Source organism: Martes martes (genome assembly GCF_963455335.1).
Source record: "Martes martes genome assembly, chromosome: 18".
Lineage (NCBI taxonomy): Eukaryota > Metazoa > Chordata > Mammalia > Carnivora > Mustelidae > Martes > Martes martes.
The window spans coordinates 21,096,152-21,235,365 of record NC_137906.1 but is presented as its reverse complement, the minus strand read 5'-3'; the positions used below and the strand labels follow the sequence as shown (position 1 = coordinate 21,235,365).

The 139,214-nt window shown below is 48.8% G+C and overlaps 5 protein-coding genes across 15 annotated transcripts; 3 read left to right on the top strand and 2 right to left on the bottom strand.

Moving 5' to 3' along the window:
* The first annotated feature begins 29,205 nt into the window (after positions 1-29,205).
* On the top strand, positions 29,206-61,668 carry SRCAP (Snf2 related CREBBP activator protein). 2 transcript variants are annotated; one of them, XM_080830788.1, is made up of 33 exons: positions 29,206-29,511; positions 30,946-31,019; positions 31,821-32,083; positions 33,231-33,482; positions 34,946-35,131; positions 35,381-35,521; positions 36,331-36,553; positions 36,669-36,946; positions 37,585-37,675; positions 37,814-37,903; positions 38,406-38,594; positions 38,680-39,032; positions 39,136-39,313; positions 39,853-39,989; positions 40,233-40,402; positions 40,518-40,710; positions 42,122-42,258; positions 42,348-42,534; positions 44,214-44,383; positions 44,772-45,037; positions 45,240-45,527; positions 46,027-46,191; positions 46,874-47,140; positions 47,495-49,002; positions 52,556-52,821; positions 52,958-53,160; positions 55,655-55,824; positions 55,972-56,168; positions 56,264-56,378; positions 56,807-56,926; positions 58,036-58,230; positions 58,386-58,469; positions 58,582-61,668. In XM_080830788.1, exons 3-33 carry the CDS (start codon positions 32,030-32,032, stop codon positions 61,270-61,272), a joined length of 9,564 nt encoding a protein of 3,187 aa, XP_080686914.1. In that variant the 5' UTR covers positions 29,206-29,511; positions 30,946-31,019; positions 31,821-32,029; the 3' UTR covers positions 61,273-61,668. The 2 variants fall into 2 exon arrangements, with proteins under 2 accessions (XP_080686914.1, XP_080686915.1); XM_080830789.1 differs by lacking the exon at positions 29,206-29,511 and adding an exon at positions 29,643-29,805.
* Positions 60,367-80,985, top strand: LOC308359620 (phosphorylase b kinase gamma catalytic chain, liver/testis isoform). Of its 9 annotated transcripts, XM_080830798.1 has the most exons (11): positions 61,779-62,251; positions 63,307-63,477; positions 70,129-70,241; positions 74,346-74,521; positions 74,797-74,851; positions 75,870-75,935; positions 76,022-76,185; positions 78,208-78,298; positions 78,397-78,550; positions 78,623-78,748; positions 78,849-80,985. In XM_080830798.1, exons 2-11 carry the CDS (start codon positions 63,310-63,312, stop codon positions 79,140-79,142), a joined length of 1,407 nt encoding a protein of 468 aa, XP_080686924.1. In that variant the 5' UTR covers positions 61,779-62,251; positions 63,307-63,309; the 3' UTR covers positions 79,143-80,985. The 9 variants fall into 9 exon arrangements, with proteins under 9 accessions (XP_080686922.1, XP_080686924.1, XP_080686923.1 ...); XM_080830791.1 differs by lacking the exons at positions 61,779-62,251; positions 63,307-63,477 and adding an exon at positions 69,500-69,726; XM_080830790.1 differs by lacking the exons at positions 61,779-62,251; positions 63,307-63,477 and adding an exon at positions 69,718-69,799.
* CFAP119 (cilia and flagella associated protein 119) lies at positions 79,539-82,806 on the bottom strand (the record flags this gene model as incomplete). Its single annotated transcript, XM_080830799.1, has 9 exons — positions 79,539-79,717; positions 80,051-80,137; positions 80,241-80,310; positions 80,390-80,506; positions 80,707-80,777; positions 81,329-81,498; positions 81,660-81,725; positions 82,244-82,275; positions 82,603-82,806. The coding sequence occupies 9 exons, from the start codon at positions 82,804-82,806 to the stop codon at positions 79,539-79,541; spliced, it is 996 nt and encodes a 331-aa protein (XP_080686925.1).
* Positions 82,807-83,311: 505 nt separating this feature from the next.
* Positions 83,312-94,501, top strand: RNF40 (ring finger protein 40). Of its 2 annotated transcripts, none has more exons than XM_080830231.1 (20): positions 83,312-83,398; positions 83,490-83,693; positions 84,322-84,489; positions 84,624-84,765; positions 85,437-85,643; positions 86,187-86,308; positions 86,410-86,556; positions 86,650-86,724; positions 87,648-87,767; positions 87,863-88,042; positions 88,235-88,370; positions 89,267-89,388; positions 89,472-89,899; positions 89,986-90,103; positions 90,224-90,373; positions 90,541-90,753; positions 90,834-90,959; positions 91,976-92,116; positions 92,227-92,328; positions 93,227-94,501. In XM_080830231.1, the coding sequence occupies exons 2-20, from the start codon at positions 83,562-83,564 to the stop codon at positions 93,401-93,403; spliced, it is 3,006 nt and encodes a 1,001-aa protein (XP_080686357.1). In that variant the 5' UTR covers positions 83,312-83,398; positions 83,490-83,561; the 3' UTR covers positions 93,404-94,501. The 2 variants fall into 2 exon arrangements, with proteins under 2 accessions (XP_080686357.1, XP_080686356.1); XM_080830230.1 differs by having other exon boundaries at positions 83,325-83,381.
* Positions 94,502-97,653: 3,152 nt separating this feature from the next.
* ZNF629 (zinc finger protein 629) lies at positions 97,654-106,458 on the bottom strand. Its single transcript, XM_080830031.1, has 3 exons — positions 106,347-106,458; positions 103,723-103,830; positions 97,654-103,568 (listed from the first exon to the last, which is right to left on the bottom strand). The coding sequence occupies exons 2-3, from the start codon at positions 103,793-103,795 to the stop codon at positions 101,035-101,037; spliced, it is 2,607 nt and encodes an 868-aa protein (XP_080686157.1). The 5' UTR covers positions 103,796-103,830; positions 106,347-106,458; the 3' UTR covers positions 97,654-101,034.
* Positions 106,459-139,214: the final 32,756 nt, after the last annotated feature.

Below are 139,214 nucleotides of genomic sequence, written 5' to 3'. Positions count from 1 at the left end.
TTGTTTAGGAAGGAGCCATTGTAACTATTGAGGTACTTCCGTGTTTCCCATACACATTTGGGTGTGGAACTCTCAGAATACTTCCTAGATACATGTATCCAACCTCTCCTAGATCCCCCCAAAAGTAACTTAGATACCCAGTCATCTCCTAGATCTGATGCTGTGTTCCCAAGCCCGACCCATTTCCATCTCTGTTAGCAGCGCCTAAGTCAGAAGGCGCCATCTTACCTCGCTTGATTCATGGTCTGAACTGCCTTTTATTCTTTCTACCACTGTTCTCTTGATCGTCCCAGCCACCAAACTCGTGGCTGGGGATACAGAGGTAAACAAAACCAAAAATCCCAGCTCTCCTGGAGTTTACCCGCAGGTCCTGGGAGGAGCAACAGAACAGGCTTCCAGAAGAAAAGGAGGGTGAAGGGCAGGAATCCCCAGGGCTGCCTTCTTGGGGCCTGTCCTCAGAATCACTACGCTCCATTGACCCGTCTCTGCGTGATCTGATCTGAACTCAGGAGCTCCTCAGGCAGAGGTGAAAAGGACTCCAGAAGGACTGAATGCCAGAGAAAAGTGAAACAGAACCAAAATCATTGCAGCATCACGAGGCTGCTATTTGGAAATGCGTTTTTGTTTGTTTTGAATGAACTCAGAAGTGTAGCTATGTAATCTTGAGCAATGTGCTTATTTCTGGGCCATGGTCAATGTAGAATGGAGGAGAGTTTTAAATTTGAATATCTAATTGGCTCTATTAAATGATTCATAGATCGGGCAGAACCCCATCTAGCAAATGGAGGGTTTTTAAACAACTTCATTGAGATATAATTCACATACCATATAATTCACCCAGTCTTTGATGACTGGCTTCTTTCATTTAGCAGGATAAGTGTTCAAGGTGCATCTGTGTTGGAGCTCGTATCAGTCCTGCATTCCTTTTTATTGCCAAACAATACTCTATTATATGGATATACCACATGGTGTTTACCTGTTCTTCAGCTGGTGGACGTTTAAGTTGTTTTCTTTAAAAAAAAAAAAAAAAAAGTATTTATTTATTTATTTTGAGAGAAGGGGAGAGAGAGTGTATGAGATGGGGGAGGAGCGGAGGGAGGGGGGCAAGCAGACTCAGGGGTGGGGGTGGGGGTGGGGGCTGGGACCCAGGACCCTGAGATTATGACCTGAGCCAAAACCGAGACGCTTGACTGACTGAGCCACCCAGGTACCCCAGTTCTTTCTTTTAACCGTTATGGCCACTGTGAATATCCAGGAACGAGTTTTTGTTTTTAATTCTTTAATTCTAATTTTTGTTCTTAATTCTCTTAGGTATATACCTTGGATTGGGATTGTCATGTTGTATGGTAACTCTTATGTTTAGCATTTTGGGGAGCCCCCAAACTAGTTTTCAACGTGGTTGCGCTATTTTTTTTTAAGATTTTATTTATTTGTGGCGCCTGGGCAGCTCAGTCGGTTAAGCATCTGCCTCCGGCTCAGGTCATGATCCCGGATTCCTGGGATTGAGCCCTGCATTTGGCTCCCTTCTTAGTGGGGATTCTGCTTCTCCCTCTCCCTCTGTCCCTCTGTCCCTCCTCCCTGCTCGTGCATGCTATCTCTCTTAAATAAATAAATCTCTTTTTTTATTCTTAAAATCTCCCTCCCCTCTGCGTGCTGCTCCCCGTGCCTGTGCTCTCTCTATATATTTCAAATAAATACATAAAAATCTTTTTTTTAAAGATTATTTATTTGAGAGAGCACATGTGCACAACTCTGGGGGGCAGGGCACGGGCAGATTAGAAGGAGAAGCAGGATCCCCCCTGAGCAGTCAGCCAGACAGGGGTCTCGACCCCAGGAACCTAGGACCATGACCTAAGCTGAAGGCAGACAGACTCTTAACCAACTGAGCCATCCAGGCACCCCAGATGGAGTTTTGTAATAGTTGTCCTCGTATTACTATAAGAATTTGCTAAGTTAATTAGCACAGGCTTCTTAGAACAGTGTCTAGCACAGAGTAAGTGCTCGAACAATGGTTGCTGTCGTTATCAGTGATGCCTTAAAAAAAAAAAAAAAGATTTTATTTAAGGCAGACACTTAACCGACTGAGCCACCCAGATGCACCTTGGTAATACCTTTCTGATTTGACGCTTCAAGAAGAGATCACGACCAGAGCCAAAAACCAAGAGTTAGATGCTTAATGGACTGCACCACGCAGGTGCATCCAGACTTCCTTAGTTTTACCTAATGTCCTTTGCCTATTCCAGGATCCCACAAGGACACCACCTTATGTTCAATCATCATGTCTCGTTAGGCTCCTTTGGACCGTGACTTATCGAAACTCTCCTTGTTTTTGATGATCTTGAGTTTTGAGGAGTATTGGTCAGGTATTTTAGAAAATGACCCTTATTTGGGATTCGTATGTTGTTTTTCTTAGGATGAGACCAAAGGTTTGGGTCTGGGGAGGAAGCAGAGGCGAAGTGCTGTTTTTATTACAACGAATCAGTGGTACACCCCTTCTAGACCATCTATCCATTGTTGTGGCTGAGACAGCACTTGTCAGTTTCCGCTGCCAAATTAGTTTTTCCCCTCTTCTTTGCCTATTCTACTCTTCAGAAGGAAGTCCCTCCGCAGCCCAGACTGTGGGAGTTGGGAAATTATGCTCCACCTCTTTGAGGATGGAGTATCTACCTACGTTACTTGGAATTCTGTATGGGAAATTTGTCTCCTCTCCCTTTACTTATTCATTCAGTAATTTATTTATATTATGATGGATTCATGGATATTTCTTTTCTACTTATGTTATACGTCAGTACTATTTTATTTATCACTCCCCAGTTTTCAGTTGACTCCTGTGTCCCTTTCATTATGGGTTTTTTTTTTTAAGCAGAAGCTGATTTTTTTTAATGTTTATCCTTTTGTATCTTTCAGTTTTTGTCTCATGTGCATGTATTATCTGTTCTTAAAAATTAAAAACTGCCAGTGAATTAACATAAAAATTGTGTAGCTTATAAAAGAAAGTAGAAGAGGAGGGGCCGGCTGGCTCATTTGGTAGACCATGTGACTCTTGATCTTGGGGGCATGGGTTTGAGATGACTTAAAGAAAAATTATTTTTAAGAATATATTTATTTTTTACTTTTTAAAATATTTTATTTGTATTTTTAAAAAAATTTTAAAAGAAGGTAGAGTAAAAAGTTTCCTTCCTTCCCCTGATCATTCCTGTTGCTTCATTTCAGCTTTCCAGAGATACCGTGTTAATTTCTTGTTTGTTTCTCCAGAACAATTCTTTTTTTCTTCTTTCAAACAAGTGTTTACATATATAGTACATACTGTTCTGTATGCTGTTTTTCTCAAGTAACTATCTCTTGCAGGTTTAACCAATCTCCATTAGTGGACATTTATGTTCTTTCCAGTCTTTCTAGAACAAGGAGTGCTGCAGTGATTACCCACCTCTTTGTATACGTGAGCAAATACATCTGCAGGATAAATGTCTAGGCAGAGAATTGCTGAGTCGAAGAGTACATGCTTTCAACATATAGATGCTGCTACATTGTCCTGCCCAAACCTTGTACCAACTGCCAATTTTCACTCTCACCAACATCGTAAGAGAAGACCTGTTTCCCCACACCCCTGCTAACACGGAGAGCTAACAAGCCTTTGATTTTTGCCAATCCCATAGGTGAAAGATGGTGACTCACAGAAGTTTGAATCTGCGTTTCTTTTAAATTTGAGTGAAGCTGAGCATCTTGCTGGACATTTACAAGTCCTTTGTGTCTTTGTTTTCCGTGAATTCCCTTTTCAAACATCTGCTCATTCCCCTCTCCCCCTGCTCTTCGTTTCTTTTTTTTTTTTTTTAAGATTTATTTATTTATTTATTTATAAGATTTTATTTATTTGACAGACAGAGAGAGGCAGGCAGAGAGAGAGAGAGAAGCAGGCTTCCTGCTGAGCAGAGAGTCCGATGCGACGCAGGGCTCAATCCCAGGACCCTGGGACCATGACCTGAGCCGAAAGCAGAGGCTTTAACCACTGAGCCACCCAGGCGCCCCAAGATTTATTTATTTATTTCAGAAAGAGAGAGGAGAGAAAGAAAGCACGAACACACAGGGGAGAAGCAGGTTCCCCGCTGAGTAGGGAGCCCTATGTGGAGCTCAATCCCGGAACCCTGTGATCATGACCTGAGCCGAAGGCGGACGCTTAACTGACTGAGCAACCCAGGCACCCTCTTTGGCTTTTTTTGTTTGTTTGTTTGTTTGTTTTTAAATCACCTTTGTTTTGTGCCTCAGTGAAAGCTACTCATTCATTTCTTCCATTACCAAATATTTGTTTACCTACTGTATATCAGACTCTGTTTTAGCAATGTGACAGTGAGCAGAGAGGGCAAAGGTAATTCTGCTCTGGGAGATTAAAATTCTAGAGGGGGTAGACAGAGAGTAAAGGGACAAATACATGTGGGTTGGAAATACCTGTTGGGGGGAAAAGTAGGGTTTGGGCTAGAAAGTTCTGGGGTGCTATTTTATGTAGATGGGTTCAAGAGGGTTTCTCTGAGGGTTGCCAAGGGAGCGGAGATGGGAATACAGTGAGAAAAGGAAACATGCGATCATCTGGGAGAGGCATGCTTTCGGCAGAGAGGCCCTGAGATAGGAGTGTGCTGGGTGAGCTGGGGGATCAGCCAGAGGGCCAAGGTGGCCGGAGCAGAGTGAGCGAAAGGCAGAGCGGGTGGGAGGTGAGATTCGAGAGGTAAGTGGAGACCAGATCACACTGGGCCTCGGAGGCCTTTGTAAGGGCTTTGGCTGCTTCTCTGAGTGAGGTGCTAGCTAGCCATTCCAAAGTTTATTTCGGCTGTACCTGTATAAAAAAAATTTTTTGGAGAGTTTTGGAGCAGAGGACTGACATTATTCAATTTAGCTTTTTAAAGGACCATACAGGGTGCTTGGGTGGCTTAGTCGGTTAAGTGTCTGCGTTTGGCTCAGGTCATGATCTCAGGGTTCTGGGATCGAGTGCCGCATCAGGCTCTCTGCTCAGTGAGGAGTCCGCTTCTCCCTATCTCTGCCTCTTCGCGTGCGCGCACGCACACACACACACACACACATTCTCTCTCTCTCTCTCAAATAAATAAATAAAATCTTTAAAAAAAATAAAGGACTGAACAACAGCACGGTCTAGGAATTGAGACATTACAGTACACATGCCACTGGGAGCATTTCCCATCATCAGCCTGTTCAACTGGAATGTTTAGGAGCCTGGCCTGCTTTAAGCAAATCCAATGTATGAAATTTCAGATGCACCTGATTTTCTTTGATGGACTGGGCAGTCACAGCCACGGCCATGGGCTCAGTTTGGCAGGGCTAATGTGGTGATCCCAAGCCCCGAATCCCAGAGATTTTGCTCATGGATGACAAATAAGCCTACTTTTTTTTTCCCATTGGAAGGAATCATCTCCCCAAAGCCCAGCACCCACACCCTAGAACTCCCTCCTGTTGACCCCTTTGTACAAAGCCATAAATATGCATGTTCAAGAATGTTCCCCAGAATTAGGTAGGTGGTAATAATAGCTCTACAACTTTGTGAATATACCAAAAATGCCTGGATTGTATACTTTAAAGGGTTGGAATTTATGGTACAAGAATTTTAATTCAATAACAATAATAACAATAAAGGATGTTCCCAGAAACACTGTTCATCATAGCACAAAGACTGGAAACAACCCAAATATCTATCCACAAGGATCTGTTAAATACACTTGTAGGATCATCAGTGGGTAAACATGGAAATGTCAAAAAGAACGGGTTGTGTCTGCCTTTGCAGATGTGGGAGACAGAGGCTCTCTGTGATGGATTGTTAAGTTTTCAAAAATGAAGGCGAGGGGGGTGCCTGGGTGGCTCAGTGGTTTGAGCCTTTGCCTTCGGCTCAGGTCATGATCTCAGGGTCCTGGGATCAGGCCCAGTGTCGGGTTCTCTGCTTGGCGGAGAGCCTGCTTCTCCCTCTTTCTCTGCCTGCTGCTCTGTCTACTTGTGATCTCTATCAAATAAATGGATAAATCTTTAAAAAAGAAAAAAGAAAAAAGAAACATCTGTTGGGGTGACTGGGTGGCTCAGTCAGTTAGGCGTCTGCCTTCCTATTGGGTCATGATCTCAGGATACTGGGCTTGAGCACTGCATCGGGTTTCTTGCTCAGCAGGAAGCCTGCTTCTCCTTCTCCCTCTGCCTGCTGCTCCCCTACTTGTGCTCTCTCAATATATAACATAAATAAATAAAATCTTTAAAAAACATGTTTATGTGTAACTCTTATGCAAACACATTTTAAATATCACAAGAAGAATAAAAAAATACAAAAATCAAGAATTGGGGAGAGGAATGCTCCCCCTGGCAGAGGGAGCAGCAGTGCCCAGTGGCTGAGGTGGAAATGTGCTGGGTGGACTGGGGGACCAGCCAGAGGCCATGTGTGGCTGTCGCTGGCTACTGATCAAAGGGAAGACTGTGACAAGCAACTGTGGGGCACTTTCTACATGCTTGGCATTTTGTTGTGGGCGGTGGTGGGTAAGACTGAGGTATTTTCCCAATTCCTCCCAACTCCCAGAATTCCTCCTCGGTCTTGGAGGGAGTCCTCTCTTGCCTTCTTTCACACCCTCCCACCCTTTCTCCAGGACCCATCAAGTCTGGAGTCCGCAATGACTCTTGAGCAAAGGACTTCACCTTCCTGAACCTTAGTCTCCCCATCTGCAAAATGGGAATAACAATATAAGCCTGTCTCCGTGGAACTGTCGTGAGTTCTAAAAAGTAGTTAGAATTGGGGCGCCTGGGTGGCTCAGCCGTTAAGCCTCTGCCTTCAGCTCAGGTCATGATCCCAGGGTCTTGGGATCGAGCCCCGCATCTGGCTCTCTGCTCGGCAGGGAGCCTGCTTCCTCCTCTCTCTCTGCCTGCTTCTCTGCCTACTTGTGATCTCTGTCAAGTAAATAAATAAAATCTTTAAAAAAAATAAATAAATAAAAGTAGTTAGAATTACTGTGAATATTAGTCTGCCTTTAGCACTGACTACTTGGGTTGCCTATTGAATAAAAAGAGTGTAATTATTCTCCCAATTATACAGAGAGACAGGCAAGGCTGGTACGACTACGCCCATTTTGTACGTAAGTACAGCGAGGCACAAAGATGTAAAGGGCTTTCAGACTTGGTGAAAAATTCAAGATGGGCAGAGTTTAGGGTCGTACAAAATAGGAGTTTGAATCCGTGCTTTGCAGCCTTTTCGCTTCGTGACTTTAGGCTAGTTAGCTCTCTGAGTCCGAGAGTTAACCACAACCTATCAAAAAGGGACAAGGAAAAAAAAAAAAAAGAGGGACAAGGCCTCAGACCTCACAGGACTTCAAGGATTCAAAGCTGCTGGAAAAGAAAAGGCCTCCCATAGTGCTTGGAGCACGGCAGCTGTCCAGGAAATAGCTGCTATTAGGGTAATGATTCTGGAAAGGTTCTGCATGATAATATGTATGGATCGAGGTGTCGCCTGTGTTAGGTGCTGAGGTCAGATGACAGACTAGGTCCTGCGGTCTCTAACTCTTTCCCTAATAAGGGCTCCTGCCCTCCGGAGCCCCACTGTGAATGAGGAGGAGAGGCCCTCAGTGATGCAAATGAATGTTGACTTTTTTCATTAACAAAACAATGAGCTCGTTGACACCTGCGGTGGAAATGTTTAAAACTTTGAAAGGAGAAAAATCGGTTCACACGTGTTTGTTGATGTACTCACACCCGGCTCTACTCGTCAATAAAGATTTCCCAAGGCCTGCTGGGATAACCCAAGGTTGGACCCCTGTTGAGGTCTCTAAAATTCTGTGTGAACCGAAGCCTCATAGTGTTTCAGGCTAAAGGACGCTAACCCCTCAGGGCTGGGGGCGGTGGAGGGGGGCTTTGATGAAATGTGTATGAAGAGCCGGGAACCACTTAGAAACGAAGCAATTTTTCTCATCTAAGGAAATCAGTTTATTGTACCCCAAACCTCCCCACCCCAACCTTAACTTCAGGAGGACGCTGACCACAACCTTTGGGGATCATGGAGCCGCTGTCGGTCTCCTGGGGAAGGCATGGGAGAGGAACACGGTGAGGAATAAGGAATGAGGGCACCTAGGCCCGTTGTGCTGGCTGCAGAACAGGCTGGTTAGGTATGCAATAGAGAGATAGGGAAAAAAAAAATACTGTTTTTCATGTACGTGAAGATATTCACTGAAGTATTGTTTCTAGAACGAAGGGAACAAAAATAACTCCAGTGTCCAAAATAAGAGACAGAGTAAATACATCATTTGACATTCACACAATGAATGGACCAATACGGCTTTTTAAAGATATATTTTTTTAAGATTTTTTAATTTATTTGACAGAGAGAGACACAGCGAGAGAGGAAACACAACAGGCGAGTGGGAACGGGAGAAGCAGACTTCCTGACGAGCAGGGAGCCTGATGTGGGGCTCAATCCCAGGACCCTGGGATCATGACCTGAGCCGAAGGCAGACGCTTAACTGACTGAGCCACCCAGGCGCCCCAAGATTTCATTTTTTTATTTGAGAGAGAGAGAGAAAAAGAGCAGGAGCCAGGGAAAGGGCAGAGGATGAGAAGCAGACTCCCTGCTGAGTAGGGGGCCCAATGCAGGGCTCCATCCCAGGATCCCAGGATCATGACCTGAGCTGAAAGGCAGACACTTAACCCACTGAGCCATCCAGGCACCCCCCCCCCAATATGGCTTTTTAAAATATAAGGTAGATCTAACATGAATATCTGGGCTAATTTTCAAGATTTATTTTTAATAAGTAAGTGGAGATATCTTATGTTCATGGAGAGGGAGACTCAGGATTGCAAAGATACAATTTTCTCCAAATTGGTTGGTAAGAGTCAATACAATGCTAATAAAACCCACAACAGGATTTTTTTTCATAACTAAAAATTTATTAAGGAGACAAAACCAGTGCTGTAAATGGGACAACAGGATTTTTTTTAAATGAAATTCAACAAGTCAATTAAGAAATATATAGGGAGGGGTGCCTGACTGGCTCAGTCAGAAGAGCATATGACTCTTGACCTCTGGGTCATGCATTCAAGCCCCATATTGGGTATAGAGATTACTTGAAGAAGTAAACTTTACACACACACACACACACACACACACACACACCTGGTGGCTGTCTGTTAAGTGTCTGCCTTTGGTTCAGGGCACTGTCCTGGGGTCTTGGGATTGAACCCCTCATCAGTCTCCCTGCTCAGTAGGAAGTCTGCTTCTCCATCTCCCTCTGCCGCTCCCCCTGCTTGTGCTCTCTCTCTCTCTCAAATAAATGATATATTTATTTTTACATGTAGAGAGATAAATAAAGGGGCAAGAAGAGGAAGAATAAAGAAAAAAGACTTGCTGTACCAGGGTTGTTTAAAGGCTGTAGTAATGAAGTCAAGGTGGTGTTGGTAGCGATAGGAATCCCCAAAACCCGCTCATGAGTACAAAAAATTCTGATACATGACAGAGGTGGTAGAGCTCATTGAAGGAGGGACTGTTCGATAAATGGAACTGTAACAAAAATTGTCATCCATATGGGGAAAAAATGAAATTAGATCATTGCCTCACACTCTCCACAAAACCCAGCTCCAGATGTAAGAACTTAATTATCAAAAGCAAAACTTTAAAACTTCTAGAAGAAAATCTAAGGGAATTTCTTTCTGGACTTGGGGTAACAAAGAATCTCTCTTTCTCAAGATTTGTTTATTTACTTATTTACTTATTTTAAAGATTTTATTTTTTTAATCTTAAAAAATTTATGTATTTGTTTTTACAGAGAGAGAGTGTGTGAGCAGGGAGGGACAGAGGGAGGAGAGAGACTCTGAAACAGACTCCATGCTTGGCACAGAGGCCAACACAGGGCTTGATCCTACGACCCTGAGATCACAACCTAAGCCAAACTCAAGAGTCAGACGTTCAACCAACTGAGCCACCTAGACGCCCCTTAAAGATTTTATTTTTAAGTAATTTCTACCCCCAACATGGGGCTCAAACTTACAATCCCGAGATCAAGAGTCACGTGCTCTACTGACTGAGCCAGCCAGGTGCCCCAAAAAGAATCTCTTGATTAAACAAAACACAAAAGAGTAATCATAAAAGAAAATATTAATACATGAGTTATGTTTTAATATACAAGAAAAGAAAATGAAATGATAAGGTACAAATTTGCAGAAGAAACATGCAAACACATATAACCATTCAGGGATACTTATCGAAATACTCTAAACACGTGCAAATCAATTAAGAACAACAAACCAGTAAAACAAAATAGGTAAAACACTTGAAAATACACATGAAAGGAAACGTGGCTGAAAATCTCATGAAGGGATCGATGCTCAACATCACCAGTAATCAAGGAAATACAAATCAAGAGAACAATGATATGCCACATCGATTTTTTTTTTTTTTAAGATTTTTATTTATTTGCCAGAGAGAGAGAGAGAGTACACACAAGCAGGCAGAGAGGCAGGTAGAGGCAGCGAGAGAAGCAGGCTCCCTGCCGAGCAAGGAACCCGATGCGGGACTCGATCCCAGGACCCTGGGATCATGACCTGAGCCGAAGGCAGCGGCTTAACCAACTGAGCCACCCAGGCGTCCCTGCCACATCGATTTATATGCAGTCTGTGGCGACAGTTAAGAAGTCAGGTAACACTAAGTGCTAGAGAAGAGCGGTAGGTCTCCTGTCCATAGCTGGCGGGACTGTATATCCATGAAGCCATTTTGGAAAGCAATTTATCATTTTCTTGTAAAATTGAACACTCACATACCTTGAAACATGGCAGGTCCACTCTTGGGCAAATATCTAGGAGCAAGTCTTATACGTGTGCTCCTATGAATATATGAATATATTAACGTGATATATTCATATGAATATATGATATTCATAACAGCTGTGAATAAATGGCAAAAAGAAAACCCCGACAACAACAGAAAGAACTCCAACTGTCCTTCAAGAGAAGAATGGATAAGTACATGAAGGTACATAGACCAAATGAAATACTACAGAGTGAAATTTGAATGAACCACAGCCACACATACCGTATGGACGATTTTTAAAAACTTATTTATTTGAGAGAAAGAGAGTGAGAGTGCATATGGGAGGGGCAGAGAGAGAGGGAGAGAATCTCAAGCAGACTCCATGCTGCGTGCAGAGCCTGAAATTATGAGATTATGAGCCTGAGATTATGACCTGAGCCAAAACCAAGATTTTTATTAATATGACACTGAGTGTAAAAAAAGAAAACAGGAAGCCAAGGACTACCTACACCATGATATCCTTTTTCTAAAATTCAGAAACACGACAACTAAACAATATATTGTTTAATCATCACATCGGGGACAAAGCTACAAAACTAAAGGCAAAAACCAATAAACACTGAATTCAAGATAGTGGCTTCCTGGTTTGTAGAGGGGAGAAGCAGCTTGAATAGGATAGAGGTAGAGGTCACCAGAAGATGTGAATTATTGTCAATATGATCTTAATATTAATAAGTAAATATATAGGGGCACCTGAGTGGCTCAGTCAGTTAAGTATCTGACTCTTGATTTCGGCTCAGGTCATGATCTCAGTGTCATGAGATCGAGCCCTAGTCAGGCTCCGCACTAGGTATGGAGGCTGTTTGGGCTTCTCTCTCCCTCTGTCCCTTCTCTCACCTCTTCGTGTACACACACACCCTCTCACTCAAAAAAAACTAAGTATATAAATAAATGAACAAATAAAAACATAAAGCAAGTAAATAAATAAAAGAGGGTCATGAACAGATAGTAACAATGTGTCACAGATTAAGGATTTTAATTAAACCAATTCTTTATACCTGAAGTCCTTTCATTAAAAAAAAAAAAAGAGCATGTACCATACGCTACTACTTGAGTAAAAAAACTAGGGGGGGACTATCCATTATCCATACATATAAAATGTTATTCATAGAACAACAGTCTTTCACAAGGTAATCAGGGATTGAGTGGGATGGGAAGTCATGGATAGGGAGAGTTTCTTCTTACTTTATACCTTGCGTACTATTGGGATTTTTGTTTTATTTATTTTTTTACCCTGTGCATAGACTATCTTTTCAGCAAGAGTAGTATCAAAAGAAATTAAAATACGGGCGCTTGGGTGGCTCAGTCGGTTAAGCATCTGCCTTTGGCTCAGGTCATGATCCCAAGGGCCTGGGATTGAGCCCCACATCAGGCTCTCTGCTCAGTGGGGAGCCTGCTTCTCCCACTTTCTCTGCCATTCCCCCTGCTTGTTCTCTCTGGCTTTCTCTATCTCTCTGTCAAATAATTGAATAAAACCTTTAAAAAAAGAAATTAGAATAAAAACGGAGGTTTTTTAAAAAAATATTTTATTTATTTGACAGACAGAGATCACAAGTAGGCAGAGAGGCAGGCAGAGAGAGAGGAAGGGAAGCAGGCTCCCTGCTGAGCAGAGAGCCGAACGTGGGGCTCAATCCCAGGGCCCTGGGATCATGACCTGAGCCGAAGGCAGAGGCTTTAACCCACTGAGCCACCCAGGCGCCCCAAAAACAGAGTTTTTAAATTCAGTACAGTTGATGTTTTGTCACAGATGTTTTAAGACCTCACTAATTAGTGGTATTGACGAGGCAGGGGCGAGCAGACACCCTTCATACGCTGTTGGTGGCAGAAACTGGTGCAGCTACGTTGGAAGGCAATATTTAGTAGTATCTATGAAAATCTGAAGTGCGCATATTCTGATCCAGTAAGTCTCTTCCAGTTCAAGAATTTTCTTTACAGGGTGCCTGGCTGGCTTAGTCAGTAGAGCATGAGACTCTTGATCTCAGGGTCATGAGGTTGAGCCCCATATGGGCATAAGGATTACTTTTTTAAAAAAAGAAAAAGAATTTATAGATTCACCATACCGCCCAAGATATAAGTGTACAAGATTGCCGTCACAGCACAACACAAAATTAGCTACACACCATGGTATAGCCACACAAGTGAGTACTCAGCCGCTATTTAAACATAAGAGACTGGGGCGCCCGGGGGGCTCAGTGTGTTAAAGCCTCTGCCTTCAGCTCAGGTCATGATCCCAGGGTCCTGGGATTGAGCTCCGCATGGGGCTCTCTGCTCTGCAGGGAGCCTGCTTCCCCCTCTCTCTCTGCCTGCCTCTCTGCCTACTTGTGATCTCTGTCAAATAAATAAATAAAATATTAAAAAATAAAAGTAAGAGATAAGTCTGTATGTATTAACCTGGAAAGATGTTACACATACATTAAGTGTAAAAAGACAAATGCAGAACAATATAGTATGATATCATTTGCAGGCATAAAAGATACACATATGCATGGAAAATTCCTGAGCAAATGCAGACAGCTGTTAACACCAGTTACTTCTCGGGAGTGAAATTGAAAGGGTAAAGGGAAGGACATACTTTCTGGTTTATATTTAATACTGGATTTTATTTTTTTATAAGGAGCAAATACTTATTATTGCTGTAATAAAAGAAATCTATTTTAGGGGTGCTTGGGTGGCTCAGTTGGTTAAGTGTCTGACTCTTGATTTCAGCACAGGTCTTGATCTCAGGGTCGTTAGTTCAAGCCCCATGCTGGGCATAGAGCTTACTTTTAAAAAAATTAAATTAAAAATGTATTTTAGAAGTTCAAAACAAGGTATTACATGTCAATTACATCTCAGTGAAGCTGGAGGGTAGTTCATAAATTAAAAAGAAGCAATGTGGGGCACCTGGCTGGCTCAGTCCATAACGCATGTGACTCTTGATCTTGGGATTGTGAGTTTGAGCCCCATGTTGGATATAGAGATTACTTTTTTTAAAATAAAGATTTTATTTATTTATTGTGGGACAGTAAGAGAAAGAAAGCACCAGCCAAGAGGAGAGGGAGAAGTAGGCCCCCTGAGAGCAAGGAGCCCGACGTGGGGCTCAATCCTAGGACCCGAGCATCATGACCTAAGCCAAAGGCAGACGCCTTTGAAGTGCCCGGATGTAGAGATTACTTAAAATAAAATCCTAAGGGGCCCCTGGGTGGCTCAGTCAGTTGAGCAACTGACTCTTGGATTTTTTGCTCAGGTCATGATCTCATGGGTTGTGAGATCGAGCCCCACCCCCACCTCCCCAAATTAGGCTCTGCTCTCAGTGGGGAGTCTGCTTGAAGAGTCTCTTCCTCTGCCCTTCCCCCACTGGCACAGGCCTTTCTCTCTCAAATAATCTCTCTCTTTCTCTCTCAAATAATCTTCAAAAAAATAAAATATTTTTTAAAAAGATTTTATTCATTTATTTGAGAGAGGGAGAGAGAGAGAGTGAGAAAGAGAGATCATGAGCAGGTGGAAGGGTAGAGGGAGAGCCAAACTCCCCGCTGAGCTGGGGACTCCCCGCCCCCACTGCAGGACTTGATCTCAGGACCCTGAGACCATGACCTAATCCGAAGGCAGACGCTTAACCTTAACCGACTTAACCGCCAGGTGCCCCATAAATAAAATCTTTCTTGAAAAAAGAAGCACCATGGGCACCTGGAGGCCACAGTCTGTTGAACATCCAGCTCTCGGTTTCAGCTTACGTTGTGATCTCAAGGTCAGGAGATCAAGCCCCACTTTGACTTTGCACTAAGCGGGGAAGTCTGCCTGAGATTCTCCCTCCCTCTCCCTCTATCCCTCCCACTCATGCTCTCTCTCAGATAAATAAATCTTTAAGAAAAGAGAAGCAATGTAAAAAGAAGCAATTTTTTGCTCACCACAAAAAAAAATGTTTAAAGAAAATATAGAAGCACGTAAGTGAGAAAAGATGACAGTTTTTGCCTTCTTACCCTTAACAAAATGTCGTATTTAATAGTTCGGGGTATATTCTTTTAAAATTTTTGTCTGTCTTTTTATTTGCTTATTTAGATATATTTATTATTTTTCTTATTTATGTATTTATTTATTTATCAGGGAGAGAGAGAGAAAACAAGCAGGAGGAGCAGCAGTCTTTCCGCTGAGCAGGGAGCCCAATGTGGGGTTCAATCCCAGGACCCTGGGACCATGACCTGAGCCAAAGGCAGAACCTTAACAGACTGAACCACCCAGGCATCCCTAGATACATTTATTTTTTTTACAAAATAGAATCGTTGGGGTGTCTGGGTGGCTCAGTTGGTAAATATCAGTTAAATAAATTAAATATTATTATTATTACTTATATCAGTTGGTACAATATCGGTTGTTTCCAAAACCCGAAATAACTACCTTTTTTTTTTCCTGATAAGACAATGTGATTCACAAAGAAAATAACTCTATAATTGTGTTGCTAAATAAGAAATGCAAGTTGTAGAACCATACCTACAGTATTATCTCATTTTTGTTTAAGTAAGAAAGAAAAAAGAAAATGTGTGTGTGAGGGTCTGAAAAGATGGTCTATGAGGATAGCCACTAAACTCTGTTCAGAGTTATATGTGGGAGATTGGATTGAGGGGGTTTGGGATTTTTGTAGTGCGTTGTTTTCATAATAATGATACATGCATGTGATCACAATTTTTGAAAATTCAGACAAGCGTACAAAAAGTTGAGATAATCCCAAATCCTGCCACTCAGAGATAACCCCAGTCAGCATATGAGTACATGTTCTTACTTCTTTCCTTCTCCACCTAAAGAAACATTTCATCCTCTCAGTTGATAAACCAGAATCATATAGAACACACTACACTACGCCCCACTGTTTTCAATATGTTGCACATCAGTACGTCGTTGTAATGACTGCACATTTTGCCATTATAGCAACTATCCTATAATTTAATCATGTGATCCTTTTTTTTAAACTTTTTAATTGTAAAGTAAAACACACATTAGAAGAATGTGTAAGTACATGTATTGTTTTAAATATTTTATTTATTCCTTTGAGAAAGAGAGAGAGAGAGTGAGTACGAGCAGAGGGAGGGGCAGAAGGAGAAACAGACTCCCCACTGAGCAGGGAACCCGATTCGGGGCTTGATCACAGGACCCCAGGATCATGACCTGAGCCAAAGGCAGATGCTTAACCAACTGAGTCACCCAGGCACCCCTAAGTACATGTATTTTTAAAAAATAATTATAAAGCAAACATTTATGTGACCTCTACCCTAGAAGCATTATTTTAAAATTGTTTTTGGGATGCCTGGGTGGCTCAGTAGGTTAAAAGTGGCTGCCTTCGGCTCAGGCCATGATCTCAGTGTCCTAGGATCAAGCCTCGCATGGGGCTCCTTGCTCAGTGGGGACCCTGCTTCTCCCTCTGCGTGCCTCTCCCCCTTCTTGTGCACTCTCTCTCTCTGACAAATAAATAAAAAAAAAACCTTAAAGAAAATAAAATTGTTTTTAAGTTTAAAAAAAATAAGAACACTAAAACAAACACCTGTGTACTTATATCCTAGAATTAATAAACACGTGTTCTGTTAATTTTTTGGTTCCTTGTTTTTAGTTAACAAGACAACAAAATAGAATGTGTTTTATCCTAACACCTTGTTTTAGAATACAGTACTTTAGGTTTACTCTCTTGTGAAAACTTCAATGGACCAACGCCAATATTGACAGGTTGATATCCTCCTTTCGAGGTTTCAGTAGTCTTAGAGCTGGCCCTGAGTGAAGATTCTTGTGTCTTTCCAACAAGACTTCATGAATCTTTGAAAAACTCCTGGCTTCCTGGCTCAACGAGATACTGCAGGCTTACCTTGTACCTTTCAGCCGTAGTCACAGACTCGGCCTTTTCGGCAACCAGCCCTACCTAGTTCCTTTTAAAGACTATGATCTGAACACTAAGATGCTTTGTTAGTATGCAGAATTGTCAAAATAAATGCAACTTTACAGGTACAGGTGAAGTCCTCTTTGCTCTGCGAAATAGTAGTTATCACTCTCCCATTTCCCATTATTCATGAGGTAGACCATCTTTTCAATATACTTACTGGCTATTTGAGTTTCCTTGCCTCCCAACTGCTGCTTCTTTGCCCGTTTTTCTGTTGTTAAAACTTCCATGGCATCTCCAAATTGTTTTGCTTTTATAAATAATGCTGTGATGGACATCTTCACACATGCACATTTGCTCATTTTTCTGATTCGTTCCTTAGCATAAGTTTCTAAAAGTGGAATGTCTGGGACAAAGGATATATTTTAAATTTACAACTTTTTTTTTCTTTTTAAGAAACAATCGTTTAAAAAAACCAAATCAGGGGCACCTGGGTGGCTCCGTAGGTTAAGCCTCTGCATTTGGCTCAGGTCATGATCCCAGGATCCTAGGATCGAGCCCCAAGTTGCGCTCCCTGCTCAGCGAGAAATCTGCTTCTCCCTCTCCCTCTGCCACCCTCACTTGTGTTCTCTCTCTCAAATAAATACATAAAATCTCATTAAAAATCTAAATAAAGGGACGCCTGGGTGGCTCAGTTGGTTGGGCCGCTGCCTTCGGCTCAGGCCATGGTCCTGGGGTCCTGGGATCGAGTCCCACGTCGGGCTCCTTGCTCGGCGGGGAGCCTGCTTCCTCCTCTCTCTCTGCCTGCCTCTCTGCCTGCTTGTGTGTACTCTCTCTCTCTGACAAATAAATACAATCTTCAAAAAAAAATCTAAATAAAAAAATACTGTGTACATGTACACCCGCTCCTCCCGCAGCAGCGTGTGAGTGCCTGTCTTTCCGCACCCTTCCCAGAACAGAGCGTCATGATTTTAGTTGCGGTCTTGGAGGGTTGCGGATGTTTTGGATTGGCACGCTTGCTTAAGAAGTACTGGATTCCACCTGCAAAGTCCCCGCACTGTGTTGGCTGTGTTCTCAAAAGTTCCCAGTCTAGGGAGCCTGGGTGGTCCAGTCAGTTAAGCGTCTGCCTTTGGCTCAGGTCATGGTCCCAGAGTCCTGGGATCGAGCCCTCCATCGGGCTCTCCGCTCAGCGGGGAGCCTGCTTCTCCCTCTGCCCGCTCTGCCTGCTTCTTCCCCTGCTTGTCCTCTCTCTCTCTCTCTCTGACAAATAAATAAATAAAATCTTTTCTTAAAAAAAGTTCCCAGTCCTCCTAGAGAGGAGAGAGGGGTTCTAGTAGCTCACCACCCTCTCCTAGCCTCCTGGGATCTCAGCCACTTGACAGCTGCCTTCCCGAGGCTCCTCTCAGAGGTTCCCCCCGGAAGAGCTATTTGCTAAATCTGGCAACTCTACTCCCAAGTTCCCGTTCTACTCCTCTCACCTAGGCTGCAGCAGTTGCCCCTGGGGCCTCACCCCTACAGTCCTTCTCGACACTAGCCTCTGCTCACAGCCTTCCTGCTACACTTGGAATCCCATCTGAACTCCTGAGCTTGGCCTTCAGAGCCCTGCCAAATCCAGACCCGGCCCTTCTCTCGATCTCATTGCCAACAGTTCCCCAGTCCCCTGCAGCCCCCTGGGCCTCCTCGTTGTTTCCTGTTAGGACAAGCTGGGCCAGCCTCCGAGTCTTTGTACTTATTTACCTCTGCTTGGAATGCTCTCTCCCCCAAGCATTCTTTGCTCAAATGTCACCACACCAGAGAGGCCTTGCCAGGCCACCTTTGTCTAAAACAGCACCTCCCCTGCCCGAACCCTGCTTTCTATTTCCCTAACACACATCACCTGTCATTATTTTATACGTCGACTTAGTGTGTCTTAGTGTGTTTGTTCTTGGTCTTCCCTCACCAGGAATGTAAGCTTGATAAAAGCTGGAACTTCAAGTGTTTTACTGGTTTGTTTTTCCAGTATTATCTCCCCTGGGCCTAGGATAATGCCTGGCACATCTCAGAGCTGGATCTGACCGTCTGTCCTGCACCACTGTTGAGGGCACAGCCATGAGTCAGTCTCTCTGGGTTCAAGCCCCAGATCTTCTTGCTGCTTTCCAGCTGCGTCACTGGGGCAAGTTACTTAACTATCCTTTCTACCGTCTATAAAACAGAGATGCTAATCTACTCTCATTAGGTTGTTTTGAGAGTTAAATGAGTTAATCCATGTGAAAACATAGGCTGGTGTTTGTCACTATTACAGTTTTTGAGGGAGTTAAACACCTACGGGTTCTTATTATTATACACACACATATATACACATATATACACACACACACACATATATCTATACATATATATATGCGAACGTGACCCAACTCTGATCTACCAATGTATGTGCCTGTCACTAACCCCAGACAACAGGTATAGACACGGACACAGAAATTAACAAGACAGATGTGACCTCTCTCTTACTGAAAGTCTTCAGAAACTCAAATAATTATTCCTAGAGTTAAAAGTGTTGAGAGACAACAACGGACCGAATTTTTCAGGAGATATAACTTAGTCTGAGGGTCAGCAAGAGGTCCTGGAAACTTCTTCTGTAAGTTCTGAGCTGGTGGAGAGGAAAGAGAGACCCACGTGTGAGAAAGCTCAGTGCGGAGAAAGAGCCTGTACAGTGGGAAGGGCTGTGTGGCTGGAAGTGTAGGGACTGGGAGAGACGAGGTAGGGGAATCCGGCAGGGACCACCAGGCAGGGCTTTGGTGGTCTCCGAAAAGACTTCCACAGGAGCCGTGAAAGGAGGGACTCGGAGTTGGAGACTGACTCTGTCCACTTAGCAGTTAGCCAAATCTTCCCTGGCTGTTGCTTTAGGTCTCTGTTCAACAGCCACCAGAGACCACCTTGTTTAAATGGCATCTCCCAGGGCGCCTGGGTGGCTCAGTCATTAACTGTCTGCCTTTGGCTCAGGTCATGATCCCAGGGACCTGGGATCGAGCCCCACATAGGGCTCCCTGCTTTGCAGAGAGCCTGCTTCTCTCTTTCCCACTCCCCCTGTTTGTATGCTCTCTCTCTGTCCATCAAATAAATAAATAAAATCTTTAAAAAGTAAAATAAATAAAATGACGTTTCCCCTGCCCCCCATCTCTGCCCCTCTTCACCTGCCTTAGTATATCATGAGCCCTGACATTCTATCCCTGTCCCCTTTTTCGAAGATTTTGTTTATTTAAGATTTTATTTATTTATTTATTTATTTGGTAGAGGGAGAAGCAGGCTCCCTGCTCAGCAGGGAGCCCGATGTGGGACTTGAGTCACCCAGTCAGCCTCTATCACTCTCTCTTATGCGTGCTCTCATGTCACCCCCATTGAAACAGAACTTCCGAAAGAGCTGGGACTTTGGGGAGGGGGAGAGAGACTGGCCACAGGAAGACCCCTTAGGAGGCTGGTGTGGATGGCCAGAGTTCTGGAGCTTTGATTTGCTAGGAGGGTTAGGAGCAGCTGGCTGGCTGGTAGAGAGCGGGAGGCTAGAGGACTTGACAGCTTGAAGCTTCATTTGCATAGCACTTTACACCAGACCGAGAAAAGAGCAATTGTCCATATCAAAGAACGGAGTGGGGAGGCGGTGAGATAGTGGTAGTGAGGATGGGGGACTAAAGTCCCAGCGGTCTCAGGGCGCCTGGCTGGCTCAGTCAGTATATAAAGTCCCAGCAGTCCCAACAAGCCAGTTCTTGGTACTGTCACTGACTGTGAGTCATCAAGGGCTAAGGATCAAGTGTGGGGCTGGAGAGAAATAGAATATAGAAATTTGGGGGCGCTTGAGTGGCTCAGTTGGTTAAGCCTCCGCCTTTGGCTCTGGTCATGATCCCAGGACCCTGGGATGGAGCCCCAACAGGCTCTCTGCTCAGCAAGGAGCCTGCTTCTCCCTCTCCTGCTGCCTGCGGCTCCCCCTGCTCATGTTCTTTCTGTCGAATAAATAAATAAAATCTTTTCTAAAAAGAGAATATAGAAATACATTCTAAAATTCTTTTTAGAAGATTTTATTTATTTATTTGACACACACAGAAAGAGAGAGAGAGAGGGAACACAAGCAGGGGGAAGGTGAGAGGGAGAGGGAGAAGCGGACTCCCCGATGGGCAGGGAGCCCAACGGGCCTCGATCTCAGGATCCTGGGATCATGACCTGAGCTGAAGACAGATGCTCAAACAACTGAGCCTCCCAGGTACCCCAAGAATATAGAAATCTTTAAGATGTAATGGACAAGACTTGGTGGCCGGATGTGGAACATGACGGAAAGGGAGGGTGATGTCTTCGTTTCTAGTTTAAGCAACTGGGGGGATGGTGGTGCCATCTCTTCAGAGCAGATTCTGTGGTTCAGCTGGGAGGCCTGGAGGAATCCAGGAGTTAGACAGATGGGAACACAAATTCTGAGCTGGGGGAAATGTCTGGCTTAAGAGATGGTGATTGGAATGCACAATGAAATCATGACAAAATGCCTTTTTCTTCTGAGACCTCTTTAGGCAAGTTACCACCAGAAAAGCTTACATGTAAATGCTTTCTGGTTGCAGACGGGCTTCTCCACTTCATCTAGACTGTTCTATAGCTGCCAGATACTTCTAGCAATGGAGGGCCCCTGTAAAGAAGGGGTCCAGAAGCTTAAACTTCTTAGCTTGGGGTATCTGCCTCTGCCCTTGTGGATGTATTGGATAAGAGAAAGCAATGGAGGGCAGAATCTTGAGGAACGCCTACAATTGGTGGACGGGCCCAGAAGAAGCGGCCTGTGAGGGAGACTGAGAAGGGGCGTCCAGGGAGGTAGGAGGTAGGAGGAGACTGGGAAAGGCTTCACAGAAGGCAAGAAGAATGGCTGTTTAGAGGATCATTATCACTAGCAATCAACCGTCTGCCAAGTTCTGCTAAGGCAGCCTCCGCGGTGTCTCGCCCTCTAACTCCACTGCCACCTCCTGGCCAATAGCTCCCATTACAACTGGGTGACTGCTCTGGTTTCTCTATTTCCAGCCTCTAGTGGAGCCTGGACCATGCCCATCCCACCTCCACGAATTTCACTAGCTCCCTGTCACCTCCAAACTAATTCCACTACCTAGCCTAGAATGCTGGACCTTTGGCCGCCTGGTTCCAGGTGACTTGTCTATCTCAATCTGCTCCCTCATAAAGAAGATAAGCTGATCTATTCACCATCCCCACAACCCTCAGCCTTGTTGCAGCTGTGTCATCTTCTTGACTTGCCCACCCTTCGTGCCTAAATTTTTCAAGGTCAGTCTCAAATGACATCTAATCTAGAAAGCCCTCCCTGATACCGACTTGGTCTGATCTGACTCTTGACCACCTTCTCTTGTGACAACAAAACACTGCCCTGATTTTCACCAAGCTCACAGATCACCCCCAATGAGACTAAGTTCTTGGGAGTAGAGACTGTGTCATCATCTCTCCTGTCTCTCCATTTAACCCAGTATAGGCCGTGACACTCAGTGGGCAGAGAAAATGCTGGCCAGGAGAGCACACCCACTACCACCCAAATGTAGGAACAAGAAGTTGCAGATTCAACTACTCTCAGGAGCCAGACAGATGTGATAAGTACACGAAGTTACCCAGAGCAATACAATCAGGAATGGCGGGGTCTGTGGCAAGTAGGAGCTTTCATTCTTCTGCCTAAAGTATTAATAACACTCGGAACATTAAAACACCCTGTAAATCATATCTTAAAACTAACTTGACCTGAAGAGTCATGAGTTTGAGACTCTGAAATATGGATCCAAAGTCCACCCCTCTCTTTGGAGCTTTCAAAGCAATTTTACATCAGTAACTCTATCTCCCTTATACGTGTGAGAAAAGTGAGGCTCAGAGACGTGAGATGCTTCTTAAGATGACATAGCAAGGAATTAGTAGCACAAGGCTAGGTCCAACACTTTCGGACTCTGGCCTGGCTTCCTGTTTTCTGAAGGTGATGGGAAGAGGGTCTAAAAAGATGGGCACCATTTAATTTTTAAAAATTAAGGCTATTTTAGGGGACACCTGGGTGGCTCAGTCGTTAAGCATCTGCGTTTGGCTCCGGTCATGATCCCGGGGTCGTGGGATCGAGCCCCGCCCTGGGCTCTCTGCTCAGCAAAGAGCCTGCTTCTCCCTCTCGCACTCCCCTCGCTTGTATTCTCTCTCTTGCTGTGTCTTTCTCTGTCAAATAAATAAAATCTTTTAAAATAAAAAATAAATAAAAAGTAAGTCTAACTTTTAGAACAATATTACATTGATAACATTGAGGGAAAGGCACAGAGACTTCTTAGATACACCCGGTCCGCACACATGCAGAGTCTATTACCAACATCTTTCATGATAGTGGGACATTTGTTACAACTGATGAACTGACGCTGACACAGTCTAATCACCCAAAGTCCATGATTTACCTTAGAGTTAACTGTTGGTGCTGTACATTTTATGAGTTTAAACAAACATATGACGACATGTATCCACCATTACAGTATCATAGAGAGAGTATTTTCTTTCCTAAAAATCCTCTGTTCTAGCCTCCTATTCATCCCCCCCCCGACCCCTGGCAATCACTGATCATTTTAGTCTCCATAGTTCTGCCTTTTCCAGAATGTCATACAGTTGGAATGATACAGTATGTAGTCTTTTCAGATTGGCTTCTTTCACTTGATAACGTGCATTTAAGTTTCCTCCATGTTTCTCTTTCTCTCTCTCTTTAATTTTTAGAGAGGGAATTGTGGGGGAGAAGGGGCAGAAGGAGAGGGGGAGAAAGAAGGCTCCATGCCCAGGGCAGAGCCCAATGCAGGGCTTGATCTCACAACCCTGAGATCATGACCTGAGCCAAACTCAAGAGCTGGATGTTTAACTGGCTGAGCCAACCAGGCACCCCTCTTCCATGTTTGTGTGTGTCTCAATAGTTCACTTCCTTTTTGTGTTGAATAATATTTCACTGTCTGGATGTGTCACAGTTTATCCATTCATCTACTGAAAGCCACTTTGGTTGCTCCCAAGTTCTGGCAATTATGAATGACACTGTAAACATCCATTTGCAGTTTTTTGTGTGGATATGGGTTTTTAAAAAAAAATCCTTTGGGAATTAAAAGGAGTGTGATTGCTGGATTGTATGGTTAGAGTATGTTTACTTTTGTAAGAAACCACCAAACCATCTTCCAAACTGGCTATACCATTCCCAAAAGCAATGAATGAGAGTTCCCATTGTTCCACATTCTTGTTGGCATTTGGTGTTGTCAATATTCCGAATTTGGGTCATTCTGATAGATGTGTGGTGGTATCTCACTGTTGTTTTAGTTGGCATTTCCCTGATGCCACATGATGTGGAACATCTTTTCATACATTCATTTGCTGTCTGTATGTCTTCTTTGCTAAGGTCTTTGGCCATTTTTAATGTTTTCTTATTGAGTTTTAAGAGTTCTTTGAATATTTTGAGTAACAGTCCTTTATCAGATGTCTTTTGTAAATACTCTCTCCCAATCTGTGGCTTGTCTTCTCATTCTCTTCACATTGACATTCACAGGGACATTTTTAGTATATGTGCTGCTGAAGCGAGCACTCACAGGGACATTTTTAATTTTAATGAAGTCCAGATTACTAATTATTTCTTATATGGATCATCCTTTTCTTATTGTTTCTAAAAGGCATCAATACCACAGTCAAGGTCATCTAGGTTTTCTATGTTATCTTCTAGATGTTTCACAGTTTTGCTCTGTACATTTAGGTCAGTAATCCATTTTTTTAAAAAGATGTTTTATTTATTTATTTGACAGACAGAGATCACAAGTAGGCAGAGAGGCAGGCAGAGAGAGAGGAAGGGAAGCAGGCTCCCTGCTGAGCAGAGAGCCGAACGTGGGGCTCGATCCCAGGACCCTGGGATAATGACCTGAGCCGAAGGCAGAGGCTTTAACCCACTGAGCCACCCAGGCGCCCCTGCAATCCATTTTTTTAAACACTTTATTTATTTTATTTGACAGAGAGAGATCACAAGTAGGCAGAGAGGGAGGCAGAGAGAGAGGAAGGAAAGCAGGCTCCCTGCCGAGCAGAGAGCCCGATGCGGGGCTCCATCCCAGGACCCTGGGATCATGACCTGAGCTGAAGGCAGAGGCTCAACCCACTGAGCCACCCAGGCGCCCAGCAATCCATTTTTGAGTTAATCTTTGTGAAGGGTGTAAGGTCTGTGTCTAGATTAATATTTTTGCTTATGCATGTTCAGCTGTTCTGGCTTCACTTGCTGAAAATAGTATTTTGGCTCCATTGTATTACCTTTACTCCTTTGTCAAGATCAGTTGCCCATATCAATGTGGGTCTACTTCTGGGCTCTCTATTGATCTATTTGTTCTTTTGATATATTTGTCTATACTTTTGCCAATATCATGCTGTCTTGATTACTGCAGCTTTACAGTAAGTCTTTCAACTTTGTTGAAGTCTTTCAACTTTGTTCTCCTTCAATTAACATCTTGGCTATTCTGGCTCTTCTGCCTCTAAAGTTTAAGATATAAACTTTTAAAATCAGTTTGTTGATATTCACAAAATAACTTGCTGGGATTTTTATAGGGATCGCCCCAAATCCATAGATCAAGTTGGGAAGAATGGACATCTTGACAATATTCGGTCTTCAACACTCACTTTCCATTCAACTGAAATTTCATTTGTCAAATGGAATAATCTCCTTTTTACAGAGTTGTCTGAAATGTTATCCAGAGTACTGTAAACCCTAGGACAATGTCCCTGCTCTCAGGGAGCTTATCTTTTTTTTTTTTTTAAGATTATTTATTTATTTATTTATTTGACAGACAGAGATCACAAGTAGGCAGAGAGGCAGGCAGAGAGAGTGGGGGAAGCAGGCTCCCTGCTGAGCAGAGAGCCCGATGTGGTGCTCGATCCCAGGACTCTGGGATCATGACCTGAGCCGAAGGCAGAGGCTTTAACCCACTGAGCCACCCAGGCGCCCCAGGGAGCTTATCTTTTAGATGGGAGGGGGGCAGACAATAAACAAGCATCAGTTAAATTAGTAATTTCCAAGTAAGTGTTGTGAAGAAAGCATGGAATAGGGAGTGACTGGCAGTGAAAGGGCTGTTCAATGTCAGGGAACTTCTCTGAGGAGGCAACATTTAAATTGAGACTTTCATGAAAAAGGAGAGCTAGCCATGAAGAAAAACTTTCAGACAGAAGAAACAACAAAAATGAAGGCTCTGGAAGCAGAAATGAACTTGATGGTTTGGAGAAGGACATGGTGGCTTCAGTGTAGTGAACAAGGCGTAAATGAAGTTTTAAAAAACAAGTAGACAGGGGTCATATCCTGTAGGATATTTATTCTTAAAATTAAAGTATAAAATACATGCTTTGAGGTACACAAAATATACAAATGTTAAGTACACAGTTCAATGAATGTTCACATCTATCTCGATCTGGAAATGATCTCCTCCAGATCAAGATAGAGAACAGTGGTCAGCAGACATTTTTGGTAAAGCACCAGACAGAAAATAGTTTAGGCTTTATGGGCCGAAGGCCCTTCGTGCAACTACTCAGCTATAATACTGTAGTAGGAAAGCAGACATAGATGCCATGTTAGTCAGTGGGTATGATGGGATTCCAAGAAATCTTTAGTTACAGACAGTGAAATTTGATTTACATTTACTTTTCATGTGTCACAAGAGTTTTCTTCCTTTATTTTTCCTCAACCATTTGTAAATGTAAGACTTGTCACTAGACTTGTTAACATTCTTAGCTTGCAGGCTGTATGAAACCTGGGGCTGTACAAGACTTGCCCTCTGGGCCATAATTTACCAGCTCCTGATACACATTTCTAGTATCCTCCTTGTGGCTCTTCCCAGGTAAAAGCCCTCTCTCTCAATGGGTATTATTTTTATCACCATCAGTTATTTTTTAAAAGATTTTTATTTATTTTTTTCACAGAGAGAGACACAGTGAGAGAAGGAACACAAGCGGAGGGGCGGGGTGGGAGAGAGAGAAGCAGGCCTCCCATGGAGCAGGGAACCCGATGCAGAGCTCGATCCCAGGACCCCGGGACCATGACTCAAGCCAAAGGTAGACGCTTAACAACTGAGCCACCCAGGCGCCCCACCATCAGTTAGTTTTGCCTGCTCTTGAACTTTTTTTTTCTAAGATTTTATTTATTTATTTGACAGACAGATCACAAGTAGGCAGAGAGGCAGGCAGAGAGAGAGAGAGGAGGAAGCAGGCTCCCTGCCGAGCAGAGAGCCCAACGCGGGGCTCGATCCCAGGCCCCTGGGATCATGACCTGAGCCAAAGGCAGAGGCTTTAACCCACTGAACCACCCAGGCGCCCCTGCTCTTGAACTTTATATAAATGGGATCATATGTCAATTCTCTTGTGTCTGGCTTCTTCAGCTCAACATAATGTCTGTCCTATGGAGATTTTAAGATACATAATTTAAGTGAATTAAGATGCCACTCGGGGGTCATAAGTATGAGAGCAACATGATCTTACTTATATGTAAAGGTCACTCTGGTTGCTATGTGGAGAATGGAGTAAAGAGAAACAGGAGTAGATGTGGGAAACCCAGTCAGGAGTAATCCAAGCAAGAGGTAATGGTGGCTGGCTCTAAGGTGATAGTCATAGAAACAGAAGAGAGATTTGGGGTTTATTTTCAGTTTGAGCTCATGAATCCAATACCAGTTATTTTTGTTTTTAACCAAGTATTATAATACAAGTAGTTCACACTAGTAAGTTTCCTGAATAATCTTTCTGAGACTGGCTTCGTGGATTTTCATGTATAAACCATGTTCCCCACCTCAAGGGGTTAACAATACTTTTTGGGGTGGGGTGGACAGACACGAATCCAGATATAATGCAATCAGTGCTTTAAGAAACCCAGGAGGGGGGCGCCTGGGTGGCTCAGTGGGTTGAAGTCTCTGCCTTCGGCTCGGGTCGTGGTCTCAGGGTCCTGGGATAGAGCCCCACATGGGGCTCTCTGCTCAGCAGGGAGCCTGCTTCCCTCTCTCTCTCTGCCTGCCTCTCTGCCTACTTGTGGTCTCTGTCTGTCAAATAAACAAATAAATACATAAAATCTTAAAAAAAAGAAAGAAAGAAAGAAAGAAAGAAAGAAAGAAAGAAAGAAAGAAAGAAACCCAGGAGGCTATGGGAGCCAACAGTAAGGACAGCAGCCTAGGTGTGGTCAAATGGGATCACCTGGGGTTTGTCACCCTTGAGCTGAATTTTGAAGGAAGAATAGCTGAAAAAGGATGAAATGGTTTATGGGAAGGCCAAGAAATGTGCGATCTCTTGGGAGCTCAGTGTGGTTCTATGATGGGGTCTCAGAAATATGTAAGCTTGGTATGGGAAAAAAAAAAAACCAAAAACCACAACACACCTACCTGGGCCTAAATGGATGGACGTTCATCCACTTTTTCAATCAAATAATCTGTCCTGGGTCCTTCTGTATGCCTTGAGGCTCCAGCATAGGCCAGAGGTAGCAAACAGGCAACCTGTGGCTGAATTTGACCCTTAGATGTATTTCGGCCTGCTGGGTGACCCCTGAAATAGTGGTTTGAATAGTGGCTATTCTTGCGAAACAGAGCATATAGTCTCCAGTTCCTCACATTCCTCACCTGACCCCCTTCGCTTTACTTATATTATTTTGCGGCTCTTTTAGGTATTTGAGTTTTCTTTCTTTTTTTTCACATTTATTTTCTTATTGAAGTATAATTAGCATACAATGTTATGCTAGCTTCACGGGCATATGTTTTTCAGTTTTCAACCCCTGATCTTTGCTGTAAGAAAAACAGCATCTTCAAGCAAGTGACACAGAGAGAAGGATCAACTCTCTGAGTAAAATAGGTAAGAACTAAACTGAGTGAAGAGTTGCTGAACGAGAACTTCATCAGGGCTCCCTAACCTGGCTCCCAAGGTGAGCTTTAGTCGGTAAATTTTGTATGTGGATCCTTGTGATTTAGACTGCTTGGCTATGAATCCTGGCTTTGGGCTCTGTCACGGGTTAATCTATGAGCTTCAATTCATTTGTAAAATGGAGTTTGTTGGGATTAAAAGAGAGAATCAGTGCACAAAGTGGTCTCGGTAGAAGGTAACTGTTATTATTCTATTCTGGGGTGAGAGCATCTCAAAGGAGCTCTTAACCTAGAAAGTTGGCCAACAAATGGCATGGAGGTGATTGGGAGCTACCGGGAATAACACCCTTGCGTAAAACGAAGCCGTTCTCTGTTAAAGTGGACTGCCGTGGGGAATCCAGAGGCCCACGCTCTACTACTAACTTGCTGAAAGTACCTGACAAACAGCTTCAGCTCTCTGGGTGATCTATTTAAAAACGGGGGACTGGTCCGAATTGGCAGCCGCAATGCAGCTTCACTGGCACTTTCTCTGGTGGAGGATAAAGACGCTTTGCCGCGGGGCAAGCGCGGAGTCTCCAAGACAACTACATCACCCAGCCTGCTTTGCGCTTCAGGCAGCGCCCTACGCTAGCACGCGAGCCTCTCCGTTCCCCCAACCTCCAGTTACTGTCTCTCGCGAGAGGACGGGCCGCGCCGGCGGTAGCGATAGTGAGCTGTGGTGGTGGTGCTGGTGGTGGTGGTGGCGGCCGAGACGGCGGCGGCCATTTTGGTGGGGCCTCGGAAGCGGCGGCGGCGGTTCGCTGAGAGTAGCGTCTTCCATTTTTCCCACCCACCGCCCGCATCTCTGTGCCGCGAGAGGAGGCAGTGGAAGCAAGGCGGTGAAAGTAGCCGCGGGCCCCAAGGGAATTTAAAGGCCGCGAAGGCGGCAGCCAAGAGGGGGCCCTCCCCCCTCCTCGGCGGGAGGGGGGGTGGAGCGCACACCCCCGAGGACGCAGGTAAGGAGAGGGAGACAAGATGGCGGACGCTCCACAGTTCCCCCTCCCCTGACGGGTGACTGCGCGCGCATCTTTCCGCCACCGCCTCTCCTCCCACCTTCCCGGGGTGCTGCGCGCGCACCTTCGGCCGGGGCCCCGGGGCCGGTGCGCGAGGCTGTCGGCGCGCGCCCATAGAGACAGGCTGAGGGGGGCCAGGCCGGCCAGCACAGGGCCCGGGCGCATCTCCTCTCCCCTCCCGCCCGTCTGCGCACGCGTGCCTGAGCGAGCGAGCGAGCCCTGAGAGGACGGACCCAGGTGCGCTCCTGCCCGCCCACCAACCCCAGCCCCCCCCCCAGGGGCGCGCGGGAAGAGGAAGGGGGGCGTGGGACGAGGAGTCGGGGCGCGCGCCCACCATATCCAGTCAGTAACCAGGACCTGGCGGCACGAACCCTCCCTTATGTCAGCCCTTCGCGGTCAGGTGGTGGGGGGCTCCCTGACGGGTAGGGATGAGAGACTTCCCAGCCTGCGACCCTTGTGTGCGTGGGTTTGGGCTCTGGCGGGAGCCCCCGGGCGGTGCGCGCAGCCGGCTCTCTCCACCTCCAGGCGCGCACGCGCGGGCCCCTCCCCCAGTCTGTCGCGCACGTTGGGTGGGGTGGGAGTCTAGGAGGGGGCGGGGCTAGCTTAGGGTTAGTGGCAACTGGGGGCAGAGGTCAGGGGTCACGCCGGGTCAGTCTGTTGGAAGGAGTTGGGATAGAGCATTGAAGCCGGGGGTCAAGAGTTCAGGTGTCTTGGATTCTGGTTAGCTCGGGTCTTGCGAATCTGTTGTGGAGGAAGGAGTGAATCAAAGGCTGCACCCTGGTGAAGGAATTTCCTTAAACACTGGGGAAACACTTCCGGGCCTTCGGTGGGTTTACCCCACCTGTTTCCGGGGCATGGTTCTTTGCCGAGCGATCTTTCTCGCTTCTGACTTCTCTAATGTTTCCTGCTGCAGTTCTTGTGTTTGGGGAAGTGTCTCGTGCTGCAGGTAGAGGAGTTACAGGGCCCTGTCCCGAGGAACGGTGGATTCTCCTGTGATTCTGTTCAACACTCACTGCAGAGGAGAGCCAACATCTTTCTGAGCTTCTGGATGTGACAGCTCTTTTTGCTTTGTTATATGCTCTCCATTCAGTGGTTGGAGCCTTTTACACTTAAGCTTTTTAAACTTTTTTTTTTTTTTTTCTTCACTTCAGGGCTTCTCCAGCCAGAATCCTTGGTCTTCAGGGAATTCCTTTTTAGCAAAACATGATTTGCTTTTATTTTTCTGAAATGTGAGCTTTTCTTACTATTGTAACTCTTTTCAGTCTTTGATTTGGGTGTATTTAAAAACCTCAAAAGTTGTAAAAAAGGCTTTGATAGATGTTGGTAAATGTGGATTGGTTACTCACTGCTGTTTTCCATCCCTTCTATTTGTTTCAGGCGTGATTCCCCTCAGTACGGCGGCACCGTGGAAGTACAGACTTTCACAGGGGGTGTGGTCTCAGCTCACACAGGTGAAGGTTCAGATACCGTTTTCTGTACTGATGCTAATGGGAGAGATGTTTGAGATAATTAATGAGAAAAATTATAAGTCATTGTTTTCGGTTTGATGATAGTGGTACAAGAACAAAACTGGACATGTGGTTAGAGAAAGGTCTGATCATCCTTGTTTTCCCAAGGAGAGTAGCACATTCTCCATGGTTTTGGCATGAAACTACCTCAGTTTCAGTCTTCCTGTCAATTCCATTTATGTCTCTGTGTGTGATTACTTTCTAACTTATAACGTGGGGAAAGCATTAGAATGCATGCTTCATTTAGGTCAGGGATATTCTCTATGTGTCTCTATCTTTAGTACATAGAAGGAACTAAATTTTTATTAAGGTGTGAAAGGTACCTGGCTTGCAAGGTAGGTGTGAGGATTATAGAACATACCAAGTTAGTGCTTAGTAAAGTATGACACATAATGGAAGCTCGGGAAACATAGGCTATAATCATTGTTCATTATCTTTATTCTTTTTCTTTTTTTTAAAGATTTATATTTATTTATTTGACGGGGAGAGAGATCACAAGTAGGCAGAGCAGCAGGCAGAGAGAGAGGGGGAAGCAGGCTCCCTGCTGAGCGGAGAGCCCAATGTGGGGCTTGAGCCCAGGACCCTGAGATCATGACCTGGCCTGAAGGCAGAGGCTTAACCCACTGAGCCACCCAGGCGCCCCCATTATCTTTATTCTTTAACATTGTCCTTGGGTTTTGTTTGTTTTTTTAAGATTCATTAATGTTTTTAGATCCCATTTTTACTCTTTTTACCCTATTTTAGGTGCTCCAGAGGCCGGTGGACCTGAGCGGAGGCTGGGACGCCCTAGTGGGCCCCGGGCCCTGGAAGGCGGGTCCCGGTGGCCGGTGGCCCAGAATGAGGCCAGCTCCCAGCATGCCCTGCAGCCGGACGCCAGCCCCTCGGCCAGCAGCAGTGGTGATAACGACCCAGGCATTCTTCAGGCGTCCAAAGAGGAGCCTGGGAGTGGGACCATGCAGAGCAGCCCCTCCCCTGCTCACCCTCAGCTCCCAATCCTGCAGACACAGGTTTGAACGTGGGGAGGGTTCCTTCTCTGGTTCTGCTTTGTGGGCTGTTGGATCTGAGGCAGAAGAAATGTGGCAAGTTTTAGCCACATTTCCATGATCCTAGCTATCTGTATTTGGAAAATTTTTGGTGCTCAGGTTGACCATCAATGTGATTAGATACTCACATGCTTTTTGAGAATAATATGATATTGATCGCTAAGAGTGTAGAAACTCATTGTTACTTGAAAAGGGTGGAATTAGGCCAGGTTGGAAATGGAGGTTGGGACAACATGCTTCTTAAGACTGAGCTTTGAGAATAGCTCAGTTTCCTTAGGAATTGGAAAACATAAGTATTATGGATGGCGTGTAGTGTTTATACTTATACTAAGGAAATGTAAGAGTAGGAAAAATGCGGCTTTTGAGAGTAGACATACATAGGTTTGCGTAGAGTAGGCTTTTGATGGGTATGGACTTGATACTTAAAATTTTCCTGAGCAGCTGGGGAATTTTGTGATACACAGTCTTTTGTCATTTAACTGAGGTAGGAATTTCAGTGGCACACTTGTGAGGCTGGTGTGCTGGAGTGATTTTTATGAGTTTGCTCACGTCCACATTTAAGTGAGACTTTGTTCTCTACTTACTATATTTTGTGCACTACCTTATAAAGTAGTGGGTGAGTGTTTGAGAACAGTGACCAGCCCCCCTCCCCTTCCCTTCCACCTTCCTAGTAAAGGAAACTACTAAGATTGATGAAGAACATAAAGAGGTTTAAGTAATCTTGGAGGTGGTCATTGTTGCTTTTTGAATTTGGTGGTAACTCAGATTTATTCTAGTAGGTGAATCTGCCATTCTATGTAAAGGAAGGAAAAATAGGGAGTTGTGTATGTGAATGAAATTCTTTAGGTTTTGAAAGGATCATTAGCGTTTGAAATTATATGCTATGGTATTATTGTCGAATTTGGGAAGTGTAAATGTCAGGCATCTATAAACTTGGGTCTGCTATCTTGAACACCTTACCAAAACATTATCTTATACATTTATCTTTATAAAAACGAGGTTAGTTATTTACTCGAGTTTTTTCTTGTAAGATAGAATGAAATAGTATAATGAGAACTTCCGATATCATGCTAAGCATTCATTTTATCTATCACTTTCTGTTCATTTCTAGATGGTGTCGGACGGCATGACAGGCAGCAATCCTGTGTCCCCTGCCTCATCCAGTTCCCCAGCCTCTAGTGGGGCAGGCGGCATCTCCCCCCAGCATATAGCTCAAGATTCCTCTCTGGATGGACCTCCAGGGCCCCCAGATGGTGCCACAGTGCCCCTGGAGGGGCTCAGTTTACCCCAGGCTGCTGACCTGGCTAACAAGGGCCCAAAGTGGGAGAAGAGCCATGCTGAGATTGCAGAGCAGGCCAAGCATGTACGTATTGGGGAGGCCCATAAGGATTCTTCTTTCCTCAACTTCTGTGTCCCATGAACATTTTACATTTCTTTCCTTGTGGATTTAGAGTGTGGGCTCTGCCTTAAATTGCAAATCTTGAGCAAGTTGCTTGGTCTCTGAACCCCTTTTCTGTAAGTTAGAGGTGGTGTAGTAGTCTATAAACTGTTGTGAGCTCTAAGTTAGAGGAGGAAATAGACCTGGGAATGCTTTTTAAACTGTGAGGTTCTTAAGATTTACTGGTTTCTACTGCTCATTTCTATCCTCTAGCCTCTGCTGCTTTACCCGGTGGTAAGTGTGGTCCCTGGAACAGCAGCATTGGCATCACCTGGCAAATTTGTTAGAAATTCAAGTTTGTTGGTACCCCTCTTACATCTATCCATTTAAAGCTCGAGGGTGGGGGCCCAGCAATCTGTCTTAAAAAGCACTCCACGTGATTCTGATGCATGCTTAAATATGAGTTATGGTCTAATAATACCTTTGTCTTTCTTGATTTTTTTCTTCACCATCAGGCCATTTAATTCCCTGTTCTCTTTGGCTGTCATTTCCTATGATTTAGTTTGTCAGGAGAAGACAAGAATAATGAAAGCAGTTGTCTTGTTTTTAAAGATTTATTTCTTTATTTTAGAGAGTAAGTTGTTCAGGGGGAGGCTGAGGGATAGGGACAGGGAGAGAAGCTGAGAGGGGAGTCTGACAGGGTTGCTGGATCCTACAAGCCTGAGATCATGACCTGAGCTGAAACAAGAGTCCAGTGCTCAACTGACTGAGCCACTAGGGCTCCCAGTTGTCTTGAGTTTTTAAGTCACTTTTGTCGATTTCAAATGCTTTCACTTTTTTGCGTGTGAAATTTAACCATTGTAGAAACATGTTACCTTTTCATCATACTATTGTTTAATCTTTTTACGTATAACTTTTCAGTATTTTCACCAAAATGTATGTTTTTATAAAAACAAATGAGATTGTGTACGTTGGGCTTTGTATTTCTAAGCATGAACATACTCTTCAGCGGAATTCGACAGCGATGAAGATGCTTTGTATCCAGTCTATAAGGAAGGGTATGCCCCCTGCTTCCCTGGAGGCTTCCCTTGAAATCTGTTTTCCTCAGTCTTTCTTATGTTCGTGGGGCATGGAGATTGAGTGAAATAATGGGAAGAACATGAAATCTGTGTTTGGAGTCATTAGACCTATTTTTAATTCCCAGCTCTTGCACTTCCTGGTTGTGTGATCTCAAGTAAATCACTTAATCTCTCATCTCCCCCCCACACACACACACTTGAAAAGGTTATAATATCTACTTACTTGCAGGATTGTTATGTGGACTTTAAGACACAGAAAACATTCAGTCCAGACAGTGCCTATATTTAATCAGTGCCCAGGAATTCAGTTGTCTTCATGAGGTAGCGTATATGTGCAGTAACTTGATTGACCTAGCTTTTCCTTGTTAGGAGGCTGAGATTGAGACTCGGATTGCTGAGCTGCGGAAGGAGGGTTTCTGGTCATTGAAGAGGCTGCCTAAGGTGCCCGAGCCTCCCCGCCCCAAAGGGCACTGGGACTATCTTTGTGAGGAGATGCAGTGGCTCTCTGCTGACTTTGCTCAGGAGCGTCGTTGGAAACGGGGTGTGGCCCGGAAGGTAGGTCATCAGCTGGGCCTACCTTCCATTATTTCTTTTCCAGATTTCCTTTTCCTTGATAATTGGGTTGGTTTGAAGGGAACCAAACAGAATAAACAGTATAGGGTGCTTATTAATGCCCATAGTTTCAGGAGGCAGGCTCTGACTTCCCAGATTTCTTGGCCTTGATTATTCTCATTGCTCTTGGTTTGAGGATGGAGGAGGAGACTGGCCTTGGAGTGTTTTCACTCTGGTTCCTTATTTGCACAGGTTGTGCGCATGGTCATCCGGCACCACGAGGAGCAGCGGCAGAAAGAGGAACGGGCTCGGAGAGAAGAACAAGCCAAGCTACGCCGAATTGCCTCCACCATGGCTAAGGACGTCAGGCAGTTCTGGAGCAATGTGGAGAAGGTAGGCAACAGGGATTAGGAAAGGGAAATGCCGTAGGTTTGCTTAGTGGTAGCATGATAGCAGGAATGATCAAAACTTCTTGAGAGAGTGAATATTTTAACTTCAGGCAACTCTGGTGACATTTCTGTTGTGCATTGGATCTCTCTAGCATTGAGTGCTGTGAGGAAGAAAGAAATAATGTGGAAAAATATGGTCCTGCCTTTGGGGATTGTTAATAAGATTCCCAGATCCCTCTAGGCCATCCGTCATCTGCAGGGCATTCAGCATGCTTTTCCTAAAACCTCTTAATGCCATTTACCTGTTTAAACATCATCGAAGTTCTCAGTAATCAAATTGTTCTCATATATGAAGTTTTGTTTCTCAAGTACTGCTTGGTTTCTGTCTACATATTCAGTCTTGTCTCTTGCCAGTTCCTTTTCTACTTCTTATATTCTTTTTTTGCACATCCGTGGTAACTTAGCCATGTTCTTTCTGCTGCCCGGAATGCCTTTCTCCTCATGCCCACTTAGGGGACACCTACTTAGTCTTTAAGATTCAGCCCCAGATACATTTGTAAATCTTTCTCTGCTGCCTGAAGTTAAATTGGCTTTTCTCTTTCCTGTGCTTCCTTCGCGCTTTTTTCAAAAGCACTTTTTTGTTTTGTTACGTTTTGTTTTGTTTTCTTCAAAAGCACTTTTAAGGACATTTAGTTTTTCCCTCTTGAAAAGCAGGTCCAGAGACTAGCACAGAGGAAGTTTCCCTAAATGTTGGGTTAAAGATACATGAATAAAAGATTATATTAGTGACCTGTCCATTTCGTGCTGTGGCAGGTGGTGCAATTCAAGCAACAGTCCCGGCTTGAGGAAAAACGTAAAAAAGCTCTGGATCTGCACCTGGACTTCATTGTGGGGCAAACTGAAAAGTACTCAGACCTTTTATCTCAGAGCCTCAACCAGCCACTAGCATCCAGCAAAGCTGGCTCTTCCCCTTGCCTTGGCTCTTCCTCAGCTGCCTCTAGTCCTCCACCCCCGGTTTCCCGGCTGGATGAAGAAGGTGTGTGTCCTCTTTGGCTCTGTTACTCTTCCTCATGTACCCTTTCCAGAGCTGAAAACCCACCCTGTGGCTTGCAGGGCCCCGTGGACTTTGTGACCTTGTTCTCCTGCTATAGATGGGGACTTCCAACCCCAAGAGGAGGAGGAAGAGGATGATGAGGAGACGATTGAGGTTGAAGAACAACAGGAAGGCAATGATGCAGAGACCCAGAGGCGTGAGATTGAGCTGCTTCGACGTGAGGGAGAATTGCCATTGGAAGAGCTGCTCCGTTCCCTCCCCCCTCAGCTGCTAGGAGGGCCTTCCAGCCCCTCGAGAACCCCCTCATCTCGTGACAGTGACACCCGAGATGGGCCTGAAGAAGGTGGTGAAGAAGAGCCCTCTCGGGTGTTACAGGTAGGGGGAGAATGGGTAGAGGGAGGACTCAGTGGGAGCAGAGCTAGAGGTTCAAGGACTGAGTTCTGGTTTAGAAGGTCATTGTGGTTTTCAGGAGTTCTCCCTGGTTACGGGTATTTGGCTCTCATTGAGGGATGGATAGGGAAGAATCTGGGTTTGGGGCAAGTTGCATTCTGAGATGGGAAGTTTCCAATGTTGTAGTGGAAGAGTACTGTACTCTACTGTTCAGCTGTTATGGGACCTTGAAAAAAATACTTAATCTAGTTCTTGCCACTTTTGTGAAATGGTCCTAATACTCCCTGTTGGTTTGTAGGTTTGGAACTAGGATGATAATCCTGAAGTCTTTTTTTGGACCTAAGCTGTCTCTTTCTCATAAGTCTGAGTGTGTGGGGTTGGTGCTGGGGGCCTGTGTTTCTTATCTAGCACTTTCACAGATCCTCCTCTGGACAGTGGGGCCAGGATTTGGTAGCTGGTGCTGAAAGAAAACCCTTGATTGCATCCTTGCCCTGGGACTGTGCCAGTGGCAGCTGTCACTCAGTGGGACAGAGAGACTGTTCTGTGACGTCATATTCAACATTGCACCTTTCTCCTGCTGTTCTAACCTTAGGTCTTGTCCCTTTTCATGCTTTGCCATTCAGGTGAAGCCTCCACCCTCTGTCACACAGCGCAACAAACAGCCTTGGCATCCAGATGAGGATGACGAAGAGTTTACTGCCAATGAGGATGAAGGTCAGGCGTGTTCTCTTTATCTTATTGCCCCTTGCCCTTTGAATTATCTGGACCTAACATTTCATGCTTTCTCCTTTCTTCAACTTGGACTGGGTCCTGTGATTCTGTTCCCATTGATTTTGGTTCATTCTCTCTCAGCGGAGGATGAAGAGGATACCATAGCAGCTGAGGAGCAGTTGGAAGGGGACGTGGACCATGCCATGGAGCTGAGCGAGTTGGCTCGAGAAGGTGACATTCACCAGATGTTTCATGAGCATCCGCTTGGTGTCTCTTCTGTGCAGAATGCCAGGGATAAAGAGATGAATAAGAAAGACACTTTTTATCCCCCTTGGAGGAACTACAGGTCTAATGACAAAGAGATGTAAACAAATAATTATAAATAGAATATGACGACTGGTTATGATGGAAGTTTGAACAAAGTGACATGACCACTTAGTGGAGCTAATGTAAGAGCATGTTGGCCACATTCGACCTGAACCTTAAAGAGAGGTTTAGTTTGATGCTGTCCTTCCCAGTGGAAGGCAGCAGCATCCATAGTTCTAGCCCAGGCTGTGGGGCTTGGCTTTGTAGCTGGTGCCGAAAGCACAGTCTTCTGTCTCCCTTCAGACCTGAGCCCAGTAGTATCTGTAGAAACCCAGATAAAATGAACAGGCACCACTCAGACCTCTCTTTTGTCTTTACCCCTCTTCCCTCAAAGCACCCGGAAGCTTAGCCGTTGTTTGTTTTCCAGGGGAGCTCTCAGTGGAGGAGCTATTGCAGCAGTACGCAGGAGCCTATGCTTCTGACGCCTCTGTGCCAGGCTCTGGGAGTAGTGAAGAGGAAGACGAAGATGAGGTTGAGGCTAACAGCTCTGACTGTGAACCAGAGGGGGCCACAGAAGCCGAAGAGGCTCCTCAAGAGGATAGTAGCAGTCAGTCAGGTGACTGTGTGGCCATGGGCACCCCAGAGGGGAGACACTGGAGGAGTAGGTATGGTGAGCACTAAGCCTTGGTCTTGTGCTTTAGAATCTGCTGAGGAGCAGAGCGAGGAAGAGGAAGATGAGCATTCAGAGGAGGAAGAAACGAGCAGCAGTTCCGAATCAGAGGAATCTGAGTCTGATGAGTCTGAGGAGTCTCCATCACAGAGCCAGGCAGATGAGGAGGAGGAGGAGGAGGAGGAGGAGGAGGAGGAAGATGATGATGACTTTGGGGTGGAGTACTTGCTTGCCAGGGATGAGGAGCAGAGTGAGGCAGATGGGGGGAGCGGACCTCCCACCCCAGGACCTGCCACTACTCTAGGCCCTAAGAAGGAAATTACTGACATCGCTGCGGCAGCTGAAAGTCTTCAGCCCAAGGGTTATACCTTGGCCACCACGCAGGTAACTCCAGAACCCAGCTTCTACTTTTTCATATCTTGACTTTTTTGTTTCCCAGTGACTCGAGCCTCATTTCTACTGTGCTGCCTCTCTTTTTCCCTGCCAGGTGAAGACGCCCATCCCCCTGCTCCTGCGGGGCCAGCTCCGGGAGTACCAACACATTGGGCTGGACTGGCTGGTTACTATGTATGAGAAGAAACTTAATGGTATTCTTGCTGATGAGATGGGGCTAGGCAAGACAATCCAGACCATCTCCCTGCTTGCTCACTTGGCCTGTGAAAAAGGTAATGAGGCAGGGCCCTCCCATTTGGGTCTCCTTGGCCAGCCCCCTGCAAAGACTGTTTAATGGGGACTAACTGCAGGATGGTGAACCACTCCCTGTGTTGTGCTGTCTTGGTAGCTTTATTGACTCTGGTCAGTAACTGGAGATGCCAGCGTAGGATTCTTAGGAGGGGCCCTTAGGTAGAGTGATCAGGGTTGTACCTGAGAACCAGAACAGAACCCTAAAGTTTGTATTTCCTTACTATCTCTCTTTTTAATTCTGCTTAAAATCTTTCTGTTTTGTTTTTTTAAGTTGAGATGTAGTTGGCATATAACATTATACGACTTTTAGGTGTCTAGTATAACGTTCTGATACTAGTGTGTGTTGCGAAATGATTAGCACAGCAGGTTTAATTAACGTCCACTACCACACAGTTGCAAAAACTTTTTTTCTGTTGTACTGAGAATTTTTAACATCTCTTTTAATGACTTTTGAATATGCAGTCCGGTATTATTAACTATAGTCACCATGCTGTACATGTCTCATTCTTTTGCTAAACAGGTAACTGGGGTCCCCATTTGATCATTGTCCCCACCAGTGTGATGCTGAACTGGGAGATGGAGCTGAAACGGTGGTGTCCCAGCTTTAAAATCCTCACTTACTATGGAGCCCAGAAAGAGAGGAAGCTCAAGCGGCAGGTTCGCTCTCCGTGTGATTGATCACTCCTGCGCCTCCTTTGCCCTACACTGATGCCTCTTTTACTCTTAGACCCTTTTCTCAAAGAAGTTCCTTTTCCTCCCCTTTCTGTTGCTGCCTTCTTCTTCTGGGACTTGGCTGTTTTCTCCATACCTGATTTATGTCCTTTTAGGACCTTAGCATACCTTTTCTTTATCCTTTCTTTTCTTTTCACCACCATCTGCTGCTTTCTCCTGATCCCTCAGGGCTGGACCAAGCCCAATGCCTTCCACGTGTGTATCACGTCTTACAAGCTGGTGCTGCAGGACCACCAGGCCTTCCGTCGCAAGAACTGGCGTTATCTCATTCTGGATGAGGCTCAGAACATCAAGAACTTCAAGTCCCAGCGCTGGCAGTCCCTGCTCAACTTCAACAGGTGGGGATGCCAATGGGCATTTGGAGGAGGGTTGACTTGACTTGAAGAGCGGGATGCTCAGAAGGTTGGGACCTTGCTGATCATCCTTCTTCCAATTCCTTCTGTTTCTTTGCAGCCAGAGACGCCTGCTCCTCACAGGAACTCCATTGCAGAACAGCCTCATGGAGCTGTGGTCCTTGATGCACTTTCTGATGCCCCATGTCTTCCAGTCTCATCGAGAGTTTAAAGAATGGTTCTCTAACCCCCTAACTGGCATGATTGAGGGCAGCCAAGAGTACAATGAAGGTCTGGTCAAACGCCTGCACAAGGTAGGGCCTGAAACAGTTTGGCAGGGTGTTGGGAGTGGCAAACTAAGGGCAATACCTGGAAGACCTTTAGGGAGAGGGAAGTCAGTGCTGGGCTGAATTTGCTCAGTTGTCAGGTGGCAGTGTTCTGGTGACTGACCCATTGCCAAATTGAGTGACCTCATCTTAGTCATCATTTTACTTGTCCCCGCCCCCCCAGTAGTGACACTTGTTTTTATTCTCTGAGTAGAATGGTACTGCTGAAAAAAAAAGAAAAAAAGAAAAAGAATGGTACTGCTGATTGGTCCTTGCTTAGATTTCTTCTTACCAGGCTTTCCTCAACTTTTGGGTTCTTTTTCTTTTTCTGTGAGTTTTTTTTTTTTTTTTCCTTCTCTCTCTCTCTTTTTTTCCCCTTTTGTTTTGTTTTCTCTGGCTCCTTTTGTCCAGCTTTTTTTTTTTTTTTTTTAATTTAAAGATTTTTTATTTTAGAGAAGGGGAGGGGGAGGAGCAGAGGTAGAGGGACAAGCGGACTCTGCAGTGAGTGCAGAGCATGATGTGGGGCTCCATCCCATGATGCTGAGATCATGACCCAAGCCAAAATCAAGAGTTGGATGCTCTACTGCTTTGTCCAGCTTCTAAGTAACATCTCTCAGCATTCTGGTGAGACAACTCTTTTGTCTCAGTTTCTATGTCTTAAGGCTTTAAAGACTCTCTGATTTGTATTTTTACTCTCCTAACCAATCTGTATTTAAATTTCTGACTTGGTATCTTTAATTCAGAGTTACCGAATTCGAGTCTTGAATACACTGTATTTAAGCCAAACATCTCAAGTTTTATAACCTACTGTTTATACTCCGTTTTGTTCACACTGTCACTTTGGTAAATCAGACTAGAAACCAGAATCTTTTTTAGCTATGTCCCTTTTCTTCATTATATTTCTATTTTTCGTTTCTTCCATGTCTATTTAAAGACTGTCCTATCAGATTTTACCTCTTCGGATTTCAGATTGGCCTTTTGTTTTCTCTGCTGTCTGTCGCTGCCACAATTTTTGTTCTTAGCTTCTTTCCTGGATTTACTTTCATAATATTATAAACTTACAGTTTCTTCTTGAAATGTAACTTAAGTCATCCCTTCTGCATAGTTACTCTGTTCTCAGTGTCTTTCTCTCTCTCTTTTTTTTAAGCATTTCTTAAGGAGTGGTATTATCATCTTTATATGGATCTCCTTCAACAGACCATAAAGTCCTGAGAGGAGAGCTTACATTTGATTCCTCTTTGTGTGATTGATTCCTGGCATACTTTATGGTTTTACGAGTATTTACAGAAGGGCTAAGCTAGGGTTCTGATGGTCATTAGGCCAAGACCCAGCTAGAGGGGCTAGGCTGGGGCTCAGTGCCCATCGTTCTCCTATTAGCCTCCTGCTTATTTGCTTTTAGGTTTTGCGGCCTTTTTTGCTGCGCCGGGTTAAGGTGGATGTTGAGAAGCAGATGCCTAAAAAATATGAGCATGTTATCCGCTGCCGGCTCTCCAAGCGTCAGCGCTGTCTCTATGATGACTTCATGGCACAGACCACGTAAGGGAGGACAGAGGGTGGGCCCTGGGGCCCTATATTGGAACAAATGTGATTGTCAGGATGCCCCATTTATTTTTCCTCTCTTCCAGAACTAAGGAGACACTAGCCACAGGCCATTTCATGAGTGTCATCAACATTTTGATGCAGCTGCGAAAAGTCTGCAATCATCCAAACCTGTTTGACCCTCGACCTGTTACCTCCCCCTTCATCACCCCAGGAATCTGCTTCAGCACCGCCTCTCTGGTGCTAAGGGCCACTGATGTCCACCCCCTCCAGGTAAGTCGTTCCCAAAGTTATTGGCCCTAGCCCAACCCTGTACCTTTTTCTTTAGGCTAGAGCCCAATTATTGCATCCTTCCCTTATAAATAGAGCACTATTCCCCTAGTTTCATCATTTTCTATCTGTGTGACTTAGGGCAAGCTAATTTTTAATTGATCTCTAACCCTAAGTTTGGTTGCCCTTGAAAGTAGGGATTATAAAGGCCTATTATCCGCAATATGTTTGTGAAAACTGTGTTAATGTTTTTGAAAGTGCCTGGCATGTTAGTGATACGTAAATACTATTTTGTTTGCCTGTTCCTTCCCTCTTTTTGGACACTCCCCCCCGCCCAAACTTTTGATTTTGTTGTGGTAAAATACACAAAGTTTACCATGTTAACCCTTTTTAAGTGTATATTTTAGTGGCATGAGTATATTCACGTTGTGCGACCACCACCACCATGCATCTCCAAAACTTTTTTCATCTTTCCAAATTGAAATGCCATGTACACAAAATAATAACTCCTCATTCTCCCCTTTCCCCCAGCCCTTGGCAGCCACCGCTACTTTTTCTAAGTTTGACTCTTCTGGGTACTCACATAAATAGGATCGTGTGTATTTGTCCTTTTGTGACTGTCTTATTAGCAGATTGTCTTCCAGGCTCATCCATGTTGTAGCATGTGCCAGAATTTCCTTGTTAAGTGGGTGATACCGTTTCATACATGTGTCTACATGGCTGTATACATCCATGCTTACACATATATATGTCCTGCATTTTGTTCATCTGTTTACCCATCAGTGGACACTTTGGGTTATTTTCATTTTCTGGCTATTATAAATAATGCTACAGTGAACAGGGTGTACAAATACCAGTTTGAGTCCCTGCTCTCAATTCTTTTGGGGACATAGAATTGCTAGATCATATAGTAGTTTGATTTTTAATTTTTCTTTTTTTTTTTAATTTAAAGATTTTATTTATTTATTTGACAGACAGAGATCACAAGTAGGCAGAGAGGCAGGCAGAAAGAGAGGGAGGAGGAAGCAGGCTCCCCGCTGAGCAGAGAGCCCGATGCGGGGCTCGATCCCAGGACCCTGGGATCATGACCCGAGCCGAAGGCAGAGACTTTAACCCACTGAGCCACCCAGGCGCCCCTGATTTTTAATTTTTTGAGGTAAACCGCTGTAGTATTTTCCATAGTGGCTGCTGCATTTCACATTGCCACCAGCGGTGCACAAGGGTTCTGATTTCTCCACATCATTGCCAGCACTTGGTGTTTTTTTGTTTTATTATAATAGCCGTCTTAACAGTTGTGAGGTGGCAGTACCTCATTGTGGTTTTGATTTGCATTTCCCTAATGCTTAGTGATGCAGAGCATCTTTTCCTGTGCTTTGTGTATTTCCTTCTTTGGAGAAATGTTTATTTGGCATATCTGCCTGATTTTTTTAATGGGGTGGCTTTGTTGTTGAGTTTTAGGAGGACTTTATATGTTCTGGATATTATCCTCTTATCAGATACATGATTTGCAAATGTTTTTGTCCCATTTTATGGCTTATCTTTTCATTTTGTTGGTAGTATCTTTTGATGCAGTTCTGTGATCAGTTTTTTTTCTTTTGTTGCCTGTGCTATTGGTGTCATATCCAGGAAATCATTGCCGTATTGGTCCATCTGACACCATGCTTTTGTGTTTCTTCTACCAGCGGATAGACATGGGTCGGTTCGATCTTATTGGCCTGGAGGGTCGTGTCTCTAGATATGAAGCTGACACATTTCTACCCCGGCACCGCCTCTCCCGCCGGGTACTGCTAGAGGTGGCCACTGCTCCTGATCCCCCACCCCGGCCCAAACCAGTCAAGATGAAGGTCAACAGGTACCAGGGCTGAGGGATAAAGGGATGGGTTCCTAGAAAAATTGGCTACAGCTGGCTGGGGGCAGAAATTGGGGTGGAAAGGAGACAGTTGGAGGCTAGGCTAAATGTTTGTATGGGATGGATGCAAAGTACTGGAGGAAGTTGGGGAGAGAGGAGGGTCCTGGGAGGCGCCCTTGTGTTTGTCACTGATCTGTTGCCCCCTTTTTCTGCTTGGTGCTTTTGATTATCTTGGATTTCTTTCCCTCTTTTTCCTTTGTGTCCTTTGCCTTTATCTCTTTTGCTTTTGTAATGTTTGTCTTATGTTTTTGCTTCATCTTCCTTATTCCTTTCTTTTCCTGTTCCTGTTCTCCTTCCCTCCCTACCCATCCTTTTGATTTTCTCCTTATAGGATGCTGCAGCCAGTGCCCAAGCAGGAAGGCCGTACAGTGGTGGTGGTGAACAGCCCACGGACCCCCATGGGCCCTGTCCCTGTCCGACCCCCTCCAGGCCCTGAGCTCTCCACCCAGCCCACCCCTGGCCCAGCCCCCCCAGTGCTGCCAGCACCGCTGATGGTGTCGGCCTCGCCTGTTGGGCCCCCGCTTATTCCGGCATCCCGGCCTCCTGGCCCTGTTCTGTTGCCCCCACTGCAGCCAAACAGTGGGCCTCTGCCCCAGGGTGAGTTACAAGGGGGCCAACCTGCTGGGGGGTTACCTCAGGCAGATTGTTCAGGTTGGGGAAGGAATAATGAATTAGTGTCGAGGGAGCTAAGTTGGAGACAGAATTGTGGTTGTTGGCTTGGGAGCGTGTGTGGAGATTGCTGGGAGCAGGCTAAGGCTCCAATCGGTATATCTGACAGATGTTTGCTTTTTGTCTGCAGTGTTGCCATCCCCCCTGGGGGTCCTTAGTGGGACCTCACGTCCTCCTACGCCAACCCTGTCCCTGAAACCAGCCCCACCTGCTCCTGTTCGCCTAAGCCCTGCCCCGCCTCCAGGCTCCTCCAGCCTGTTGAAGCCCCTGACAGTGCCACCAGGCTACACTTTCCCTTCCGCTGCTGCCACCACCACCTCTACCACCACGGCTACTGCTCCCACCACGGCAGCGCCAGCTTCTACTCCTGCACCGCAGCGCCTCATCTTGTCTCCTGATATGCAGGCTCGCCTGCCCTGTAAGTTCTCAGTGGTCTGTGAGTGAAGGCTTTGAGATGAGAAGAAGGTTTATATGCTACAGGGCTGGAGAAAAGCTCAGGAGTGTAAAAGTGTAAAATTCTAGGTAGCTAATGTATGTGAAGTATCTTGCTGTATGCTGGAAGTTCATAATCAAGTAAGAGCTGTCAAGGAGTTCTCAGGCTAGTGTGGGAGATGACCCAGAGATGAGTGAATAATGGTAAACCTAGCAGTGGAAAGTTTATTTGGGGTTAAAGGGCAGCATGGAGTTGGGGGTGGTGATTAGCTCAGTATGATGGCAGCCCATTAGAAGATATAAAGGAGATCGTTAGGCAAACAAGTGGGATTGAAAGTAGCAGCACATCGAAGGCTCAAAGGCTGAGCTTACTGGAATTTGGTAAATTGAGGGGGAGGGTTGGAGGAAGTAGAGACCTGTGCTTCGTGGGGCGAAATGGTGTTCGAGTCATCCCTGGGTATATTCGGCCCTTTCTTTGTTCCCAGCAGGTGAAGTGGTCAGCATCGGGCAATTGGCCTCACTGGCACAACGTCCAGTGGCTAGCGCAGGGGGGAGCAAGCCTCTCACCTTCCAGATCCAGGGCAACAAGCTGACTCTGACTGGTGCGCAGGTGCGCCAGCTTGCTGTGGGGCAGCCCCGCCCGCTGCAAAGTAGGTAAAACCCACCCCCTGTCCTGCCTTTTTTCTCCTCTTCTTTGTCTCTTTGTTTTTGTTGCTCTTTTCAGACGTCAGTCTTAATGTTTCTTTCCCTAGCTTTTGGTGGGTGGGGCCAAAGGGAACGTTTGGAGGGGGTCTTTTGAAAAAGATAGGGTTGACATCATTCTTGAGAAGTTATCCCCTCTCTGTTCTTTCCATTTCCTCTTGCCCTTGCCTCTGTCCTCCTCCGGCTGATAGCTGCTTCTCTTTCTCTCTCTCTTCCCTTAACCCAGGGAATGTGGTGCACCTGGTGTCAGCAGGGGGGCAGCACCACCTCATCAGCCAGCCTGCCCATGTGGCTCTCATCCAGGCCGTGGCCCCGACCCCTGGCCCCACCCCTGTCTCTGTGCTGCCTTCTTCGACCCCCAGCACCACCCTTGCCCCCACTGGCCTCAGCCTTCCGCTTGCTGCTAACCAGGGTGAGGCTCCTGGCCTTCCTACTTACTTAGCCCTTGCTGGCCTTGGTCCCTTCAGGCATGCCCTGGGTTACTGTCTGTCCAGCCTTCCCTCAGTGTTGTTTTCCCTTGCCAGTATCTCCAGTATCTGTCTGCTACCCTCTCGTGCCCCTGGACTATTTCCATCCTTTGGGTCTCTTGTTTCTTTTCTACCTTCCCCTCAATGTAGCTTCCTCTTGCAGTGCCACCAACCATGGTGAATAATACAGGCGTGGTGAAGATTGTAGTGAGACAGGCCCCTCGGGATGGACTGACTCCTGTTCCTCCATTGGCCCCAGCACCCCGGCCTCCGAGTTCTGGGCTTCCAGCTGTGTTGACTCCACGCCCCACATTAGCCCCTGGCCGGCTACCCACGCCTACTCTGGGTACTGCCCGGGCCCCCATTCCCACGTCCACTCTGGTGAGGCCCCTTCTCAAGCTGGTCCACAGTCCTTCGCCCGAAGTCAGTGGTGAGTCCAGGTGGCTAAGAGCAGATGTTTTTTCCAGGAATAGACATAGGGTGGTCCAGAGGATTTCTTAGTCGCATAGGTTTCTTGTTTATCAGCATACTGACTTGCTTTGTAGTGGGCCCCAGAACTAGGCTGCTGAGGTCTTGCCTTATTTTAGAATATACTTCTTAGAATCTCGGGAGGGAAAGGAAATGTTAAATTGTCAAAGTCCTTGAATCTTTAACGTCATGGGGTGGGACTGAAGGTTTTCTGGGAAAGGGATGAAGTTGGGGGGGGGGGGTAAGGGAAAGGGTGGGACAGGGTTAATAGAGCACGAAAAGAATTCTGAGGCTAACTCATCCTCTGTCTCCACAGCTTCAGCACCAGGAGCTGCTCCCTTGACCATCTCTTCTCCTCTCCCTGTGCAGTCCTCACTCCCTGGGCCAGCCTCTTCTCCAATGCCAATTCCCAACTCCTCCCCCCTTGCTAGTCCCGTGTCCTCTACAGTCTCCGTTCCAGTGTCATCTTCACTTCCCATCTCTGTCTCCACCACGCCTCCTGCCCCAGTGTCAGCTCCACTCACCATCCCTATCTCAGCCCCCCTGCCTGTTTCGGCTTCCGGCCCAGCTCTGTTGACCAATGTGACTCCAACACTGGCACCTGTTGTCTCAGCGGCTCCTGGACCTCCTTCTTTGGCACCAACTGGGGCTTCCCCATCAGCGTCAGCTTTGACTCTAGGTTTGGCCACAACTCCATCCCTGTCTTCATCTCAGGCACCTGGTCACCCTCTGTTGTTGGCTCCAGCCTCTTCACATGTTCCAGGCTTGAACTCAGCTGTGGCCCCAGCATGTTCACCTGTCCTGGTACCAGCTTCTGCTCTGGCCAATCCTTTTCCAGCAGCACCAAATCCAGCTCCAGCTCAGGCTTCCCTTCTGGCTCCAGCACCTTCTGCATCTCAGGCTCTAGCCACCTCTCTGGCTCCCATGGTGGCTCCACAGACAGCAATCCTGGCTCCTTCTCCAGCTCCTTCTCTGGCTCCTCTTCCAGTCCTGGCTCCATCACCAGGTCCTGCTCCCCTCCTGGCTCCATCGCAGACTCCGGTTCCAGTTCTGGCTTCATCATCTACTCCAGGAACCTCTTTAGCTTCAGCTTCTTCAATGGTGCCAGCCCCAGCTCCTGTGTTGGCTCCATCATCAACTCAGACCATGGTACCAGCCCCGGTTCCATCACCTCTTCCAAGTCCGGCTTCTACACAGACACTGGCCTTAGCCCCAGCTTTAGCATCCACTCTTGGTGGCTCGTCTCCATCTCAAACCCTGTCTTTGGGAACGGGGAACCCTCAGGGGCCTTTTTCAGCTCAGACATTGTCATTGACTCCAGCGTCATCCCTAGTACCAGCTCCAGCCCAGACATTATCTTTGGCGCCAGGACCACCACTGGGTCCATCGCAGACGCTGTCTCTGGCTCCAGCACCCCCTTTGACTCCAGCTTCTCCGATGGGCCCAGCCCCAGCTCACACGCTGACTTTGGCTCCAGTATCGTCATCTGCTTCACTCCTGACCCCAGCTTCAGTGCAAACATTGACCTTGAGCCCTGCCCCAGTTCCGGTGTCCACCTTGGGTCCAGCTGCAGCCCAGACTCTGGCGCTGGCCCCAATCTCAACACAGGCCCCAGCTTCCCAGACATCCTCCCTTGTGGTTTCGGCATCTGGCGCTGCTCCCTTGCCCGTCACCATGGTATCCCGGCTGCCTATTTCCAAGGATGAGCCTGAGACACTGACATTGCGCCCTGGTCCCCCCAGCCCTCCCTCCACTGCTACCTCGTTCAGTGGTCCCCGGCCTCGACGCCAGCCCCCACCACCACCTCGTTCCCCTTTCTATCTGGTAAGTTTTACTCCCTCAGAGAGAGGGAACATGAACTTGGGGTTTCTTTGGAGTTCTGGTAGAGTGAATGGAACAGAACGATGTTATTTTTTATCCTTGTAGATTACACAGCCTAGTTTTGTGGACCTGATACTTGGAGTGTGCAGTTGGCCAAGTCCCTTCTCTTTCCTGGCCCTTTCCTTTTTTCTGTGTAATGGGAATAATAATCTATATTCCGCTTTTCTCAGAGGAGTAATTGAGGACCTAATGTGCCTTTTAAAACTATGAAGAATTACTGATACATTCAAGGCTGCCTTGTTAACTGTTGGTCTTTTTGGTACTTGCTTATTTTTGAGTCAGTGTTAGCATCTGATTGCCTCATTTTACAGATGGAAAAACTAGCCCACTAAGTGATGTTATAAAGGTGGCACAACTTGTGAGAACTCAGATGTGTTGACTCCATTGCTTTCTCCTCTTCCATGCAAGAGGCATTCCTCAGAGATAGGAAAACTGTTTTCAGTTGCTAAAACCATCGCAGTTGTCAAGTATTTGAGCTTCTGGGGGAAAGGGGTAGCACCATGGAGTACAGTTCCTAAAGATTACAAGCCTCTGACTGATGGTTATCTCTTGTTGGTTTGTTTTTGTTTTTGTTTTTTTTACCTCCACGGTGTAAAAGGAGCTATGTTTCTTGTCCTTCCATGAATTTTGTGGTAACCATTTTTTTTTGTTATGTGTATGGTTCCATATATGTTTGGTTAAGTTAAACTTACGGCTCAAATTAGAATAAATAATCCAAGAGCTAATAGGAAGAAAGATCTAGTGAATTGTTCCAGGTCCTCTTTGTCTTTCTGTCCCTTTAAAATAAAGGGAGCTACTGCTTATTCAGAGCTGCCTCTTAGTTTTTTCCTTAGCCCCAGGCCCCCACTGCATCAGTGCCGTTGACTCCGCCTTTTGGTCTTTTTCTAATGCTGCCAGGTTGGTCTGGCTTGCTGCAAGGAGAGAGAAGAGAGCTAGATCCTAGCCCAAGAGTGGCAGCTGCATGGTCTCTGCTAAATTTTGGTTGCTCTGCAAGTATGTGGAAGCTTCTTTTTTTTTTTTTTTTTTTTTTAAGATTTTATTTGTTTATTTGACAGGGAGACACAGCAAGAGAGGGAACACAAGCAAGGGGAGTGGGAGACGAAGAAGCAGGCCTCCCACCAAGCAGGTCCTACCAGGACCCTGGGATCATGACCTGAGCTGAAGGCAGACGCTTAATGACCCCCGTAGAAGCTTCTCAGCACTTCTTTTTTTTTTAGCACTTTTTTTGTTTAAGCAGTTTGTCATAAATATCACATACTGCACAGTTTACCCATGTAAAGAGTATAATTCAGTGGTTTTTAGTATATTCACATAGGTTGCAGCCATCACTGCTGTCGACTTGAAAACATTTTCATGGTCCTGAAAAGAAACCCCACACCCTTAGCCATCATCTTCCAACCCTTCCATCTCTCCTAACTTTAGACAAGCACTAATTTTTCTGTTTCTTTAGATTTTGCCATGGAGTCTTGGCATATGGTCTTTTGTGACTGGCTTTGTTCATTTAGCGTAATGTCTTTGAGGTTCATCCACGTTGTAGCATATGTTGGCATTTTGGGTTTTTTATTGTTGAATAACATTCCATTGTGTAGCAGTACATTTTATATATCTATTCAGCAGTAGATGGACACATTTGGAATATTTCTACTTTTTGGATCTTATGAATAATGCTGCCCTGAACATTCACTTGTAAGATTTTTTGTCTTCATATGTTTCCAGTTAAATTGGATGTATGCCTAGGAGCAGAATTACTGAGTCGGATAGTAACTATGTTTAATTGAGGAGTTACCAAACTGTTTTCCAAAGTGGTGATAACCATTGATACCACTTTACATTCCCACAGGCAGCACAGAGGGGTTCCAGGTTCTCCACATCTTTGCCAACACTTGCTGTTACGTCTTTATGATTATAGCTATGCTAGTGGGTGTGAAGTGGTATCTTGTGGTTTTGATTTGTTTTCCTAATGGCCAGTCATGTTGAGCATCTTTTTGGTTGTTTGCCATTTGTGTATCTTCTTTGAAGAGATGTTAGGTACTCAGATCCTTTGTGTTTTTAATTTTTTTAAATTTATTTTTATTACTATTTTTTCTAAGTAAATTCTATGCCCAATGTGGGGCTTGAATTCGCAACTCTGAGATCAAGATCAAAACCATGCTCTAGGGACACCTGGGTGGCTCAGTTAAGCCACTGCCTTCCGCTCAGGAAGGGTCCTGGGATCAAGTCCTGCATCGGGCTTCTTGCTCCCCAGGGAGCCTGCTTCTCTCTCTGCCTCTGCCTGTTGGCGTGTGTGTGCGCGCGCGCGTGCTCTCTCTCTCTCTCTCTCTCTCTCTCTCTCAGAAATAAATAAATAAAATCTTTTCAAAACTCTGCTCTACCAACTGAGCCAGCCAGGCAGGCATGCCTGCCCTTTTTAATTGGGTTATTTTACTGATTTGAAAGATACATTATGGATACGAATACCTTTTCAGATACATGATTTGCAGATATTTTCTCCTTTGCTACTACTTTTGAGAGCTGACCTGCTCTACTAGGTTGCTTTCCTTTTTCACTTTGATCCCCAGGAGCCTCAAGTTTAAGGGAGCAGACAGGAAGGGAGATTTGGGACATTGTTTTTTTTTCAGGATCATCTCCTAGGGTTCATCTGCTTCATTTGTTCATTCTCATAGCGGCTGTTTATTGAGAGCCTGCTTGGTGCCAGATAACTGAACTAGATAGTGGGTAATTATAGTGAGCACGGTAAGATACAGTTTGTGTTATGGTTGCAGTTTTGTGGATAGAAGACATTAGTCAAAGACTCATACAGATGTAAAACTACCAATGTGGTGAGTGCTGCAAAAAAAGAGGTAGTTTTTTAGCCTGTGAAACTTGAAGTGCTAGTGATGGGAAAGGACTAGGTCAAAGTCCTACAGATTTCCTGTCTGCCAGGGCCCTCCCCTTTTCTCTCTTAGGGTGATGAAACCCGGACGTCTGATTAGCTTTTCCCAATTCTACCCCATTCTAGTATGGCCCTTGGGAGAAACCTCCCATGGATTTGATTAGCCACTCTGTCCTGGTCAGTGATTGGAGGAAGGCTTTCGATAATTGTTTCGGATCCACTTCTAAAAGCCAAATTAACTTGAATGTTGTGGAGTTTAAGTGTTATTTAAGAAAATTCCCAGAAATCATCCATTTTATAAGCTTATTAAATATACAGATCTTAGTTTTGAATATTCAGGCATTCTGTTTTGGTAGCATATAAAGGAATATCGGGGTTTTTTTGCAGAGAAGTTATTTCATATAACATTATGAAAAGAGTAACTCTCATTATTGACAGCTTGGAAAAAACCACTAAAAGCATAATGTAGTTTTGAATCCTGTTGTTTCCATAGGTTATGTTTAATTCTGGGATGAATGGTCAGGTTTTCTATGAGGACACTGATCACTTTTTCTGTGTGTGTGTGTGTGTGTGTGTGTGTGTGTGTGTTTCGTTTTGTTTTTTTTTTTTTCCTCTCATCCCCAGGACTCTCTGGAGGAAAAGCGGAAGCGGCAGCGGTCTGAACGCCTGGAACGGATTTTCCAACTTAGTGAGGCTCATGGGGCCCTGGCACCTGTGTATGGGACTGAAGTCCTGGATTTCTGTACCCTGCCCCAACCTGTTGCCAGCCCCATCGGCCCTCGTTCTCCTGGCCCCAGCCACCCCACCTTTTGGACTTATACCGAGGCTGCCCGCCAGGCTGTACTGTTTCCCCAGCAACGACTAGACCAGCTGTCAGAAATCATTGAGAGGTTGGCAGGGCTAAGTGCTAATGGGAACCGGGTCTTGGGGCCTCTGAGTGGATATAGTGGTTAGGGCTGGTGAAGGTGCACTTTTGGGGCCTTTCAGAGTTCCATCTTTTATACTGCTTGCCTTCTTCCTTCACAGGTTCATCTTTGTCATGCCTCCTGTGGAGGCACCTCCCCCTTCCCTGCATGCCTGCCACCCACCTCCTTGGCTGGCCCCACGTCAGGCAGCCTTCCAAGAGCAGTTGGCCTGTGAGCTCTGGCCGCGGGCTCGTCCTTTGCACCGTATTGTGTGTAACATGCGCACCCAGTTCCCTGACTTGAGGCTCATCCAGTATGACTGTGGTAAGTTCATTGGTCAGCAAGGATCCCTGGACCTTTTTCCCCCCTCTGTTAGTAGCAAGACTATATCAAAGGGATGCTGTAGCTTGATTTTTGTGAATTTCATTAAACATCAGCCAGTTTTTCAGGCTATGCTTATAGGCAGGATGGAGAAATGTAGACCTTATGATAGATTCTTGGCATTCATGGATTTGACTTTGATGAAAGTTGAAAATGTGTGTTAACTCATGCATTTGGTAATTATTTTGTGAGTATCTGTTGTATTTTATACTTGGGATATGGTGGCAAATAAGATAGCACAGCAGAGAATTTTCAGGTTCATGGGGAAAGGTGCAAGGTGGTACAAGACTGCACAGTAAATAGTAAGTTGTGTTTTAGGAAAACACAAGGATCTTCCTGTCTTTGGTTAGAATATTTTTGGTTAGAATGCATTTGGCTGCAAGTAATGGAAAACTGAATAGTGGCTTGAACTACAAGAGCATTTATTGTTTCCTTAATGAGAAATTCTGAGAATAGTGGTATATGACTGGTTCAGCTTACTGATGTTTTCATGGACCCAGGACCTTCTGGTCTTTCTCCCATCCTTAGCTTTTATCTTCTTATTCTCATGTTTATTTTTTGATGGTTCTACCATGGCTTCCACAACTCCAGGGAGCACAGCAGTGCTCTGAGCAGGAAACAGGGCTTGAGATAAAATATTCTCAGTAAGTTTCTCGTTTTGGGGGGTGGGAAGAAAGTTCTCCTCATTGATGATGCTTCATAGCTCACTGCTTTAATTTGGGCCATATGCCCATCCCTAGAATAATCTCTGACAAAGGGAAATGGCAAAGAGGAACTATGACTTTTTTATTTTTAATTTTATTATTGTTTTTTAAAGATTTTATTTATTTATTTGACAGAGAGAGATCACAAGTAGGCAGAGAGGCAAGCAGAGAGGGCGGGGGGAAGCAGGCTCCCCGCTGAACAAGGAGCTAGATGTGGGGCTCGATCCCAGGATCCTGGGATCATGACCTGAGCCAAAGGCAGAGGCTTAACCAACTGAGCCACCCAGGTGCCCCAACTATGGCTTTTTTAGACCAGTCATGATTTATCTTTTGGGGTTGGATTGGGGCTTATCATCCCTGGATCAAGGGATCTCTGCCAGGGTGTCTACAGTGTAAATCACATTCTATTATACAAGAGTATCTATTGGACAGTAGTGAATTGTTTCTGCCACAACCCAGCAGAGATGTTTCTTCAGTAACATGTTTGGAGATTTTGTAAATGGCCTTAGAATGTAAGACAGCAAAATTTTTATTAATGTATGTTCAATAAATATTTTAGTAAAAAAACAATTTTGTAACATTTGAAACCATTTAGAGTAAGTAGACAAATTGAAAGTCTTTGTTAAAAGCATTTAAACTGATTCATCAGAAACATTATAGAAGGTATTTCTGTGTTTGATGGGAGATTGAACTAGATAACCTCATAAGATCCTCTCTCCGTGGTTATGATCTTAGGGATCTTCAATCCTTGTATGTAAGTCATAACATCCAGTGGATGTTGATGTCTGTCCTGTGAATCTGTTGTGTGTTTTAGCTGGCATAACTCAGAGTAGCTCCTTAAGGATTTCCTTCCTGCTCATATACCATAGAGGGTTTCCTTTTTTCCCCTGAGGGTCTATATGTTATCCTACCCCCGGTTAGACATAGAAGGTAGATCCTAGACAGGAGCAGACTGAAGAGGGGATCCCATAAAAGAAGAAAATAAAGTTAAATATATTTTTAAAAAATATTTCATTAGGGATTCCTGGGTGGCTCAGTCAGTTAAGCCACTGCCTTCAGCTCAGGTCATGATCCCAGGGTCCTGGGATCGAGTCCCACATTGGGCTTCTTGCTCAGTGGGGAGCCCGCTTCTCTCTCTGCCTCTGCCTGCCACTTTGCCTGCTTGTGCTCCCTCTCTCTGACAAATAAATAAATAAAATCTTTTAAAAAAATTAATTAACTTATTTTAGAGAGCTTGTGTATGGGAATGGGATGGGGAGGGAGAGGAAGAGAGAATCTGAAGCGGACTCTGCGCTGAGCGTAGAGCCCAACACAGGGCTCAGTCTCACAACCCTGAGATCATGACCTGAGCCAAAACCAAGAGTCAGACACTGAGCCACCCAGGTGCTCCTAAAGTTAATTTTTTTTTTTTAAGATATTTTTATTTACTTGACAGAGATCACAAGTAGACAGAGGCAGGCAGAGAGAGAGGAGGAAGCAGGCTCCCTGCTGAGCAGAGAGCTCGATGTGGGGCTCGATCCCAGGACCCTGAGATCATGACCTGAGCCAAAGGCAGAGGCTTTAACCCACTGAGCCACCCAGGCACCCCTAAAGTTAAATATTTTTTTATCTCTTAGGCTAATTGAAACCCTCAGCTAAAGCTTTTATTATTTTTCAACTAGAGTCTTTCAGTGCTAAGTGTTCTCCCTATTCCAGCTTATAACAAGTTCCCCATACCCTTCATTTTTCGTCAGGAAAGTTGCAAACATTGGCAGTGCTGTTGCGACAGCTCAAGGCGGAAGGCCACCGGGTACTCATATTCACCCAGATGACCCGGATGCTGGATGTATTAGAACAGTTTCTCACCTACCATGGCCACCTCTACTTGCGTCTGGATGGGTCTACTAGAGTTGAACAGAGACAGGTAACCTGGACATCTGCAGCCCTTTGAGGCTCACCTCAGCTACTGTCTCCATTTTCTAGACCTCAGAGTCCAGAAGGGGCCCCACTAAGCCTTGGGTCTGTGTGGGTGGCTGTGTCTCCTGATACAGTCTTTTTTCTTTCTCTCTAGGCTTTGATGGAACGATTCAATGCAGACAAACGCATATTCTGCTTCATCCTTTCAACTCGGAGTGGGGGTGTGGGTGTGAACCTGACAGGAGCAGACACTGTTGTTTTTTATGACAGCGACTGGAATCCCACCATGGATGCTCAGGCCCAGGATCGCTGTCACCGAATTGGCCAGACCCGAGATGTCCACATCTACAGGTATTGCCTACTCTCTCCTCATTTTGCATCCTCTTTACTGGGAGGGTTTTATTAATCTATTTGGCTGTTTACACATGGCCTTCATCACTCCCTAGACTTATCAGTGAACGGACAGTGGAGGAGAACATCCTAAAAAAGGCAAATCAGAAGAGAATGTTGGGAGACATGGCCATTGAGGGAGGCAACTTCACCACAGCCTATTTTAAACAGGTACTAAGATCTTCCAGTCTACGCAGGAGACAACTGCTGTGCCCGTAGGGGTTGCTCCTGCTCATTAAAGTCGATTCTGGGGCACCTGGGTGGCTCAGTCTGTTAAGCGTCCACTCTTGGTTTCAGCTCAGGCTGTGATCTCATGGGATTGAGCTGTGCACTGGGCTCCGCACTCAGCAGGGAGTCTGCTTAAAAGATTCTCTCCTTGTGCCCCTCCCCTCAAGTGCCTGTGCGCTCTCTCTTTTTCTTTTTCTCTGAGATGAATAAGTAAATCTTTAACAAAAATAAGTAAATAAGATGCTTTGGTCTCCACAGATCTGCCTCTTCAACTAGTGGCATTCCTGATTATTTCTAAGAGCTTTTATTTCATAGTAGACTTGGGCCCAGCATTCCATTGGCTCTGACACTTCCCTCTCTCCTCTCCAAAGCAGACCATCCGAGAGCTGTTTGATATGCCCCTGGAAGAGCCATCTGGCTCATCTGTACCCTCTGCCCCTGAAGAGGATGAAGAGACTGTAGCCAGCAAGCAGACCCATATCCTGGAGCAGGTGAGAAAAGAGCAGGCACTCTCTAGAGTAGAGCTAATAGTTACGGTGTGGGATGTCTGGGGCGAAAGAACATTTCTGCTGCTTCCTGAATGACTGTTGACCTTTAGGAGTTGTGAGTAGATTGCTTATTGGCTCATAAGATCTCATAGAAGAAAGGATTTGGAATCCTCAGTTACTTGTTTGAATTCTAATAGTACCTCTTACTAGCTGTGTTTGTTAAGCCAAGTCTGCTTCATCTTCTGAGCCTGGAATCTTGCTTTTCACCTTTCTGAACTGCTAATGGGAAGGAAGTAACTGAGGGTGAAATGGAATAGTGGAAGTAAGAAGTGCTTTGTGTGTGGTGTGACCTCTTGTTTTCCAAATACTGATTGATACATAATAGAATCACTTGGGGAACCTTTTGGTTTTTTATTTTAATTTGTTTTAAGTAGGCTGCATGGCCAACGTGGGGCTCAGTGAACTCACGACCTTGAGATTAAGAGCCAGCTTAAGATTAAGCTGGCTCTACTGACTGAGCCAGCCGGGTGACCCTAAAGAGCTTTTTAAAGGATTGATTCCTGGGACCCCATCTGAGAATCTACTAAGTTGTGATTTGTGGGGGGCAAAGGCTGGGCATTTGTATTTTTTCAGAGGTAGATGTCAGGAACTACAAGGTACAGTGCGGAGGTGCTTTTCCCTGCACACAACGTAGGTTGCGTCCCTCGGTGACTTCAGTGTGCGCTTTCTGGCTATTCATCACGGGAAACACGGGAAAAAACCAGAGGTGGTTAGTCTGTTGTCAAGAGGTATCTCAGTGCAAAAAAGAGTTAGGGATTTTTTGTAATTACAGCTTTCTGGGACTGCTCTCTTAAGGAGACAGAAGGCGGACTTGAATGGAAAATGAAGCGGAGCTAGAGGTTTTTAAAACAGATGCTTTCTTACTAGTGGGCTTCCAAGTGAGATCTAGTTTATCCTATGTGGAATACTGCATTGCTTTGATAACTTCGAGGGCTCAGAAGAGAGTTGAGTTCACTTATATACCTGGTTTGGTATAAATGTGGCCTCAGATTTTTGTCACAGGATGTAGAATTCTTTAATTCTCCTGGTTTTTCTTCCTCACACATTTGCAGGCACTGTGTCGGGCAGAGGATGAAGAAGATATCCGTGCAGCCACCCAGGCCAAGGCTGAACAGGTGGCTGAGCTTGCAGAATTCAATGAGAATGATGGGTTTCCTGCTGGTGAGGGGGAGGAGGCCAGCCGGCCTGGGGCTGAGGATGAAGAGATGTCCCGAGCTGAGCAAGAAATCGCTGCCCTTGTAGAACAGGTCAGTGTTGGACCCACTAGTTCTCAACCTCACCCTTCACAGCTTCTTCCTCTGGGCCTTGTGATCCTCCTCCTGTCTTCTCTGGTGAAAATAAGGATATTGGGCCCTGGTTATCAAGTCCCTATGTTGTTGATTACCACTGTTCCTTCCCACAGCTGACCCCCATTGAGCGCTACGCCATGAAATTCCTGGAAGCTTCACTGGAGGAGGTGAGCCGAGAGGAGCTCAAGCAAGCAGAAGTGAGTATTTCTAGGAGGTGGGGATGGAAGTGAGAAGTGGCTGCTTTCTACCCACTCCCGACCCTGCTTGCCTCCCTCTGACCGCCCACCATTTGGGCTCTCTTGTTGGTAGGAACAAGTGGAAGCTGCCCGCAAGGATCTGGACCAAGCCAAGGAGGAGGTGTTCCGCCTACCCCAAGAGGAGGAGGAGGGGCCAGGGGCTGGGGATGAGGTTTCCTGTGGGACTGGTGGAGGCAGTCACCGGCGCAGTAAGAAGGCCAAGGCCCCTGAAAGGCCAGGGACTCGCGTCAGTGAGCGTCTTCGTGGAGCCCGGGCTGAGACTCAAGGGGCAAACCACACTCCTGTCACATCCACCCATCATACCCGCAGCACTTCCACAACCCCACGCTGCAGCCCTGCCAGGGAGAGAGTTCCCCGGCCAGCACCTAGGCCTCGACCCACTCCAGCTTCAGCTCCTGCTGTAATTCCTGCCCCAATCCCTGTTCCAATTCCTGCCCCGATCCCCATTTCAGCCCCAAATCCAATAACCATGCTTCCTGTTCATATCTTGCCTTCTCCCCCACTGCCTCCTTCACAGATTCCTCCCTCTTGTTCTTCTGCCTGTACCCCTCCCCCTGCCTGTACCCCTCCACCAGCTCATACACCACCTCCCACCCAAACTTCTCTCTCAACTCCTTCCTCCCCTCTCCTGCTTGGCCTACCTTCTGTGCCCGTCTCCCCCCCAGTCACCAACCTCTCCTTGGGCTTGGGGCCTGAGACAGAACTGTGTGCACAAGCATTGGCATCTACAGAGTCCCCGGAGCTGGCTGATTTGGCCAGTTCCGAGACATCCCCGCTTACTCTTGTGCCCCCTAAGGATCTGTTGCCAGTTGCTGTTGAGATCCTGCCTATATCAGAGAAGAACCTTTCTCTCGCCTCTTCTGCACCTAGCCCAACCCTGGAGGCTGACAGCGTCCCCAACGGTCAAGAGCAGGAAGTGCCAGAGCCTGCTGAGGGGACCGTCCTCACAGTGCTGCCTGACGGTGAGGAGGTGCCCCCGTGTCTGAGTGAGAGCAATGGGCTGGATCTCCCACCTTCAGGAGCATCTGATGAGCTACTTCCGGAGCCAGTGGAGGCTGACAAGAGCTCAGAAGAGCTGATGGAGGCCCAGACCCCAACCTCCAGCCCAGAGAAGCCACAGGAACTTGTTTCACCAGAGGTCGCAGCCCCATCAACCTCATCCTCCGCCACCTCCTCACCTGAGAGTCCTTCACCTGCCCGGCCCCCTCGGCGTCGCACCAGTGCCGATGTAGAAATTAGGGGTCAGGGGGCTGGTCGGCCAGGGCAGCCTCCAGGCCCCAAAGTGCTTCGCAAGCTGCCGGGACGGCTGGTGACCGTGGTTGAGGAGAAGGAATTGGTGAGGCGACGGCGACAGCAGCGGGGAACTGCCAGCACCCTAGTGCCTGGGGTGTCTGAGACTGGTGCCAGCCCGGGAAGCCCATCTGCCCGCAGCATGTCGGGGCCAGAATCCTCACCTCCTGCCAGTGGGCCCTGTGAAGCTGCTCCCCCATCCACACTGCCCACCCCAACCCAGCAGCCCTTCATAGCTCGCCGTCGCATTGAGCTGGGGGTGACTGGTGGGGGCAGCCCAGAGAATGGAGACGGGGCACTGCTTGCCATCACCCCTCCAGCTGTGAAACGTCGGAGGGGGAGGCCCCCCAAGAAGAACAGGTCTCCAGCAGATGTTGGGCGAGGGGTGGATGAGGTACCTTCATCCACCCCTAAGGGAAAAACCAATGGGGCTGACCCAGTCCCTGGGGCTGAGACCCTTATTGTGGCGGAGCCTGTCCTGGGACCCCAGCTTAGTCCTGGGCCCCAGCCTCTTGGAGCCCAGCCAGTTCACAGACCAGAGCCCATCATCCTATCACCTGTGGAGAAAAGAAGGCGTGGGCGGCCCCCTAAGGCACGAGATTTGCCCATTCCTGGGACCATTTCCTCTCCAGGGGATGGCAACTTAGAGAGCCGGACACAGCCACTCCCGCTACCACCTCCCCTGCCACCACTCCCACCACTCCTAGCCTGTCCCACTGCTACTGTCGCCAACACTGTCACCAATCTCACCATTTCAACATCCCCACCCAAGCGGAAGCGGGGCCGACCTCCCAAGAATCCACCATCACCTCGGCCCAGCCAGCTCCCTGTCTTGGACCGTGACAGCTCTTCTGTCCTTGAGAGCTGTGGATTGGGGAGGCGGCGGCAACCCCAGGGCCAGGGGGAGAGTGAGGGCAGTTCCTCGGACGAGGACGGGAGCCGCCCCCTCACCCGCCTGGCCCGCTTGCGGCTTGAAGCAGAGGGAATGCGGGGACGAAAGAGCGAAGGGTCCATGGTGGTGGCTGTAATTCAGGATGACCTGGATTTAGCAGATAGTGGGCCAGGCGGGTTAGAATTGACACCTCCCGTGGTCTCGCTAGCTCCAAAACTGCGCTCCACCCGCCTGCGTCCAGGGTCTCTAGTCCCCCCACTAGAGACTGAGAAGGTGCCTCGCAAACGGGCAGGGGCCCCAGTTGGCGGGGGTCCTGGGCTGGCAAAGCGGGGCCGCCTACAGCCTCCAAGTCCCCTGGGACCTGAGGGTTCAGTAGAGGAGTCTGAGGCTGAAGCCTCATGTGAGGAGGAGGAAGGGGATGGGACCCCACGACGCCGGCCTGGCCCCCGCCGACTTGGTGGGGCCACCAACCAAGGGGACCAGCGCATCCTGCGTAGCAGTGCCCCTCCCCATCTGGCTGGCCCTACCATTAGTCACAGAGGCCGCAAGGCCAAGACGTGAGTGGGCTGCCCCTCCACCTAGGCTTTCCGCCATGGCCCCTCTCCCTCCACAACCAGGCCTGACTCTGTTAACCACTACTTGAAGTCTTGAGGGGGAAAGCCTCCAGGGAGACATAGGGGCCCTCTCCCTTCTTTCCACCAAAGTAGGGGGTAGGCAACTGGTTGTCATGGAAATGGGGCTCTTCACATACCCCCTTCCCTTCCACCCCACATGGCTGGGCAGTGTTAAGGGTGGCAAGATAGTCTCTGTCCCCACCCCCTTGTACTTGATTCCCCAGCTATCTTTCACAGCCCCCCACCCTTAGGGGAAGGGGGAGGGGCTTCTCTCTACCATGAGTTTTTTTTTTTTTTCTTTTTTTTTTAAGAAGAAAAAATAATAAACTTAGTTTCTGTATGAGCATCCGCGTAAGGAGGCTTCTGATTTTCTGGTCTGGTGGAGGGTTGGGTGGGAACTTGGGCATCATTTTCTTCCTCTCGTTCTTGCCAAAACCCTAGTACCTGATATCTAACCCAGAATTATGTGTCTTTGAGGCAGAAATCCCGCAAGAGGAGGAAAGATTGGCAAATCTGATCTGGTAGGGTGCCTTTCCCTAAATTTTCAGTTTCGAGTCACTCCAACTCATACTTTTTCTCTCCTCCTATTCCTTTAGTTCCTGGACTTTCACTCAGAGCTCTCTGATGCCTCAGACTTTTCCCTGCTTTCACCCCTCTTGTTCAGGTGCTTTCACTCCTTTTCCAGAAGGCAGGCATCCTACCTTCAGTCGCTCCATTCCCCCCTCTTTGCTTTCCTCCATCTAGCCAAACTAGTTTGAGTCAGCCACACCCCTTTCTGAGCTCCTGGGGCCTTTTGGGTGGTGGCTGGCCACCCAACCCCACCCCCGGGCTTGGCTTGGAGACCTGAGTCAGCTCCATCTCCACCCAAGCCAAATCAAACCAGAGGCAGGAGCCGAAACTCGCAGTCCCTCGAGGCCCATAGCCAGGTAAGAGCCCCTGTTCGTTTTTACATTTTCTTTGGTCTCAACTCCCTAGACCTCCTTGCATTCTCCCCCTAATGACTGTGTCTATGTTCACCACATCATCAGTTCTTTCCTCATATCCCCTCTCCTGCAGCTTTGTGGCAGAGAGTCTTTGTGCTCTGCTTATCTTACCTCCTTTCACACTAACCTTTGTTGCTTGTGTTCAGAGAACTGCAAATGGCTCCATTTTGTATAGGATGTAGGGGGATGGTTGGAGATGAGGGTGGAAAGGTGGTTTGATGCCACAGATCAGAGGAGCTGAGAAGTTAGGGAGATGAGAGATGATTAAGCAGGGCATCATTATGCAGGTTTCTGTGTGGGTTATGAGGTCATGGTGTTAACTGAATATATTGGGTGGCCTGGGTTAAAATGGAGAAAAGAGGTAGCAGGGAGTCAGCATAGCAAAGGAGGCCCAATTTGGGGAGGTATGGTTTTTCTGATGTTCAGCTTCCTCAGCTAAGAAGAAAGCTTAGATGGGTCCTTTCCCTCTGCTTTCTCCCATCTCTGTTCTCATCCACTCTGTTTTCACATGAGACAGCTGCTGTGCTTGAAGTGGGGTAGCAGGACTCAGGGTGCCATTTCATGAGCCCTCCTTAATATTCACGAGCAGCTTCTGAGGGACTTCCGAAAATGTTAAGACCCTTTGAAATACAGTTTAAAATAACTGATTTGTGGAGTCTGATTCCTACCAGCTTTTGAGATTCTGTGTTTCTCCTGCTTGTCAGCGTGCACCTGTCATTTTGTTTTTCCCTACTTGTCAAAACAGTTAAGTAATACAGATAATGCTACTGTTCGTGCCAGCTTGCCTTTAAACACTCAGAATCTTAGCCTGAGAAAAAAGGATTCCGGCCGAACGTTTCCTCTCTTGGTCTGTGAGTCATGAGAGGAATTCCCCAGTAAGGCAGCATTCCTGAATGTTGGGCTAGGTCACAAGGACACATCAGAGAGAGGGGCGGAGTCTGACCAACCCAGGCCAATGGCTCAGTTGGGCTTACAAGTACCTTGACTGTCGCCCACAGGTGATGGAGGACGAGGAGAAGGCAGTGGACACCTTGGTGAGCAACATGGAAGCTGCTCATCCTCCATCCCCCGTCCGCTGCTGCTGGCTCCGCCTCCGCTACTTGGCAGCTGCTAGCATTATCTGTGGCTGCTCTTGCCTGGGAGTCGTGGCCCTTGTGTTTGCCATCAAGGTGAGGAGTGCAATTCCTATGGGAGCAAAGGGGTGGGTGTAGTTAGGTGATGGTTTAGTGTATTTGATCTATGTACACTGATCACACAGCTGCTAAGTACTTGTCACAGCTTGGCTCTGGGCCTGGTGTCAGAAATAAGACATGCTTCTGGCCCGCAAAGTGCCCACAGTCTAATGAAAGAGAGAGCTGTGAAAATGGGTAATTAATGGAATGTAGCTCATCAGTATTGTGATGGAGGATACACAAGGTATTCTGGAAGCAAGGGAGGATATATATGTGTGATTACATACCTGTGTATATAGAGTAGGTGACAGGAAAGTAACTTTAAAGGATGAGTGACTAAGGGTTGAAAGGGCATTCCAGGTAAAGGGAGCAGTGTGTACAAAGGCCTGGGCTCTTAGTTCCCCATGACTGGACCAGTGAGGGTGACAGATGAAGCCAGAGGGCCCAGATTCCCAAGGGCCTCCCAATGCTGTGCTTCGAGTTTAAACTTTATCTTGAAAGTACTGGGCGGGGGCACCTGGGAGGCTCAGTGGGTTAAGCCTCTGCCTTCGGCTCAGGTCATGATCTCAGGGTCCTGGGATCAAGCCCCGAATTGGGCTCTCTGCTCAGTGGGGAGCCTGCTTCCTCCTCTCTCTCTGCCTGCCTCTCTGCCTACTTGTGATCTCTGTCAAATAAATAAATAAAATCTTTAAAAAAAGAAAGCACTGGGGAGTACTTTAAAGAGTTTTTGCAGAAGAGAGTGACATGGTCATGTTTGTGTTCTAAGGCCTACATGGAGAGTGGGTTGGAAGGGGCAGGAATGGTGGCAGTTGAGCAGTGATTAGAGTAATCTATAGCAGTCGGGAAGAAGCTGTGGGGTTTTTGAGAGGGCTCCACCATTTCCAAACACCTAACCAAAACTGCACGTTTACCTTTTTTTTTTTTTTTAAGATTTTATTTATTTATTTGACAGAGACAGAGAGGGAACACAAGCCCAGGGAGTGGGAGAGGGAGAAGCAGGCTTCCCACTGAGCAGGGAGCCCGAGGTGGGGCTGGATCCCAGGACTCTGGGATCATGACCTGAGCCTAAGGCAGGCGCTTAATGACTGAGCCACCCAGGGCGCCCCCACATGCACCTTTTGAAAGGCCACACAGGCTAACTTAAATGTCACATGGGAATTTTCTCAATCCTGGTTTTATTTTAATAATCAGAAACTGTATTCTTATGATCTTGAGACTTTCTGGCTTCATCAGATCAAAATCATAAAAAGAATCCTTAATAAAATGATGAGGCCCATTGGGCTAATGAGAAGGGGGTGGTGTTTGGCTGGATGGGAGGGAAAGACTCCAAGATATCTCTTGGTTTCTTGCCAAGGATTCCAAATTCTGAATGAATGTGGGATGAGTAGAAAAGGATTGGGGATAAAAGGTTTGAAAAGTACTTTCCCATATGTGATCTTGTGAGCTAACAACGGCTACTTGGAAAAGTACACAGAGCTGAGTGGAAACCTTATTTTGTAGATGAGGCATGAGAAATAGACATTGGAAAGGGAAAAGACATTTTATTTCAGGGGGTTTGGGGGTCAGGTTTTGAGCCATTACAAGGATGGAGGATTGGTGTGGGGCAGTGGGCACTTTGGGGAAGAAGCAGGGGAAGAACCTAACCAAAAACCTGCCCCCGCAGGCGGAAGAGCGGCATAAGGCAGGCCGGTTCGAGGAGGCAGTCCACTGGGGGGCCCGGGCCCGGAACTTCATCCTGGCCAGCTTTGCCGTCTGGTTTGCTGTCCTCATTCTAGGCCCCCTGCTTCTGTGGCTGCTCTCCTATGCCATCGCCCAGGCTGAGTGACCCTGGGTGGCCTCTGCTGAGAGTCAGCAAGACCTCCTGGATCCTGCAGTGCAGCATTGCTAGCGTCTGAGGCCAGCAGTGGTCCTTCCTGGCTGGAAGGATGATGCTTCTCTCAAAAGGCTTTGGAAGAGCTCTTCTAGACCTTTCTAAAAGGAGGCAGCAGCTAAAACCGTTGAGGGGAGGCCAGCCTGCTCTGTTTTTTCAGTGCCCACCATCCCCTATTTCCCCCAGCCTGCTACATCCTAGGGGCCTCGACCCAGAGGTAGGGTTGAAGACCAGGCCTGATTTTATTAGAGTTTGTTTTGTAATAAAAATCTTTTTTAGTGGTGAAATGCTCCTGTCTTAATTGTTGTTCCCCTACTTTCCCCTGGCCCTTGGCGAGAGCCAGACCGACATCTGACTGATGGCAAGTCTGCATTTTCCCTTACTTAGGAACTGCAAGAGGATTTTTCTTCTTTTTTCCTTCTGGAAGTTTCCCTTCTTGGAAAGACCCCAGCTTCTCCCTTGCACATCAACAGAGAGCCCCTGCGGCCAGATAGGAAGAGGAGCAGCTGCTCCTATATTTATGGAGTGCTTCCTATATTCCAAGCTGTGTTCTTAAGCACTTTCTGTTACTTAACTCCTTCACCCCTCACAGCCACTCAGTAAGAGTGTTTTCACTCATTTCATTTTATAGTTGAGGAAGCTGGCACCCAGGGTTATACAGCTAGTGAGATGCTGAGCTGGCATTGAACTCAGAGGCTTTGGTTCCAGAGTTGAGAGAGGAATGAAAGGGATGGCGGCAGCAGGTGAATTTCTGCCCTGGATGTGAAACTCTGTAGGATTATCATGAATTTTTATATCCTTTATCTTGGGCCCTCCCAGTAATATTTTAAACACATTTTACACCTGATCTTAACCAAAAGGCTGAGAAGCGATTAAACATATTTCAAATTGTGAAGCATATCATATATACAGGAAAATATCCAAAAGGAATACATAGCTTTTAAGTTAACACAAAGCCAACATCTGAAAACCATCATTCAGTCAAGAAATTGAACATTGAGAGCACTCCACAACCTCCTTTAGACCCCTCCCAATCACTACTCCTTCCTTTCTTCCCACAGATACCTAGCATTCTGACTTCTAACAGTGGAGTTTAGTTTTGCCTGCATTTGAACACTATATAGATGGAGTCCTATGTATTCTTTTTATGTTTGACTTCTATGACTTAATATTGTTGGTGAGATTCATCAATATTCGGTGTAGCTGTAGTTGTCATCATACTGTAGAGTATTCCATTATATGACTTTGTTAACGGTTTAGCCATTATCTGTTGGTGAACTTTTGAGATGATTCCATTCGGGGGATATTATGAATCTTGCTACTATGGACATTCTTATACATGTCTCTTAGAGTACATGCACCCTGGGAACTGAATTTTTGGGCTATTTCACCATAATTCAGAGACCAGCAGAGCACCTAAAGGAATTAAAGTTGCACACTGAAGAGAGAGGTTTATTTTTTTTTTAAGATTTTATTTATTTATTTGACAGACAGAGATCACAAGTAGGCAGAGAGGCAGGCAGAGAGAGAGGAAGGGAAGCAGGCTCCCTGCTGAGCAGAGAGCCCGATGCGGGGCTCGATCCCAGGACCCTGGGATCATGACCCGAGCCGAAGGCAGAGGCTTTAACCCACTGAGCCACCCAGGCGCCCCAAGAGAGAGGTTTAAAGGGGAAGATGGTTGTCTTCAATGTTCAAAGTGCTCCGGGAAAGAAAAGTGAAGAGTATCCATTGCTGGTCCCAGAGGTTAGAGTTACAACACTGGGTAGAAGCCATACCTAGGGCAGTGGCTCTCAATCAGCTTCATAGCAGAACCACTTGGGGAGCTTTAAAAGGTACTTGTGCCTGGACTTCAGTCCTACAGATGTCGATTGAATCGGTGTAAAGTGCCGCCTGCCTGGGCACATTTTAGAGAGACTTCTTTATTTTTTTTTAGGTCTTGCTATTTTTAAACTCAATTTTGAAAAATTTCAAACCTACTGAACAATAAAAGAATAGTACAATGAACTCATGTGTGCTCTTCACCTAGGTTTATAATTTTTCACACGTTTGTTTTACCACGTTTCACGTTTACCACGTGTTTCACCACATTTGTTTTAAGATCTTTCTAAATACACATATTGTTGGGGCGCCTGGGTGGCTCAGTGGGTTAAAGCCTCTGCCTTCGGCTCAGGTCATGATTCCAGGGTTCTGGGATCGAGCCCCGCATCAGGCTCTCTGCTCAGCAGGGAGCCTGCTCCCCGCTCTCTCAGCCTGCCTCCTCTGCGTACTCGTGATCTCTGTCAAATAAATAAATAAAATCTTTAAAAAAATAAATAAATACACATATTGCTATTGCAGGGCCATTTGAGAATAAGCAGAAGGCCCTTCATTCCTAAATTCTCTCTCTCTCTTTTTTTTTTAAGATTTTACTTATTTGACAGATCACAAGCAGGCAGAGAGAAAGGAAGGAAAGCAGGCTCCCTGCCAAGCAGAGAGCCCGACACGGGGCTCAATCCCAGGACCCTGAGATCATGACCCGAGCCGAAGGCAGAGGCCTTAACCCACTGAGCCACCCAGGCGCCCCATTCCTAAATTCTTATTTACAGTTTTTAGTGTCAGTATGGTCTCAGATTGTTTTATAGTTCAATTTGTTTTATCCATTACTGTCGTCCTTCTTAAAATACTTGGTTGAGGTATAATTTACATGAAGTAAAGTGCACAGATCTTAAGTGTGTGGCTTGGTGAATGTTTCATATAAACCCATCTGTATAATCACCACCTACGTGAATAGAACATTTCTAGCACATTAGAAGTCTCCCTCGTGGCCCTCTCTGTCTCATTATTCTTTTTGTTTCTGATTTTGACCAGTGGAAATTGCATCAGCCTGGTTCTTTTGTCCTGATAAGTCCCCACATTTCTTCACTTGCTTTCTGGCACAAATTATTCCAGGCTCATCTTACACTTTCTCTGCTCCAGCCTGGGAATTGGTCATTTCTTCCCAGGAATCCTGGTTCCTTGAACTGGGGCCTGTCACTTTGAAATCAGTATCTAAACTAGCGGTGCTCATTCTCCTGAGATGTGACTGCTTCTAGGCCCTTTCAGAGGTTAGAGCTAGAAAATATCTATTTTTAAATCTATGTTTAAAATTATACCTCCAATTTCAATCAGTCATAAGATTCTCTCTCCTTTTCCCATCTCAAATTCCATAGTCCCATATTAAGAACCTTGGCTGCCAAATACATCAATATGTTTATTCATTTGCAAATATATATAAATATAAAAATATATTCACTTGCTCAATTTCTGAATAATCCTATTATAATACCAAACGATAAGCCTACTAAGTCAAGTTCAAGTTTTCTTTGCAATTATTTTGTCTTTAGATTGGTGGTATAAAGTCAAAGTACTCTGTTAAAAAGTTAATTGGATTCGTTTTTCTCTTATATGGTTGTGATCCCAAAGTGACATTTCTAAGATAATTGTTAGAAGAGTAAATGAATTCATTCTGTGCCTCTTTTGCTAGAACAGGATCTCCACAAGGGTAAGGACGCCCTCTGCCCCCGCCTCCCGCCCCGCCCCGCCGCTGATAGTTTAGCGTTTAGACGCTCGGCAGATATTTATTGAATGAATGCCAGGGTTGAGCTGTGCACTGAAAGTCTTAAGAAGTAAGTCGCTCCTGGCAATATCTCAATTCGCCAGACTTAGAACAGAGTGTGATACTCCCCAAGGCTTATGGGAGGCGGTAGTAGACGACTAGGAAAATGTATAACCCCAGATGGTGAGCACGAGGGCTTTGGAGGTATTCAAGAATCCGAGCAGCCGGAGGACTAAGAAGCCACTTCTGGTTGACGGGCCGTGGTTCGTCCAAGTCCACACCAGGTGGCAAGTTGGGGTCCAAGCTGCGAGCTCCGAGCGTTTTAAGAGCTGGAGGCGGCCCCTGAAAGCATACACTTTGGACCAGGCTGCCAATTTTAAAAAGAGCGGATTTGGACAGTGATGCTAGGAAGGGAATGAGGGAGTCATCCCCAAGTCAGCGAACCGGAGGCGCAGCAACTCCCGCGTCCTACATACCCAGAAGCCACGCTTCCGGGTAAACCTAACTTCCGGGTCCCGTTCCCGGCCGCCAACCCTACTAGACAACACGCCCTTCGCCCCCGTCGTCCCTTGCAGATGCTGTGCGCTAATTGGCTGCACCTGAAGCCCCGCCCCAGCGTCTCTGCCTTTGGTAACTCCGAGCTCTAACGCCCGAGCCAACCTCGAGACTCTCCGCTTCCTATTGGACTGCAAATTCCCAATCGGAAGGGTTTTTGAACAACAGTTTTCAAGCGCCGCTGGCCATTGGCGGACAGGATGGGGGCGGGGTTTGGGGGTCGTTGCCGGCGCCGCCCGGGCGTAAGGTAAGGGACTAGAGGCGAACCCCGCGATAGAGCGGCTTCGCTTCGACCCTGGCTTCTCTCTCCTCCCCCGCGGGTGAGCCTGCGCGAGACCCCGCGCCCCCTCCCAGTGCCCGCCCAAGTGCGCCTGCGCAGCAACAGCCACCTGCCAGTGTGCCCCTTCCCTTTTTCCTCCGCACCTTTTCCCTTCCCCTCCCCCGCCCCCCTCCCTGCCCTGACACCCCTCCCGCCCCCTAGGCCCTTTCGTGGGGTCTCCCCAGCCCTGATCCTTCCCCCACCCCGTCCCCATCCCCGAGGATCCTGGCGCCCCAGCCGCAAGGGCTGCGCCTCCGCGAGCCGCGATGTGCGTCCTCCCAGAGCCTGTGGGCCTCACTGCCCTCACTGCCCTCCGTTTCCCCCACACAGGCCCCCACCACCTTCAGAATGACACTGGACGTGGGGCCGGAGGATGAGCTGCCCGACTGGGCCGCGGCCAAGGAGTTTTACCAGAAGTACGACCCTAAGGACGTCATTGGCAGGTGAGGCTTAAGCCAGGGAAACAGAGGTCCGGAGAGGTCGGGCCAGAACACACGGTTCCATCTGAGGGCTGGATAATTCTTTTTTTAAAGATTACTTATTTATTTATTTGACAGAGAGAGAGAGAGATATCACAAGTAGGCAGAGGGAGAGGGGGAAGCAGGCTCCCCGCCAAGCGGAGAGCCCGATGCGGGACTCGATTTTAGGACCCCGAGATCATGACCTGAGCCTAAGGCAGAGGCTTAACCCACTGAGCCACCCAGGCGCCCCTGGATAGTTCCAAATGGGAAAGAACAGTGGTTAGTGGAGGACCATTTGGGGACTTAAGTCTTTGTCTGGGTCAATCCCCATTTCTTCCACATTCACTCATTTATGTGTTCAACAGACATAGTTAAAGCAACGAAGGTCTGCCAGACACAAAGCTAAACACAGGGAGCGTAGAAGAGATACTTATGCCTTGGAGAAGAAGCAACTGAGACACATGAGCATTCAAGTAGTATCAGGTTGTGGGATGGGGCTCAAAAAACCACAGCGTTCCACAAGGGGTGATCTTTGGGTCTTGAAGGATGAGTAGTGGTTCAGCATGCAGAAAATAGAAGGAAGGCCTCACCTGTAGAGACAGTGGCGGGTACACTTATTCATCCAAGGTTTCCTAAGCACGTACAGTGTGCTAGGTGCACTGTGTGAGACACTGGGGATACAAGTCTCACATGTTTTCTGTTCTCCTGGAGTTTGTATTCCAGTGGTAGAGACAGACAGTAAACACAAAAACAAGACAACGGTCATCATCTGCTCAGGTGAGGGGATGAGAGTAATTAACGGGGCTGATGCTTGAAGGATGGGCATGAACAGGAGGATATATTTGGGGCAGAGGGAACAGCACATACAAAGGCACAGGCAAGAAGAGGCCTATTTTAAAGCAATAGGCAGATGATCATGGTGACTGGGGTGTAGTAAGAGTGGGACAAGGTGGAGGAGATGAAGTTGGAGAGGTAAATAGAGGCCTTATGCCATGATAAAGAATTTCAGTTTTATTCTAGTGGAACTGATGGTTTCAAACAGGGTAGTTAAATTAACATGGTCTCATTTATATTTCTGTGATCTGGGGGCTAGGAACTCAGCCTTTCTGTGCCTCAGTTTTGCCATTTAGATTGGGAATAAAAATAGACCCTACCTTGTAGGTTGCTGTGAGGATGGGAAGAATTAATATGATAGTCTTAGAACACTTCTGGCACATGGTAAATATGTTACTACATTTAAAAAAGATCGTTCTGACTCTTGTGTAGAAAATGGATAGGAGGGGAACAAGAATGGATGTGTGGAGACCAGGTAGGAAGCTGTTGATTGATTCAGGCAAGAGATGGTGGTGGTTTAGATTTGCATGGTGGTGGTAGAGATGGGGAGAAGTGGGTAGATTGAGGTGATGATTTGAAGAGAGACTGATAGAGTTTCCTGAGAGACCAGATATGGGCCATAAGAAGAAGAGAAGGAGATAGGAATAATGTCTAAGGTTTGGGTTTGAGTGCCTGAGTGCCATTTTCTGAAATGAGGAAGGCCAAGGAGGATCGGATTGCCGGGAGGGCCGAGCAAGTCAAGAGTTCAGCTTTGGAAACGTGAAGTTTGAGATATCCAACTGGAGCTGTCAAGTGGGTACATGTCTCTGCAGCTCGAGACAGAGCTGTGATAGAGCAATCAGTTTGGGAGGCAGTAGCATATACATAGTAGCTGGTGAGAAAATATATGGAAAGAAGTGAAAGGGGCCAAGCTCAGGCCTTGGGGCATGTCACCATTAAGGAGTTAGAAAAGGAGGATTCAGCAAGGGAGACTAAGGAGATAGCATCTTTGAGTTAGAAATAAAAACAGGAAAAGAATGTGCTTCTAGAAGGCTGGCATGGTCTGCTGTGATCAGTGCTTCTGAGGCCAGGAAAGCAGAAAGGGCTGACTATTAGATTTGTTCAGACTCCTTTCAGATATCACATGCAGATGTTAAAAAGGCCTTTGGGATCAGGAATTCTGGAAAGGAATCAAGACTTGAGGCAGTGCGGTGGGAGCCATTTGTACAACTGGTACTTAAATCGCCCAGGACAGGACGGTCATCAGGGGGAAAGGGTATCTGGAAAAGAAGAGAGCTGACATCCAAGTCCTAAACTGATGAGGGGTTTCAGGACCAGGTAAGGGAGGATTCACTGAGGCTAGGAGAGCCCTTAGGGAAGAACAACGGTTCCACTGACATGGGGTGCAGAGAGATCAGTTTTGGAGAAAGCAGGTCAGGGAATAGGGTTCGTTAGCCTCTCATTCCAGCATTACTGTAGCAGCAGCATCCCTGGTCTCTGTCTTTTCCTTGTGTTTCTCCTGCACAGTAAATTACCTGCACACTCTCACTAAATGAGTTCCCAAAGTGCCAGTTTCTTCATGTATGAAATCTTCATGTCTGAAGTCTTCATGTCTGAAGCCTTAAAAGAGCTTGCTGCGTTCTAGAAATTGGTGATAAGTTCTAAGTCACTGAAGCAAAGATTGAATAGCAGGGACATAGCCAAAAATGAGGCTGCAAAGAAACTGAGACCATTTGGTGAAGGCCTTGAATGACAGGTGAAGGAACTGGGATTTTACTTCTATCTTGCAGGTAATAGGGAGGCAGTATGGAGAGAATACAGTGTTGAGTGTCCTCCATAGTTAACTGTATAAGGTTGAAATTATCAGGGCTCACTTAAAAAGAGCACAGTTGCTGTAGGGGTCCCGCTGAGGAATGAGGGCATGCTTAGAGCTTAGTTGAGAATTTAAGCTGGAAAGGTTTTAAGCAGGAATGACATAATTGGGGCGGTCATTCTGGAAGCAGTATGGTGGATGGGTTGCGTGGCCGAGGTTGGCAGCAGGGAGATTAGTGAGGAGGCCATTATGGCTATGGGAGTGGAGTACTAGGAAGCGGATTTGAGAAACACACCAGAAGGAGTGGACTGGTTGGATGTGGTAGCTTGTGAAAGAAAGGGGAATGCCAAGAATCCTACTAAGATTTCTAGTTCGGGAGTCTGATTGAATGGCATTACTGTTAATGGGGGAATTAAAACTGTCAAGTGGCAAAGAGTAAGACAATAGGAACTGGTGAGCACTGTAGCAGCTGGAAGGTTCTTGTCCCACTTAAGACGGGAATTCAGATTTGAAAAGAACAGCTCACTGACCAAACATAACACATCTGTGGGCTGTGTTTGGTGGGAGGGTCAGTGGTTTAGATCTCTTGATGGAACCAGAGATGTGGGTGACAGGCATTCTAAGCAAAAGGAGTTATGTAAGAGCAAAGGAAGCCGTGAAGGGCAGCCAGGGAACGAGCACAAGAAACGTGGTGTGAGGTCCGGTCTTAGATTCGTACTTAGCCTGAGGTACTTGTAGGATCATAAGGAATTGGCGACAGTTTCCAAGCCAGGAAGTACATGTCTAGGACTTTCTCTTCACCATGCCAAATGGACTTTTCTTCTTCTACCTTGTGGCATTTGACACTTCTTCAAGTTGATGCTGTCCACACTTCAGAGCCCGCAAAGTGGAAGTCCAGAGACCTGATGTCAGTGGGTCACTTGGAGGTTAATTAGTGGCACATTTGGGACCTACACCAAGGTCTCCTGATTCACAACTTTGTTCTCCAGTCAATGGTCTGCTGTTTATTTGGAGCCTCTTACACTTGAGGTATTGTAGGAGAACTTTGGGATTTGGAAGGGGTAATCAAGGGAAGTGTGAGTAAAATTTGGAGGGAGCCTTAGATCATTTCTTCTTGCTTTCTCCTTGTGGGGTTCCGGGAGAAGGGGCAGGTTCTGGGGCTCAGTGTGGAAAGGACCTCCCTAAGCTTCTCCATGCAGGGAGTGGCTGAGGCTGGATTCGAACCCAGCACCCCGCCTGCCTTCCCTGTGAGCTTTGTGTTGCATCTTGCTGGGTACTCACATGGCTTGCTGAGGCTACTGTGAAGCTGCCGTAGGCCAGGGTGAGCCGCGGCAGGCTGCCTTATTGTCCAGATGGGGCTTCAGAATACGGTGCAGTGGGTACGAGGATGGCGAGGCTCCACTCTGTGTGGAAATGAGAGAGCAGGAGGCCCTGACGCGTGTGTGGTCTGACTCTGGCAGAGGAGTGAGCTCCGTGGTGCGCCGTTGTGTTCATCGAGCCACTGGCCACGAGTTTGCGGTGAAGATCATGGAGGTGACAGCTGAGCGGCTGAGTCCTGAACAGCTAGAGGAGGTGCGAGAAGCCACGCGGCGAGAGACGCACATCCTTCGCCAGGTCGCCGGCCACCCCCACATCAGTGAGGCTGCGTTCCCCGCTCCCATTAGCCGACAGCCACCTCCCGCCGGCCCTGCCCACAGCCCATTCCCCCCAGCACTGCCTCCACACCTCTGCTCCCTTCATCATGGCTCTGCTCCACCTCACAGTGTGGCCAGCCTTTGGGTCCCTACTAACTCCTTTTGGTTCTCCTTCCTTCCCAGTAACAGCCCACTGCCACCTCGGGGTGGAACGCCCCTTTAACTTGCACCTGCTCCTTTCCATCTCCGTATCTCTGCCTTTCTGCCTCTTTCCCAGTCACTCTCATCGATTCCTACGAGTCTTCTAGCTTCATGTTCCTGGTGTTTGACCTGTGAGTATCTCCCTGCCCTGATCTGAGAAGCATCCTCCTCCCCTCTATGCACGGCCCCAGCCTGACAGCGCAGTGGGCTAAGATTACCCTGCTCACACCTTCCCATGGGCCCGTGGCCCAGGCCCCTCTCCCTGGGTGCCCTGAGGAGGCGAGTTCTTCCAGAGTGCTCATGACCAGCCAGTTAAAAAGGGTTTCCGTGACCCCCAGGCTCATTGTCCCAGTCCCCCGTGGTTATAAGATCAGCAGGGAAGACTGAAGAGCTGAATACTTATCGACAGATTCTTGCTCCCCTGTCTCTTGCTGTGAACACCCTACTTGGTGTCTGTCTCTGCCCATTGGTTCATTTCCTGGGCAGTCTGAATCCGAGTGTGAGATGTTCTACAATATAGTGTAAACCAGTGCAAAGGCACTTCAGAAGAGTGGTTTGAATAACAAATAATTAAGAGAGACCCCTGGAAAAATTTCACAAAGTCTTCATACAGAAATGACCCTCTGCAAAAGGTGGGGGGGGGTAGGAAGCATCTGTCCCCTCATCATGCAGCTCTGCAGAACAGTTGCATGCCCCCAGACAACACCTGACTTCGAGGGTCGACGCAGAGTTGCAGTTATAAACTTGGTTTTCGAAAGACAAGATAAAAATAAGATCCTGCCCAACTTTTTTGCCATTATTACCTGTGAAATTTTGGTCCATGATCTAAAGAGATTCACTTTAGAGGGTCCTCTTTGAATATAATGAGTCTCATATAATGAGGACCTCCTGTAAATTGCTGCCGCAAGAAGGTTCTTATTCTTGCTAACACAGCAGCCATGGCATGGCGCGTGTATTTTGACTGCCAAACCCTGGGCCAAACTGCCCCTGGCATCCAGTTCACTCTTGGGGCACTCTGATCACTCAAAAAAAACCAAAGAGGACTCTCTCTTCCCTGGCCTCTTCCATGGTATTTTCTATGAGCACTGGCTTATTTTTCCCAGCCCCCATGTAAGGTACACCTACCTCCCAACCCCTCCTGTCCCTTAGGATGCGGAAGGGAGAGCTGTTTGACTATCTCACAGAGAAGGTGGCCCTCTCGGAAAAGGAAACCAGGTAATGACTTGAGCCTGTGGCCCGTGGGGTGACCGGGGGCAGGGTGGGGTAAGGAGAAACAGATGAGGAGACTGCGCCTCCCCCAGGTCCATCATGAGGTCTCTGCTGGAAGCAGTGAGCTTTCTTCACGCCAACAACATTGTGCACCGAGACCTGAAGCCCGAGAATATTCTCCTAGATGACAATATGCAGATCCGACTTTCAGATTTTGGGTTCTCCTGCCACTTGGAACCTGGCGAGAAGCTCCGAGGTGAGGGGGCCTGGCACCCTAAGAGGCTTGGGAGGGAAGGAGGCCCAGGCCTGAGGCTAGTTAGCTGGGTCTGACAACCGAGTACCCACGTATCAAGAAAAAGGGAGAAGTCGGGGCGCCTGGGTGGCTCAGTGGGTTAGGGCCTCTGCCTTCGGCTCGGGTCATGGTCCCGGGGTCCTGGGATCGAGCCCCACATCAGGCTCTCTGCTCGGCGGGGAGCCTGCTTCCTCCTCTCTCTCCGCCTGCTTGTGATCTCTGCCTGTTAAATAAATAAATGAAATCTTTCAAAAAAAAAAAAGGGGGGAGAAGTCAGTGAGCACTTGCCAAGTACTTTCTGTGTGCAGAGCCTCGTGTGCATCTGAGTGGGCTTCCCGGTCTGTGCGGGGGAGGGGACAGAGACAGGTGTGCAGGTCATGGGACACAGCCAGGCAAGGGACCATGCAGGGGAAGCCAGGATGGAGGAGCGCCTGATTCATCTGGAGGGACCTACGGAAGGAGGGGTCTCCAGAGCTGGGCCTGTCCCCTGAGGAAGAAGGTGGTGGAGGGGTGGGGGTGGGCGTGGATAACAGGCCTCAGCTGCATGTTTGGGTTTTGGTACAGATAGGATGGCAGTGTGCTGCTTAGGTGCTAGGAAGAGCCCCATGTGGCCAGAATGTGCTGCTCCCTGGTGCATTGGGACTCACCCTGTGTGACACCATTGTATCACCATTGTGACAGAGATATTTTTAGTGCAAATGGAAGACTTCACAAAGTCTGACTGTGAACTCCATAGAGCTGTTAACATTGTACTTTCTGTTCCTCATTGGCTTCGCACTGTGCTATTAACAGCTGACGTTCACTGGCACCGCACTAAGCCTTTATATGGCTGGGTTCTCTAGATCCTCTTGACTGCTCTTTGAGATAGTGTCTGGATCACCATTTGATAAATGGGCTTAAAGAGGTGAGGGGACTTGACCACAGTCAGGTAGCTGGGACTGGGACTTGAACAGTCTGACTCCAGAGCTCATGTTCATAATGTATGGACTTAACATGTTTGTCTTGTGGATGCTGTGCTTTGTTTCCCTTTGGGCTTCTCCATACACTTTTTCCCATTCTGGAACCATCTTTGCTCCTGCCCCACACCACCCTTGCCTTTGGCTTTAGGAATTCAGGTTTCTCTTTAAAGCTCCAGGTTAGGTTAGATCCCCTGCTTTCTCTTCTTCTCCCTTCAGGACACACCTCTTACTCTATTATTTCTTGTTTGCTTTTGGGTAGACAGCTTGGTAAGGGCACATCTAATTTCACCAGTGTTTAGTATGGTGCCTGGTACATGGTGGGCATTCTTCAATACTTTTGGTGGGAATGAATTACCCAGAAGAGTCAGACCTATTAAGCTCTCCTGGAAGTATGGCACAGAACACAGTTGGGCAGTTGCCAAGATGGAAGATTTGGTGCCTGAAGCAGAAGCAGCTACATATAACAGGCTTGGATCAAGTCGTGGAGGGCTCTGTGTTGCAGGAGACTAGACTTGAGCCCAGGGCCATATTGGGGGGAGGGAAGGATTTTAAATGAGGGACTTACCTAGTGTGTGCCTAAGAAATCCCATAGTCCCACTCGTTCTCCTTGGGTTTGAGTGCTGATTCCACTATATAGAATAGCGATCATAGGAGGAGGAATCCATTGGGGCAGAAAGGAACATAGAAAAGTGAAGATTTGTTTTCCGTCTGTATTATGTATGTAAAAACGTGATAAAAGGCTGTGTAAGGGGTGGGTGGGTGGGTTGGAGGTGCCAAAAGATATGGTGGGGTAGGACCTTGAAGTCAGTCCAAAGATCAGATTTTCCCAGGAAGGCCACAAGGAACCTTGGTGGGCACTTGAGTTGTTCAGCAGGGATGGGGCTAGGTGAGCCCTCAGTGGAGGGTGGGCAGGAGCAGAATGGGAACCCTTACGGCCCTGGCAGTGTGGGTGCTCAAGCAGAGGTCTGGAGTTAGGGACCCTTGAAGGAGCTGGCGGCATCCATCAATCTCAGCCTTCTCTCCCCAGAGTTGTGTGGGACCCCAGGGTACCTAGCACCAGAGATCCTTAAATGCTCCATGGATGAGACCCACCCCGGCTACGGCAAGGAGGTCGACCTGTGAGTTTCTGGTCTCCCCGCCTCCCCCCTTCTCTGTGTCCCATCGTTCACACACCTGCCTGGCACCTAGTTCTGCCTGACTCCACTTTCTCCCCCAGTTGGGCCTGCGGCGTGATCTTGTTCACACTCCTGGCTGGCTCACCACCATTCTGGCACCGCCGCCAGATCCTGATGTTACGCATGATCATGGAGGGCCAGTACCAGTTCAGCTCGCCCGAGTGGGATGACCGTTCCAACACGGTCAAAGACCTGGTGAGCCAAGGCCATGAGCGGGCTGGGGAGGAGGCCCAAGCACTGCCTCTCACTCTCTGGCATTCCCCCTAGATCTCCAAGCTGCTCCAAGTGGACCCTGAGGAGCGCCTGACAGCGGAGCAGGCCCTGCAGCACCCGTTCTTTGAGCGCTGTGAAGGCAGCCAGCCGTGGAACCTCACGCCCCGCCAGCGGTTCCGGGTAAGCCTGCGAGCTTCGGGGTTGCGCCTGCTCCTCTGCACTGTGATCTTTCTCCTTTGGTGGCTACTGCACTGGAGTTCACACGCCCCCCCCCCCCCAGGTGGCAGTGTGGACCGTGCTTGCTGCGGGACGCGTGGCCTTAAGCATCCAGCGTGTCCGGCCACTGACCAAGAGCGCACTGCTGAGGGACCCTTACGCGCTGCGGCCTGTGCGGCGCCTCATCGACAGCTGTGCCTTCCGGCTCTATGGGCACTGGGTGAAGAAGGGGGAGCAACAGAATCGTGCCGCCCTCTTCCAGCACCAGCCCCCCGGGCCTTTTCCCATCACGGGCCCTGAAGAGGAGGGGGACTCTGCTGCTATCCCTGAGGAGGACGCTGTGCTGGCGCTGGGCTAGCACTTTGGGCCCGGGGACCCCAGAGTGTAGGACTCTCCAGAAGGAGGACTTTTATCATTCCAGCCCTTCTGGGCTTTGGCCTCGGGCCTTGCCCCTCAGGCTGGCCAGGGCCACCACTGCTTGTATTACCATGAAGAGCATCCGTGTACCCCTGCCCCCACCAGCCAGGGCTTTGGGGTTGGAGCGGAGGAGGAAGGCAGCCACTCGCAACACCATGCCTTGCCTCGTCTGTGCTGCTTCTGCTGCATTTGCAATAAAATCTGCACGCCAGAGGGAGCCGGTGCCCAGTGTCTGGTGTCCGGCTTTGGCACGGCTTTGGCACTCTGCAGGTGCTCGGGAGTAGGGCGGGGATGGGGCTGCCCTGCCCCAGGCCTTTATTGGGGAAAATGCGGGGGGTCACTTGGTCTTGTTCTTGCCTTTGCCAGAAGGTGGCTGGAAGGGCCGCTCTAGGGTGGTTAGCTTGCTGCTAAGCCGTTCCTCGCTGGCCTGGAGCTGCTCCTCCATCAGCTGTTGGAGCTGCCTCAGCTCCTTGTTCATCTGGGTCCTGATGTAGGCTTGCAGGCTGGAGACCTGGCCTGCTGGGACAGGGAAGAAGGGGCAAGTCAGCAGAGATGCTGTGCCGCTACACAGGTGGCAGTGTAGCTTTATTTCAGGGAAGGCCAGCTATAACCCTTCCGTGGGGAGAGGTGGGGGAGCTGGCCAGCCTGGATCCTCTGGGTTGCCGATCAGCAGATAGCTCCTGCCTCACCCCCAGCACTCTTATTACCTGTTTGTCACCTTGGACTTCTGCATAAGGAAGCATTTGGAGAAAGGACACTGTGCCTAAAACAGACCTGAAGTCCTGATGTGGTCTAAACCCTTCATTTTATACCTGCCCAAAGTCATGGAGGACCCTAACCCATCCTCACTTGGCTCTGGCTCCGGCTCTGGCTGGACCCCTGTTTCTGGTTCCTCTTGCGGGCTGACGCCCTGCTCCACCTCCTCGCTGCCTTTCTCTGCAGGCCAGAAGCAGGAAGAGCCTTCAGCCCCAGCCCCAGCCCCAGCCCCAGCCCCAGCCCCAACCCCAGCCCCAACCCCAGCCTCAGCATTCTTCCTTACCTGTCTCCTCCTCTGGCAAGAGCTTGGGGGGCTGTAGCCCCATGTAAGTCAAAGACAGATCCAGTCGCACCTGGGAAGGAGGAGGAGGGAGGCTGAGAGGAGGACATCTGCACTGAGTGAAAGGGGGAGGTGAAGGGCGGCCTCTGTACCTGGGGCGTGAAGACGTATTTGTAGAGCTTAAAGTGGCGAAAGTAGGTGTTGACCACATAATCTGCCAGCGCCAGCAGCTGTTCCTCCCTAAAGAGGTTGATACTGAAGGGGGGCCGCTGTGGGGATGATTGGGAGTGAGAGGACCGACCACCTCCAGGAACCCTGACCTCTTCTCCAGGTGCCCAGCCATGGAGGAACAGGGAGAGCCCCCTGCAGCCTTCAGAGGAAGATGAGGGTGATGAGTGTGCGAGAGGACAGGAGACTGGGCTAGACCTTATCTGTGGGAGACCGAAGATCTCGTTTCAGGGGAACTGACCCTGACTCCGTGGCAAAAAAGGACACTGATGAAGTAGCGGTAACATTCCTCCACGTTGCCCAAGGGGGTTGCTGGGAGGGAAAGCAAGATGTAACAAGTGAGTCCCCTCCCAGATAGTCATTCATCTCACTCACTCACCAGCTACCTTACTGAGCATGAGCTTTGGAAGTGAACAACTTTAAGTCCTTGTTTCATTAACTCACTCAACAGATAGCAGGCACAATGCACTGTTCTAGGCACTGAACAAGACAGATGAGATCCTGCCCTTAAGTAACATACAATAAAACAAAAAATACGGAATTTCGGCTCTTGTTAAACATCCCGCAGGATATCAGTTCCCGGAATAAAGTAGGAGGTGAAGGAGGAGCTATTTTACAAGCATTATCTCTATATTTGTGTGTATTACCTACAGTATTCCTCAGAACAATCTCATAAAGTTGGTGCTGTCTATAAGGAAATGGATGGTTTCAAAGCTGAAATAACTTGTGCATGATAATGCTGCTTGTAATGACAGAACAAAGATTCCAGGTGGTAATCCACTACTGCTTCCCGTGGTCCCTTGTGCCATCCCAGCCTCCACTGTCCCCTGGGCTCAAACCCTTCGGTAGCCTCCACCTCTCACCAACACAGGCCTTATGAAGATCTTGGAGCAGGGCACAAGCTGTTGATGTCTGTTCCAGTGAGAAGCCCTGCTGACGGCAGAAGATGAGTGCATGGGAGAAGAGGTCTAGGGTGATGGCCTCCTTCAGGCTTTGCTCAGGACAGCTTAGCCCCAAGAGCTCAGCTAGCACCCTTGGGAGGGAGACAGGAAGGAAGGACTGAGGCAGCCCCTTCACCACCCCACACTGGTGCATCACGTGCTCTGGAGCTGGGCATCCATGCCTTCCCAGCCCAGCCCCCTTAGCCTTCCCCAGGAGCCAGCTCTTCTGCTCTTCCCTGTCCCATCCCCATACTCCCTCATCTCCTCAGTGTTGACTGTCTTCTCCAGTCTGTGCATGGAATGGATATCCAGGTACTTCCTGTCGTAAGAAAAGAGGAGAATAGGTGTTGGTGGCCATCAGGCATTAGTCTCATGACAGGGCTGTGATGGTTAGAGCATTGGACTGGGAACCAGGAGACCTCAGCTTGAGGGTTTGCCCTTCTACTACCCTCACTGAGCAAGTCACTTCCTCCCTGGGTGTACCTTTCTCCATCTTTAAATGAGGGATATGGTATAAAAGAACTCTTAGGATTCTCTTCATTTATAAAGCTGAGGATTAGGTAACTTGAGTTCTTGGATCTGCCACTCCCCACGGCGTCAGTGTCTCCGTTTATACAATGCTCCGTAGCAGTCAATATTGCATTTACATCCGTAGTCTTCTTCCCACCCTCCCTCTTTGGACTGGGGAGGCAGGAAGGCTGGAGATCTAGTCATCTTGAATAATTGTAGTTTCCTCATCTATCAAATGGGGGAATGCCCCAGCTGTCTGACAGGACTGTTGGGGAGGAATAACGCAAGCTTAAAGTGTAACTTTTCCCCAAGAATGTTCACACTCACCACATGCAGATCCGGGGGTGGGGCAACGGAGGCTGCGGAGAGAAAACGGATTGGGCAGGCGGAGCTTTGCCGTCCCTGGCCCCAGTCCCTGACCCATCTGGAATCTCCAGCGGGCCTAATAACCTGCTAACTTGCCTTCTCATTTTAAGGATTGTGTACGAGCAACGCTGGCAGGCCAGGCTTCGGTAGGCCCTAAGTACTATTCATGAACATTAAACAATCGGAGTCACGCACCCCTGCCTCTTCACCAAGGCACCCAGAAAACATCTGGAACGTTAATAAACATAACGACGGGTGACGCCCTGCCGGGGAGCCCTTTTACAAACATTCATGAGCGGACCACTCTGTCCCGCCCTCACCGGGAACAAGTTGGCTGCAGGATCATCATCCGCTTCTACCGAGGCCGTGGTTCTGGACCCGGTCCTCACACCTGTTACCATCCGCGTGACGGACCCATCCACTGAGCTGAGGTCCTTCTGGGATTCCCGCTGCAGCTCTGAGGGCTGTTCACGCTCCGACTGTATCTTCAGGGCCGTGAATTGGCTGGACTTCTGGCGGATCATCTCGTCGCTCTTCCTAGGCGCGGGATCACCACAGGCTGTGTCCCGCCGAGGTCCTGGGAACGCCGGTTCTCGGGCAGTGATTGTCAAGTCCTCCCTCCAGCGACGCCTCAGCCAATCTACGCCGCAGAGAGGCCGGGTGCGGCCAATCCGCAGGGAGCGTCTCCCTCCGTCTCAACGGCGACCGTTGCTAAGGGAGTTCGTGGAGGGGGAAGCAAGTGTAGGACGCTCACCAATCAGTGAGAAGATAAAGCGCATGCGCAATAAGTTTCAAGCTCCGCCCCCGTGCCCTCGCTTCAAAGTGGCTAACAGGAGGTAGGCGATGCCCTTAGGGCTGGGGGATGTGAGTGTGGTGTCAGTTGCCACGGGAACTGTCTGCTGGCCAATCACCGGGAGAAAGAGGAGGTGTTCAGGAAGAGACCAAACCGGACCCGAGAGGCGGGACAAAGCGCGACCAATAGAAACAGGAAATGGAGTTTCGCCACATCCGGCATTGCCTGCGGCGCTTGCGCTTTGGGCTGAGGAGGCCGGTGACGTCCGGTGAAGTCCAAGATGGCGCTAGGCTGAGTCCGCCGCGGGTGAGGGTCCTGAGCAGGTGCGGGCGGGATCCAGCAGGTGTGTGCGGGGAGGTCTTGGGGCTGCGGAGCACTGGCCGCCTCTCCACCTCTGCTCTCTGTCTTCTACAGGTGACGGAAGTGCCGCCTACGCCCTCCTGTCGTCCCTCGGGAGACCCTGCGCCGCTCCTCGCAGCCGCGGCCATGTCTGGACCCGGCAACAAACGCGCCGCCGGCGACGGCGGCTCGGGGCCCCCGGAGAAGAAGCTGAGCCGCGAGGAGAAGACCACGACCACGCTTATAGAGCCCATTCGTCTTGGAGGCATCTCTTCCACGGTTCGTGGGCCTCTACCCCAGTCCTCACAACTTGCCAGACTCCCATCTCTGTTCGCCCGAATCGTCCAGAGCCTTTACTCCCTGTTCCCCCAAGCTTAGCAGGATCCACTTTACAGAACACTCTGTTGAAGGAAACGGAGGACATGACGTCTGCCTTCTTTTTACAGATAGGGAAACAGGTTTCCAGAGGGCGCGTGACTTGTCAAGGACCTGAGAATTAGAAAGAGGCAGAAGCAGGGGCGCCTGGGTGGCTCAGTGGGTTAAAGCCTCTGCCTTCGGCTCAGGTCATGATCCCGGGGTCCTGGGATCTAGCCCCGCATCGGGCTCTCTGCTCAGCGGGGAGCCTGCTTCCTCCTCTCTCTCTGCCTGCCTCTCTGCCTACTTGTGATCTCTCTCTGTCCAATTAAAAAAAAAAATAAAAAAAAAAAAAGAGGCAGAAGCAGAACTTGACCCTCCACACAATTAAGATGCTTTCTCTGTGGGTGCCTAAATCTCTTTAAATCCTGCTAGTGGTTAGTGTGGGGGTACTGTCTTCTCCGTTCCAGTTGCTCTCTTTTGTCTCTCTCTGTGATTGGTTTCTTGGGCCCTGCTTGACCCTCTCCTCATCCCCTTTGTTTTCCTTTGGTAGGAGGAGATGGACCTGAAAGTTCTGCAGTTCAAGAACAAGAAATTAGCAGAGCGGTTGGAACAGCGACAAGCTTGTGAAGATGAACTCCGAGAACGAATTGAGAAGCTGGAGAAGCGGCAGGCCACAGATGATGCCACGCTCCTCATTGTCAATCGCTACTGGGCCCAGGTGGATGCCCCTCTGCTTTCCAAGACCTGGCTTTGATCCAGCTGCCAGTCCTCAGACTACTCTACTGGGAAAGGAGTATCATGCTGGGAAGCACCTGAGGGATTCATAACATTTTTGGTGCTTTCTCCCTTCAGCTGGATGAAACTGTGGAAGCCCTTCTCCGACACCATGAGAGCCAGGGGGAGCTGTCTGGAGGGACAGAGGCGCCTGGGACCCAGGAGGGGCCGACACGTGATGAGACCCCTCTCACAGAGCCAGGGACTTCGGACCTGAGGGGTAGGGCCAGAGCCCTAGGATTTGGGAGCTTAATTAAGTCCTGGGAACGGTCCTGGTGAAGAGGGAACTTTTATATTAGTCTCCTGAGTTCCCCACCACCCTTCACACAAACACACAATTGACTTCATGTTTGCATAGCAAAAAGTAGTGGTTAAGGACTCAGGCCCCAGGCTTTGGAATCTGAGTGACTTGGTTCGTAGTGCATGTCAGGTTTGACACTCATTTAACTCAGAAAATATTAATATCGAATGATAATTGTGAGTTCATACTGTAACAGCCTTGGATGAGACAAAGATAAGCCAAAAAAGAAATATTGCCTTTGCCATTGGGGGGGAAGTGATTATAAACCACAAGTAAAAAGAATAGGAGCCCGTGAAAGGGAATTAGTGTATGTGCACTTGTGTGTGGGTCTCGTTGAGATTGCGAAGGCAGAGAAGGCTTCCCTGAGGAATGATTTGGAAGCTCCGTGGCCTTGAAATTACTTTAGTTTCCTGAGCCTCCGTAGTTTCACTTTGATGATGGGGACATCAATGTATTAACGGGCACTGCGTGTGTTGAATCAGTGAGCCACAGGGTGTCAAAGGGCTCAGTCTGGAACTTGGTATGGAGTGGCGGTAACTGCTGCTCTTAACCTCATGAGGTCTTCATGAGGGTCTGTCCACCCCCCACAGAGCCCCTGCCCGTGCAGCTGCGGCCCCCTCTCAGTGAGCCAGCCTTGGCCTTTGTGGTAGCCCTGGGCGCCAGCAGTAGTGAGGAGGTGGAGCTGCAGCTGCAGGGCCGAATGGAGTTCTCCAAGGCAGCCGTGTCCCGCGTCGTAGAGGCCTCAGACCGCCTGCAGCGCCGGGTGGAGGAACTCTGTCAGCGAGTATACAGCCGAGGTTAGTTCTCTGTGTCCCACCACAGAGCTGTCTGTCCCCATTTGTGTCCTGGTTGTGTCCCCTCAATGCCCGAGTCGAGTGGTAGCCATAATTCTCCAGGGGAAAAATCAGCCACGTTCTATGGGAAAGTAGTAGTTAGTAGGTGGGGCTCTGCCTTTGGTTCATGGGGTTGAGCTCTAGAGAGCCAGGTGGGAGGAGTTGTTGATGCTTCTGGGGCCACTGCCTTCCAGCTGGAGACCTCTTTGGAACACTTTGCACAGATTTTAGTTGCAGTTGCTGACCCACAAGGCATAGTAGCAAGTGTCCAGGCTTTGCAGGCTTACAGGCTCTCCCAGCCCTAGTCCTGTCATTCTGGGCAGATGGTTCTCCTCTCTGAGCTGGTTTCCTCCTTTGTGCAGTGGAGATAAAAGACTCCGGGCTTTGTCATGAGAAATTGGCAAGACAGCTGGTGGATCACACTGGGCACATAGCAGACTCCAGAATGAGTTAGTACTTTGCCCCATGGCCCTGGATTTGGCTCTTACCCGAGCCCTGCCTTCTCAGGGGACAGTGAGCCCCCCGGTGAGGTGGCTCGGGCACGCACCCGGGAGCTGGGTCGTGAGAACCGGCGGCTGCAGGACTTGGCCACCCAGCTACAAGAGAAGCACCACCGCATCTCGTTGGAGGTGGGATTAAAACCAGGGCAGGGTTTGGATTAGACGCATACGAAGGCTCTCAGGGACCCAAGTTCCCTGCTCTAAGCATTTGACCCTGTCATTGTCTCCAGTACTCTGAGCTCCAGGATAAAGTGACATCAGCAGAGACCAAGGTGCTGGAGATGGAGACGACGGTGGAGGACCTGCAGTGGGACATTGAGAAGCTGCGCAAGCGTGAGCAGAAGCTCAATAAGCACCTGGCGGAAGCCTTAGAGCAGGTGGGGCTTGGGTGCTGGGTCAGACGGAGCCACGGGTGGGCACTTGGAGCCCTTGCTTCTCTCCTCCACCCCCATGGGTCTGTCTCTCCACAGCTCAACTCTGGCTACTATGTGTCTGGGAGCTCCTCCGGCTTCCAGGGGGGCCAGATCACACTCAGCATGCAGAAGGTGAGTAGGCACCAATTTTCCAGTCCCTCCCGAAACCTTTTCTCTGCCCCACCCATGAAAGTCCCCTCAGAATTTAGGACAGATATCTGCATGCTCTGAGTCCCTTCCCTGTCACTCATGCTGCTCTGTTTTACTCATTGATTTATGTATTTAGTGAGTAATTGTTAACATTAAATTCTAGGCATGGTGCTCGGAAGCAGGCACATGCGAGGACAAAAGAGACAAAAAGCAAAGCTTTCATGGAACTTAGGTTCTAGTTGGGGGAATAAACAAGAAGTAAGATAGTTCATCAGGTGATTAAAGGTGCCCCAAAGGAAAAGCATAGAAAAGAGACAAACGAGGGCACTTCGGTGGCTTATTAGGTTAAGTGTCTGCCTTCGGCTCTAGTCATGATCACCAGGTCCTGGGATCGAGTCCCATGTCAGGCTCCCTGCTCAGCAGAGAGTCTGCTTCTCCCTCTGTCCCTACCCTGCTCATGCACGTGCTCACTGTCTCTCTCACACATGAAAGTAAATAAATCTTCAGAAAAAAGGGAGAGGGAAATGGAAGTATGTAGGAGTTGACTGGCATTCGTAGCTGGCAGGCTGAAAGAGGTGTCTTACTGAGAGGGCCATCTCACTTCTTGTTCATTGAACACATTTTTTGGTTCTGTGAGGATCATTGTTCCCTGTTAAGCCTTAATTCAGGTTCTTTTTCAGGTCTTTCAAGAAGGTTTTTCTGATTCCTTGTCAGTTACGAGCCTTGGTTCCCAGCACTGACCATGTAGTGTTTTCTCCCACTTACCTGGAAGCCCTTAGGAAAATGCTTGGGTTTGGCTTGTCCCTGGGGCTTCAGAATCCATTACTGCCCACCTTCGGTGGGGATGTGAGGGAAGCATGCATCCTGGCCCGGCCCTGCCTCCCACAGCTCCTCCCATTCCACAGTTTGAGATGCTGAATGCAGAGTTGGAGGAGAACCAGGAATTGGCCAATAGCCGGATGGCAGAGCTGGAGAAGCTGCAGGCCGAACTTCAGGGGGCTGTGCGGACCAACGAGCGCCTCAAGGTGGGCTCTGTTTGGGACCGGGAGGCCTGAACCTACAAGGTAGTGGCCAGGTCCTGAATCCTGTTGCTGATCGCTCGTGGGCACCCTGGCCCTAGGTGGCCCTGCGGAGCCTTCCTGAGGAGGTGGTGCGGGAAACGGGGGAGTACCGAATGCTGCAGGCCCAGTTCTCATTGCTCTACAATGAGTCTCTGCAAGTGAAGACGCAGCTTGATGAGGCCCGGGGGCTGCTGCTGGCTACCAAGAATTCCCACCTGAGACATATTGAGCACATGGAGGTATGGCCTTGGAGCAGACCTCAGGGTCAAGGTGTCGCTGGCCTTTGCAGCCCCTGTGTGCTGCCAGGGGTCCCTTGGGAATAAGTTCGCCCCAAGCCATGGAGGCCTGAGGTGGGGGGTGGGGGGATGCGAGGAGAGGAGTTTGCTAGGGGGCTGAGGGGTTGTGTGGGTCCTTAACGCTTCAACCTACAGAGCGATGAGCTGGGGCTGCAGAAGAAGCTGCGCACGGAGGTCATCCAGCTGGAGGACACGCTGGCCCAGGTACGCAAGGAGTATGAGATGCTGCGCATCGAGTTCGAACAGAACCTGGCGGCCAACGAGCAGGCGGGTATGTCGTGAGGACAGGGTGGAGGGGGGACCTTATCCGGGATTGCTCGTTCCTGGTGTGGGGTTGCCGCTTATCCAGATGCAAGGGGGTTAAGCCCCTTCCTTTCGCAGAGCCTCCTCTCCCTGGCCAAAACGGGGCTCTTGCGACCTGACTCAAAGGCACAGTGAGGGTCACAACCAGGTGAGGTGGCTGACAGAGCAGGCACAGCCAAAACATGAGCTCTTGGCCCCGCCTGTGGTTCTCTGGTCTTACGGTGTCTCTCTCTCTCAGAGGTATTTGTTCATTTTACGAAGATTTTTGAACACGACCTATGAGCTGGGCTCTTTTCCAGGCTTTGGGATTATGTCCATGAACAAAACACAGACGATCCCTGGTACTGTGGAACAGTATTATAGTGAAGGAAGACAACAAAGTAAAAAATAGACCTGCCTAACCAGACCTTAGGTAGTGGCAAATATGTCCAGAAAAAGAAAGCAGGGAAGAAAGATAGGAAGTGTGGGGAGAAAGGGGTTGTGGTCTTGGATCGGGAGGGTAGAGAAGTGAAACTCACAAGGTGACATTTGTTTAAAAATACAAAGTGGACTAATTTACTTTGGTGAATATAAGTCATATGTTTCTTTAAAGGAAATTTGGAAATAACTAAAAAAAATTTACATTAACAGAAATAACCCAAGTAGGCAGTCTCAAGTTAGTTTTGGGTGAGTTTCCTTTGAGGCTGGGTTATCACTTTGAGGTTGGGTTATCACTTTGAGGTGATCACGCTCTATATATAAAGCCTCAGTTTCCCTGTCATCCGCAATGGGAGTGATGGCTGCGGCCCCCTTCTTCCCCCACTGAGGGCTTGGGCCCTTCCTGCAGAGACCAGTCGAACTCCTTCCTTCCCAACCCTCTCCTAGGGCCCATCAACCGGGAGATGCGCCACCTGATCAGCAGCCTCCAAAACCACAACCACCAGCTGAAGGGGGATGCCCAGCGGTACAAGCGAAAGCTGCGGGAAGTGCAGGCTGAGATTGGCAAGGTGAGAGGGGGCTGCCTGGGAAAACGCTTGGCTGGCCCCGGGCGAGCACTGTCTCACCTCAGCCCTGTTCTCTGTCTTTGCAGCTCCGGGCCCAGGCCAGCGGCTCAACCCACTCCATCCCCAGCCTGGGCCACCCAGAGGACTCTAGCCTCAGTGCCCCAGCCCCAGGGAAAGAAGAGGGTGGGCCAGGCCCTGTCACTGCCCCTGACAGCAGAAAGGAGATGGCTTCAGTGCCTGGTGCCACCACCACTGCCTCCTCAGCGAAGAAGGAGGAGCTGGTCCCCTCTGAGGAGGATGCCCAGGCCCTAACTCCTGGGTCCCAGGGCTCCTCCTCTCGGGGCCGAGAACCTGAGCCCAGGCCCAAGCGGGAGCTTCGGGAGCGGGAAGGGCCTGGCCTGGGACCCCCATCTGTAGCCTCAGCTCTCTCAAGGGCTGATCGGGAGAAGGCCAAGGTGGAGGAGGCCAAGAGGAAGGAGTCAGAGCTCCTCAAAGGTCTCCGAGCAGAGCTCAAGTGAGCCCCTATTCTTGTTTCCCTCCCTCCCCCATCAAAGTGGCCTCCAGCCTCAGTCACCAAGCCTTCCTCCTGTGGCTCCCCAGGAAGGCCCAAGAAAGCCAGAAAGAGATGAAGCTGCTGCTGGACATGTACAAGTCAGCACCCAAGGAACAGCGGGATAAGGTGCAGCTCATGGCAGCTGAACGCAAGGCCAAGGCTGAGGTGAGGACAGGTAGGGCCTGCAGGGCCTGCACAGAGGCTGCCCTGGGGAGTTCGGACCAAAGCAGAGCCCTAGGTCAGCAGCAGGCTGTGGCCAGCTCTCACTCTTTCTGGTGGCTGTAGGTTGATGAACTGCGGAACCGTATTCGGGAATTGGAGGAGAGGGACAGGCGGGAGAGCAAAAAAATTGCGGATGAGGACGCCCTGCGGCGCATTCGGCAGGCGGAGGAGCAGATCGAGCACCTGCAGCGCAAGCTGGGTGCTACCAAGCAGGTGAGACCCCCTTGTGGTCCCCTTGCTTCTGAATGTTGGGATTCCTTTAACTCCTTGGTGAGTGCTTCCAGCAGATGGTCCGGGCCCGCACTGTTCAGCCCTGTTCTCCCATGGTTTCCTTGGGATCGTCGCCTGTATTCGGTGTCACCTTTGCCCATTTGCCGCAGGAAGAGGAGGCTCTGCTGTCCGAGATGGATGTGACTGGCCAGGCTTTTGAAGACATGCAGGAGCAAAATGGGCGGCTGCTGCAGCAGCTTCGAGAGAAGGATGACGCCAACTTCAAGCTGATGTCGGAGCGGATCAAGGCCAACCAGATTCACAAGCTGTTGCGGGAGGAGAAGGATGAGCTGGGCGAGCAAGTTCTGGGGCTGAAGTCCCAGGTAAGGCTGCTTGGGGCTTGCAGGCTGGAGCCGGAAGGGCCAGCGGCTCCCCAGCACTGAGCCAGCACCCCTGACCTCAGGTGGATGCCCAGCTGCTGACTGTGCAGAAGCTGGAGGAGAAAGAGCGGGCCTTGCAGGGCAGCCTTGGGGGTGTGGAGAAGGAGCTGACGCTGCGCAGCCAGGCCCTGGAGCTCAACAAGAGGAAGGTGAGGCCAGGCCCGAGGGGAGAAAGCAACCTAAGATGGTGGCTCACAGCTGAAGCCTTGCTGTGCCTCCGCTCCCAGCCCACCTCACGTCTTGACTGCTTACTGTGTTCCCATCCCTGTGCTGAGCCTTATCTCTGCCCAGTTGCATTTTGATCTCATAACAGTCGTGAGACGGTGTTTATTATTATCTGCTTTTCTCAGTGAGGAAACTGAGGCTTAGGGCGGGCAGCTGACTTGCTCAAGAAAGAGTGGACCTGGAATTGGGCCCTGGATCTCCTTGGCTCCATAACCCACGTTTTGAGCACTGTGTTGGTTAGCTGTAAAGTAGGCATGCTGGTCCTTGTCACAGAGTTGTATGAAACCTCAGGAACATCTAGGTCCTGGCAGAGGCTTAAGGTCAATATTGGTTTTCATTTTCTTTCCCTCATTGGGCTTTTTCTTCCCCATTTCATTCATTCATTAAAGAAGTCGTATTCATGCCCTTGCTATGAGCCCACAGCACTGAGTGCTGGGGAGAACCTGGAACCAGAGGGCCCTACCAGAGGTGGGAACCTCCAGTCTTGAGGGGCAAATAACCAGCCAATAATCCCACAGGTAAAATAGGCTATTGCTGATCCCAGTAAGTCTCGTGAAGGAAACTAAGGTGCTATGAAAGAAAAATAGGGGAGCCTGACTCGGGAGCTGAATGTAAGCTGGGGCTTGAGGGGGCCACTGGGAAGAAGTATGTGTGCTGTGGGAGTTGAGGGGAGCAGAGAGAAGAGCCCCGTGGAGGTTGAAGGATGGGCGTGTGCATTATGCAGGTGTGGGAGTGAGTGTGTCAGGAGCTGTGGAGAACAGGAGGAGGTGAAAGTGGGGAGGTCAGGAGGCAGGACTAATTCTAGTGAAGATACTAGACTTGATCCCAAAAGCAAGAGTCACTGGAACATTTGGACACAGGCATCTGGAGCGTGGCTCCACACTCCTGACTCCCCAGGTTCAGGTGATCGGTGCCCCCCCCCCAATCCCACCTCTCTCAGGCTGTGGAAGCGGCCCAGCTGGCCGAGGATTTGAAGGTGCAGCTGGAGCACGTGCAGACGCGGCTGCGGGAGATCCAGCCTTGCCTGGCGGAGAGCCGGGCTGCTCGTGAGAAGGAGAGCTTCAATCTCAAGAGGGCTCAGGTGTGTGCGTGGGGCAGGGGCAATGTGGTTCAAGGTCACTGATGTGGCCTGGGGCTGGGTGGTTCAAGAGGAGAGCCCTTGCACTTAAGCTAGTCCTCCTCCTGCTTCAGGAGGACATCTCACGGCTGCGGCGCAAGCTGGAGAAGCAGCGGAAGGTGGAGGTGTATGCGGATGCCGATGAAATCCTCCAGGAGGAGATCAAGGAGTACAAGGTGGGGCTTTGGGGCTGAGTTATGCCCCATCAACCCAGGAAATCGTAGATGGGGAGTTGGTGAGAGCTGTAGCGGATAGTCTGGGGACCCCAGAAATAAGTAGCAAAAAGTAGGCAGCACCTTGGTTGTGGAGACTTGAACAACTGATCAGGTACTGTGTGTGTACTTGTGCCAGGCACGGTGAACGGCTAGGCGTGGGAGGGCTGGGAGCTAGCCTTAGTGTCAGACCTCTTGAAACTGACCAAGAGGAGGCAGCCCAGTATTCTGAGTGACGAGCATTGTGATGGCAGAGGCCAGGGCGCATGGCAGCTCTGGGGGTTAGTAGGCTTCCTGGAATGAATGTCATCCAAGGAAAACCCGAAGTGTCAGATCCTGGAGGGTGTGGTGGGTCAGGCTGAGATGCTTGGCTTATCCTGTAGGCTGAGTTGACGGAATTTCTGGGCTTAGAGGTGAGATCTGGTGGCCGGTGGGAGGTTTCAGGATAGGAGAGGAGATTTGTAAAACCTTCTCTGCCCAGCTGTGACTTAGCAGGTGCGGATGAGGAGAAGGTAGACAGAGAGCTTCAGCTAAGACTGGGGTTTTGCCAGAGAAGGCCAGAGGAGTGAGAGATCGAGCCCCAGGGCAGAGGAGCCCAGGCTGAGCCTGTAGATTGTCAACCTTGAGAGGGGACATGTTCACGGGTACCAGTGAGCAGGGTAGAATCCAGACTCTGCTTTTGTCAAGTTTTGAGAGCTTGCTCAGTCCTTATCTGGAGAGCGCTCTGCCCCACCTCTTGGTTCTGGGGAGAGTTAGACGGAGTCTGTATGTGGTGGACGTGGCCTGGACCACCTCCTGCCCTCAGCTCGGGGTCTGGGTGCCATCAGGACTGGACCCGAGCTGCTGCCTTTGCCCGGCCTAGGCGCGGCTGACCTGCCCCTGCTGTAACACCCGCAAGAAGGACGCGGTCCTTACCAAGTGCTTCCACGTCTTCTGCTTCGAGTGTGTGCGGGGCCGCTATGAGGCCCGCCAGAGGAAGTGCCCCAAGTGCAACGCGGCCTTCGGTGCCCACGACTTCCACCGCGTCTACATCAGCTGAACCCGCAACTCAGGGGACTTCGGAACACCCACGGACCCGGGGGCTGTGCCTCCAGTCCCTCCCTACCCCACGTTCAGTGGCCCCTATGCTCCATTCCAGACCCTGTGGGCCCAGCCCCTCTCCACCTCATTGGTTTGGGGGTCCCAGTGCATGCTGGTGGGAGTAAGATCTGTCACGTTCAGTTCTGTCTTCTCCCCACAGTCAGAGCTGTAGCCTGGGGCACAGCTGCCCTGCAGGAGGGGTCTGCTGTGAGCAGCTTGCGGAGCCTGGAGCACTCACCTGAGCTTCCTGGAAGCTGGCCCTAGCCCTTCTCCACAGGCTGACTACTAGTCCGCTGTCTCCATGGGCCCATCCTAGTCCAAAGGGTGCGATACCCCAGGCTGTGACCTCCTACCCAAGAGAAGGTTCATTCGCTACCTGCTTACCCACAAGTGAGGACCAAGGGTGGGCCGCTTTCCCCAGCCCCTAAACTCTAGGGCCCAGGGAGACTTTCCACGCTTGGGTGGGGCTTTCCTCCTGTGGAGTTCCCTGGGCTCTTTGGTCTAGCTCTTACGCTAAGGGCCTAAGGAGGTACCCCCTGGGTGAGGGGCACTGTCCTCTTTTTGGGGGGATTTTTGGCTGCTGTGGTCACTTTGCCCTCATCTCAGGAGTGCTGAACCAAGATCATCAGTTTTTATTCTAATCAGCCTCCCCCACACCATCTCTGTTTCTTTTCCAAACCCACTTACCTGCCCCGTCCCATGCTTCCCAAGACTCCACTGGGTCCCCAGCCTGACCCTGCTTTCATCTTGATGGCCTTAACTGCAGTGGAGGCGGAATTTCCCAGGAGGGGAAGGGACAGACTAGTGGCTGGGCCAACTTCCAATCATTCCAGGTAGAGGAGCTTCATCTAACACCCTGTGACTGAGCCTGTCCCCATGATGCTCCCTGTGCTGCCTGCCCAAGCAAACTCCCATGGGATGTGAAGGCGGCAGGCAGGGGCCTGGAAGGTGGAGCTGCTGACAGGTGCAAGGGTCCATTCAGACCCGCAGGCCCTGCTCTAGAGATGTCTTGTACAGGCTGTTAATTGTTATGAATAAACGTCCAACCCTCAGCCTACACTCCGAGTAGCCAGGCTTCCTGCCCTAAATGTGGTCCCAGGTTTTAGCTGCTATACCTCTCCCACCGCTGCCCTGGCTGGCACGTGAACCCCCAAGGGCCTCCACAGAGACCTCACCCTTCCCTCCCAGCATCTAGTTACATTTGGACCTAACTGCCGCCGCGGATCCCACACTGTGCTCGCAGGAGGAGCATGTCTGCAGGGAGAAAGCGTCCATTCGTCCGTCCAGCCGGCCCCCTCGATTCCCACCCTATGGGGTTGACACTCCGCGAGGATCCTGGCGACCCTTCAGGAACACCTCCGCACGGGCTCACCACGCCCCTCGCCGTCATTGGCTGCAGGGATGCTGGGAGCCTCGTGTTGGATCCCGGGAAATGTAGTCCTTTGTTAGCTCCTGGCAACAAGACTTCTCCGTGGGGTGAGCTGGTTCCCGGGTTGTTCCTGCCCCGCCTGGACCCAATCTGCGAGCTGTCCCTTCCCGCCGGCTTCACCAACCCCCTCCCTCGCGAGCGGACAGATTAGAGCAGCGCAGCGGGTGACTTCCTTCATTGCAATTTGTGCCGGCCGCTGCCCGCGTTCTCGGGAACCGCGTGTGGATGGGTGTCTGTGGGTTCAGCTATCTGTCGGATCCGCGGGGGGAGCCTTCACTGCAGCCGTCGGGGGGCTCATGACGGGGCCGGTACTGACGGAGTTAGGGGCTGGAGTCGGGCTAATGGTTGTGGTGGCTGCCGCTGGCTTGGCAGCAGTCGCGCCTTCGCGCGGCCCGGCGGCCCTTTCGGCGGTCGCTCCTTTGCAGGGGCTCTCGGCCTTGTCCGCCTTCGGGCTCCACCTGGCGTCCGGTATTTCGGCGGGGTTGCGGCGGCTGGACCAGGTCGGAGTAGAGGCGGAGACGCGGGCTGCGGTGACTTCCGGCGCTGGGCTGGCCGCGGTGGGCATGCTCACCGAGACCCGGGCCGAGGCCGGGGATGGCATCGGGCCGTTGAGGAAGTGTCCGCCGCCCGAGCGCAGCGCACCTCAGGCTGGGGGAAACGCGGCATGTTGCATCATAGAGACGCGGGCCGGCTCTGAGAGGATGGCTGCCCCACGAGCGAGTCCAGGGTCAGCCAGTCCTCCGTGAGCACTATCTTTCTCGGGAGTCTTCTCCACACGTGCTCTTTCAGTAAATATTAGTAACTGCACATCACCTCCCCAAATGTCTGTTTGGCTGGTGTCCGGATTCAGAGAAGTAAAAACTCATGTCTAGTTGTCTGGTAGGCATCAAACCACTCTCTCAAGCTGAAGGGCAGAGGATAAAGATGCCCGAATTTCTGGGAAGCTCTGCTCTTAGGGGCTGATCAGGTCCCTTCACTCAGGAGGTCTGACCCCTGACAACCCCCAGTAACCCCAAGTGGCCTCAGTGGCTGTGTGATACTCTGGGCCCCTAGGATGGGCAGGCCAAAGTTCCACCTTAGCAAGCCTCGTGGTGAATGCACCTGTTTTAGCAAGAACTAGAGCTCCTACTGTATGATTGGCTGCACAATCCAGTGGAGTATCTGACATCGCCCACTCTCTTTAAAACTTCCTTGGACCGTGGTGCTACACTCTCCTGATTGTTCTCATACTATCTTCTGCTGGCCCTGCTCCTCCAACCCTAAGCTACGCCCTCTCCTTTTTTCACTACTTTCCCTGTGTCTTTATCCATGGCTTTGGCTACAGCTAAGCTGCTAAGATCCAGTTCTCCCGTCCAGTTCTCCTTCCTGAGTTCCAGACCTACAAAACCACCACCATGGTGGGGAAGGTGGAGGGCAAGGTCGTCACTCTCCTCCAGATGGTGCCCTACCGCCAAGTTCCTCAGACAAGATGCACCACACTCTGGCTTCTGTTCTTTGCCTTACCTCAGTCTCTACTGGTCTATGTGCTACCGCCTAGCCAGTGTAATGGTCAGTACTTTCTATTCCCCCACCCTACCCCTGGCCCTTGCCCTTTGCCTCAGGCCACTCCCTCCAGCCAGTTTCCTGACCCTCTGCTGTGGCAGGCACCATGTCTGGGTCCACAGCCTTTTCTGCTAAGTCTCTGAATCAATCACTGTGCTCCAATGCCTGTTGTTTCCCTGAAGTCCCCTCACTTGACTGAAGACTCCTGCACTGGGACCAGGATGGCGAACACAGAATGCAGGATAACCCTCCCTGCTCTCCTCCCCATGAAAGGCAAGTCCCTTCTCCCTTACTTACTACCCCACTTCCTGCTTTCCCGATAGGGAAGGAGAAGGAGAGACAGCAAGACTGCTCTGGAGGTCTAGGTCAGAGGTGCAGAGAAAGTGGAGAGAAAGCTTCCTGGCTGGGGCAGGAGGCTCCTTGCAGGCCGGGGCAGAGGCAGGCTACAGGTTAAAGCAAGTGTGGATCTCCGATGGCTGTTCAGGGGGCCATGGCCCGGCCTAGGCCCAGGAGATGGCAGCTGAGGCAAGCCTGGCATTGAGGATTCAGCGAGAGCACCCCGCCTGGCCAGACAGTGTGGAGCCCAGGCCAGGCCCAGGCAGGTCCCATGCTGGGGGAGGACAGGTTTGGCTGGGTATGGAGCCTGCTCCCAGCCGTTCTGGTTTCCCTTACTGCCTTCATGTCGATCTCGGGCAAGTGGTGCCCTTCTCCGAGCCTCTCCACACAGTGACGGCTTGTGGGCTACCTCCTGGGGGGCGATCTCCACCCGTGCCTCCTCAGGGTCTAGGAGGCTCTGTTCCAGAGGTAGGCTGACTGGGCCCCAGGCGGACCAGGGGAGGTGCCACCGGCTTTTGGAACTAGATCTTTGGAGCTTTTCCTTGTGACGGGAGAGGCCTCCCTGGGGCCACATGGCTGGACCAGAGCCAGTTAGTGCCAGGATCACCAGGCAGCCACCCAACGGTCATTTTGCTGGTAGCAAAAGCCAGGCACCAACAAGAGCTGCTTGGCTCTGCCACCATCTCCGCGTGTTTCTCTCCAGGACGGGGACCAGGACGGGGATTTTAACAATCCATAAACCCTCTGGCTTCTACCTGTGAGCAATGTTTGGGAATTTGAGGGCATCTGCGAGAATGGGCCCAGCTGAGCTTTTGAGCAGACACACAGACCCTGGCTCTGGGAGAGGACAGAGCTCCTTCAGCTTGCTCCAGGCTTGAAAGACAAGACAGAAAACACCTGGGAAATCTTATTCCCTTTATTCTCTTCAACTAATCAACATGACCACCGGTGACACAACACTGTTATTGACACACAACACTCAAAAGTGGGGCCTCTCTTCACTCCACGGGGACAAGTCAGGTTGAGTGGGGCTTCCCTAATGGGGGCAAAGGAGTCTGGGGGCTGCTCGCCTCCGGAGCATGTGTCATGGAATCTCCTCTCTTGGCTGTGACCGTTTCAAGTGTCCCCACCATTCAGGATCCATGCCCAGTTCTGTCGAGTTCCCACGTGACCTCCACAGCCATAGAGGTTCAAGTTGCACCCTAAGCTCAGATCAGTGTCTACTCTCCCCTCTGCTTTCGCCAGTGACCCTGTGACTGGTCTGTTGGGCTCCTCCCCCAGGGCACTTCTGAAGCCTGAAGCCAGGCCTGCGAGGAGCCAGACAAGAGGGTTTGGCTATGCTGCATCTTTTAGACTAAGTTCTGTTGGGCACGTGCCACGACCGTCCCCTGGGCCTTTGCCTCATCTGGCCAAAGGGACTCTGGACACTGCCACCTCCCCAAGCCAGCTCCCTGCTTAGTTCCTCCCAAGATGCAGCTCGCTCTGGGAGGGAAGCACCTGGGTAAAGAAATTTGGGGAGGTGGGCAAGAGAGAACAGCTCATGCCCCAAAGGTCTCTGATTCTGCCCCTTTCCTGCTACAAACCCCCGGACCCCAACTAGTCATGCCCACGTCATCCATTCAGTACCGGAGCCAAGACCGCTGGCCCTCACCCATCCCTACACATGCAAGCATCCTACTATGTATGCCACACCCCAGTCCTCAACAGGCTGACGGCTGGCCTTCGACCACACTGACCACCTCCCCCGCTACTGCCCCAGACTGGCCCTGGAGCCCCACAGGCTGCTCTCCAGGACTCTTCCGAAGACAGAGTCCTCAGACCTGTTTCCAAGGGGAGCTGTTTCTAGCTTTACAAGGGGTTTGTCTCTACAACTGGTTTCTTTCTACTACCATCTTAGAACAAATCTGCTTTGACTTGGAGGACTGTCTCTTCTTCCTTAGTCTCACAGGGACACCCCCTCTGCTGATGCTTCTGTCAGTAGAGATTCGGCGGGCAGGTTCCTTCTCCCCTCTCAGTAGTGCTTTCTGACCTGGCACTTGGGTGGGCTGGGGCTTTACGCAGATGGTGACAAGTGTCTCCCCACAATTATCCAAGGCCTGCCTCTCCCTTCTCCCCAGCAGGCCTGGGTTTTCCTCCTACAGTGTTCTAGATTTTGATCCTTTGAATTTAAGGTCATCCCTTCGGGTAGGCAGGAGAGATGAAGGATGAAGTGCTTTCACCTTCTGGGCTTTTAGGTCGTGGGTTTAGAGGTCTCTTCCACAGCTCTGAGGAATGCGGGTCGCCCTCTCCAGGGAAAGGCCCCCTCACCTAGCATCTCAGTTCTCTGAGTCGAGGACCACAGTGCACAGCTGGTGCCAGCGTGGGGCCCACGGGCACTTCCTTTGGACCCAGTACTGGACGGAGTCCTCTCCTTTAAGGGTTTCCTGGGTTAGAGGGTGGTTCTTGTTACAGGTGTCGCGAGAGTTTCCACTGGACCATTTCCTAGGGCAGCAGTCTCTGTATTCCCCCAACCCCTGCCGCCACACACACACACCCAGTCATGTTAGCGGGCTGGGCTGGGTTAATGAAGGAGCGTTACTGTGTGTGTGTGAGGACAGGAGATGGGCCTGGCAGGGGAGCGGGTTTCTCATCCTTCCACTTCCCTCTGGAGGTTTCTGGCTAAGGTGGAGAGGAGCCAAGGAGGGTGGGATCTGTCCCCTTCCAAGGCCACGATCGGGCTGGGTCATCACCACCTCAGAGCGCTCCAAGTACCAGGGTGAGGAAGGTGGTCAGGCCTCCGGATGCTCTTCAGGGACCCGTGGCCCCGTCTCTGGGGTGTCTGGACGCCCACCACTACGTGCCGGCTGGCTCATCCCACCAGCAGCCTGGCTAACAGCTCAGATGGAAGAGTGAGGCTTAAAAAAGCAGGTTGCCGGCTAATCCGAGCGCTCTGTTCTGTCGACTCGCTGTCCCTCGTTGCCACAGAGAACCGACACGTGGCTCTTTTGACTCGGAGAAGAGAAGTCTAGGGAGGATTTAACCACACACAAGCCTTGAGTCTCTGAAGGGCTTTATTCTTTGGAGGTCGACTAGCAGCGGTTCCCTCTCCACTGAGGACAGAATTCAAGGACGCGAGCTGCCACGGCAGCGAGTCTAGTCTGGTGGCAGTTAGGTGGCAGGAGACAGCTCCTGACGGCGAGACCTGAGAATGGGTAGGCGGGACCCTCCATCGGGGAGGCCTCTCGACTTCGAAGTCCCCCCGTCCTGCCTAGCGGGGGGGGGGGGCGGGGGCGGGGAGCCCTGGTGGCCGGAGCTGGGATCTGCTTGCACTTGCAGCTTAACAAGCTCCCGGAAACGGGGAGCACTGGGCAGCCCCAAGTTTGCTGGCCTCCATCAGGACACCGCTTCACCTTGGCTTGCTTTCCTCAAAGCACCCTAACAGAAATCCCTTCCTGCCCCCTATTGTGGTGGTTTCCCAGTATTCTTTGAAGTTTCTATGCACCCCAAACTTAAGCCTTTAAAAAGGCTTGACATCACTTTTTTTTTTCCTTCCCCATTTTTGGGTTCTTCCTCCTAAGGAATTCTGTGGGCCTCTTTCTCTAACACTCGATCACCTAAGATTGGCCTCATCCCCCAAGGAAGCCCCAGGGCAGCGAGCTGAACTTTCTCTTCCTAGTTCCCTGGGTTGTTTCTTCTCTGTGGACCTGGGGGCTCCTCATCCCTTGTTTTTCACCTCTCCCCACACTAGTCCCCACCTGAGCGTTTTCCTCAGTGTCACTGTCCAAGGCTTCTGGGAGAGAGGCCCCCTCCGAACTCCAGGGGGAGGGAACACTGCGGGACAAGTTCATGGGAGGCTCTGCTACACCTTCTGAGGGTCACTCCTTTCGAGTCAATGCCACTGGATTCCCTGCACTTCCCCGACCCTATAGTTTCACAAGGATTTTGATACAGTTTTATAGGGTTGTCTAGAGACGTATTGGGACCTCTTCCTACAATTAATAGGGCTTTTATCCACTATGGTTTATAGGGTTTTTCTGCTACAGACTTAAAGGGCTTTTTTTTTTTCCTACATATTTATAGGGTTTCTAACCCAACAGTTTTTCTCTACTGCCTTATTAAGTGGTTCCCACCAACATTTTTATAGGGTTTCTCGTCACTGATGTAAAAGAACTATTTTTACCCCGGGTTCTTTATCCTCCGCTTCTCTACAGCCTGATAGGGTTTTCCTCCTTTCCCCCACACCATCTTTGGGGAGAGCCAGTGTTCCTCTCGGGAGAGAGAGGCCCTTGGTCTCCAGACCCATTTCACAAGGTGACCCCGGGGTGGCAGCTCCGATGGAGGAGGAGGGCTGCGACTTCCGTGAAGCCGTCTCCACACTCAGGGCACAAATAGGGCTTTTCTTCCAAGAGGGTCTTGGGGTTTTCCCCGTCCCCATGGTGGCCACTCCCCGTGGGGGTGGGGGCCTCTGCCGCACCTTCCTGGCCCGTGGACAGGGTGGCTGGCTCTGGAGGGGGATCCTCAGGTGTGGGGGGCTTTTCTTGGGTGTGGGTCTCCTGGTGCCGGGTGAGCGCCAGGCGATCAAGAAAGGAGGCCCCACAATCTGAGCAGCTGTAGGGCCTGGCCCCCAGGGGGCTCCTGAGGTGCTCCAGGAGGACAGAAGAGCTCTTCCCCAGCTCCGGACTCTTCTGGGATTTCCCACCTGCGTGGACTTTCTGGTGCAGCAACAGCTCAGAGCTGAGGCCAAAGCTCTTTTTGCATTCGGGGCATTTAAAGGGCTTTCCACTTAGGAAGGGGCTGGGCCCGGCCCCTTCCCCTAGACCAATCCTATAATCAGGGAAGAGAAAGGGCTTTTCATTGCCGTGGGTGAGCTGATGCTGGAGGAGCACGGCCCGATCCAGAAAACTTTCTCCACAGTGGGAACAAATGTAGGACTTGGAAGAGAGCAGGCCCAGCCTTTGGCTGAAGCTCTCCTGCCCCTCGGACATTTTAAAGGGCTGTCCGGGGGGTTCAGCTCGGCCCTCCGCAGCTCCTGGGTAGGAATTGCCTCCGAAGGGGAGCCTGGGGGGTCGGAACTGAGGCGCCTTGGGGGCTGGGTGTGCGATGAGGCCATCCGAGTTTTTGTAGGGGTTTTCTCCGATGTGGATCCGCTGATGCTGCATGAAGATGCCCTCGTCGTTGAAGCCCTTTCCGCAGACAAGACACTTGTGTGGTTTGGCTCCTGGGGGCGGTGTGAGCAGGGCGGCATCGCCCAGCCCCAGCAGGCTGTCGCCCTGAGCTCTGCGCGCCGGGGTCTTGCCCCTCTCGTGGACCACCCGATGCTGCTCCAGCTCGTGCGCCTCCAGGAAGGCCTTCCCGCAGTCGGAGCACACGAACAGGTTCTCATCCATGTGCGTGCGCACGTGGGTGATGAGGTTGGAGCTCTGGCTGAAGCTCTTGCCGCACTCCGGGCACTTGTAGGGCTTCTCGCCCGTGTGCGTGCGCCGGTGCTGGATGAGGTGGGAGCTGCGGATGAAGCTCTTGCCGCAGTCAGAGCACTTGTAGGGCTTCTCGCCCGTGTGGATGCGCTGGTGGCGGATGAGGGTGGAGCTCATGATGAAGCTCTTGCCGCAGTCCGCGCAGATGTAGGGCCGCTCGCCGCGGTGGATGCGCTGGTGGTTGATGAGGTTGGAGCTGACGCTGAAGCTCTTGCCGCACTCGGGGCACTTGTAGGGCCGCTCGCCCGTGTGCGTGCGCTGGTGCCGCAGCAGCGTGGCGCTCAGCGTGAAGGTCTTGCCGCACACGGGGCACTTGAACGGGTCCTCGCGCAGGTGGGTCCGCTGGTGCTTGATGAGGGTGGAGCTGTGGCCGAAGCTCTTGCCGCACTCCAGGCACTCGTAGGGCTTCTCACCCGTGTGCGTGCGCTGGTGCTGGGTTAGCTCCGAGCTCTGGATGAAGCTCTTGCCGCACTCGGTGCAGCGGTACGGCTTCTCGCCGGCGTGGATCTTCTGGTGCTTGAGGAGGTTGTGGTTCTGGCCGAAGCGCTTGCCGCACTCGGGGCACTTGTAGGGCTTCTCGCCCGTGTGCGTGGCCTGGTGCTGGATGAGGTCCGAGCTGCGGTAGAAGGCGCGCCGGCACTCGCCGCACTTGTACGGCTTCTCGCCCGTGTGCGAGCGCTGGTGCTTGATGAGGTTGGTGCTCTGGGTAAAGGCCTTCTCGCACTCCGTGCACTTGTAGGGCTTCTCGCCCGTGTGCGTGCGCTGGTGCTGCACCAGGTTGGAGCTCCAGCTGAAGCACTTGCCGCAGTCCGGGCACTTGTAGGGCTTCTCGCCGGTGTGCGTGCGCTGGTGCTGCACCAGGTGCGAGCTCTGCGTGAAACTCTTGCCGCACTCGGAGCAGGTGTTGGGCCGCTCGCCCGTGTGGATGCGCTGGTGCCGCAGCAGCTTGGACCACTGGCTGAAGCTCTTGCCGCACTCGTTGCAGATGTAGGGCTTCTCGGCCCCAGAAGGGCGGCCCTGCACTAGCTCCCGGAGGCTGGGCTCATTGGCTGGGACCACCGGGGGGCTGTTCCACGTGGTCAGAGTCCCCCACTGCCAGCTGGCCTCACAGGCCTTGGTCCAGTCCGAGGGCGTAGGGACTACCTCAGGGGCGGGGGGATCCAGAGCGGTCTGCTGGCCCAAGGGGCTGGGGTGACCCGATGGGGTTGGGGAGTCCTGAGGGACTGTCGGATCCTGGGAGGGTCTCTCCGGGGGCATCTCTGATGGGTCCTTGAATTCTGGACTCTGAGCTGGATCTCCCAAGATGATCTCCTCCCCAGAACTTTCCTGCTGAGGGTTCTCCTCTTCGTTCCCACTCTCGGCACCTACAGAGAGAAAGGGAGTCTCCAGCCCCCATTTCTTTTCAGAACACAGGGCCGGGGCTCTCTTCCCTCCCCTGGGTGTCCCCCAGCGTCTGGGCCCCTCCCTGAACCAGGGCCGCTCTCTTGTCAGGCCTGCAGTCCCTTCTTGTGCCCTCACCTCTGTGAGCATCGCTGGGGCTCTGTTCAGGACCCTGCAGATCGGGGCCCCACAGTGCCGTCTCAGGCTCCATCCCAGAGCTCAGGACTGCCCAGTGTTCCAGGGACCCTGGGGGAGGGGGAAGGGGAGAAGAGAGGAACACACAATCAGAGCTGATCTGCAAGTTTCTTTACTTCCCGAGCCCGACTCCTTCACCTGCTGGCCCTAGGATGTATTCCTCCTCTGATGAACTTCAGTTTCCCACCTCCCCATTTTTCTGGGCGTCTGTTCTCACAGCGGCCCCCCTACCCCTGCAGGCCCGATTCCTGCTCCAGATCTTAAGATCACAACTAAGCCGGTAGATGAATTTAAGTGTGTAATTAAAAGCTCATCAGTCATAACCCTCTGAACCGAGACTGGGGGCTAGAGAAGTCTCTGACACCCACGGGGGAAGGAGGCTCTCACCCCACCCCTCTGATGCCCAGAGGCTGGGAAACCTGTTATTTTGCTAATCAGAGGAAGCTCATTAAGACTCTAATTTTCCTCCTTAATGGGGCTGCTAATTGGGACCAATAAACTTTCCTTATGAGCCCAGAGAACTTACAGTGCCTGGAACACTTGAAGAGTTAAAAAAAAAAAAAAAAGAAAGAAAGAAAAGCAAGCCAGCCAGCACGAAAGCAATCAGATTTCCCTGAGGGGATGGGGGCCCTCCAAAAGGACTAGGGCACTTTCCCGTTATCCAAGCACATAAAGTTCAAGCCAGAGGTGGGGGTGGGGGGCAGTCTGAACCCATGGGGGACTTCTGCAGAGATGACCTTGAGAGGGAAATGAAAAGGAAAGGGGAGAGGGGGAAAATGTGTGGAGGCCGCCCAGTCGCAGCTCGGGTGTGTGTTCTGTCCTTATCTCTCCCGATCCTCCCCACAGGCCCGTGAGGGGACCGAGGAGTCAGGCTGTCCATTTTACAGATCAGGAAATCAACACTCAGGGAGATTTCTCCAAGGTCACAGGCTGGGAAGTGCCAGAGCTCAGACCAGAAATGCAAGGTTCTGGGTCTGGCTCGCCCCAGCCTCTGGGAGGGAGATGACCTTGGGAGTCACGTGAAACTCATAAACGTGGACTGCTGGCAGGAGACCCGTGATGAGGAAAGGCTCAGCCAGAACCTGCGGGCCGTGACACGGAGAAATTCCCAGGACCATCCGCTTTCCTCCGCTTGTCGGATCCGGTGACTAGGCCTGACAGTCTGCAGCCGATGACCTCAAAACAGTACTCCCCGCTGAAGGCCCGCCCCCATTAACACCCGTTCTTCTGTTTCATTGTTCTGTTTTGTCATGACTGTACCCTGTGCCTAGGACAGTGCCTGACACATAAGAGGTGCTGCCTTAGACATTTTGTTGAATGAATGAAGGTGAATAAGGGAGATGCCCCTCGTTCCTGGAAAACCTGTCTGGTCTGATGCCTTTAAAGGTCAGTTTGCAATGGGGTTGGCGCCAAAGGAGCAGGAGTTCAGAGTGGCCTCCTGGTAAAACTTCACAGCTAGCTATCCCTCCAAAAAGGGTTACGGGATTCCAGCTTGAGGGAATAAGTCCTCAGGAGCTAAATTCTAGGCTCTCACGTTTAGATCCTAAACAGAGTCCCTGGGGAGGGTCCTGGCTTCCAGAGGCTGTGTGGGAAGGGCACAGTGCCTAGGGGGGCAATGGTGCAGGAAGACAAGGCCAGGACTCAGGAGGAGGCATCTGGGAGGCAACCAAAGTGTAGCAGGGGCGAGCGGTAGGGGAGACAGGAGTTGGATTTTGGGAAGTAAATTAATTTCTTCATCTCTGCAGCTCCTTAGGCCATGAAATGTCCCCTCCCCCATCTGTAAGTGTCTTTGGAGCGATGGGAGCAGAGGCCTCCGCCTATTCTGAACAGGCCCGCTGGGCTTGCCTAGGACAGGTAAGACCTCATGTACCTTGACTGTCCCAAGAAATTCAAGCTCAGCGGTCCCGAGCAGAAGGGAAGGGGTTAAAGCCAAGGCCGCCATGGAGTAGGAAAGTAGGAAGACGGAGCGAGGCAAGAAGTGCGGGGAGCCCACCCAGGCACAGGCCGCGGGGCACCGGCCTTGGACCTCCGGCGGCCCCACCGCGGAGGGAAGGTGGGAGGGAAGGACAGGAGGAGGAGGCTGCCTCGCAGAGAGGGGTGCAGAGCGGCCCAGGGTGACCCTGACATGGAGGCAGCTGCGGGAATGCAGCCGCCCCGGCCCCGGCCCCCCCCCCCAACGCCCGCACCAGCGCAGACCCTGGACTTGTGCTCGCGTGGGTCCCCGCGACCCTCTTCCGGCTCCCGGGCCGGAGCCCCGCATGCTAGCCTCCCCCGCCCGCCGGGCCCCCAGGATTGCGGCGCTCCGTGGCGCCCTGGCCCCGCCGGCGGCCCCATTCCTTCTTCCCAGAATGCTCACGCCCTCCCTCCCCTCCCCCACAGCCAGACCCTCGCGCTCTTCCCAGAATCCTCGGCCCCTCGCGGCCCCCGCCCGGCCCCCACCCCACCGGCGCCCAGGGCGGGGAGGGGGCGCAGGCCCGCGCGCCCCCGCCTCCCGCGCCCCATTGTTCCCGGCGGCCGTCCCGGGCCCTCTGGGCCACCCCCCAGGAACCCAGGCGTCCCCAACTCACGGCTCTGGGGTCTGGGGAAGGCCGGAAGGCAGAATCCAGCCCCAGGGGACTTAACCCCTTGAATGCCCTGCCTCGGGGGGCGGGCTGGACGCCGAGGACTCTGGGGTCCTTCTCAAGGGGTGATCCCAGGCTGAGGACCCGGGGACCAGTTCAGGGTGACTGGGACGGAGCAGGAAGTGACCCCAGCTTCCCGGGCCCCTCTAGCCTGGAGTCAGAGCATCAGCTCTATGGGATTTAACCCTTTGCCTCCCGCAGCCTGGGGAAAAAAAAAGAGGACGGGGAGCGGGGGAGGTGGGTGAGACGCCCCTCTCTCGGTCTCCAGCGGGAGCAGGTCCTCAGGGGGAAGGCCAGATGCCAGTGAGGGGTCTCTGGATTGCTGGCCACTCTCCATCTGAAGGGGGTTCTGCCGGCCACTCCCGGCAACCCCGAGCTTGAATTTGGTGGCTGCTCGTCCCCTGGGGCCTGCCTTTGTTGGGACTCAGACTCAGGGATGGGGCTCAGATGCCTGGGTTGTGGGGTGGGAGCGTGGACTGGCTGGGCAGATGCCAAGAGGGAACATCCTACGGACTGAAAATGGCATAAATGAAATAAGTCATGACAGCAGGAGTCTGGGCTGAGGGGACCCCGGCAGCCAGGAGGGATTTGCAGCATGCTTCTTGCCCCTTTGGTTCTCCTCTGAGCTGCCATGGTGGCAGGAGGGAAGTCAGTGGGGGGAGGGGGGCGGTGTCACTGACCACAGAGCGCCCTTTCCCAGCCGCTCAGGGGGTCCCCAGCTCATAGCAGGAGAAACCTTTAAACCCCTGAGAACACTGGTGGCTTCCCAAGGCCCAGGTTGCCTGGACTCCCAGTTCTTACACCCTTTATCTCATTCCTCCTCACCACAATTCGTGATTATCCCCGTTTTACAGGAGAGGAAACTGAGTGTGGGAAGTGAGGCAACGTACTTAAGGCCACGGTCGTCATTATTTCCATCGCACATTTGTCTCTTGAAACCTGGACGCTGCAGGGAGAACAGTGGTGGAGAGACCCCAGAGCTGAACAAGAATCAGGCTTTCTACCCTCAAGAACTCAAGAAGTTTGACAGTATGTAAGTGATAGACACAGGAGATTCCCAGGAGAAGGTGAACAGGGTTATTTGTCCAGGGATGTGAAGGAGCGAGCGCGGGAACAAACTGTGTGTCAGAAATTATTCAAGAGGATGCAGCCCCTCTGGGCCTCCATCTGGGGTGCAGAGAGTGTGGCCACCAGGAGAAGTGTCTTTGCCCCTCCTGGTCTCCCTTTCTCCGCTCTGTTTCTCACAGCACACTATTGCCTCCTCCCTCCAAATGTCTGACCTGGCCTGGGGGCAACAAGTCTAGAGAGGGGTTGGGGGTGGGGGTTGGAAACTGCATCCTGAAGGGTTTAATTTGGCCTTCACCCTTTTCAGTTGGTGGGGGTGGGGTGTGTGTGCACACGTGTGTTTAACCAGATTAATCGGCACCTTTAAAAATCAGTCCATTTTGGGATGCCTGGGTGGCTCAGTTGGTTAAGCCTGCTGCCTTCGGCTCAGGTCATGATCCCAAAGTCCTGGGATTGAGTCCCACATCGGGCTCCTTGCTCAGTGGGGAGCCTGCTTCTCTCTCTGCCTCTGCCTGCCACTTTGCCTGCTTGTGCTCGCTCTCTCTCTGACAAATAAATAAAATCTTGAAAAAAAAATCAGTCCATTTCACATACAGATCCAAATTTCCCGCTTCTTTGGAAAACCCAAAGATGCGGCAGCAAGGCCCAAATTTTCACGTGGCAGCCTCTGGTTGGGCAGTAGCTTCCTTCATTACAAGGCCACTGGCTTTCCAGTGTGCCAGTCTCTGTCACTCTCTTGTGTCTCCAACCCGCAGGCTGAGAAGTGGTTTCAGTGTATCTGTGATCACTCACTGTTGGTGTTCCAACACCCGCTTGATGGGAGTTCTGGTTCTGTACCCCTTGGTGTGTCCCCCAGGTCAGAGTAACAAGTATGAGGAGGATGTCTTCTGAGGAGTTCCGTTTATTGCACATTTACTATGTGCTAGACACTATTCCAAGGGCTCCGCGGACCTTGATGACAACTCGCAAAACCAATATTATTGCCCCGAGGGTAGGGTAAGTCCCTTGTACACGACTAAGTAGTGACGGAACTGGGTTCACATCCAGACGTGCTGCCTTTAGAGCCACACGGCCTCTAACCACAACTCTCAGAATGGCTCACGTGTGTCTGGGGGCAGCCCCTGAGCCGCTCAGCCCCGCCATCCTCTCCCCCAACTTGCTCCAGGAGCTGGAGAGAGGAGCGGGCAAGGGTGGCGTGCCCCTGCTCAGCCCGGGCCATTCTGATGGCGGGTGACTGTGTGCTGGCCCATTGCCCACAGTCAGCTGGCACAGTGGCCAGAAAGGAGACCCTCCTGGAAAGATGACTGTCCCCGCCCCCTTGCCTTTCAAGGATGGCCCGCCGCCAGGCTCTTCTTGGCTGCTGCTCAACAGCCTTCCGCATGGCCCCTTAACTCAGGCCCCCGTGTCCCTCGATCCAGGTTGTATGAGGGCTGTGAGGTCCTGGAGATGGGCCCTGGTCTGTCCCTGCTCTGCCCTCACTGCTCAGGGTGGTGTTGGGCACCTAACTCACTTTGCCACTTGGAGATCTGGCTTCTTTGGAAGGGGGATGGGCCTTGGTTCCCAAAGGGATGGGAGGTAAAATGAGATGATACGAGAATTCAGAGCGGACCAGCACTAGAAATGGCTGCCTCATTTTTTCGCATCATAGAGCACAGTCCTCAGCCCGGTGGGCAGGCGAGCCAGGAGCCTGGAAAGCGTGTCCTGAGAGACACAGGGAGTGTGTAAACTTGGGAGGACCTGGGGCAGTGACCCGAGACTCCAACCCTCCGTTCTGTGGGGGACGCTCTCAGGCAGGATGTGAGAGCTGAGAAGGTGCAGCCTGAGAAAGGCGGGGAGGGCTGCTTCCTCCCCCCCCTTCTCCGGAGGACAGCTGCCCACCCACAGGCAGGGGGCCTCCAGCCAGTGCTGGCAGGACAGGCTGGGCCCGCTTCCCTGGGGATGTGCCTGCCCACAGGATGCGTTAGGGGCTGCTTTGTAGGAATGTGGTCCTCAAGTGTGGAATAAGAGCAGAGTCCCAGGACTGGGAGATCCCTTCTGCCCCTGAGTGCAGGAGCAGTCACTCCTCTGCTCAAGAACCTGCAGTGGCTCCCTGAGACTTCTCGCATCGAGTCCTACCCTCCTGCTGCCTCCTAACCACCATGTCCCTAAGGCTCAGAGCCACGTGCTTCCTTTACGTTCTCTTCCTCGAACATTTCCTGCTCCATGTGGTCAGTTCCAGAAATCCTTCCGTGTCAGCTGCTTAGCCTTGTCCCTGTCCCCGAGGCCTTGTTCCTTCTGTCCATTTGCCTGACAGACCTGTGCATGTCACGGTTGTCCGGGTTTACCAGCTCCATTTCTCTCCTTGATACCCAGTCATCCTGCTCCCCAAGGCCTGAAGGACCCTCCTGTGCACCCCGTTTGTCAGCAGGTCCTCAGGCCTATGGCACCTCAGCCGAGTCTGCCCACCTCTTCTGTCGCCCTGCCTCAGGCTACTGTCACTCCCTGGTGGTCATCCCTGAACGACCAGGGTGACTTTCTGACAGGTTCTCTGGCCTCTAGCTCCCTCGGCTTCTTCCCACCTGTCCGGTCCCCCAGGATTCTTCCAAAAAGGAGCGGTGTGTTCACGCTCAGAACACCTCCTCCAACCTCATCATCAAGAGGGAAGTTTTTTTGTTTGTTCAGTTTTTTTTTTAATTTTTGGAAATTAAGAATTTTTATATATTTATATTTTGAGAATAACTTTGATTAAGCTATAGATAGCCACGGGGCACCTGGGTGGCTCAGTGAGTTAAGCGTTTGTCTTCGGCTCAGGTCATGATCCCAGGGTCCTGGGATCTTTCCCCACGTTGCATCATTGGGCTCCTTGCTCAGCAGGGAGTCTGCTTCTCCCTCTGCCTGCTACTCCCCCTGCTTGTGCTCTCTATCAAATAAATTAATAAAATTAAAAAAAAAAAGAAAGCTGCATATATAATTGGGTAAATACAATAAATTTATATATTAAGTAATTGTAGGCATGTATAATTTAAATGAAAATAAAAGTAAATATGGGATGCCTGGCTGGCTCAGTTGGTAGAGCACATGACTTGATCTCAGTGTCATGAGTTTAAGCCCCATGTTGGCCATGGAATCTACTTTAAAAAATATATAAATAAGGATGTCTGGGTGGCTCAGTGGGTTAAGCCTCTGCCTTCAGCTCAGGTCATGATCTCAGGATCCTGGGATCGAGCCCCGTATCGAGCTCTCTGCCCGCCCCCCCGCCTGCCTCTTTGCCTACTTGTGATCTCTGTCTGTCAAACAAATAAATAAAATCTTTTAAAAATAAAAAAAAATAAATAGAAAACATGAAAGTAAATAAAATATACATATACTGTTTTGTTACCAGGTATTTGCATAAAGGCGTGAACCAAAATAGCTCCAGTCATCACGATTCTGGGCCTCAGTCACCTTACCCGTAGAATGACCCATCAGACCAGATGTTCTCAACAGTAAAGGTTTTGGCCATATGGAAAGCTATTCTACATATTCGACGTTTTGGGGAGGGTACGTAAGTGCCTGGAAAGGACAGTGACTTCTGGGGAGAAAAACTGAGGATCTGTGGTAAGAGGAAGACTTAACTTGGGATTCTTTGGTTCTGTTTGATGCTTTCCAATTTCTGCTTTTTAAACGGTAAATATTTAGAGTATAAGGTTGGAGTGGAGAGCGTGAGTTAAAACAACACGTTGATCTCCTTTTCGGGTTTGTCCTGATCCAAGTCACATTAAATCACATTCAGCTGATTTCCTACTCACATGTGACACGTAGAGAGTAACCTTCGAGAGAAGTCCCCGTTCCCCTGGAACAGATGCGCCCTAAGCACGGGAAAGGAGATTGAAGACAGATGGAAGAGAGGATTATATTGTCACACATGGTTACGGTACTTTAAAAAAAAAATCAGTAAGCTCCTGGAGACTCGAAGCCTGATTCCACTGTCACCACACTCCGGAGGACCCTAGACTTGTGTCTGGAGAAGTGACGTGTAAATGCTGGGGAAGCGGGCCTGTCTGAAACCAGCCTTTCTGCCTCTTTCCTCAGTGTCCCCCAAGGTGATCCCCATTGTCACATAGTGCCACAGGCTCCACGCCCACTGGGTCCCCCAACCCAGGACTGTCTGTCCTGCTCCTCGGGCCTTTCACCAAGCATGGCTCCCTTCGCCTCCTCTAGAATGCTTCCCTGTCTCCTCTCCACACAGCCAAGTCCTGTCTTCAGGGTCCTGTTCAGAGGCCAGCCAACGTAAGTCTCGACCCTGACACTCAGCCCCACTGAGCAAGTGCTTTAGAACCTATACTTTCGGGGTGCCTGGGTGGCTCAGTGGGTTAAAGCCTTTGCCTTTGGCTCAGGTCATGATCGGGGTCCTGGGATTGAGCCCCGAATCGGGCTCTCTGCTCAGCAGGGGGCCTGCTTCCCTCTCTCTCTCTCTCTCTCTGCCTGCCTCTCTTGTGATCCCTGTCTGTCAAATAAATAAATAAAATCTTAAAAAATAAAAAAAGAACCTATACTTTAATTCACATTCGGACATTTGTGTCTCTTGATACGAGGCAGTTATCCTCACCCTTCCTTTACTCCTGGGGGTACAGGACTTCGGACAGGTAACATATTCAGGTCACAGAACAACCCTGAGAACCTGGGGTTTGTGGGCCTTGGATTTGCTGACAGCGGGTCTGGGGCTTCCCTCCTTCAGAATCCCACTAAATCCTACCCCGTCCTTCCCAGATGACATTGTCTCCTAGAGAACTGCCCTCCTCTTTTGTCACAATCTGACTGCGGGGATTCCTATGTTTTACTTGCCATCTTGGCCACATCAGGGTACCCTCTCTAGTGTTATTTGATATTTTTCCTCAGCGCGTGTTTCTCCATGGAATAAAACATATCTGAGACAGAAACTCAATGTCAGTGTGATACATAGAAAATTGCTTGTTCCCGGGGCACTCGGCTGACTCAGTTGGAAGAGCATCCAACTCTTGATCTCTGGGTTGTGAATTTGTTAGGTGTAGGGAGTACTTAAATAGATAAGACTTAAAAAAAAAAAAAAAGAAAAGAAAATTGCTAATTATAAGTGTAAAAATAAATACAAGGCAAAAGTAACTCCAAATGGTTCAAAGACCTAATACTACAAAACTTTTAGAAGAAAACTTAGGGGTAAATCTTCATGACCTTGAATTTGGCAATGGTTTCTTAGATAAGATACCAAAAATACAAGCAACAAAAGAAAAAAAGTAGGTAAATTGGACTTCATCAAATTTTAAAAATATTGTACATCAAAGGAAACTATCAAGAAAGTGAAGACGACCACAGAATGGGAGAAGAAATTTAGCCTACTGTGTATCTGATAAGGAACTAGTATCCAGCATATATAAAGAACCGTAGGGGCACCTGAGTGACTCAAGTTACGTAAGTGTCCAACTCTTGATTTCAGCCCAGGTCATGATCTCAGTGTCATGAGATCAAACTCCATGTTGGGCTCCACACTTAGCGTTGAGCCTTCTTAAGATTCTCCCTCTTCTTCTGCCCCTCACCCCTCTTAAAAAAAAGTCACTGTAACAACACAACAATAAACACAACCCAATTAAAAAATGGGCAAAGGACTTGGACATTTCTCTAGTGACGATCTATAGATGGCCAACAACACATGAAAAGATGTTCAACATCATTGGCCATGAGGGATATGCAGATCAAAACCCCAGTGAGATCCCACTTCACACCCACAGGGACAGTTATAATAATAATACTTTCTAAAAACCCAAGAGTAACCAGTGTTGATGAGGATGTGGAGAGCTCGCAACCCTCACACACTGCTGATGGAAATGGAAAATGCTGCAACCACTGTGGAAAACAATTTGATGGTTCCTCAAAAAGCTAAACAGAGGACCACCCATGGCCAAGCAATTCCGGGTCTACATGCAAGAGAAATGAAAACATATGTCCGCACAAAAACTTGTTCACAGATGCTCATACCAGCACTCTTCATAAGAGCCCAAAAGTGGAAACAGCTCAGATGTCCATCAAGGAATGAAGAGATAAACAAAACGTGGTGTGTATCCATACAACGGAATATCATTAAGCCATAAAAAGGAATAGATTGCTGATAGGCGCTACAATGTGGATGAGCCTTGAAAACATTATTTTGGTTTTTTTTTTAAGATTTTATTTATTTATTAGAGAGAGCGAACACAAGCAGGGGTGGGGAGGGGAGAGGGAGAGGGAGAAGCAGACTCTCTGCTGAGCAGGGAACCCCACGAGGGGCTCGATCCCAAGACCCTGAGATTGTGACCTGAGTCAAAGGCAGACATTTAACTGACTGAGCCACCCAGATGCCCCTGAACTTGAAAACACTGTTAAGTGCAAGGAACTAGATATGTGGGGTTGCATATTTTATGATTCTGTTTATACGAAGTATCCAGAACAGGTGAATTCAGAGAGACACAAAGCAGATGAATGGTTGCTAGGGGCAGGGGGCGGGGAACGGGGAGGAATGGGGAGTGGCGGCTTAATGGGTACAAGACTTCTGTTGTGGTGATGAGAGTGTTCTGGAACCTGACAGGGGTGATGACTGTACATCATTGAAAATGTACTACATATCACTGAACTGTAGACTTCAAAATGGTTGAAATTATTGTTATGTGAATGTTACAATAAAAACTTCAATCAGAGGCGCCTGGGTGGCTCAGTGGATTAAGCGTCTGTCGCCTTCAGCACAGGTCATGATCCCAGGGGGCCTGGATTCTAGCCCCCTCATAGGAGTCCTTGCTCAGGGGGGGTCTGCTTCTCTCTCTGGCCCTCCTTGCCCTGCTCGTGCTCAATCTCTCAAATAAAATCTTTAAAAAAAATTCAACAAAAAAAATTCAACCAATATTAAATTATGCTAATAAGTGCCATTGTATATTGCACAATAAGGGTCTAAGGGGCTCGTTTTGTGTGTATGTGAAAAGGAGTGATGGAGACAGAGGCACAGCGAGCATGCAGTAGTGATAAAGTCCTCTGCACCGACCTGAGACTCTCCCCTGGGTGGCCTCAAAGGATTCTCCTGGGAAGGGGAACAGAAAGGACCGCCCTGCTCCTGGTGCTGTCTCAGCGCACTGGCAAAGACCTTGACATCAATCACCAGGATGCCACCTTGCCTCCCCATACGGGCGCTAGTGCAGGTTATATGCTATGCAAAGGCATCGGCCACGGGGACCAATATGATGACACTTCAGTTGAGGCTTAATCCCCCAGCCAAAGCCCATGGGTCAGGGGCTGCCTCCCCAGAAAAGGGATCTTGCTGCAATTTGTCTGCCCTGAGGGGGCACCTTCCTCGTAAATTGCTAAAATTCCTGTGGAGACTTCCTCAGTTGTGAGACACACCTGGAAAGCCGCCACCAAAGTCAGACTTTGTTTCAGTTCTTGTTTCTATCACTTTCAATTGTGAGACCTTGTTCTAATTCCTGGACCTTCTCTGATTCTCCATTTCCTCACCTGTAAAATAGGAAAACAACCCTTCCAGAGTGTGAGGATTGAATGCGGTGTGAGCTCACACTGACCACTGGTTTTTTTCCCCCATAGTTAGCTTCAGCTTTCATCTTTGGCTTAAATACATTTTTTTTTTTACACTGGAAAAATGGTATAACCATACCAACGAAAATATAAAAAAAAAATCATGCATTTTGCATCTGCTCCTAGTTAAACTATTTTTGCCTTTCATTGTATTTCCTTCCTGAATTTTTTTCAAAACTTTTTTTTTTTAACTTAGTTATACGTTTTTGGTGCTTCATTGTCTTCACGGCCATAATTTTACAGGCTGTCTGCAGAATTCTTTATACATACACCATATTTTGCTGAGTCATTTCCCTGTTGCTGAATATCTACACTGCCTCCGCTTTTGTTCTTATAAATAAAACTTCGGTGAACATCTCTGAGAGTATATGTCTCCGCAATTTTGACTGTTTTCTTAAAAGGCAGTTCCAGAAATAGAAATATTGGGTCAGATCTAGGAGCATTTCCCTGGCTTTGGTGATGTGTTACCTTGTAATTAGTTGTGACTCTAAGTACATGATAGTCAGTCTCTGTCTGTCTGTCTTGTCTAAAGGATGTGAGGAAAGATTTGATTACATGCCTTGCTGAAATCCATCTAAATGAAATTTAGAAAATTTCCTTGGTCTGTGAACCTAGTAAGAAACCTTGCAACCATAGAAAATAATTCCTATTTCATAGGGTGGATGTGAGTATTAAAGGTATCGTGGCATGACCGTTCAGACCAGGGCCCCGCGTGAGTGAGCCCTTGACCGGTCAGTCCCTATTTTTGTTTTATCCTTGTAAAGGATGTGAGAGTATCCTGGGACTGCAGCTCTCTGTGGCCTTCTAGGGATCACTGCTTTCCTTACCAAGCTCTTAGGGTTTGATTCTTGTAAGGTTATCATCCCTTGACTAATGGTTTCTTTCTTTTTTTTTCTTTTTTTTAAATAAGGATTTTATTTATTTGAGAGAGAAAGAGCAAGCACGAGCAGGGGGAGAGAAAGAGGGGAAGAGGGAGCAGAGGCAGAGGGAGCAGCAGAGGCTGAGGGAGAAGCAGACTCCTCCCTGAGCAGGGAGCTCGATGTGGGACTTGATCCCTGAACTCCAGGATCATGACCAGAGTCAAAGGCTTAACCGATGGAGCCAGCCAGGCGCCCCTTGACAAATGGCTTCTGTTTGCTAAGAGGTTTTGTTTTGTTTTGTAGACTTGTTCATTTCCAAACATATGTCCAGAAAGAGAAGTATGAAGTCAAAGATGTGCAGCCTTTCTCTAGCATGTATGATATTATAGATATTAAAAAGATATTAAATCAGATATTAAAAAGACACCTTTAAAAGCGAGGCTGGCAGTTGGGCTTGTTTGTTTATTTATACCTTGCTTGGTTTCAAAAAGGACCCGAGGCATTTACAGAGCCACATATTCTACAACAGGTGCCTGGCATCTAGGAAGACCCACAGTTGTTCAGCACTGGCCATTATCACTGATAACAGCAGCAGTAGTATAGTGTTTTTAACAAGACCATTAAAAAACCCCCAAAAAAACCCAAAACAGAAAAGGCAAAGGTGAAACATAGGGGGAAATGATAACATGAATCCAGGGTTGATACCCAAAACAATTGCTAAAAGTGAGGCACACCTTTGGTGAACTTTCTAGAGGCGTGAGCAGATATTGGTTATGTAATTCATGTGAGACACGGGAGAAAGTTCTGTGAGTCCTCATCAAAATGACATTTCGGGACACTTGGGTGGCTTAGCCGGTTAGGCATCTGCCTTTGGCTTAGGTCATGATCCCAGCATCCTGGGATCGAGTCCCGCATCAGGGTTCCTGCTCAGCAGGGAGCCTGCTTCTCCCTCTGCCTGCCATTCCCCTTGCTTGTGCTCACGGTCTCTCTCTGATTTAAAAAAAAAAAAAAAAAAAAAAAAGACATTTCGTGATGCGGAGGACCATGTCTTCAACCCTACCCCCTAGTTCTGAATCTGGTCCAACACAGAGACAGACATGCACGCAACGCCCCAGTGCTGTGGGAGACGGCCCACGCCTGTGCTAGGTTCGCAAGCTCATCCAGTCTGCTTTGAAAGCCATTGTTACAAATCACACATCCCAGGCTTAAAGCAATCCTAATAACGGGCTTAGCTACAAACATGTATCTTTCGGCTCTGGGGTTTGGTAGATACACAGTAGCTCTAGCTTGCCAGTGCCAAGAGCCATCACCAAGAATGGAAGAGAGTGGCCCTGGAAATACACACCGGGCAAGAAGATGGCTTTGTTTCACATTGTTAGAGGGATAATATAGGGAGCTTTTGTTGTTTGGTGTTTCACCCTTGAGATCTGACCACTAGGTTTGGAGCAAGCCTGCTTTTTACAGGGCAGTCAAGCTGTGCCTGCTTCTAGCTGTTCTGTCTCTAGGTCACCTTCCTTCTTCTCAGGGGTCTAGAGCCTGTAACCCCAGAGGGCTTGGATTTGACCTTCTTCCTTCCATTTTAATTAATATCTTTTGTGCCAAGCAATTGACATGAGTTATTTTAGTTTTACCATAACTCTGGCAGGTGGGTATTGGTGCCCCTGCTTTATGCTGACAAAATAGAAGTTCAGAGATATAGGAAGTACCTTGCCCAAGGTCACCCTGCTAGTACGAGCTGTGATTCAATGCCTTCCTGTAGGACTCGGGACCCTTATTCCTCCCTGCATTAAGCCATCTTGCAAATCACCTGTTTGATGTTCTGATTTAGGATCCCAATTGAGTTAAGCATCAAGCTTTCTGGCCTTTGGCTTGTGTTATTAATATCTTTCCCTTGTTTGGAAAACTGGGACTTCAATTTGTCTGTCTCTAGATTTTGGTATCTCTCCTCCAGTGAGTCAGGTGGCTCGGAGCACTCATTGGCAATTTTTCTCTTTTTACTTCTCCAAGTCAGATCAGGAGGTGAGGCTTGATTCAAAGCCACACGATGCTTTTTAAAAATTTTTTTTACCTCCACTGTCAGGTTTCAATTTCCTCTTACCAGTGTTTGTTATAAAAGAAATCTCATAATGCAAATAAAACCCATGAAATACAAGTTTTAACCTAAGAGGTTTGCAAATAGAATTTGCTTATAGACTACGTGGAATCAGGAACTCTCAAACATCATTAGTAAGAGCATACATCTGCACTGCCTCTTTGGGGGAAGGAGAATTTGGCAACACTGGTCGAAATTCAACATGTGCACACCCTTTGACTCAGCAACTCCACTTCGAGGTCCTACAGGCCTGGGGGCACCTGCGCACTAAGCTCTTCGGCAAAGTGTTGCTTCTACAGCAAAAGACTGAACGTAACCTACAAGTCCACTAACAAGGAAGTCGATTAAATACATGACGGTATATCCATATAACAGGATACTCAGCAGCTGTGGAAAAAAAAGGAAGCAGATACGTACACACTGACATGAGACAGTCTCCACAATATGTTTGTACGTGAAAGGAGGGGAAAAGCAAGGGACCACAGTGTGCATTATCGTATTTGTGTTTTCCTAGAAGGAGACACTTGCATATGGATAGACTATCTTTAGAACGACACAAGAAATCGGTCACAGTTCTCCGGAGATGACGACAGGGGCTGGGGACAGGCAGAGGCAGGAGGGCAGCCTGCTTTCCCTTTTTTGTCCTTTTATACCATATGAATTTTCCCCCCAAGTATAAAAGGAAGTGAAAGGGAAAAATGTAAAAAGAATCTTATTAGAAAACCTCCACCCTATGTTGTAAGGGCATGATTTTCCTCACTGGAGAAAGCAAATGTGGTCATTAGACCTGGGTGGCACCATAATCCTCATCCTGACCTTGGGTACATGGCGTGGGATGCCCAGTGCCCTGTTCTGACAAACCAGTAACTTCTGGAGTGACCCTGGGAAAGCTTCACACTCTCTTGGCATTAGGGGGCAGAAGACAAGATGGACAAGGTCCTGCCCTCCCAAAGCTTACCCCAGGTAGAGGGAGCAGCATGGCCAAGGGGCGTGAAGGTGAGAAAGTTTCTTGTCCCCCATCTCTCATGGCCGCCCACCCTTTCTCCTCACAGCTGCCATGGCTGAGTTTTTCCCAGTGACTTCCTGCGTGGTTGTCAAGTTGCTAAATCCCTAGGGAATGAAAGGCAAGGGCACAGCCTGACCGTATCCTGACCGTATCCTTCAGGCTCCACGAACTCGAACAAAGGGCTGGAACCCAGTTGGAACTGCCCAGAGGGACCCTGAGAGTGGAAACAGGGAGAAAGGGCCGGCTGGACTGGTCCCCCAGGTTTCCACAGGTCGTGTCAAAGGTTGGACTTGGTCAGTAATCAGTTCTGCACCTGAAAACGTAGTTATATTTTATCCATAAAAAAGAGGGGTGCCTGGGGGGCTCAGTCTGTTAACTGTCTGACTCTCAGTTTTGGCTCAGGTGGCTCAGGGTCGTGAGATCGAGCACTACGTGGGGCTCCACGCTCAGCGTGGAGTCTTCTTGAGAGTCTCTCTCTCCCTCTGCCCCTCCCCCTGTGCGTGCTCTCTCTCTAAAATAAATAAATCTTTAAAAAAAGGGGGGGGGGTTTGCCTGGCTAGCTCATTTGGAAGAGCATGTGACTCTCAATCTCGGGGTGGTGCATTCCAGCCCCAAGTTGGTGTAGAGATTGCTAAAAAATAAACTTTGAAATATATATTTACTCAGTGTCTTTCTCTCGCTCTCTTTTAAGAAAGATTTTATTTATCTATTTGACAGAGTGACAGCAAAAGCAGGAACACAAGCAGGGGGAGTGGGAGAGGGAAAGCAGGCTTCCTGCAGAGCAGGGAGCCCAATGAGGGGCTCAATCCCAGGACCCTGGGATCATGACCTGGGCCAAAGGCAGACACTCAACCACTGACCTACCCAGGTGCCCAGTGTCTTTCTCTCTTTGGATGTCTGCAACTTACTTCTTTTGAAGATCACAAGATCCTTGTCTTTAAGCAAGTATAGCATCCATGCTGGGCCAGCATTGTTCATTACTGTGTGTTAGGCTGGTGTAGGAATTGGGTACCTTTGCCCAGGACTGACTGGACATTCCTGTCTGACAGCCCTATTGGTTTTGAAGCTTCAGGTCAGAATTCCCAGAAAAGGTTCCTAAAATCGGTGCTGCAGGGGCCTGGGTGGCTCAATCGGTTTAGCATCTGTCTGCCATTGGCTTAGGTCATGATCCTGGGTCCTGGGATGGATCCCCACATCAGGCTCCCTGCTCAGCGTGGAGTCTGCTTCTCCCTCTCCCCCTGTCCCTGCCCCTCCTACTTGAGTACAGGCACTCTCTCTCTCAAATAAACTTTTTTTTTTTTTTAAGATTTTACTTATTCATTTGACAGACAGAAATCACAAGTAGGCAGAGAGGCAGGCAGAGAGAGAGGAAGGGAAGCAGGCTCCCCGCGGAGCAGAGAGCCCGATGCAGGGCTAGATCCCAGGACCCTGGGATCATGACCTGAGCTGAAGGCAGAGGCTTTAACCCACTGAGCCACCCAGGTGCCCTCAAATAAACTCTTAAAAATCAAATCAAATCAAATCAGTGCTGCCCTGTGGAGGAGAAGAAAAAGAATACGCTCCGGGGTCAGAGGACCTTGAGTCCAAATCCCACGCTGACATTCACTCGGTTCCTAACCCCATTCATGAAATGGGAATGGTGGTATTGCCTTCACAGAATTGGCCTAAGGCTGTAGAGATAGGTGTGTCAGGAACCCAGCGCAAAGACGGCCCTCAAGAGATAGCAGCTCTTACTAGCCTGTCTGTCATGTTCTTCATTGTCCGGTCACAAAACGGACCCTCGAGCACCTGTCCTTTTTCAAAAGGTAGCAGTAAAAATCGTGACAATGACGACTAGCATTTATTAGGCGACAGGCCCTCTTCTAAATCCTTCACATGTTCACCGAATCCTTACAGCAAGCCTTTGAGGTAAACACGGTGATTTTTACAGATCGGAAGGCCGAGGCTCAGAGAGGTTCAAGAACCCGCCCGAGGCCGCTCAGCGCCGTAGCTGAGCGGGCGCACGAACCCAGCGAGCTGGGCGCTGTCCTCTTGATATGGGCACGAGGGTCACCGAACCGTCTCCCGGGGAGGACACAAGCAAAGTCAGCCCTCCGCAGGGACAAGAGGACGACCCCCACCCCCGCCCCCGCCACCCCCCTCCAGCAGCGGCTCGGGCTCGCTGGGGCCGAAGGGGTTATTCCCACTGAGACGCGGGCGCCCGCGGCGGCTAGAGAGGCCCTGCCGGCGGCGGGAGCAGCGCGCACTTCCGGCCGCGGCCGGACTGCGGGCGCCCCACGGGCGGGATCGGGGCGCGGGGCGCTCGGCGGCGGCCTCGGGGCCCACAGGACGGGGCGGGGCTCCAGGAGCTCCTGCGCCCCGAGCTCCAGAGAGCGAGCCCCGTGCGCGGGGCAGGGGCGCACCCGGCCGTGCGGCGGGAGGTGTCTCCGATTGTGGCCGCCGGGGGGCCCCTGGCCTGTCCCCGCGGGCCGGTCCGGGAGGGCGCGCGGCGGGCGGGCGGTGCTTCCCCGAGGGACCTCGAGCCTTCCAGAACCCCGGCTCAGCGAGCGCCCGCTCCTTTCGCCCGCTCCCAGGTGCCCCATCAGTCCCCGCAGCCGCCGCTTTTGTAGTCGGGCTGGTCGGAGACGCTCGGCGGGGCGGGGAGCGGAGCCGGAGTGCGCGGCGCAGGCTGGGCCCTGGCGCCGCAGACCCGTCGGGGTGCGGGCCGGCTTCTGGGACCTCAGTAGGCCTCCACCCGACCCGGCCGGCCCTTGCCTTTCTTTCCTTTCGGGCGAGATACGTGGGTCACGGTGGAACCTCGCTTCTCTTTTCTCCTGCCGCTCCCCGCGACTCCCCTCATCCTCTCCGGACCCCTTTCCACTTCATCTTACTCTTGTCGGCTCCGTCTTTCCGTTCCCACTGCCACCATCTTTCGATCGCATTGTCACAAACCTTCCTCACTGCGGCGACCTTCAAACCTGACTGCTTCCCCGCTGGTTCATATGCCGTTGTACACCCCACGGGTCCCCAGACTCTTGCCTCAAGCCACACCCTTGTTCAAAAAACGTTTTTGGCCCCAAACTGAAGCTATGAGCTCAAGTCGAAAGTCTTTAGCACGGCATTCAAGGCCCCTTAAAAATTTAGCTTCGGCCCATCTTCTAACCTGATCTGTCTCTCGGTGCCCTGAACTAGAGACTGGTAGCTACAATTCCAAAGTGTGTTTCAACTGGTGGGCAATTTCTTTCGAAAATTCGAGTTGATACTTACTTTAGAAGTGGGAGATTTCATCTTTAAAACAGTAACAACCAGGTCGCCCTCTCTTGTAAGAGGTGCGGCCCCGAACGTTCGGTTAGATTCTTGATGCTTGGCGTGAAATAAAGCTTTGCTTGACCTTTCAAAAAAAAAAAAACAAAAAACAAACAAAACAAACAAACAAAAAAAACCAGTAACAACCAGACTTCTAGCTTTTGATGCATCAGTAGAGCTGGAAACAGTTCTCTCGTGTTCTTACACTAAACTGGTTCAAACAGAGTTGGCGCCCCCCTTAGCAGGACTGCACTCCCTGATTCACCCTCCACTCCCAAGCCCTCCCTGTCTGAGCCTGAGGAACAGCTGCTATGCGTGCGCTGATGTTTTTCCTGTAAGGGAAGCAGGTTTTGGTTCCTGTGTCTCTATGAAAAGGGCACAAATGGAAGGTAAGCCAAGAGGCATTCGGGTGTAAAGACACCAAGAGTAAGCACCCAGCCTCCATGCCCATCCTGTCCTTTCCTGGACCCTATAGCCGTTTGAATTTTCCACTCAGGCCCTAAAGGAACCCTCACAGATTAATGGCCTCACAGATTCTCGAATGAACCTGAGGATGGTATCTTTGTACCCTCTTTTCCAGTGAGTAACCTCTATTCTTCAAGGTCCTTGGCTTGATCTCCTACCATGTGAAACCTTCCAACCAGCCATCTAACCAACTTCGATCCACCCACCCATCCACCATCTCGGCAGCATTTCTGGAGGCCAGGCTTGGGTTAGATGGGTTAGGACCAAACCAACCACCATCATTTCTCCCTCCTGGGGATTTTTGCAACTGTGACTCAATATCTTATACGATGTCATACACACGGTAGGTGATTGATAAATACTTATCACCTGGGTAAGTGGCATAGTCACGCCCATTTTATCCCCCTAGTTCACTTGTAAGATCTCAGAGGGAGGGGTCCGAATCGGATCCATCTTGGCACTGTCCCAGTGACTAGCACACTGCCTGGCACATAGGATCCGAGAAAACGTGTGCCATAAGGAGGGGCCCCAGACAGGCTATAGATCCCGAGTTTCAGTTCAGTTCTGTGGCTGGAGACAGCACCCCCGCCACCCTCCCCCAATCCTGAGTGATGCAGAGGAACAGAGAGGCAACCCCAAGAGAATGGAGAACAGAAGCCTTACTCAGTCCTGAGAGCCAGGAACACCGCACAGGCCCCTTGACCTGGAGGCTCTGCTCGGGACTCAGCTGAAGCCGTGTCTAGGACCCAGCTGTATCCGTGTGACCTTGTGCGTGAAACCCAGCCTGATTCTGATTCTGAATTCCAAGCTCTAGAATAACAACAATGGTTCGCGTGCAGTGAGGCACTCTCTGAGCCAAGCACTGCCAAGGGCTTCATCCCCGTGGCCTCCTTCCAGCCCTACAACATTGGAGTCAAGACTGTGAGTGTCTCTTCTTTGCTGATGTCAAGGCTGAAGTTCTAATGCCTTGCCTGAGGCCACGTAGTAATGGGCTGAGCCAGGAGTTTAAGTCCATGTGGGCTGAATCCAGCGCTCCTGTGCTTAGCTCTGTGCTCCTTCCAGACATCCGAGGCTGTATCTAATACCACTGAATTGGACCCTGGACAATATTAAGGGGGCAAATGTTACGTTATGTGTACTTCAATTTCATTATTTTTTATTTATTTTATTGTTTAAAGATTTTTATTTATTGACAGAGAGAGACACAGTGAGAGAGGGAACACAAGCAGGGGGAGCTGCAGAGAGAAAGGGAGAAGCAGGCTTCCCGTTGAGCAGGGAGCCGGATATGGGGCTCGATCCCAGGACCCTGGGATCATGACCTGAGCTGAAGTCAGACACTTAACCGACTGAGCCACCCAGGCACCCCTTCATTTCCATTTTTTAAGAGCAAAACAAAAACAAAACTCAGGCTGAAGAGGGATTTGGGGCAGGGCCCAGGGACTCAGCATTCCAATTCTTAGGGTTCTGGGTAACGCATCAAATGGTAGAGCTGAAGCAAACGCCAAACCCAGTTCCCCATTCTCTAACTTTCTCTCACATCCTTCTTTAAGTCCTTACTTAAATAATTGAAAAGTACACTTTTAGAATTAATATATCTTCAAAAATCTTTATTTGTTTATTTATTTTTTAAGATTGTATTCACTTATTTGACAGAGGTCACAAGTAGGCAGAGAGGCAGGCAGAGAGAGAGGGGAAACAGGCTCGCCACGGAGCAGAGAGCCTGATGTGGGGCTCGATCCCAGGACTCTGAGATCATAACCGGAGCTGAAGGCAAAGGTCCAACCCACTGAGCCACCCAGGTGCCCCCTTCAAAACTCTTTAAAAGTCCAAAGTGACAACCAGATTAAAAAAAAAAAAATCAAACTGACAATGCAGCTTTACACTCTTGAGGAATAAGCCTGTATTCACAAGGAGAAGGTCATAGGAGAGAAATTATCCCCCCCCAAAGCAACAATTAATCAAACACCTACTGCATGCCAGGGACTGACACCTGCTTTCATATTTTATCTCACCAAATCTTTATAACTGTGAAAGTATTTTCCTATTGTGCAGAAGAAGGAAGTGAAGCTTTAGAATGTTACATAATTTTGCAAACGTTAAACTGATTCTGAGAGCTGGAGTTGGGTCAGAAGCCAGTCCCGGTAGTCAGAAAGGTGACTGGAGAGGTATGCGACTCCTGATCTTAGAGTTGTGGGTTTGAGCCCCACCTGGGGTGTAGAGAGCACTTTAAAAAATAAAATATAGAAAAAGAAAAAGAAAAAAAAACGTGGCTGGTGTTCATCCTCTCTGCTGTCTCTATATCGATGGTCCAGTTTTTTTTTTTTTAAGATTTTATTTGACAGACAGAGATCATAAGTAGGCAGAGATACAGGCAGAAAGAGGTGGGGGGGAAGCAGGCTCCCCACTGAGCAGGGAGCCCGATGTGGGGCTCGATCCCAGGACCCTGAGATCATGACCTGAGCTGAAGGCAGAGGCTTTAACCCCCTGAGCCACCGAAGCGTCCCGATGATCCAGTTTTTTAAAAAAACTCTTTTAACTTATGAGTAATGAGTTACGAGTTCATCATGCTAGTCCCTCACCACTCAGATGTCATTCTGGACCTCTCTCCTTGAACTCTAGAGGGGTGTGTGTGTGTGTGTGTGTGTGTGTGTGTGTGTACTTGCCCACACTTTAAGATGGGTCCAAATGAGGGAAAAAAGGCTTCTTTCTGTCCCTTGCCTTGGAGCTATGAAGCTGTCAGATTTACAATATATGCTCTTGAGACCTTCCCAGCATGTTGTAGTTCATTCTTTCATTTACCTACTCATTCATTTATCTACTCTGGGCTCTTCCAGACACTGCAGATACACTTGTGAACAAAACAGCTAAAAATTAAAACCCAAACCCCCAAATCGCTGTCTCTACAGAGGTTAAATTCTAAGGAAGGCAGACAACTAAGAAGAAGATAAAAACAGGGGCTCCTGGGTGGTTCACTGGGTTAAGTCTCTGCCTTTGGCTCAGGTCATGATCTCAGGGTCCTGGGATCCAGCCCCCATGGTGGGCTCTCTGCTCATCAGGGAGCCTGCTTCCCCCTCTCTCTCTCTGCCTGCCTCTCTGCCTGCTTGTGATCTCAGTCAAATAAATAAATAAAATCTTTTAAAAAAAGAAGGAAAAAACAAAGTGAGCTAGGGAGTGTGGAGGACAGGGAAGGTGCTGAAGTGTTAGATGGGGAGACCGAGGGGACTTCTCTAAGTTGTGGAACAACCCACCACATGGTGCTCCCTCCAAGAGCTCCTCCAGGAGAAAGACAGTCCAGACGAGGATAAAAGCTACTCACACACTGTCTGCCATTTCTGAAGTAGCCCAGGAGGGAGGAAATCACAAAAGATCAATGTTGATTTCTTTTCCTCCTCAACATTCCCTTTCTGATTTTTCTCTATCTCACTTCTTCAATATCATGTGAGGCTCACCTCTATTCTGCCATGTGTACCCTTCCCCACCCACCGCCCACCTTTTTCAAAGATTTTTAAAGTCATCTCTCCACCCAGTGTGGGGCTTGAACTCACAACCCCAGGATTGAGAACAATGCACTCCACTGGCTGAGCCAGCCAGGTGCCCCTGTTACTGCTTTCTGGTAGGTCTCTCTTGCTGTTGTGACTTCATTGAGATAGAATTCACATATTGTGCGCTTACTTAAAGTGCGATGCACAATCCAGGGATTTTCAGTCTGTTCACAGAGTTGTGCAACCGTCATCATAATTTTAGTACATTTTCATCATTCCTGGGATAAACTTCATATCTATTAGGAGTCACGTCTTGTTTCCCCTCAATCCCAACACACACGCACACACACACACACACGTACTTTGGGCAACCATTAATGTACTTTCCATCTCTATAAGATTTGCCTTGTCTGGGCATTTCATAAAAATGTCACACCTGGGTTTTGGCTTTAATTGGCTTTTTTTTTTTTTTTTTGGAAGATGGGTGGATGATCACTGAAGAGTACTCCAGAGGCTGTTTGGGAACATCAGAAGCTGAGAAGCTCTTCTGGGGAGGTAAGGGTGACAGAAAGAAAAAGCAAAAGAGGGAAATAACTTGCTTCTGTTTTATTTTTTACTCTGTTTCTGCTTTGAAGGTCACCCTAAACGTAGGCAGGATACAAATCTTAAGTAAACGAAAGTGGGAAGTTTCTGATTCAATTAAAAAGGTTTATTTTATTTTTAAAAAGATTTTATTTATGTATTCAACAGAGAGACATGGTGAGAGAGGGAACACAAGCAAGGGGAGTGGGAGAAGAAGAGAACCAGGTTTCCTGCTGAGCAGGGAGCCGGATGCAGGGCTTGATCCCAGGACTCTGGGATCATGACCAGAGTGGAAGACAGACACTTAACAACTGAGCCACCAGGCACCCCAACTTGAAAAGATTTAAAGTTACCAGCTAAATTGCTTTTATTTCTGTGGACAATTTCTCTACCTGCTTTTACATGTTTATGCCTTCTGTTTGCCAACACTGTGTGCAAAGGGACTGATCATGCAGTGAAGCCAGAAAACCTGGGTTCTTCCTATTAGCGGCGGGACCCGGCTACTCTCATAGTTTTCTCCTCTGTAAAGTGAGGGGATTAAAGTATAGAGGATTATCTCATTCTCCTTTCCAGCAACATCTCCTGAGCTGCAGGCTCTCACTCCCCTGTTCACAGTCCCTATTTAATTTTTAGATGCCATTCTAGACTTTTACTTCATTCCTGGAACACGTGTTATCAAGGCAGCCTCATAACTAGAAAGGACGAAAAGGGACCTTAGAGGACATCAAGTCCTATTCCCTTCGCAGTGAGATGAGGGAACAAGCCTACAAATAGGATGTGTCTTGGTCAAGGCCACACAGCAAATGAGTGCCAGAGCTGCGGCCAGTTCTGGGTTTCCCGATGTCTATTCGTTTACACTTGAGGAAGCCAAAGCCCCCAGAAGCCCAGGGACTTCCGTGAAGAAAAGGATCTGTCTGACGGGTCTGGCTTCTTGGAGATCATCTATTGAATCCAATCCCTCTTTTAAGAGCGACTTAGGCGAGATGCGTGCCCGAGATGCCGGCCCTGGGCCGAGGTTTTTCGGAATTTCCTGGCCCTGGATCCAGGTCCGGGCTGGCACCGCCGCGTGAATGAATAACCGGGGATCCTGCAGGGTCCCGGGGGCTGAAGCACATCTCCCCGCGACGGCCCGGGGCGATTACCCAGAGATGGCCGCCTGTGTCCCGGCCTCTGAGGGTTCCTCGCTAGGCTGAAGCTTCGGAACCTTGCCCCGGACTGCTAACGGCTGGAGCGTGGCGAGAGCCCGGTTGGGGGCGTGGCCCGGCAGTGGCGAGCCAATCCCAAGACGCGCCGTGATAGGGGAGGGAAGTTCTCTTCCACACCCCGCCCATTTTCTCTCCGCCCGGGTAACGCCGGGTGGTGACCTAGGCAACCGCCCCAGCGTACCGCCCACCTGCTAAATTTGCTACGCCCCGCCCCTCTTGGCACAAACTTTCGGAAAGCGAAGTCCTTTAAGGGGCAGAAAGGACGGAGATTTTGATTGGTTGGCTGAATGAATGACCCTGGCGCTGGGGGAAGGGGAATCTCGTCCAGGTTGGACACGGTGAGCCCGGGACGCACACTTTGCAGAAGCTGAGCAGAGAAAGGGCTTTGGTGAGCTGAAAATTCAGTGTTTCTAATTCAAAGTAGCTGCCCTCCTAGGTGTGGGTGAAGGTAGTGGGCGTCCAAGAACCCCTGGGTCCCACGACCTGATATTGTTAGTCATACTTCTTAGTTGTAGTATTGCGAGGAATACAAGCATTCAAATTTTACATTAAAAAAATAAAGTTTAAAAAAAAATAAAGTTTACATTTGACATTTTTGAAGCCACTGTGATAGACACATTTCTGATTTCTGCCTTCTTGGAGCTTCTATTCTTAGTCAAGGGAGATGATACGTTATGCAGAAGATGGAACAAGGCTATGGGGGAAAAGTACAGCACAGTACAGAAAAATACAGTACAGTACAGTAGACCCCTCCGTAGGGGTGTGTGTCTATGTGAGTGTGTGTCTGAGAATATGTTCCAAGACCCCCAGTGGATGCCTGAAACCCCAGATAGTATCGAACCTTACATATACTGTGTTTTTTCCTATACATACATGCATACCTATGATAAAGTTTAATTTATAAATTAGGCGTAGTAAGAGATTAACAACAACAATAATAAAAAGAGCAATTATACCAATATACCGTAGTAAAAGTTATGTGAATGTGGTCTCTCTCTCTGTCTCAAAATATCTTAGTGTCCTGTCCTCACCCTTCTTGTGATAATGTGAGACGATCAAGAGCTGACGTGATGAGAGGAAGCAAGGTGAATGAGGTGGGCATTGCAATGTGGGCTACTACTGACCTTCAGAAGAATTCTCTGTTTCAAAACTGTGGTTGACCCTGTACGACGGAAACTGCAGAAAGTGAAACCATGACTAAGGGGGCACTAAGGTAGAGCAAGGTCAAGGGAGCAGGTCTGGCCAGATTACACACAAGTGAGAAAGTGAGAATTGAAGGAGGGAAGATGGTTAGCTAATGGGCTGTCTGGTGGAAGAGCATGCCAGGCGGAAGGGAGAGCTGGCTGGTGTTACTGAGAACAGCAAGACGAGTGTGTGTGGGGGGGAGCATTGTGAGTGAGGGGAGAGTGCTGAAGCGACTGGGGGAGAGAAAGAGAATGCAGATTTTGTCTGGTTCTTGTATGCTTGGCTTTTACCCCGAAATAGGGAGCCATTGCAATGTTTTGAGCAGAAGGGTGACATCATCTGACATATTTTAAAATAACCATTCTGGCTGCTGGGTTGTGAACTAACCAGGGGGACAAGGACAGAAGCAGGCACGCCTGCTAGAAGCTTATTGCAATAATGCATGCCACAGCGTGCAGGAGATGATGGTAGCTTGTACTAGAGTGGTGGTGATGCAAGTGGTGAAAGATGGTCTGATTCTGGGTATATTTTGAGGGTAGAGCCCCCAGGATTTCTCAAAAGGTTAGGAATGGTTTATGAGATAAAGACACGAATTAAGAGTCACTCTGAGAGTTTTAACCTGAGCAACTAAAAGAGGAGTTTCCATCAGCTGGGGTAGGAAGGTTGGGATGGAACAGCCTTGTGGTCTTCGGAAAATAAATGTTTACTATGTTTACTAGGACAGTCTTTTTTTTTTTAAGATTTTAAAAAAATATATTTTTAAGTAATGTCTACACCCAGTGTGGGGCTCAAACCCAAACCCTGAGGTCAAGGTTTGCATGCTCTGCCCACTGCACCAGCCAGGTGCCCCACAAGGAGAGAGTTTCTTTCTTTCTTTCTTTTTTTAAAAATATTTTATTCATTTTTTTGACAGAGAGACAGAGACATTGAGAGAGGGAATACAAGGAGGGGGAGTGGGAGAGGGAGAAACAGGCCTCCCGCTGAGCAGAGAGCCCTAGGCAGCCCAATCTCAGGACCCTGGGATCGTGACCTGAGCTGAAGACAGACACCCAATGACTGAGCCACTCAGGCACCCCAAGGAGAATGTTTCAATCAGAGAAGAATGGATGTGACCAGATTACAGAACAGGGTTTGGTAACTTAGTCAAGGGTCAGTAAGTCTTCCTTTCACCTCTGTAAGGGGCGAGAGTTACCCCAGCGAATCTCTAATGAGTGATAGTGTCCTATTAGAGTCACTGGGAAAATCTTTTCTTTTTTTTTTTTTTTAAGATTTTATTTATTTATTTGACAGACAGAGATCACAAATAGGCAGAGAGGCAGGCAGAGGGAGAGGGAGAAGCAGGCTCCCCGCTGAGCGGAGAGCCCGATGTGGGGCTCGATCCCAGGACCCTGGGATCATGACCTGAGCTGAAGGCAGAGGCTTTAACCCACTGAGCCACCCAGGTGCCCCTGGGAAAATCTTTTCAATCGAAGCCATGGAGGGGGCGCCTGGATGACTCAAGCTGCTTAAGTGTCCGACTCTTGATTTCTGCTCAGGTCATGATCTCCGGCTGGTGAGATTGAGCTCCGTGTCAGGCTCTGCACAGAGCCTGGAGCCTGCTTAAGATTTTCTCTCTCCCGGGGGCGCCTGGGTGGCTCAGTGGGTTAAAGCCTCTGCCTTCAGCTCAGGTCATGATCCCAGTGTCCTGGGATCGAGCCCCACATCGGGCTCTCCGCTCAGCGGGGAGCCTGCTTCTCCCTCTCCCTCTGCCTGCCTCTCTGCCTATTTGTGATCTCTGTCTGTCAAATAAATAAATAAAATCTTAAAAAAAAAAAGATTTTCTCTTTCCGGAAAAAATGAAATTAGAAGAAACCAGAGAGGGAGACAAACCATAAGAGACTCTTAATCTCAGGAAACAAACTAAGGGTTGCTGGAGTGGAGGGGGGTGGGAGGGATGGGGTGGCTTGGTGATGGACATTGGGGACCGTATGTGCTATGGTGAGCACTGTGCACTGTGTAAGACTGAGGACTCACAGACCTGTATCCCTGAAACAAACAACACATTATATGTTAATAAAAAAATTTAAAAATAAATAAATAAACAAAGATTCTCTCCCTCTCCTCTGTCCCTCCCCCAACCTCCCCCTGCTTTTGCACGTGCCTTCTAAATAAATAAATAAATACATAAAACCACTGAGCCGATCTTTATTCCCCCAACTCTTGTTTACTGGTGGGGGTTGGAAAGGGTGGTGCGAGCAGTGGCTGCCACAGCGCATCCAGTCCATCCATCAGTGAACACTGTAGATAATGAGGAAGGGAAGGGTATCTGCTCTCTAGGAAAGTGCTCATCTTGTGCAACATCTATTTCCCCCAAGTTGGAAATCAGCCATGAAGTGAAAGGACTGAGGAGAAGGATCCTGTTCAGCCTCTAGACTCTTATTCTTTTAGTCACATTTTTATTTTCCGAGAAGGAACTTTTTTTAAAGATTTTATTTATTCATTTGAGAAAGAGAGAGCATGAGCAGGGGAGAGAGGCAGAGGCAGTGGGGAAAGCAGACTCCCTGCTGAGCAGGGACCCTGATCCCAGGACCCCCAGATCATGACCTGAGCCGAAGGCAGATGCTTACCCATCTGAGCCGCCCAGGCGCCCTGGGAAGGAATTTTTTTGAACAGCTTTAAGTACACAAAGAGAACTACAGAAGAGATGAGAGGCAATAACAGATAAACAAAAAAATTTTTTTTGGAAGCTTAAAAGCAGAGAATCGTTTCTGGTGAATATAGCATGGTATTCAAACCAATCTGCTTACTGAAAACAATAAAAATGCAGACTAAAAGATATAATAATAAATTATTTTTAGAAATGAATATATACTAGTTATTGTTAGTTTCAGAGATAGAATTTAGTGACTTGGGGCGCCTGGGTGGCTCAGTCAATTGGGCATCTTCCTTCTGCTGGGGTCATGATCCCAGGGTCCTGGGATTGAACCCCACATCGGACTCCCTGCTCAGGGGAGAGTCTGCTTCTCCCTCTCCCTCTGCCCCCCACCCTGCTCATGTGTGTGCTCTCTCTCTCTCAAATAAGTAAAAAAAAAAAAAAATCTTAAAAAAAAGAATTTAATGATTCATCAGTTGCATACAACACCCAGTGCTCATTACTTCAAGTGCCCTCCTTAATGCCCATCACCCACTTACTCCTTCCCCACACCCACCCTCCCTCCAGTAACCCTCAGTTAGTTTCCTAGAGTGAAGAGTCTCTGTTTTCTTCTTATTTTATTTTTCCTTCCCTTCCCCTATGTTCATCTGTTTTGTTTGTTTCTTAAATTCCACATAATAATAAACTTCTTAAAAGTACTGAAGAACAGGGAGGTCTGGGTGGCTCAGTCCGTTAAGCATCTGCCTTTGGCTCAGGTCAGGATCTCAGCGTCCTGGGATGGAGCTCCAGGTCAGGTTCCCTGTGCAGTGGGGAGCCTGCTTCTCCCTTTCCCTCTGCATCTCCCCCTGCTTATATTCTCTCTCTGTCAAATAAGTAAATAAAATCCTTTTTTGAAAGTACTGAAGAACAAAGAGGAACTACCAGTCTAAAATCTAGATGAAAATGTGAGCCCAGAGAGGAACCCGAGTACTGAAACTCCCTTCACCCTGAAAACATTTGCTAAACTAGGTCAACTTGAGCAGGCATTTCAGAACAGAAATCCAAACCCATCCTAGTGATTAAGAAGAGATGCCCCCTGCTGGATTCAAAAATGAGTCAAGGGTAACCTAACCCAGGTGCTTTGTCCTAGGGGATTACAAATAAGTACCTAGGTGCTGAGCAGAAGAGAAGAAAGAAACTATTTCTGAGTTGTGATGAAAAGCCAGGCCTGGAGTGGATATGTAGCTTCAAATTAGATCATTTGTGTGGTCAAAAAAGAGAAAAATACTCAAGCTGTATATTTATTTATTTTTTTATTTTTTAAAGATTTTATTTATTTATTTGACAGACAGAGATCACAAGTAGGCAGAGAGGCAGGCAGAGAGAGAGGGGGATGCAGGCTCCCTGCCGAGCAGAGAGTCCGATGAGGGGCTCCATCCCAGGACCCTGGGATCATGACCTGAGCTGAAGGCAGAGGCTTTAACCCACTGAGCCACCCAGGCGCCCCTCAAGCTGTATATTTAAAGTGACTGCAGATTGGCAGTGTTCAGGTAACTGGTAGAAGCAAATTCCTTCAGATAAGTTTTCGAAGAGAATATACAGTCAGAAATAACCCAGCACACAGAGAAATGACAGAAAGAAGAAGCCAACATTTGTAAATATTTCATATATTGGAATTATTAAACCAAGACTATAATCTCTGATTATTGTTATGTTTGTTTGTTTATGTTTATTTAAGTAATCTCTACACCCAATGTGGGACTTGAGCTCACAACCCCAAGATCAAGAACTACATGCTCTACTGACTGAGCCGGTCAGGTGCCCCTGAATATTATGTTTAAAAAAAAATAAGACATAAACTTGAAAAATAATTGCAAGAAGCAGGAAACACCACCACTACCACTACCAAATGACATAACAGATTTGGAAAAAGCCAAATAGAATACAAATATAATACAAATAGCCAAATATAGTAACCAAAACTAAAAACTCAATAAAAGGGAACTTCCTTTATTTTTTTAAAGATTTTATTTATTTATTTGTGAGAGAGAGAGAGAGCCTGAGGTGGGGAGGGTCAGTGGGAGAAGCAGACTCCTCACTGAAGAGGGAGCCCGATGCGGGACTCAATCCCAGGACTCTAGGACCAGGACCTGAGCCGAAAGCAGTTGTCCAATCAGCTGAGCCACCCAGGCGCCCAGAAGGGAACTTCCTCATCTCGCAAAATATATGTAGAAAAAAATCTACATGGGCGCCTGTTTCGCTCAGTCATTTAAGCATTTGACTCTCGAACTCTGCTCAGGTCATGATCTCAGGGTCATGAGATCATGCCCAGTGCCAGTTGGCTTAAGATTTTCCCTCTCCCTCTCCCTCTGCCCCTCCCTTGTTCCTTTTCACACACACACACACACACACACACACACACTCTCTCTCTCTCTCTCTCTCTCTCAAAAAAAAAAAAAAATTAATTTTTCGAAAAAAGATCTACTGCCAAAATCATACTTAAAGGTGAAATATTGTATACTTTCAATCTAAGATTGTGAACAAGCCAAAGATGACCCCTTTCATCACATTTATTTGACATAGTCCCGAGGTACTGGCCAGTGCAATAAGTCAAGAAAAAGGAAAGGCATAAGTATCAGAAGAGAAGAAGTAAACGGTCTCCATTTGCAGGTGACATTAACAAGGTAACTTGTGAAACAGCTACTAGAGCTGATAAATGAATTTAGTTCTGTCTAGGAAACAAGGTCAAAATACAAAAATCAGTATTCGTTTTTTAAGTTGTAATTTTTGTATAACATTAACAACATTTGGAAAATAAAATTTAAAGAATTTCTCTTCTCACCTCTCTTACACAAGAAAATAATGGAAGTTCTAACTCATGCAATAGGGCAAGAAAATAAAACCAAGGGCTTGCAGATTGTAATGAAAGAAATGAAAGGTCCCCTACTTGCAGATAACATGATCATTTACAGAGTAAATACTGAGGATTCTACCAACAAATTCCTAGATCTAATCAGTGAATTCAGCAAGGTCTCAGAATACAACAACACTAAAAAAAATTAATTGTGGGACACCTGGGTGGCTCGATCAGTTAAGCCTCTGCCTTCAGCTCAGGTCAAGATCCCAGGGTCTTGGGATCAAGCCCCTCATCGGGCTCCCTGCTCAGCAGGAAGCCTTTCCCCCCCTTACTCACTCCCCCTGCTTGTGTTCCCTCTCTCTCTCTGTCAAATAAATAAATAAGATCTTTTAAAAAAATAAAATTTTGGTCATATATAACACAAAATTTGCCTTTTAATCTATTTTTAAATGTACAATTCAGTGACATTAATTGCATTCACAATGTTGTGCAACCATCACAACTATCTATTTCAAAAGTGTTTTCATCACTCCAGACAGAAACCCTGTAACCATTGGGCAATAACTGCTCATTTCTCTCTGTTCTCAGCACCTGGTAACTCCTAATCTACTTTCCATCTCTGTGAATCTACCTATTCTAGATACCTCATGTAAGTGGAATCACACAATATCTGTTCTCTAGCATCTGACTTATTTCACTTAGCATAACGTTTTCCAGGTTTACCCATGTTGAAGTGTGTATTAGAACTTCATTCCTTTATATGGCTGAAAACTATTCCATTGAGTATGTACACCACATTATTTTTATTCATTTATCTGTTGATGGACATTTGGTTTATTTCCACCTTTTGGCTACTGTGAGTAATGGTGCTGTGAACATTGGCATGCAAGTATCTGCTTGAATCCTTGCTTTCAGGTTGCTTGGAAGGAAGAAATAGTTGAATCTACGGTAACTCTATGTTTATCCTTTTAAGGAACTACCAGACCTGTTTTCCATAGCTGAAAGTAGGGTAAAATCTCCAACTGTTATTACCACAAATCTATCTCCCCTCAATTTTGTCAATTTTTGCTTCATATGTTTAGAGACTCTCTTGTTAAATGTGCATATGTTTACAATTATTATGTCTTTTTGTATTGAATCTTTTATCAACATATAATGTCCTTCTTTGTCTCTTGTTATTTTTTTTTAAAGATTTTATTTATTTGACAGAAAGAGATACAGCGAAAGAGGGGACACAAGCAGGGGGAGTGGGAGAGGGAGAAGCAGGCTCCCCGTGGAGCAGGGAGCCCGATGTGGGGCTCGATCCTGGGACTCCAGGACTACGACCTGAGCTGAAGGCAGATGCTTAATGACTGAGCCACCCAGGCACCCTTCTTATTATCTTTTTTTAAAAAATTATTTATTTATTTATTTGACAGATGGAGAGAGAGAGCGAGCGAGCACAAGCAAGGGGAGCTGCAGGCAGAGGGAGAGGGAGAAGCAGGCTCCCCACTGAGCAGAGAGCCCGATGCAGGGCTCCATCCCAGAACCCTGGGATCATGACCTGAGCTGAAGGCAGATGCTTAACCATCTGAGCCACCCAGGCACCTCTCTTGTTGTCTTTTTTGGTTTAAAGTCTGTTTTGTCTAATAAATATAAATTCCATTTTGATAGTAATTAAGCCACCCCAGGCCTGTTTTGTTTACTATTTGTATGGAATATCTTTTTCTGTTCTTCTATTTTCAACCACCTTATTCAAGATTTTTAAAAAATTTATTTTAGAGAGAGAGTGCAAGTGGGTGGGGGAGCAGAGGGAGAGGGACAAGCAGACTCTGTGTTGAGTGCAGGGCCTGACATGGGGCTCCATCTCCGGACCTGAGATCATGTCCTGAGCTGAAATCAAGTCCAACACATGGGGGCGGCTGGGTGGTGCAGTTGCTTAAAGCCTCTGACTCTTGGTTTTGACTCAAGTTGAGATCTTAGGGTTGTGTGATTGAGCCCCACCTCGGTTCTGAGCTCAGCAAGGAGTCTGCTTGGGATTCTCTCCCTCCCCTCTCCCTTCTCTCCCTCTGCAAAAATAAATAAATACATCTTTTTTTTTTTTTTTACTTAAAAAAAGGATGTATTTATTTATTTGAGAGACAGAAAGAGAGAGAGCAGAGCAAGTGAAAGAGAATGTGAATGGGGACAAAAGGGAGAGAGAGAAGCAGGCTCCCCACTGAGCAGGGAGCAGGATGTGGAGCTTGATCCCAAGACCGTGGGACCATGACCCCAACTGAAGGCAGACGCTTAACTGACTGAGCCATCACAGTGCCCTTAAATAAATCTTTAAAAAAAAACTATTAAAAAAAAAGAGTCAGAGGCTCAACTGACTGAGCCACTCAGGCACCCCTCAACCTCTTTATGTTCTTATATCTAATGTGGCTCTCTTGGGGCACCTGGATGGCTCAGTGGGTTAAGTGTCTGCCTTCTCTGCTTAGGTCATGATCCCAGGACCTGGTGTTGGGCTCCCTGCTCAGCAGGGAGTCTGCTTCTCCCTCTGCCTCCCCTTCTCCCTCTGCCCCCCAACTCATGCTCTCTCTCAAATGAATAAATAAAATCTTTTAAAAAGGTGGATCTCTTGGGACGCCTGGGTGGCTCAGTTGGTTAAGCCACTGCCTTCAGCTCAGGTCATGATCCCAGGGTCCTGGGATCAAGTCCCGCATCGGGTTCCTTGCTTGGCAGGGAGTCTGCTTCTCTCGCTGCCTCTGCCTGCCTCTCTGCCTGCTTGTGTGTACTCTCTCTCTCTCTCTCTGGCAAATAAATAAAATCTTAAAAAAAAAAAAAAAAGGTGGATCTCTTGTAGACAGCATACAGATAGATCCTGTTGTTTTCATTGTTGTTAAAGCTTTTATTTTATTTTTATTTTTTTAAAGATTTCATTTATTTATTTGACAGAGAGAGATCACAAGTAGGCAGAGAGGTAGGCAGAGACAGAGGAGGAAGCAGGCTCCCTGCCGAGCAGAGAATCTGATGCGGGACTTGATCCCAGGACCCTGAGATCGTGACCTGAGCCAAAGACAGAGGCTTAAACCACTGAGCCACCCAGGCACCCAAAGATTTTATTTTTAAATAATCTCTACACGCAGTATGGGGCTTGAATTTACAACCTTATGATCAAGAATCGCATGCTCCAATGACTGAGCCAACCAGAAACCCTTGTTTTGTTTTTTTAATTCAATCTATCCATCGCTATATTTTAATAGAAGGGGAGGATTTAACCTGTTTAGATTTAATGTGATTGTTGAGAAGGAATAATTTATTTCTGCCATTTAGCTATTTATGTGTGTCTTATGTGTTTTTTGTTCTTCTGTTCTTCCCTTACCATTTTTTTTATTCAGTTGATTTTTTATAGTGTACCATTCTGAGTCCCTTCATGTATATTTTATTATTATTATTATTATTATTATTAGTGGTTGCCATAGGGTTACAATTACTATCTTAAACTTGTAACAATCTCGTTTGAAAAATACCAACTTAGTTTCAATACTATACAAACATTTTCCTCCCACATATCTCTGTTCTTGCCTTTTATACTGTTATTGTCACAGTTTACATCTTTATACATATATACCCATTAAAATAGATCTATAATTATTGTTTTATGCATTTTCCTTTTAAATCATACAAGAAAAAGAGAGAAGTTACCAACCAAACAAAAAATACAATAATACTGGCTTTTATATTTATCTTTGAAGTTAGTTTTACTAGTATTAAACTTTGATTTTTTTCTTATGATTTTGAGTCATAGTGTTCTTTCATTACAGCCTGAAGAACTCCCTTTAGCATTTCTTTCTTTTTCTTTTTTTTTTTTAAATTTTATTTATTTATTTATTTGACAGAGAGAGACAGTGAGAGAGGGAACACAAGCAGGGGGAGCAGGAGAGAGAGAACCAGGCTTCCTGTAGAGCAGGGAGCCCAATGTGGGGCTCGATCCCAGAACCCTGGAATCATGACCTGAGTCCAAGGCAGATACTTAACTACTGAGCCGCCCAGGTGACCCTCCCTTTAGCATTTCTTACAGACAAGTCTACAAATAATGAGCTCCCTCAGCTTTCCTTTATCTAGAAATGTCTTAATTTCTCCTTCATTCTTGAAGGATAATTTTTCCACGTATAGAATTTTTGGTTGACAGTTTATTTTGTGACAGAATTGAAGGAAGGAGTAGGCAATTCAACAATAATAGTTGGAGGCTTCAATACCCCAGTATCAATAATAGATAGAGGTACTAGATAGAAGATTAACAAGGAAATAGACAATCTGTCTAGTAGCATTCTATTTTCATGGAATAGACAGACAGAACTTTGTAGAACGCTCCATACAACAGCAGAATACATGTTTTTATCAAGTGCGTATGGAATGTTGTCCAAGAGAGAACATACATGGGTCACACAATACATCTCAAGGCACCTGAGTGACTCAGTCGGTTGAGGGTCCAACTCTTCCCTGCGATCAGGTCATGATCTCAGGGTCCTGGGATAGAACCCTGCATCGGGCTCCACACTCACCTGGGAGTCTGATCCAGGATTCTCTCCCTCTTCCTCGGCCCCTCC

Bases quoted from the DNA above. Each gene is read 5' to 3' on its own strand.
- SRCAP (XM_080830788.1), top strand. From the start codon at position 32,030: ATGCAGAGCAGCCCCTCCCCTGCTCACCCTCAGCTCCCAATCCTGCAG. The intron at 39,033-39,135 runs GTAACTCCAGAA...TTTCCCTGCCAG, and splicing joins ATACCTTGGCCACCACGCAG to GTGAAGACGCCCATCCCCCT. The intron at 42,259-42,347 runs GTAAGGGAGGAC...CCTCTCTTCCAG, and splicing joins GACTTCATGGCACAGACCAC to AACTAAGGAGACACTAGCCA.
- LOC308359620 (XM_080830798.1), top strand. From the start codon at position 63,310: ATGGAGGACGAGGAGAAGGCAGTGGACACCTTGGTGAGCAACATGGAA. The intron at 78,551-78,622 runs GTGAGCCAAGGC...CATTCCCCCTAG, and splicing joins CCAACACGGTCAAAGACCTG to ATCTCCAAGCTGCTCCAAGT. The intron at 78,749-78,848 runs GTAAGCCTGCGA...CCCCCCCCCCAG, and splicing joins CGCCCCGCCAGCGGTTCCGG to GTGGCAGTGTGGACCGTGCT.
- RNF40 (XM_080830231.1), top strand. From the start codon at position 83,562: ATGTCTGGACCCGGCAACAAACGCGCCGCCGGCGACGGCGGCTCGGGG. The intron at 87,768-87,862 runs GTGGGCTCTGTT...CCCTGGCCCTAG, and splicing joins GGACCAACGAGCGCCTCAAG to GTGGCCCTGCGGAGCCTTCC. The intron at 90,960-91,975 runs GTGAGGCCAGGC...CACCTCTCTCAG, and splicing joins TGGAGCTCAACAAGAGGAAG to GCTGTGGAAGCGGCCCAGCT.
- ZNF629 (XM_080830031.1), bottom strand. From the start codon at position 103,795: ATGGAGCCTGAGACGGCACTGTGGGGCCCCGATCTGCAGGGTCCTGAA. The intron at 103,569-103,722 runs GTGAGGGCACAA...TTCTCTCTGTAG, and splicing joins CCCCAGCGATGCTCACAGAG to GTGCCGAGAGTGGGAACGAA.